This window comes from Rosa rugosa, chromosome 6 (assembly GCF_958449725.1).
Source record: "Rosa rugosa chromosome 6, drRosRugo1.1, whole genome shotgun sequence".
Taxonomy (NCBI): domain Eukaryota; kingdom Viridiplantae; phylum Streptophyta; class Magnoliopsida; order Rosales; family Rosaceae; genus Rosa; species Rosa rugosa.
The window spans coordinates 31,848,819-31,992,215 of NC_084825.1; the positions used below are offsets into that span (position 1 = coordinate 31,848,819).

The 143,397-nt window shown below is 39.7% G+C and overlaps 9 protein-coding genes and 2 long non-coding RNA genes across 19 annotated transcripts; 5 read left to right on the forward strand and 6 right to left on the reverse strand.

Annotated features, from left to right (window-relative positions):
• The first annotated feature begins 22,155 nt into the window (after positions 1-22,155).
• On the forward strand, positions 22,156-27,294 carry LOC133717661 (methionine aminopeptidase 1A-like). Its single transcript, XM_062144370.1, has 16 exons — positions 22,156-22,314; positions 22,514-22,564; positions 22,770-22,931; positions 23,120-23,195; positions 23,350-23,397; positions 23,540-23,584; positions 24,221-24,320; positions 24,626-24,677; positions 24,773-24,814; positions 25,109-25,170; positions 25,254-25,352; positions 25,818-25,891; positions 25,982-26,051; positions 26,156-26,221; positions 26,309-26,397; positions 26,936-27,294. Exons 1-16 carry the CDS (start codon positions 22,259-22,261, stop codon positions 27,011-27,013), a joined length of 1,170 nt encoding a protein of 389 aa, XP_062000354.1. The 5' UTR covers positions 22,156-22,258; the 3' UTR covers positions 27,014-27,294.
• Positions 27,295-28,491: 1,197 nt separating this feature from the next.
• Positions 28,492-32,932, forward strand: LOC133713500 (putative disease resistance RPP13-like protein 1). Of its 3 annotated transcripts, none has more exons than XR_009848043.1 (3): positions 28,492-32,187; positions 32,549-32,577; positions 32,678-32,932. XR_009848043.1 is itself a non-coding variant. In XM_062139544.1 (3 exons), exons 1-2 carry the CDS (start codon positions 28,784-28,786, stop codon positions 32,156-32,158), a joined length of 3,234 nt encoding a protein of 1,077 aa, XP_061995528.1. In that variant the 5' UTR covers positions 28,493-28,783; the 3' UTR covers positions 32,159-32,187; positions 32,549-32,932. The 3 variants fall into 3 exon arrangements, 2 of the variants coding, with proteins under 2 accessions (XP_061995528.1, XP_061995529.1); XM_062139544.1 differs by having other exon boundaries at positions 28,493-28,802; positions 28,944-32,187; positions 32,549-32,932; XM_062139545.1 differs by having other exon boundaries at positions 28,493-28,798; positions 28,944-32,187; positions 32,549-32,932.
• Positions 32,933-41,179: 8,247 nt separating this feature from the next.
• LOC133713354 (uncharacterized) lies at positions 41,180-50,912 on the forward strand. 5 transcript variants are annotated; one of them, XR_009847953.1, is made up of 4 exons: positions 41,180-41,885; positions 42,440-49,009; positions 49,564-49,642; positions 50,179-50,912. It is a non-coding gene; the product is annotated as an uncharacterized LOC133713354 (long non-coding RNA). The 5 variants fall into 5 exon arrangements; XR_009847951.1 differs by having other exon boundaries at positions 50,712-50,912; XR_009847952.1 differs by having other exon boundaries at positions 42,440-42,518; positions 43,055-49,009; positions 49,564-50,912.
• Positions 50,913-54,236: 3,324 nt separating this feature from the next.
• On the reverse strand, positions 54,237-55,227 carry LOC133713473 (pectinesterase inhibitor 9). The gene has a single exon (XM_062139513.1). The coding sequence runs from the start codon at positions 55,174-55,176 to the stop codon at positions 54,535-54,537; it is 642 nt and encodes a 213-aa protein (XP_061995497.1). The 5' UTR covers positions 55,177-55,227; the 3' UTR covers positions 54,237-54,534.
• A 2,143-nt stretch (positions 55,228-57,370) lies between these two features.
• Positions 57,371-60,941, reverse strand: LOC133714362 (protein GRAVITROPIC IN THE LIGHT 1). The gene is made up of 3 exons (XM_062140458.1): positions 60,717-60,941; positions 60,572-60,633; positions 57,371-58,963 (listed from the first exon to the last, which is right to left on the reverse strand). The coding sequence occupies exon 3, from the start codon at positions 58,898-58,900 to the stop codon at positions 57,632-57,634; it is 1,269 nt and encodes a 422-aa protein (XP_061996442.1). The 5' UTR covers positions 58,901-58,963; positions 60,572-60,633; positions 60,717-60,941; the 3' UTR covers positions 57,371-57,631.
• A 100-nt stretch (positions 60,942-61,041) lies between these two features.
• On the forward strand, positions 61,042-64,442 carry LOC133714363 (uncharacterized). 2 transcript variants are annotated; one of them, XM_062140459.1, is made up of 4 exons: positions 61,042-61,184; positions 61,869-62,075; positions 62,344-63,543; positions 64,116-64,442. In XM_062140459.1, the coding sequence occupies exons 2-3, from the start codon at positions 61,876-61,878 to the stop codon at positions 62,837-62,839; spliced, it is 696 nt and encodes a 231-aa protein (XP_061996443.1). In that variant the 5' UTR covers positions 61,042-61,184; positions 61,869-61,875; the 3' UTR covers positions 62,840-63,543; positions 64,116-64,442. The 2 variants fall into 2 exon arrangements, with proteins under 2 accessions (XP_061996443.1, XP_061996445.1); XM_062140461.1 differs by having other exon boundaries at positions 64,150-64,442.
• A 684-nt stretch (positions 64,443-65,126) lies between these two features.
• Positions 65,127-68,636, reverse strand: LOC133717118 (uncharacterized). Its single transcript, XM_062143766.1, has 3 exons — positions 67,002-68,636; positions 66,220-66,409; positions 65,127-65,461 (listed from the first exon to the last, which is right to left on the reverse strand). The coding sequence occupies exons 1-3, from the start codon at positions 68,544-68,546 to the stop codon at positions 65,334-65,336; spliced, it is 1,863 nt and encodes a 620-aa protein (XP_061999750.1). The 5' UTR covers positions 68,547-68,636; the 3' UTR covers positions 65,127-65,333.
• A 14,861-nt stretch (positions 68,637-83,497) lies between these two features.
• Positions 83,498-84,422, reverse strand: LOC133714186 (uncharacterized). The gene is made up of 3 exons (XR_009848486.1): positions 84,240-84,422; positions 83,917-84,076; positions 83,498-83,830 (listed from the first exon to the last, which is right to left on the reverse strand). It is a non-coding gene; the product is annotated as an uncharacterized LOC133714186 (long non-coding RNA).
• Positions 84,423-84,665: 243 nt separating this feature from the next.
• On the reverse strand, positions 84,666-86,760 carry LOC133718873 (MATH domain and coiled-coil domain-containing protein At3g58210-like). The gene is made up of 4 exons (XM_062145752.1): positions 86,245-86,760; positions 85,702-85,846; positions 85,217-85,380; positions 84,666-85,089 (listed from the first exon to the last, which is right to left on the reverse strand). The coding sequence occupies exons 2-4, from the start codon at positions 85,740-85,742 to the stop codon at positions 84,959-84,961; spliced, it is 336 nt and encodes a 111-aa protein (XP_062001736.1). The 5' UTR covers positions 85,743-85,846; positions 86,245-86,760; the 3' UTR covers positions 84,666-84,958.
• A 3,265-nt stretch (positions 86,761-90,025) lies between these two features.
• LOC133715923 (arginase 1, mitochondrial) lies at positions 90,026-93,783 on the forward strand. Of its 2 annotated transcripts, none has more exons than XM_062142622.1 (6): positions 90,026-90,299; positions 90,395-90,554; positions 90,683-90,816; positions 92,157-92,366; positions 92,921-93,031; positions 93,278-93,783. In XM_062142622.1, exons 1-6 carry the CDS (start codon positions 90,159-90,161, stop codon positions 93,536-93,538), a joined length of 1,017 nt encoding a protein of 338 aa, XP_061998606.1. In that variant the 5' UTR covers positions 90,026-90,158; the 3' UTR covers positions 93,539-93,783. The 2 variants fall into 2 exon arrangements, with proteins under 2 accessions (XP_061998606.1, XP_061998607.1); XM_062142623.1 differs by lacking the exon at positions 93,278-93,783 and adding an exon at positions 93,120-93,212.
• Positions 93,784-101,085: 7,302 nt separating this feature from the next.
• Positions 101,086-102,030, reverse strand: LOC133716590 (NAC domain-containing protein 96-like). The gene has a single exon (XM_062143282.1). The coding sequence runs from the start codon at positions 102,028-102,030 to the stop codon at positions 101,086-101,088; it is 945 nt and encodes a 314-aa protein (XP_061999266.1).
• Positions 102,031-143,397: the final 41,367 nt, after the last annotated feature.

A 143,397-nucleotide genomic window follows, 5' to 3' on the forward strand; every position in this document is an offset into this window, starting at 1 on the left:
AATCAGCACTACTCTTATAATGTTGTCGCTCCAAAACCACTTGTATTGGCTTGACTGTTTCCATATAGGCCTCTAAATAGGCCATAAAGCTTGAATGTCATAATCTGAAATGCCTTTGTCATGAATTGACGCTTCCTTAGGGTTTACCCTAAACCCTTCACGAACATCTGGGTCCTCGGGTATTGGAGATTGACATCCTCCCGCGAGTCTTGGAAGCCCTAAGGTATCTTTGCCAGGAGAAGGCATTGACCCTGCAGCAATTTAGTGCCATTGACGATCTGCTGAATGAACTTGGTGAGGCCCGCCAATGTCAACCGGCCGCAAACACCCAGGCTCATGACACTCGAGAAGCTTTGAATAGCCTCTCTCGAGAAATGGACATCTCTCGCGGTATTTTAAATGAGCGAACCAACCGCCTGCGGGAACTACAAATCCAAAGGTCCGACTTCAAACTTCGGATCGAGGACCTCCATACCGGTTTAGCCTTTGTTGAAAATGTGATTGCTACAGAAGAAGCCCAACTCGATGAACCTCTGGCAGCTTCTGAAGAAATGGGCCGCAACCTGGCCCATCTCAGAGAACGGGCCACTCAGGCCGAAGCTAGTGCTATTGCGGCGAACCTCCGCGTGGAGGAACTTTGCTTGAAATTGAGCTTTGTGAGCCAATCTCTGTAGGCCCCCTCGAAAACCGTTCGGTCTCCTCACATGCTATTAATCCTCTATTTTCCGAGATTTAAGGCATTAATCACTCGTTGAAAAACAATGGTCATGAAAAAATAATCTCGTGAATAGAACAGTTACCTCCTCGAAAACCGTTCGGTCTCCTCATATGCTACCTCTCTTTTCCGAGATTTAAGGCATTAATCATTCGTTGAAAAACAACGGTCGTGAAAAAATACTCTCGTGAATAGAATAGTTACCTTCTTGGAAACCGTTCTCGATTTACTGACATCGGTTTTGAAATTGAGCTTCATCCAAGGGTAGGGATTTGCCTGAAGTCCCTATAAATAGTTGTATTTAGGGAAGGAAATACTCACAACAACTTTTCTGGAATATTCAAGAAATGGCCTTTCAGTCCTTGCTTCTTTTTCTCCTTCTTCACAAATCTTCCCCTCATGAAATGACCTTTAGCCTCTAAATTTTAGGCTTTATGGCGTAATCTTAAGCCTGGGTTAGGCCTTATGGCGTAATCTTAGGCAACCCCTTGTTTCTCCTTCTGGAATCCTGCAATAACAATGCCAGGCTTCAGATTGGTTTAGAAACGCGAGGGGGCTCCGAGTGTGGGATCCACGATCATGCGAGATCATCTTTGTCATAATCCTACACGCGGAGTGAAACGGAGAAAGGGAGGACGGCCACTCTGAGGTTCGTCTTTCCTCCTCTGTTTTCTTCCTTCTGGACCCGGCCCGTGTTGTGCCCTCCAGATGGAATGGGCTTTGGTTCTCACCTTCTTCTCCCCCTTTCTCTTCTTGATAGAATCTTGGAGGGATGAGAAGGGATGGACTCTTTGAAGGAATGAGTTCAAGCCACAGAATGGCTGTTCCTATACTTCACGTCCAACTAATGGTGGTTACCATGGCTAGAGGGGGTGCAGAGACTCAAGTTGATATTCGGTTCCTTCACTCTCTGCCCCTCCAGGAGATAATGGCGCGGCTCAACCCGGCGTTGGATTCCATAGCTGCTTCCAATTAAGGGGGCTCAGGGGCTCCATTTTCTTTCACTGGAGTCTCCCCTTCTCATGGATAATGGCGTTGGCCAAGCCTATGTTGTATTCCTCTACCGCTTCCATGTAAATGGGCGCAGGGGCTCCGTTACTCCTCTTTTTCCTTCCCTGAAGTCTGCTCCTCCTTGAGATAATGGCGCGGCTCAACCCGACATTGGATTCCATAGCTGCTTCCACTTGAGAAAAGATTCAGAAGATATCCGAAGATTTCTGTTTTGTATTGTAGCCACTTTTGGCTTTGTAATGAATGTACTGCTTTTGGCCGCAGAGCCACTTTATGAATACAATAATATTTTCTTATCCTGATATCCAAATATCCGTGAGAAGCCAATAATTGTGTCTCGCAAGGCCCCAAATATAGGCCCCTATAGTTGTATATTGAAAATAATATGAACTTTTAAAATATGTTCCGCGTCAAAAAGAGCCTCGCGGCGAGGGTTTTGAGAAAATATGTATTTTTTGGATCCACTTGCTGGCTCCCAACTCAAAACTCTTAGCGTCAATAACTCCTTCTTTTCCGAGATTTAAGGCACTAATCACTTGTTGAAAAACAACAGTCGTGAAAAATAATCTCGTGAAAAGAACAGTTACCTTCTCGAAAACCGTTCAGTTTCCCCACATGCTATTAATCCTTTAATAATAGCTAACTCCTCAAAAACCGCTCCTCACATGCTGCTAGTCCTTTTTTTTTCCGAGATTTGGAATCACTAATCTCGATTTACTGACATCGATTTGACTCCTCTTTGACCGTCCATCCAAGGGTGGATATTTGCATGCCTATATCTTCCTCCACATTATAAACCCAAATTTCCAATCCCAAAATCATTTCATCAATTCGAATATTTCTAACAGCAATCTTTCTTAATTACTCATCATCATCACTCTTCAATTCTCGCATTCTCTCAATCCATCACCAATGGAACCACAAACCCAGCAACCAACCGAGGATGGAGGAAGCAACAAAGCAGCCGGGAGTAGTGCTAACATGCTTTGTAAGCAGAGCAGGTGGACTCCCACTACAGATCAGATAAGAATCCTCAAGGAGCTTTTCTACAATAAGGGAGTTAGGTCCCCAACTGTAGAGCAGGTTGAGAGGATCTATCTCCAGCTGAAATGGTACGGCAAGATCGAGTTCAAGAACGTCTATTTTTGTTTCGTGAACCAAGGGGCTCGGGAGAAGCAGAAGAAGAAGTCCACTTCGGATGTTCATGTGCCCATGCAAAGATCAGGGCTTGTTGGTGATGACAATGTTGCCAATTCATCTGCACCTGCTTCTGCTTCTTCTGCTGGTGTGATGATTGCTGTTAACGGGCAGATGGGGAACTATGGTCGTTATGGATCTATGAACATGGAGATTGAAACCCTTCCTCTGTTCCCCATGCATGGTGAGGACATCTTTGGCAACATGAAGACTACTTCCGATGGAGGTGGCGGTCACGGTGGTGGCTCTCACATTTCCCTTGAGCTCAGCCTTTCCTGCGAGGGCAAAACTGGAAAAAGTTTCCGGAGCCGCTGACTCGTCTTAGTAGCTTTGTAGGAACACTTAGAATTGTCCCCTAAGAGTTGTATTTTTTTTTTTTTAATATAGTAGCTGAATTCAATAAGACAAGGTGAATCAATGTTTAGACATGCGGCCCAAGTATAGTCGCCTAGACACAATTTTTCTTTCAAATCCTTTGGGCAACCTTACTGAAATGGCCAGGTGGGGGAGGGCGAACAAGAGAGGCAGAATCCATTTTGGCATGAGCTACTCCCACATAGTGGTTTAGGCCCATTTGCACGCACTTCTGGATTCAAGAACCTGTCATGAACGTTGTCCCCTTTCTAGACACCATTTCACATAGGCTATACTTACTAAGATGAGAAATGTCATAAGTGTGAAGACAGTTCAACAAGTGTTAATAAAAGCCGCCCTTAACCTTAAGAGACCTGAACTAGGCATCAATAAGGAGTTTAGGCAAATATTAACAAAAGAGACTTCACCTATTCCGTTATGATTCACAACCCCTTACCAAATTCAACTTTTTTTTTATATAAATGACGAAAATAAAAGTGAAAACTGAAAATTGACAGGAAATTAAAAACAAAGAAAGAAGTTAGCAGCACTATGTTTAGCTAACCTCCAGAAGGCCACGGGGGAGGCCATCTATGCTTCACTCCAAGCTCAGATGCGTAAAAATTTATAGCATGAAAACCCTCCTTGTGAGAGCTTGAAGGAAAGCAACAAAGATACTTCACGTGCCAAAATTGGAAGAAATTTAGCTCGTAGGAGGAGTAATCTTGCCCCCCAAGTATCTTTGTTGGCATAGAATTAGCCACAGATTGGCCATTATAGACGACCACTTGTTGGTTTGAATTCTCATGATCAAGAGCCTCAAAAACGACAATTTGGTCGCCTAGATCATATTTAATCACCGCTTGGCTATTAGAATTTTTAAGAAATTCATTTTGGTGATCAACAGAATGAACATGAGCTCCATCTTGCCCCCCAAGAATCTGATCAGTAGCCACATATATGGCTGGGTCAGTGGAGAATTCAGATATTTGTTTAGAGACAACTTTATTGTCAGAAGAACAATCTTGTGGATCATCTTCTCCAAAAGCAACCTCTGTGTAAGGCTGTGATTCTCCAGTGAGGCGTTTAGGTTTATCGCCATCTGTAGGCAATTCAACCTCAGAAACCACCTCTTCGCGAGAAGATTCTTGACTTTTCAATTCTCCTTGCTGTGAACCGACTTGGGTAGCCAAGATGGAACCCTCCTTGCGCAAGGTTGTGAACTCAGATGTTATGTTTGCGGCAGGTTGGGCAGTCTGTTTGTCTCTGCTCGAGAAAAGCTTTTGTGACTGCTCTTTAGCTTTCTGAGCATTCTGATTCATTCGCTGCTCCAACTCGCGAATTCGTTGTTCCCTTTTCGCGATCGAAGCTGCCAGATGCTTCCCATAATTTTCACTATGCACTGTAAGGATGCGAAGCCTCTCATCCAGGCTAGCATCTGGTGGAATGATGAGTGGTTCGAACTCGTCATCAATGTCAATATTGCCAATGGTGGCAACATTGGCCATCTTGTCACTTTAGGAATTTCTTTTGGTAAAGATTTTCCCCTGGCATCCCAATGATGGCGAACACAAAAAGACTCTAGTGTTGTCCAGATTGTCCCACTGGGCGTGCCAAAATGTTTGGCTCCAATTTTGCTGCAGCTGGTCAACAGTCTCTTTTCTGCGCGGGCGTGCCAGCACCGTCGGGTGCGGTCGTCGGGGGTGTCCCTTGACCTGACTTCTATCAAGCGATTGTAGACGAGGAGAGCACCAACCTCGTCGTGGGATTCTTTATGCCTCGTGGCGAGGACTTTTGCTGAGCTTCTTGAAAATCACAATCGATACTCGATGTTGTAGATCGAGCAGAGCGACAACCACTGGGAAGTATTGAGAACTTGCTAAAGCGTGACTTTAGCTTGGCTAGGTTGAAAGGGCGTTACCCTTGCTTGGCTGGTTCCGTAACCGTTGTGGTCGCGGTACTATAGTCGGCTCCTAAGGAGACTAGGACCAAAGCACTTTGACAGAGGGTTTGGTGGCACTGAAAGTCGGCTTCTGAGAAGACTGGGACTAGGAGTGTGATCACCGATAAGAGAAAGAGAAAGAGAGGAGTTGCTCTTAGAGAGGTTGCTCTAGAGAGAACTTAGATAATCTTAAAGATGTTTTGATTTGTGTTGTTGTTTTTTATTACTTGTTGTAGCCTCTATATATAGGCTACCAAGCAACACTATTTGGCCTTAAACAACTCATAATGGGTTAGGTTTTAGCACTTAAACATTAATGGAATGTTAGGTTTAAGCACTTAAAACACTAATGGAATGTTAGGTTTAAGCGCTTAAACACTAATGGAATGTTAGGTTTAAGCACTTACTGCTCCAATTTTGCTGCAGCTATATCTCCACCAAGAACTCAAAATGGGCCTTCGACCTCTTCACATCAAATGATCCACAATGAGTGTAGATCATTGTGACAAATTTTTAGAGCTTTCTTCCATGTGGTTGGGCCGGAAACGCTGCTGGACCTCTTACAGGTCCAGTTTTCCAGTTTTGCTTCTGCAGAAAATTGGACTGATTGTTTGAAGGCCTTCCACTCAAAACTAGCTCTGGAACTCTTCATAAGAAATGATCCTTGAGCTGTCTAGAATGGACTTGCAGAGTTTCAGCTCATTTCGAGTTCATTTGATCAGTTCAGGGGGGTAAACTGAATTTAGTCCTAAATGGAATAAGCTGAATTGAATTAAGTCAATCAAATGATTCCAGATAGGGACAACAAGAAAGCTTTTCTATCTCTCTCTCTCTCTCTCTCCATCGAAAGTAGATCTTCCATTCTATTTCGAGCACTTTGATCATAGATTCCCCTCCCATATTGAGTTTTAGCGAGAAGTTAGACGTAGATTGGGAGCCCTAAAAACTGAGGCATTTTGATGGCGAAATCCTGCCTTCCAAGACACATTTTTTAATACATTGATTTAAACCGCTCAAGGTATAAATCACTATAAGTGGTTTAGTGGATAAATTGGGTCCCTCCACAAGAACGTTCAAGATGTAGAACCCTCATGTCCTGCGTTTGAAGACTAGGTTGGTTTAGTGTAATTGCTAAATTATAAACGTGGCGAGTGGAGAGGTTGCAATGTCATGTTGACCGTTTTGGCCCCAAGTAGATTAATCATTGGACCTAAGAAGTTTTTGAGATACCACGATTAATTCGAAAAAATAGGGTGTCAAAATAAAAAAAGAAACTCTGAGTGTTAAGTCTCTTTAAAGATCAATTTTGTGAAAAACTATGTAAATTTAATATCTATTAATTTTCTAATCATAATCAGATAAAAAAACCGAATAGATAAATGTATCTATATTGAGAACCCAAAAAAGAAACCTACTTATACATCATCTATTAATTTCATGGGGTCACATAAACCTTTAACATGTTTTAGTGTAACATGTATGCATGAACCATTTTAAATTTGTGTAACATTAACAACCAACAACCAACTACCACATTCAATTTCATGATAGATAAATGATATGAACACATGAGACATTACTCATGAAAATTTAGACAATGTGACAGAGCTAACAATCAACCAAGAATATTTTAATTCTCTTAGAGCAGTGTGAATTTACACAATGCAGTAGAGTCTAGAGATAGGAATAATTGATAGCAGACTTCGTAGATAGCATGAATTTGCAAACTTACTGTACCATTTCACGATATAAAAACATTATTCAAATGACTTTTACTTTTCAGCCAAACTCGTATCTCAGAATTATTGACTAAAACATACCAACTGTTTTAGGGAATCAGAAATTGAGAGAAAATCGTTGTGTGTCCTCATTGATAATAGGGGCCTCTTTATATAGAGGATTACAATACATAGAATCTGAATCATACAAGGAAAGATAATCTCTAGATTCTTCTAATTAAACCCTATTACCACTAGGTCAAGTAACCTAGAGTTTGAGCTAAACACAAAATAAGGTTTTACTTGAACACTCCCCCTTGTGTTGCCCAAACGCGGTGCTTCTCTCGTTGCCTCGTTAAAAACCTTGCCGAGTAACAAAAACCTAGTGGGACAAAAATAACCTCGGTCGAAGGGGAAAAAGAGCATAACATACCCTTCACGTTTCGAGGTGAACATGTAGACATCTCCCCCTGATGTTTGCGCCTCCCCCTGATGACTACGATCATGGGAGTTCAGATAATTTCCGCAAGCCAATTCTTGCCACATGTTTCTCTAACGTGGATTTGGGCAATGACTTAGTAACAAGTTTGCCACATTGTCCTCAGATCGAACCTGGTTCACTTTGATCTTGAGGAGCTTCTGTTGTTGCTGATTGTAGAAGAATTTGGGCGATATATGCTTGGTGTTGTTGCCTTTGATGTAGCCTTGCTTCATTTGTTCAATGCAAGCAGCATTATCCTCATAAATGCTCGTTGGCTCATCTGTGGTAGACTTCAGACCACAATTGCTTCAAACATGCGTAACTATGGATCGAAGCCATATACATTCACAGACTGCTTCGTGAAGAGCAATAATCTCTGCATGATTCGAAGAGGTAGCGACTATGGTCTGCTTTGTAGACCTCCAAGATATCGCGGTCTTTCCCATGGTGAATACATAGCCAGTTTGGGAGCGACCTTTGTGTGGGTCAGAGAGGTACCCAGCATCAGCAAAACCTTCCAAAACACTTATATCGTTTTGGGATGGGGAGAGGGAACGTAATCCACCATGTGTGGTGTCCCTGGCACTTGATGGGTCCAAATCCATCTTCTCTCTATAGGGATAGAACAAGCTCATATCAATCGTACCACTTAGGTATCGAAAGATATCTTTAACACCAGTCAAATGGCATCGTGTTGGCGCAGAGCTATATCTAGCTAGCAAGTTCACAGCGAATGAGATATCCGGTCTTGTGCATTGTGCTAAGTACAATAATGCGCCTATTGCACTTAGGTAGGGCACTTCTGCCTCTAGCACTTCTTCATCGTCATCTTTCGGATGAAATGGATCATTCTTTGGATCAAGACTACGGACGATCATTGGGGTGCTTGAAGGCTTAATCTTGTCAGTATTGAAACGCCTAAGCATCTTTTGGGTATAAGCTGATTGATGAATCAGGATACCCTCTCTACGGTGCTCAAGTTCTAAACCGAGGCAAAACCGTGTTTTCGCAAGATCTTTCATCTCAAACTCGGATTTTAAGTGTTCAGTGGTTTCCCTTAACTCTTTAAGGGTACCAATTATGTTCATGTCATCGACATAAACTGCCACTATTGCAAATCCAGAACTTGTCCTTTTTATGAACACACATGGGCATAGTTCATTGTTGACATATCCCTTTCTAATCAAGTAGTCACTTAGACGGTTATACCACATCCGTCCGGATTGTTTTAATCCATATAGTGAGCGTTTCAATCTAATTGCAAACGCGCTCCGTGGTTTAGAGCTACTTGATTTGGGTAACTGAATTCCATCTAGAATCTTCATATATATCTTTGTATCTAGATCCCCATATAGATACGCAGTAACCACATCCATAAGCTACATGTTCAGTTTTTCAGAAACTACCAAACTGACAAGGTAGCGGAACGTTATGACGTCCATTACGGGAGAATAGGTCTCCTCGTAGTCGATTCCAGGGCGTTGTGAGAAACCTTGCGCCACAAGGCGAGCTTTGTACCTTACAATCTCGTTTCTCTCATTACGCTTTCTAACGAATACCCATTTGTGACCAATTGGTTTGGTGTTGGGCGGTGTTGGTACAACTTTGCCAAATACCTTTCTTTTCGCTAGAGAATCAAGTTTTGCCTGGATCGCATCTTTCCATTTTGGCCAATCATCTCTACGTTGGCATTCATCAACGGAGCGTGGTTCGATGTCATCGGTCTCAATAATCTCACGCGCCACTGAATACGCGAATACATCATCAATGATGATGGAGTTTCTTTCCCACGTCCCATGTACATTAGTGTAATTTACAGAGATCTCTACGTTCTTAGGGATAGGTTCTGACATTGAGGCGTCCCCCAACGATGTCTCTTGGACATAACCATAATCCGGAACATTCTCATGGGACAGATTTTGAGTATCGATGATCAAATGATTTGTTTGTGCCTCATTCGCTCTCTTTCTAGGGCGAGTATCCTTCGAACCAATCGGTCTACCGCGCTTCTTTGCGGGACTTGCGGCCATAGACGCCACATCATTGTCATGCTGGGCAATGGCGCCATCTCCTGGTGTCACAGGAGTGGCGTTATGTCCAGTATTTGGAACATCGATCCTTGCAGGCACGTTTGCATCAGGTATGTGTAATCTCGTCACTTTGGCAACATCAGAAAACGCATCAGGCAGGGTGTCTGCTACGTTCTGGAGCTTGATTATTCTTCGCACTTCAAGTTCGGACTGTGCGATACGGGGATCGGGATGAGACATAGTGGGGACAGACCACGACAATTCCTGTCGTTCCTGTTGAACATCTGTGTTCCTTTCTCCCCCTAACGACGGGAAGACTGTCTCATGAAAGTGACAATCCACAAATCTAGCGGTAAAGAGATCGCCTGTCAAGGGTTCAAGATAGCAGACGATGGTTGGAGATTCATATCCAACGTAAATGCCCATTCGTCGTTGTGGACCCATCTTAGTACGCTGTGGCGGCGTAATAGGCACATGTTAATGCTTGGATCCGTGTAGATCTAATTAACGATAAGTAAAGAGAGAGAGAGAGAGAGAGTGACACAAGATGTATAGTGGTTCGCCTCCGCATGAGCGGGAGACTACGTCCACTTGAATGTGTACTAGTGTGTCGAGCCTTGCAGCCCAACGAGATTACAAGAGATGTAATGAATGTCTTGAGTTGTGGGAGGAGGCATTCCTTTTATAGATGAAGGAATGCCCTTCCTCTACTTATTCTTCGATGTGGGACAAGTTTCCACATATTTCTAGTCTATTTAACATGTAGAAAGCTATGTTGTGGTGGCATCTTGGCAAGGGCGGGAACGTGGCTTCCCGGTGGCGGATTTGCGACTTCCGGATACCGCCGCGTAGCTTGAACATAGGGCTACACGATGCATGTCTCGGTTGGGCCTTGCCATGGTTCGTGGATGTCCCAAAGAGGGTGTTACTTATGCTTGGTGATGTAGTAAACTAGTCATGCTAGTAGGTATCTACAAGTCCCCGAAGTCCGCAAGCAAGAGGAGCTTCTTGGTTGGGGAGTTATAATCACGAAGTCATCAAGCATAAGTAACCGGGCGGCACGGAGCCCCTACAAGTCCCCTAACTCCGTAAGCAAGAAGGGACTCGTTTACCTGCACAACAAAGACAAAAAACAGGCATATGTAGAATGCTCGTTGCATTGGGCAACAAATGTGAGTTTCATTGATATGCGTTGGCATATATGAACGTAATAGTGCGCATATGGTCGTGTGAGCGAATGAATTGCATATTATAAATGCGTGACGCGCGCAAGGAGACGAACGAGGTTGAGTTTGACGGGGTTATGCTCGTGAGGTGCAAGTTGCGTGAGCGCCGCGAAGGTATGCTTTTGTAAATTATGAACGATGACCGCGCGTACGGTTGTGTTTGTTTGGTTGTCGCTCGTATTAATGGAACGCGAAAAGAATTCGATTTGTCGCAAGCGACAAATGGTAGAAAAATTCCATGTTCCATTAACGTGTGGTGTGTCAAGCAGACATGAGCGTAAAGCTCGAGGATTGCCGGGAAGGCATGAGCGGAAAGCTCGTGAGCGGGAAACTCGGGGTTGCCGGGAAGGCATGAGCGGGAAGCTCAAGGGTTGCCGGGAAGGCATGAGCGGAAGCTCAGGGGTTGCCGGGAAGGCATGAGCGGGAAGCTCAGGGGTTGCCGGGAAGGCATGAGCGGAAGCTCGGGGTTGCCAGGAAGGCATGAGCGGGAAGCTCGGGGTTGCCGGGAAGGCATGAGCGGTGCCTTCCCGGGAAGCTCAGGGGTTGCCGGGAAGGCATGAGCGGGAAGCTCAGGGGTTGCCGGGAAGGCATGAGCGGGAAGCTCAGGGGTTGCCGGGAAGGCATGAGCGGAAGCTCAGGGGTTGCCGGGAAGGCATGAGCGGGAAGCTCAGGGGTTGCCGGGAAGGCATGAGCGGAAGCTCAGGGGTTGCCGGGAAGGCATGAGCGGGAAGCTCAGGGGTTGCCGGGAAGGCATGAGCGGAAGCTCAGGGGTTGCCGGGAAGGCATGAGCGGGAAGCTCAAGGGTTGCCGGGAAGGCATGAGCGGTAAGCTCGTGAGCGGAAGCTCGTGGTGCCGGGAAGGCATGAGCGGGAAGCTCAAGGGTTGCCGGGAAGGCATGAGCGGAAGCTCGGGGTGCCGCGAAGGCATGAGCGGTAAGCTCGTGAGCGGAAGCTCGTGGTGCCGGGAAGGCATGAGCGGAAGCTCGGTGTTGCCATGAGGCATTAACGGGTAGCTCGAGGTGATGCCCTGAGGCATGAGCGTGACCGTTGCTAATTATGCCGGGCTGTATGTACAAGTCCCCGAAGTCCCCAGTCAAGGAGGGTGTTCTGGCGGGTTGATACCAAAGCGTAGCTTTGTGCCGTATACCAAGCATAATTAGTGCGAGTGCGTCGTCCATCTAGAATTGGTTGGAGCGAACGCTTTTGCCCTTTCGGGTGGGCCCCTGCTAGGCCCTGCGAGGAGTCCCCCACTCCTGGCTATAGACCTCCGGATGGTCAGAAAATTGTTTGATGAGGGGAGCTGCGCGGAGCAGAGGGTGTTGGGTAGCGAGCCCAATCTTTGGTACCCAAGCGTCGGGGTTAACTGCCGGATCAATGGCTGCCGTAGGCTATGTTAACTAGTCCCTTGCTGTTTTCTCGAAGGAGAAACTTGACTGCAATGCCGCGTAGCGGTCATTGTCATTATGAGGCGTAGCCTTACCGCTTGGCGGTTGGTTAAAAAATGATAAACACATAGAGCAAGTAATAAAATTTTGTTTGAGTGTCCCATACTGATTTAATTTTGCAATTAAAATAGAAGCATGGCATATGTGTATAGCATGTACTTGTATTGTGGATGCTAATATCATTTTTGCATTTTTGTAGATATGCTAAAAGATCATTGAGATCGGTATGTGAAGCATGGCATATCTAGTATGTGAGATCTAGAAAGTGTTGCCAAATCTACGAAATGTTGTTGGCATGCTCAAAAGTTTATGGAAGCATGTAAAAGCATATCAAGTGTGATATATTCGTAGGCATGCTTAGAGTAGTAAAAGCATGTGAAGGCGTAGCAACAGCTCTAATTGCACGAGTGTAAAAAGATAAGACATAGTTACTTATCTTATGCCGATTTGGAGGCTAGCGGAGTTGGCCGAGCATGACGATCCATTGCTTGGCGGATAAAGTATTCCGATAATGTCCGTCAACTCGTAGTTGCGCTTGAATGCTTGATAGAAATAGTTGAATTTCCTTGCAAAAATAGATGATTAGTATGCGGATTTGTAAAATCGATACCAATAATTTGCATGTGTGTTTTGCATATGTACTTTGATAAAATTGTAAGCAGAATGGTAGTTGATGACAAACAACTTGCATATATCAATATAGACATTGAAGTAGGCTAAACAGATTGGGTATAACTTTGTCAAGATGTATACTTTCACTACAGAGAGCCGTAGAAGTATGAAAGACCCATTAATTAAAGATGGGTACGTATGGTATACACATCAATTCATTTGGACCTAGGTAGATATGCATGGTTGACTTCCCCAGCTAATTCATATGTGTGTGATGTTCTGTTAGCCAAACTGAATTATGCATAACAATTATCACATGTAATTTGGACTTATGACACAATAGTCATCAAGTGGTGGCATATATACCACTGGTTATGCATTTAGAGATAAATGAGAGCAAGTCACAATTAAAGGCATGTGTAATTGCATGGCATTTTAATGGCACCTGGGCGGTGGGGTACATGCATATTTCATGAGGTTGACTATGAATTTGTATATGCACATGCAGTAAAAATGGTTGTAGATACCGCCAAGCAGCCCATAACTAAATGTGGCTGTGTGATAATTACCTCAATATAGCATGCATAGGTGTCCACAAGTTGAGAACAAGGCACATGCAGCTAATGTACGACTGGAGGGATAGTTAATAACATGTTCATGTGTATCAGAAAGTCATGTCCAAGTAAATGGCAGTTTGACAATTTATGCGAGCTAGCTTAGCTAGTTGTATGTGTATGGCTGCATACTGTGAGTACAATTGGACATGCAATTGTCATGGTCTCATGGAGACATGCCTATCAGATGGGTTTATAATATGTGTACATATATATGCATATGCATGTATATCATAAAGCTATCGATTTTAAATGCATGGCATGTGCCCTCAGACGTTTACATGTGCTGCACATAGTAAGTCACCCACTTTTGCAAGAAATGATAATATAATATGTGCTTGGCCAAGGACGTGTAGCAAGCAATGAGAACATATTATATATATGGGGAAAAATTCACCAACGGTGTCTGGACACTTAGGAGACTTTCAATATGATACTTGAGCTTACAACGTTATCAATGTGATACCCGGACTTTATATTTCATATCAACGCGATACTTCTGTCAGTCCACTGTTAGTAGTTCGTTAAAAATTTGCACGTGTTGTGCACGTGACTGAATTTTAAAGGGTAAAATTGTCCTTTTATAATAAATTTTATTAAAAAATTAAAATTAAAATTAAAATTAAAATTAAAAAAAGAAAAGAAAAAAAAAAGGGTTAAAGCAATCTTCTTCCGAAGTTCTTAAACCCGATTCAAACGAAAAGGAACCAGAAATTTCTGAAGAAGTTCATAAATTCTTCAACCCACACCGAGACAAAAAGAACAATCGATCCTTATCATCCCAGACCAAGCAATTCATGAAGACCTCCAGGTTGTTCCTCCTTGCTCCCTGTTCTTCACGGCACCCAATTCCCATCAAATCGATCTCAATGTCAAGTGATCTGCAGCAAAGCTTAGAGTCTCCGAGAGTAGTTTCTAAGGGAATGGGGTGGAGCTTCTTACTTGTGTAATGGCCTCTGGCGAATTTGTTGGAGTTTAAGATCACAGAAATTGTTGCTCCGATTGATGCCCGTTATTGCGTTCAACTTTAAGCTATTGTCTCAAACCCGTTAGATCTGGTTCTTAAAAGAATAAAGAGATTGTTTTTCAGTGAGTTGGACTTCTATAACCTCTTGGGGTGAGCGCATGAGACTATAGGCCAGCTAGTTGCTCTTCTACCTTCTTCGTAGTTCTTCTTCCTCCCACTCTGGAATTTCTCTTTGTTAATTGTCCAATTGTTCCTCTATCAGGAATTGATAACGGACCACTCCCACCTCCAATTTTCATTCAATTTTCGTGAAAGGGAAATTAAGTATTTGGGTATTACTGAATTTGATTAGGATCCTGGAATTTTGCAGAATTTGAGAATTTTGTGTAGTTGATGAAGAACCCCAAGTTGTTCTCTGCCCAGTTTCATATGCGTCAAAAAATTTCTCTGCCAAAATTGATTAATTTTTTTTTTTTGGGTATTTCTTTGGTGGTGCCTACCTTCACGACCAATCTTGTTAATTGAGTCAGCCTTATAGTATATGTGGTTGTTCTTCATGTTTAGGCCTTCTGGGTTTTGTACTTTATCCCACCCTACTGAGTCCCATCACCGAACATGGATCAGATTGGTGTTGTGCAAGGAAAGATGAGGATGGATGAAGTACTACGAGTAAAGTTACTCAAAAATATCCTAATACCAAACAATCCCATAACGTTAATGGGAATTGAAGAAGCAACTAAAAAGGAGGGATCTGGGCTTGGGTGGTAGAGGAAGAAGAAGGTAAGAGGAGGCAGCAGCAGCCGAAAAAGAAGAAAAAGAAAGAAAGAAAGAAAAGAAAAGAAAAAAATTACTTTTGAGGGTAAATTAGTCTTTTTGCCCTCACATAGTGCTTCATGTGCGTAACACGTGATCAAGTTAATGGCTCCGTGACATAAATTGACCGGAGGTATGATGTTTATAAGAAAAAATAAGTTCAGGTATCACATTGATAACTTTGTAAGTTCAGGTATCATTCTGAAAGTCCCCTAAGTGTCCAGACACTGTTGGTGAATTTTTCCCTATATATATGCTTGGTCAATGAGAATTGAATGTGTAGCAAAGCATGAAATAAGGAGAAAGCGACATGTAGAGCTAGGCTAGCAGCTTTTGTTTAAAGTGAACATGCTGTAGACAATTGTTATATATGAGGCATCGATATATGTGGTGCCTATCCTCCCAAGTAAGCTAGTGGTGCTCCTATAGATAAGGATCAGAGTATAAACTATAAATCAAGAGACTTAGCTTGTTGGTTTTGTCTCAAGCAGAGCGATCGACGAATGACGACTGGAGATGAGTAGGTGCTCGATGAAGAGTCATGCATCAAGCAGGTGGGCGGCCTTTTCTCGGGTGGAAGTGACCGGTGGTAGAACTGTGAAAATGGGTGGGTGGCCGCCGGTGGTGTTCATGGATTTGTAGCCCATGCTTATCAATAAAGATAATGTAAGTACAAAGCATCAGGAGACTTAGCTTATTGACCGCTTTGGGCTGGCTCTCTTTAGAATATGGCGGAAAACCGATGGCTGGAAATCCGTCGGCATATTCAGTAAGTACCCAGGGATTGCTTGTTCAGCGGTGGTTTTTTTTTTTTTTTTGGTTGGTCAGCGGTGCAAGTGGTGGCGTAGGTTTGGGCCAGCGGAGGAAGCTTTGCCGGCGGTAGCCCTGGTAGCGGTCCAGCTTGTTGTTGGCGGAGCGTTTAGCCGCTGGATCCTGGAGGCGCGCTGCTAGTGGTGGCAGTGAAGAATGCTGGTTTTGCCAGTAAAGCTTTGGCGGTGCCTAGCGGAGTTTTACCCGCTGAAGAAGTGTGGCGGAGCGGAGCCCTGTGCTCACTGGAGTTTAGCGGAGCTGCCGGTGCTGGTGATTTGTTGAAGAAACCTGGCGGTGATTGTTGCCGCCGATGATGATTGAAGAGTGGGTGTCCACAGTGGATCTGTGGGTGTCCAGACCTGGAGGTCAGCGGGGACGTAGAGTTCGACGGAGGTCCGAAGCTCGGCGGAGGTGGCTGGTTCCGCTGGTTTGAGGCTAGCGGTGAACGGTGTGGCGGGTATTTTCCGTCGGAGGTTGGCCTACTGGCGGTAGGCTGTTGGCGGTGGGTTACCGCTGGGTTGTGCAGGCAGAGGCTGGTGTTACTGAGATCGGCGGTGGTGTTGATGTTAACCTTGCCTTGCCGTTGGCCATAGTTTGGCGGTGCACAGTTCGGTGGAGACGACCATGACTTTGGGCTCGGCGGGGGCATTGCTGTCTAGCGGAGATGCGTTGCGGGGTGTGCAGCGGAGACGTGCGCAGCAGTGGGCGGATAGCTAAGTTGGCTTGAGTAGCGGAAGTGCGCCGCTGGGTGTGACTGGCAGAGCGGAGGATGCAGCGAAGAAGGAGAAGGGTGGCCAAAGGCAATCTCTGGGTGTCCAGAGAGAATTGGCGAAATTTTTTTTTATTTTTTTATTTTTTTATTTTATATATATATAGGTCAGCGTTGACCTTTTTTTGAGTTGGGCGTTGACCAAAGTTGATCAAGCCTTGATGGGCGTTGACTGCCTCCGCCGGGCGTTGACCGACTCCGCCGGGCGTTGACCAAGCATTGACCGGCCCATATGTTGGTGTTTTGAGCAGTTTCTGCAAGTTTTGACCGCTCCTTGGGCGTTGACCACGTGTTGACCGGCGTTGACCAGTGTTGACCAGCCCTCAAAGTGCAAATTTCTGCACATTTATGCTATAGTTGTACCGCTGGAGTAATGTTGATCATGCCTTGGCAAAGGTTGCCGCCAAGAAACATCAATTCAAACATGCATTCACTGGGAGCCAATGATGACTCAAGAATGATGATTAAAGAGATAGATGACCAATGATTTTGAAGTAGCTCAAAGAAGGAGGGAAAATTTTCTTTAAGTTCCGCCAAGCAGACTTAGCTCACGGTAGGTGACGAAGCCATTGTGTTGGCTTCCCACAGACGGCGTCAATGTTAATGCTTGGATCCGTGTAGATCTGATTAACGATAAGTAAAGAGAGAGAGAGAGAGTGACACAAGATGTATAGTGGTTCGCCTCCGCATGAGCGGGAGACTACGTCCACTTGAATGTGTACTAGTGTGTCGAGCCTTGCAGCCCAACGAGATTACAAGAGATGTAATGAATGTCTTGAGTTGTGGGAGGAGGCATTCCTTTTATAGATGAAGGAATGCCCTTCCTCTACTTATTCTTCGATGTGGGACAAGTTTCCACATATTTCTAGTCTATTTAACATGTAGAAAGCTATGTTGTGGTGGCATCTTGGCAAGGGCGAGAACGTGGCTTCCCGGTGGCGGATTTGCGACTTCCGGATACCGCCGCGTAGCTTGAACATAGGGCTACACGATGCATGTCTCGGTTGGGCCTTGCCATGGTTCGTGGATGTCCCAAAGAGGGTGTTACTTATGCTTGGTGATGTAGTAAACTAGTCATGCTAGTAGGTATCTACAGCACATAAATGGCACACCCAAAAATGCGTAAGTGCGAGATATCAGGCTCGTACCCAGTCACTAGCTGTAACGCAGAGTAAGATTGGGTTGCAGTGGGTCGTAGATGAATTAGCATCGCTGCATGCAATATTGCATATCCCCAAGCAGAAACAGGGAGATTGGTGTGCATAACCAATGTCTGCGCTATCAGCTGTAGTCGTTTGATAGCGGCTTCTGCGAGACCATTTTGGGTATGAACATGGGGAACTGTATGCTCTACATCAATCCCTAGTGACATGCAATAGTCATCGAACGTTTTTGATGTAAACTCCCCAGCATTATCAAGTCTAATTGACGTAATGGGATGGTCAGGGTAGTGAGCCCGTAGACGGATAATCTGGGCAAGGAGTTTAGCATAAGCAGCATTTCGGGTGGACAACAGCGCGACATGTGACCAGCGTGTCGACGCATCAACCAATACCATAAAGTATTTAAAAGGTCCGCATGATGGTTGAATTGGTCCACAGATATCCCCTTGGATTCTCTGTAAGAACGGAATGAGTATTTTAGGGTCCTTTGCGTAGGACGGTCTCGGTCCTAATTTCCCGAAGGAATAGGCTTTGTAAAATGAGCGAGGGGCCTTAGAAGCAACCAATGAGGATTTTGGTTGTGCCTGAGCGTCTGTAGCGCTATTAGAAGCAAAGTGTGTGACTACATCTCCCATCATGGCGTTAGAGCCATGGGAATTGGTAATTATGGCGTTGTGGCCATTGGGAGGAACAACCATGGCGTCATGCTCATGGCTGGCGCCTTTGGTGGCGTCATCACATGGGACTTGGGCGGCCCTATGGCGCCCCAAGACGGCTGCAGCGCCAGTTGCTGCAATTGTTGCGGTCTTGCTAAGTCCAGGAATCAATTTTCGATTCTTGCTTCTTCTCACTCTGAAGAATGGATGTCCGTGTGAAGTCTTTAGTATACGGAGCATCATATCACGACCAGGATGCCCTAGTCGGTCATGCCAAAGCCAATATGTGTCTGAATCCAAGAGATCTTCTCTTATGACATTATTGGATTCAATAGGTCGAATTGTAGTGACATAAAGTCCACTAGATTGACACATAAGCTTCTCTAAGATGCGCTTTCGTCCGCAATCATTAGAGGTAATGCAAAGGAACTCTTTTCCGTTCTCATTATGCGTTTCCGCATGGAATCCGTTGGCTCTTATATCTTTGAAGCTCAATAAGGTCCTATTTGCCGTAGGAGCGTAGAGAGCTTCAGTGACTTTAATCAAGGTGCCATTTGGCAATAGGAATTGGGCCATTCCATGTCCTTGAACTAAACCTGATGGCCCAGCCATCGTACTAACAGAGGAATATGTAGGCAACATCTCTAAGAATAATTGCCTATGTCGTAGAATGGTGTGCGTAGTCGCACTATCCGCAAGACATTGAAGTTCATCCATTCCTAAAAGAAAAGCTCATAATTAAAAAAAGGAGTCATAAAGAAAAGAACTCAACTTTTATTAATAAGCCAAACGGAATTACATCATCGTTTCTTTGACCAAGGAAAATCTAATCCAATAAACTAGCTAATGCAAAACGATGGTAGTCGTCTAACTCCTTTTGGTAATTCCAATGCAAATGTGACCAGGTTAGTAGAGAGATGTCGGTGGAGCAAAGCTCGCTTAAGTACCACTTATCTCAAAACCTTCCTAGACATCACACTTACATTGAGTACGCCTACTTTGAAGAAAGACTAATACCATTGGCATCTACTACAAAAATAATATGGCAATTGCCTACATCTCTTGGAAAATAAAAAGATTTAATCAAAATCGCCAGTTTCTGGGTCTTGATCCTTGTAGTCTTCCACCCTTAGATCGAGATCGCCATCTTAATCTTCTTGTTCCATGTAATTTGCTTCCCTTGATTCACAATACGTCTTGTATGCGTTTGCAACACTCTGGGGTGCTTTACATGCTTTGGCCCAATGTTCAGTTGATCCACATCGAAAACAAACATCATTATGGTCAGGCTCCCTTGATCGAGGCGCCTTTAGGGCGCGATTTGGACGACCATTGCTCTTGGTGGCGTTACCACCATGGTTGGAGGCTCCGCCTCTCTCTTTCTTCACACGTTGACGTCCACGGTTCCGTGCACGCCTCTCTAGGTGATTTCCTTCCTCTTTAGGGCAAGAATATGGACCAGAACGTCCAGAATTGTCCCTACTCTTAGGGTTTCGCTCCTTGCGTCCTCCCTTGGGGGCGTGACTATAGTTAGACTCCGGAATAGACTTAGTTCCCACGGGTCTAGCATTATAGTTCTTCACAAGAATATTGTCGTGCTTTTCAGCTACGTTCATGGCACCAATGAGCTCATGAAACCTTGTGATACGTCTTGCATTCACATCAATCCGATAATTCTTTGAAATCATCAGGGCAGAGACGGGGAAGGTAGAGAGAGTCTTCTCGATCAACATCGTATCAGTTATGGCTTGGCCACAAAACTCCATCAGAGACTTGATACGAAGAGCTTCCGAGTTATAATCAAGCACAGACTTGAAATCACAAAAGCGGAGGCTATGCCATCACACTTCTAAATCAGGAAGCATTGAGTCACGAACGTTGCTAAATCGCTGCTCAAGTTCTACCCATAGCTTTCTTGGGTCCTCCTCATTGAGGTATTCACTTTGGAGCGTGTCATTCATGTGCCTTGTCATGAGAATGATGACTTTAGCTTGTTTTGCTTCAACAGCAGTAGCTTGCTCAACGGAGAGCACGTTCTAACTAGGCTCTTGGATGGCTCCCAGAAGTCCATCAGCCTTAAGATGTTGGCGCACATCTCGGACCCACCTATGGTATCCAGCGCCAGTTGTCTCCAGTGGAACAAAGTTCAACTTGTTCAGGTTACTCATCCTGAAAAAACAAGACAAGATTAGGGTTAGTTTCGGAGCGGAAAAAGGCTACCACAAAAAACTATTAAATTTCTGAGCGTAGTCGCTTCCAAGAAATTAGGGATTTTCTGAGCGTAGTCGTTTCCAAGAAAATCCGATTCCAAGAGGGGTTTTGGATTAGATCGAAACAACGATGTATGTGGTCGATCGTTTTCTTCTCAACAAACTCTAAGTTTGGAGGACTGTAGAGTGAGCGCGAACCCCCACAGTTCGGCTTTTGGTCTCCCCTATGAAGAAGAAAGGGGGGTAGAAGAAGGGATGTTGGAAATCCCCGAGAAAAGAAGAAGAAATTGAAAAACTTCAAAAAAAAAACAGGAACTTTTAGAAAAGTTTACCTTGAAGAGATGCCAGAATTCTTGACTGTAAAATATGTTGAAGATGGCAGGAAAAAGGGCACCTGGGTTCACCGGAAAATTGGCCGGAAGCTGATGGCCGGCAGTGGGCCAGTGGTGGCCGGAGCTAAGCAGGCATGTGCAGGGGCTGCGCAGGTGCTGTCGGCAGATGCTCGGCAGATGGTGCAGGGGCTGCGCGCAGTGCTCAGCAGGGGCTGTCGACAGGTGTGCGAGGTGCTGTCGAGCGCAGGCTCGTGCGAGGGCTGGCAGGATCTGTCGATAGATGTCGACAGGGGCAAGGCAGACGCGTGTGGGGACTGTCGGCAGACATCGGCAGCTCTCGGCAGGGGCATGCAGGGACCTTGGCAGGCAGGCACAAAGCAGGGCAGGGGCCGGTCCGATTTTTCCGACGGCCGGTTCAGGGGTTTTCCGGCTGGTTCCGGTGGTTCTGCTGCCGGTTCTGGGCTCCTTGGGATTAGGGCTTCGATGTGTGAGGCGGTGGATGTTGGAATTTGAAGGCCACGAAATTAGAGTTTCAGGGTTAGAGCTTCGTGCTGATAACATGTTTTAGGGAATAAGAAATTGAGAGAAAATCGCTATGTGTCCTCATTGATAATAGAGGCCTCTTTATATAGAGGATTACAATACATAGAGTCTAAATCATAAAAGGAAAGATAATATCTAGATTCTTCTAATTAAACTCTATTACCACTAGGTCAAGTAACCTAGATTTGAGCTAAACATAAAATAAGGTTTTACTTGAACATCAACAACATTTTCCACTGCTCTTCCTTCTTTTAGTTTTACTAGATTTGGGCTTGAAACCGGCGCGTGACCCGACATAACGTCTAAGACGGTTTTAGGATGAGTGATTATTAATCTACCTACATATTATCATTTTTATTTACTTAAATTAAATTATGGATCAAGTCAAATGTGAATGAATTTCTTAAACAAAAAAATTTTCTTCTTTTTGGTTTTGGTTTTGGTTTTTAAATTTTCTGTATTCTTCGTTGCGTGTTGTTTCCATTTTTGTTTCTTTGACATAGTTTTTATTTTTATTTTTTTTTCCATAATATTTGCGGAAAATTAATAAATGTATAAATACAGAAATCTCCAACTGATTTCCCTCTCAACTCAAACCCTAGCCCCTCCTCCTCTTGTCTCACAGCTCACCTGAGGCTACTGAATGCGATCATGGCCGACGTCGCCACCCTATCGTGTGCTCGTTGCAGCAAACCAGCCAATCTTCAGTACGTCAATTTCTCACTCTCAATTTTTTTTTTTTTTCAATTTCGCTACACAAAGATGTAATCTTTTTGATTTTTGATTAATAAAGCTATAATCTTGATGCTACTAAATCAGAAATACTTGATTCTGAGAATTCTTGAATGTTCATGGCTTGAAAGATTGGAACTTTTGTTGAATTAAGCTTTAATTTTCCATTTGCAGGTGTCCCAAGTGTGTGGAATTGAAGCTTCCTCGTGAAGATGCCGCTTTCTGGTTTGTAATGATTTCCTTCTTTGAGTTTATAGTGGATTAGGGTGCCCTGTAGAAATTATAGTGAGTTGAGCTTTTTGGGTTTAGCTTGATCAGGATTTAGAACACATTAGCGGTTTGATTTGACTAGAATCGATAGCGTATGTTGATAGAAGTTTGAAAATGATTTGTAAGTTTGACTGATTGTGGAGATTTGGACTCTTATCAGCACTCAGGATTGTTTTAAGGCTTCGTGGAGCTCGCATAAATCAGTACATTTAAAGGCCAAACAGTCCAATGGGACGGGAAATCCAGAGAACGAAGGCTGGGAATATTGCATGAAGAAAGGACAGGGTCGAACTCCGAAACTTCCTTATTTTGATTGGACTGGGTATGTTTCTATGTTTTTGCCTGCCTTTTCATTAATGTTAATCTTGCTGGACTGGTCTGACTCTTGGCATTCTTAGTCTTATGGTGTGAAAAGTTACGTATCATGGCTATGACATCATATAAATTGTTATAAATCACAAGAATTGATCAGCTTATGGAGTTTCTGAAACTGATATCTGTCTTCTGCAGGACATTGAGACCATATCCTATATCTAGTAAGCGTGTGGTACCTGCTCATATTGATTTACCTGATTGGGCAGCTGATGTAAGTTTTGGAATCATTTTTATGTAATCCTCATGGTTTATTTGCATAGATGCACTGCATCTTTTGCTGATTTAATTGGAAGTAGATGCTGCATTGTTTTGCTACTTCTAGATGCAAATATGGCATCATGGTTTTGACCTTTCAAAAATTGCAGGGAATCCCAAAAGAGGAGCCCAGTAGTGACCTGCAGCGTGTTGTTGAGGTAAGAATGTACTTGATAACCTCATAAAATTCATAGTTTAGGTATAGGTTGATGTGCTATGACTGCTATCAAGTTAGACTGTCTGCTCTAGGTTTCCTTTTTTCTTATTTTGCAAGTAATTAATTGTATATTCATTTTGAAGATCAAAACTCCGGATCAAATTGAGAGGATGCGAGAAACTTGTCGAGTAAGTTGCAATTACTTATTTCTTATTTTCTTTCGTTATATTTAGTTCTGATGAACTAGTATTATCTTGTTACTTATTTTCTTTTTAATTTGCTGCCAGTGCCTTTTCACTTTATCCTGTAGACCTTAAACAAATGCAAATTTTGCTGATGATTTGACCTTTTCATTTAAGGATTTTCTCTCTTCAAAGTTTTAATGATTCTTTCTATTACATCAGACTTCATGTCTTAACAATTTTTCTCACTGATAGTGCTTTGGATGGAAGAGTTTCTGTTAATAAAGTCAAAGTGATTTATCCTGAAAAGGAAATGTGAAACTTTAAAAAGAGATGGAACACTTACATTAAGATGACTAAACAAAGGAGACAAGACTGAGAATATGTTTTATTTTTACTATATGATCAGTTGATTGTCCTTGATGAACATTTCTATGAGTCAAACAGAATAACTGGTTTATGGAACATCTCTTACAGAGCTTGTATATTTTATTTATTTAATTTTTTTTTCTTTTCTTTTGAGAGACAGTAGAGAAGAGAAGAGTTGTATGTATAGGATGATATTATTAAGTATCAAATGGGAACTCTTCACTATATCGTCTGCTTAAGTTTTAATTATATTGTGGTGTTCTTTGTTGTCAGATAGCAAGAGAGGTTTTGGATGCAGCTGCTCGTGTCATACGACCTGGTGTCACGACTGATGAAATTGATCGGGTGGTCCATGATGCTACTATTGCTGCAGGTATATAATAAGGCTTTCACCATTTTACGTACCATGCCAAAACTAGTTTTCTTGTTCAAGTTTTATATGCTCTGTAGTGAGTTCTTATTGATGTGGCAGTGTATTTACTGGTTCAATTCCTTAGTTTTTAATTCATATAATTTAATGTCTATTTTTGATCATATCAGTTCTCTTGCTTATCAATTGTAATATATATATAGCTATTTGATTACATATATACAACTTCTATCTTTTTAGTGGCCAGCTTTTATGTGGACTTGGCCAAATCTTGTTCGTTTGGTTGTCTGACTTGTAACTCACTGCAGGTGGATATCCATCTCCCCTCAATTATCATTTTTTCCCAAAGTCTTGCTGCACGTAGGTACTTTTTGCGTGTACAATTTCTAATAGTTTTTTTTTAGATTGTACGATATTGATCAAGTAATTGTGCTTTGTCTTGTTCATCATTACAGGTCAGTCAATGAAGTAATTTGCCATGGGATTCCTGATGCCAGGTATATCTCTTATGTATTTTATATTTGCCAGTGCCTTTTGGGTTCTGAAATACTTATGGGAAAATCTTGCTTTATGTTAGGGGTTTGTAAAATTTTGTTTTTCCAGCATTTTGTTTTTTCATTCTTCTTTTGTTTTGTGCTCTTGTTGGTTCCATGTTTGAATTTGCGGTCCACTTTAGCATAATTTTGACAGTTTTCTTTTAGAAGATTACTCAATCAGAATTATTAGAGGCAGTTGTGTATAGCATTGTAGCCTTTTTGTTCTATTTCATTTGAGTGAAACTTTTGCTCCAGGAAATTAGAGGATGGTGATATCGTCAATGTTGATGTGACTGTGTATTACAAAGGTGTCCATGGTAATACCTGCTTTGCACATTTAACATGTAGTTCAAAATTCTCTCATGTTCTTTGCTTGACCAATTGTTAACTCATAATACAGGTGATCTCAATGATACATACTTTGTGGGAAACGTTGATGAAGAGTCTCGACGGCTAGTCCAGTGTACTTATGAGTGCTTGGAAAAAGCAATATCCATTGGTATGCATTATGATGCAACTATTTGTACATTACTGATCTGTCTTTGGGGGTTGGGGATTCTTAAGTAAAATTTACAGTTGTTCCGTGATGGATTTTGATATTGGGGTTGTCTTATCTGTCATGCTGGATTTTTTAGGGGTCCAAGAAAACACAGCTCAAGTTTATTACACCTTTTCACTAGTGTTCTCATGTGTCTCCTTTTCATTTATTCGCTTTTGATAATTATTTTATCTGATATTGCTTGTATACTTATTTGGTGCTGTGCAAGTTGCAATCTTCTTCAAATATCTTTGTGGTTTGTTTTTGCTTTGTTTTGTATTGCCAAACTGTAGATTATAGTGATAACTGATTGTGTCGGAGAACTCAACCTATTCGTTTGTAATTGGAAGTGTACAATAGTATAATTTCAAGTATGTTGTGGGTTCGAAAGCATAATACCTGATTCGTGATATTTGTCGAGTGCAGTAAAACCTGGAGTTAGATTTCGTGAAGTTGGAGAAGTTATTAATCGCCATGCTACAATGGCTGGATTTTCTGTGGTAATTTGTAACTTGTATTTGGACTTGCACAGTACTTCCAATTTTAAGAATAACAGATAGACTTTGAGTAATCTTGTATCGCACCAACAGGTGAAGTCATATTGTGGTCATGGTATAGGGGAGCTCTTTCATTGTGCACCAAATATTCCTCACTATGCAAGTATGCTCCTTTAAGAAGCTTCTGTATCTACAGTCATTGATTTTTTTTTCCCCTTATTTTTTTTGCTTCTCCTTTTAATGCATTGTTACCTTTACTCCAAGCAGGAAATAAAGCAGTTGGAGTGATGAAAGCTGGGCAAACTTTTACGATTGAACCAATGATCAATGCAGGTATTTTTGAAAAGTTGTTTATGAGCATATTGAATAGTTTTTTGGTTGCTGGCCACACCTTATTAAATTTGAACAAAATATCAATAGGAGTTTGGCGTGATCGAATGTGGCCTGACGGGTGGACTTCTGTTACCGCAGATGGAAAACGAAGTGCTCAATTTGAGCACACACTTCTGGTAACTGTGTAGTTCCTTTTATTATGTTATGTTGGTAACTTGTTTGCAACTTCTAACTGCCATTACTCTGTGACTGTGAGAAGGACTTTCTTGTTGGTTTTCTGTGTATCTATATGCATATTCCCTGGACTGATCTGTATGCATTGATTTTTATTTTTTTTATTTTTGTCGGAAACTGTTTTTGAGATTTGTTCTGGGTCTTCAGTCACCATCAGTATAAAAAGATGGATATGGTGGCATGCTAGCATTAGAACTTAAAGTGTTGTCAATGAGATGATAAGGAGTACCTTAAGGCTTAAGCTAGTGTCTTGGTATTTTGTCTTAAATCAGATCAACCACCTTTTTTTATCTACGTTGAATTACAATGCGATTGAGATTTAGTTAGGAATCTCGTTTCCATAGGAAGATAGGTTAGCTGTTGTTGTCATGATGTTAGCTTATGTGTTATTAATTCCTTGTTATTTGTTTGGGCTGAATGTGGCTATAGTGGCTTACATCTCTAATTCCTTTTATCTTTCTTTTCTTCCTTAATTTGTAGGTGACTGAGACTGGAGTTGAAGTTCTTACAGCACGGTTGCCTTCATCGCCAAAAGTGTACCCTTGGTTAGATGCATGATCACTGCCTCTTGGTTAAAGTTGCAAACAGAGGGGTTCTATTATGTCAGGCAATACAGGAGTAAAGCAAATGTTGTGTTTTGTAGGGGGTCATTCGTTTTTGTAACTTTCAATTTTACATTTTGTTTAAAGAATGATTTTCTCTGTCTGTTTTATAAGAGCAAGACGAATAATGTTAAACAGGACAATTGTATGTTTTGGTTACGACATGTTTGATTTCAAAAGCACCGAGTCTATATTAGATTTCATGATTTAAATCTCATTAGAGTTGGCTATTGTTTTTGTTGTTGAGCTATTGTAATTGATGTTGGGTGAAAAGCCGAATAGTTCATGACCATTGCTTCGTTTAATCGGTGTATGATTCACATACAATGTTCAACACTTCAACGTAGGAAGTCAGCATAAAACAATTTGAATATGGCTTTAGCTTAGCTCTTTAGTCTGAGGAGAGTTGTGAGAACTTTCCAAATCTGTAACCCACAACATCCCCCTCTGGATAGTCCATGCGTTCAAAGACCCAGGTACTGAGACTGATGATGAACCTTGGCAAGGGGGATGGTAGATGTTCATAATCTTATCGAGAGTTTGGCTTTTGGGTCATGGTATTTCTATTCTTGCCCTCTGTTGTCTTGTTTTTGGCTTAAGATTTTTAGCAATTTCATTTCATTTTTAAATCACGGATTCATTTATGGGAATCAGATTTTCATGAGATGAGGTGATCAGCCAGACTTTGCAGAAAATTTGCATAAGGTAAGTAGTCATTTATAGTCATTTTGGTATCCAATTTTCAATTACAATAATGACATGGTTGTTAGCTAATTGATTGAGAATACGCAATGGAATATGTAGATGTATCAAGTATTCAAACCAAACTGCACTGTTGATTCCATCTTCATTTGCTTGAGGGAGAGGGAGTCAGAACCTCAGGAGGCCAATCGGACCACCATGGGAGTAAGCATGTATTTGGATTTACCAAGTAGCTAATGGGTCTGGTGATTTTTCTCTCCACAGTATCAAGTAATATCCCCCGGTTATTTAGTCATTGCATGCATATTTTGTGTGAATTTTGTACAAGTAGTTGCGATATTAACAAGTATCTACGAGTATATTGATGGGATATCATAATTTCAAATCCCATGATTTAAAAATAAAACTCGTTTACATTGTCTTCGTATTCTCGTTTTCTGATTTGTTTAAGAAGTTTCACGTTAACTTAGATCAAGTCATGTATTGCTATTGTTGCAGTTTTTACTTGGTCTTTATATCTCTTACTTAAATCGTTTAAAGTAGATTTACCTTGTAACTCATTGGTTAATGATAACTCAACCTTGGATTTCAATTAGAGAGTAATTATTTGTACGAATATTCTTTAAGAGTTAAATTATATGAATTAAGCTAAGCTATGACCAGAGGAATGGGATCTGTTATGTATGACATGTTTGATAGTAAACAGAGCTTTGAGTTTTATTTTTTCCAGAATCTTGAAAGAGTACATTACCATTTTTATAAATTACTATTCTTTACGTGCTACTTACACAACTAGGTAATAAGTATTAAAATGTAGGATTGTTGTAAACCTGGGCATGTGCCAATGAATAAAGAAGAATAAACGGAGTTCCTCACAAGCTGTATCTAATCCAGTTTTAACCTCATTTACCAAGAATCACAATCAGAATCTAACAACCCAAATTCTTGTTTGTTTCACTATTCTGCTGATCACTTCCCTTCTTCTTCCCCTGTGATCTTTCGGTTCCTGCATGACCGATAACTCATGGCTCTGCAATTAGTGGGTGGAGCTTTTCTCTCTTCATTTCTCTCTGTTTTGTTTGATAGACTTGCCTCTCGTCAAGTAGTTGACTTCATCTCCAAACAGAAAGTCAACTATGGATTGCTCAAGAAGTTAAAGATGAAGTTGATTTCTGTGAATGCAGTGCTCGATGATGCAGAGGAGAAGCAAATCAGAAACCCAAATGTGAGGGAGTGGCTTGATGAGCTTAAAGATGCTTTGTATGTTGCAGGGGACTTGCTCGATGAGATCAATACCGAAGCTCTACGTGGTCAGGTACACAATCTCAGCTCTACTAATTCACTAGATGAATTTGATAAAACTATGGAGCACAAGTTATTGGAGACTCTTGAGAGATTAGAACTTATTATGAAGGAAAAAGATGAGTTTGGTTTGAAAGAAAATTTTAAAGATAAACCACAACCAGCAAGATTACTTGAAGCTTCTTCTCTGGTAAATGATGTTGATGTGTATGGAAGGGAGAAGGACAAGAAGTTCATCATTGACCTGTTGTTATCGGACAATGCAATCAATGATAAGATAAGTGTGATTCCTGTTGTGGGCATGGGTGGGATCGGTAAGACTACTCTTGCTCAGCTCGTATACAATGATGAAAGAGTAAAGCTACATTTTGACCTCCAAGCATGGGTTTGTGTATCTGTAGAATTTGATATTCTTAGAATAACACAAAAACTGTACGGGTCAATTACTTCACAATCTTGTGGTGTGACAGAACTTGATCCGCTTCAAGTTAAGCTGAAGGAACTTTTGACAGAAAAGAAGTTTCTTCTTGTTCTAGATGATGTTTGGAATGAGAATAATATCAACTGGGATGTATTTAAGCGTCCCTTGGAATCAGGAGCACGAGGGAGTAAGATTATTGTCACGACACGCAATGAAGGTGTTTCTTCTGTGATGGGTACTGTTGCAAGTCACCGTTTAATGCAAATGTCTGAGGAGGATTGTTGGTTGTTATTTGCAAAGCATGCCTTCAAAAATGCTGATGTGCTGAGATCAAATCCAAATCTTGAAGTAATTGGAAGACAGATTGTTAGAAAATGTAAAGGCCTTCCTTTAGCTGCAAAGTCACTTGGGGGCCTCTTACGCTCTGAATTGAGTATTGGGAAATGGGAAAATATACTGAAGAGTGACTTATGGGACTTGTCGGATAGGGAGATGAACATTCTGCCTGCTTTGTGGTTGAGCTACCATCATCTGCCTTCACATCTGAAGCGTTGTTTTGCCTATTGTTCGATATTTCCCAAAGGCTATGAATTTAAAAGCTCAGAGTTAGTTTTGTTGTGGATGGCTGAAGATCTCTTGCAACCAAAAAGTAAGAAAACGTTGGAAGAAGTTGGAGAGGAATACTTCGATATTCTAATCTCGAGGTCATTTTTCCAACATTTATTTGATAATTATCGTCATGATCCGATTTTCACCATGCATGATCTCATAAATGATTTGGCAAAGGTTGTATCAGGAGAGTTTTCTATTAGGTTGGAAGAAGAAGAGTCATTCAACATTGTAAGCAAAGCTCGTCACTTTTCATATATGAAGACAAGTGCTCATGGCTTTGAGAAATTTGAGGCTTTATATAGAGCCAAGTATCTGCGCACCTTCCTATCATTCCGACCATATTCTCCACATCAATACTTTCCAATGTCAAATAAGGTGCTATATGATCTATTGCCAATGCTACAATATTTAAGAGTGCTCAATTTATCAGATTATGATATTAAGGAGTTGCCTGGTTCAGTTTGCAACTTGAAACATCTAAGGCACTTGGATTTGTCTCGCAGTTCTATTGAAAAATTGCCTGATACACTGTGTAGCTTGTATAATTTACAAACATTAGTGTTGCGGAATTGTGGAGCTATTTCCATGTTGCCAAGCCATTTTGGGAGACTAATCAACTTGCGCCATCTTGATGTTCGAGGGACAGGGTTAGAAAAGATGCCACCAAACATGGGTAAACTGAAAGATCTGCAACTTTTAACTGACTTCATATTAGACAAGCATAGTGGCTATAACATTGCAGAGTTAAAGGTGCTTCAGAATTTGCAGGGAACTCTTCATATTTCAGGGTTGCATAACATTATCCATGTTGGAGATGCTTTGGAGGCCAATATGAGGGACAAGAAGTATCTCACTGAGCTAGTCTTGAAATGGGGAGATGATATTGAGGATTCACAAAAGGACAGAGAAGTCCTGGACAAGCTCCAACCCCATGTAAACCTAAAAGAACTTGTGATTGAATTCTATGGGGGTACAAGGTTTCCAGATTGGTTAGGAGATGAGTCTTTCTCCCATCTAGCTCATGTTAGATTTTCAGATTGTAAATTCTGTTGCTTCTTGCCACCACTTGGACAGCTACCCTCCCTACGAACACTTTGGATTCAGAGGTTAAATGAAGTAGTGTCTATAGGTCCTGAGTTTTATGGTGGCAATAGTAATGGTGTATTGAAGCCATTTAGATCTCTGAAAGAATTGCGGATTATGAATATGATGGAATGGCGAAAATGGTATGATATTGGTGGTAACAAAGAAGGTGGAAATTTTCCTAATCTTTGTGGTCTCCATGTTAGTAATTGTCCCAAGCTAAATGAGATATTACCATTGGATAACTTCCCAAAGCTTGAATGGCTAGAGTTGTGGAATCTGGAATCCTTCAGTGGTTCACTTTCACAAGAATCTCATTGTCTCGTGACCCCCTCTCTTAGTAGATTGGAAATATGGGGTTGCCCAAATTTTGTAAGTTTTCCTAGTTATGGAAGGACAAATGCTCCCAAATTGGCAGATTTGGATATCCGCACATGTGTGAAGTTTCGGTCATTGCCAGAACAAATGCACACCTTTGCCCCATTTCTTCAGCATTTGACCATAAGAAATTGCCCAGAATTTGAATCATTTCCAGAAGGAGGATTGCCACTGGCATTGAAATCCCTCGAGTTTCATTGCTCTGAAAGACTCTTTGCAAGCCGCACACAATGGAGTCTACAAAGACTAAGCTCTCTAAGGAAGTTGATAATCAGATTCAAGGAATGTGAAGTAGAAGTGGATTCATTTCCAGAGGAGGGGATGCTGCCTACCTCCCTCACTTACCTCTCCTTCTCCAATCTCCCCAGTGTTATGAGGATGGATGGCAAGGAGCTGAACCGCCTCATTTCTCTTGAAGATTTGACGATATTGGACTGCCCTGAGCTCCGGTACTTGCCAGAAGAAGGGCTCCCGAGTTCTCTTTCTCAACTGAGAATTTGGGGATGCCCCTTGCTTGTAGAACGATGCCAGAGAGACAAAGGCAAAGATTGGCCTAAGATTTCTCACATTCCTCACATAACCATTGATGGATGTGAAATATGATCACTCTATTCATTCTACCAGGACACCAGGTATATACGTAGTTACGCAGTCTATTGATTTAAATGCTTACAATTAGCTGCTCTCTTTTTTGTTGCCGAGTGAATTAGCCCTAAAATGTTGATTTTGGCATTCTCTTTCTGAGTCTTGATTCTGACATGCTTTCATCATTTTCGACCAATTAATGACCTTTTCAATTTTCATTTACACAAAACGGATGAAGTTTTTAATTGTGTTTGGTATTGATAATCTACTTCTTTACTGTGAATTTAAGTAGGAACTCAAAAGAAACCACATGAATTCAACCTTCAAATATTTCTTGAGAACTAAGTTATGCTTTGATTGCTTTCAACTACCGGCTCAAAATAACTATGTGCATGTTCGATGTTGCAGGAAGCCAACCAGCTAGCTAGAAGTTGCAGGTAATGAAAGTTGTTCTCTCTGATCATGTACATTGGATGTCTTGATGCTCAGATGGTCCAAATTATGCTTTCAAGTCATATGAAGGATCGACGTATGCAGGGCATGGAACTCTCGATTTTGTGATATTGACCGAGATTATCTACTTTAAGGAAGCTGTATTTTGGATTTTTGGTGATGGGAAATGGCTTTGCATCTTATTGATACCATTAGGCCTTGAATTACTCTCTGTGGTGCTGGAGGTGGGGAGGGATTATTCTGGCTCGTTTGTCAAGTACCAAGTTTGAAATTGAGAAGCATTTCTCTAATTTCGTTGGCATTTCCCTAATTTTCATCGGCAATGTTTCTCGACTAACGAGTTTTTTTTTTTTTTTTTTGAAAAGGGTTTGGAACCCAGCCTAGCTGGGAGGCTCAGCCCCACGCCCGATTCCATTTATTGAATTAAAACTTTGCAACGGGGGGGGACATAACGAGTTTTCTTTGGCATGGTGATTTCCCAATTAATTTAATTTAATTTAATTTTATTATATATTTTTTTTATAGATGGCTGGTGCCGTTGTCCTGTATTTTCCAAATTTTAATTTGAGAAGTAATTTCCTTAATTTTATTTTTTCAATTTGATAAGCATTGCCCACGAAATTTCGTCGGCTGACAAACATTGCCTAAGGCAAACATGTGTCCTTTATGAAAGGCTTTTGCAGACAAAAATGTGTCCTTATAGAACCTCACCCTTTGAAACATACCGTATCACTCAGTCCAGTGAGTAAAATCTAAATAATCTCTTTCACCTTGTCCAAAAAAAAGAAGTTCTCTTTTACATTTTAAACTCAGAAGTCAGAACCAAGTTGTTCTTTTTTTTTTTTTTTTGGGGCAAACAGAACAAAGTTCATCTTACACAGCTTAAACTTGGTTATGAGTTTAAATCATCGACATTTATAGCATGGTTGCGTTAATCAGTTTTCCCTGATGCAGCAAAGAAATGTTCTCTCCCAACGAACTTGTATATTTACATACTTTTTCCAAAAATTTAATTGACTCTTTCATATTTCAGATCCAATTTGAGCTTATTGTTTCAAGTCAACCTTTTTAAGATATATTATCTTAAAACTTTACATTCGAAAAGGGATCATCTCCAAAAATAATAGGGGAAATGTCACAAATAGTACCTCAATTATAGACCATTCGACAGATTAGTACCTCAAGTTTCAAAACTATCACTTTAGTACCTCAACTTGTTTTTATTGAATAACTTTCATACCTACCGTTATAACGGCGTTCGTCTTTCCATCTCTTTATTTGCAGTTCATGAATTAGAACCCAATGCAATTTTTTTCCATTTCCCATCTCTTTTGTCTCTCTGCTATTCCTCCATCAACAAAACTACAAAATTCAAATCTTCAATCTAATTCCCTCTCTAGATGTCTAAGATTTCTAAGATTAGTATTGGACTGCCCTAGGCCAGATGATGAAATAATGAAAGGGAAAGTATTCAAAAGATGAAGATGATGATAATCATCATTAATTAACCCAGCAGAAAAAAAAAAAAGGGTTCTTGCCCAAAAGCACCAAAATGAGCCAAATTTTTCCCACTTACCCCAGCAACAGATTTTTGTTCCCACATACACAATTTCACACCAAATGACCATTTTGCCCTCAACCCAATTAAAGAATTACAACGACGTCACTCTTTCTCCTTTCTCTCATCCCGATCTCTCTCTCTCTCTCTCTCTCTCTCTCTCTCTCTCTGTGCCATGGCCGCTCCGGAATCAGAGAACGCAGCCGACCACCGCCGGACCTTCACTGCACCTAGACCCCGTCGGACCTTCACTACGCCCAGACCCCGATTGGATCAGAACACGATCCCAGATCTCCGGCCAGTCTAAGAGCCTCCTGCATCCAGCTTCGCTGCTTTCAGACCATCGGACCCTCCAGACAAAAATTGACTTCACCGCCGGAAGTTGCAGCCACCAGCGAGTCTGACATTAACAGGAGCAGTTGACTCAGACTCCGATTGAAATCGAGCTACATCACCGGTCAAACTCAGTCTTGAAACGGCGCCGCCTCGAATCGACTGACATCATCAACGTCGCATATCCTCCAGTGCTCGATCTCCTGTGCTCGACGCAGGTTGTGGCAGAGAAGAAAGATGATTGGGTGCCCAAAGCATCTTCCTCGAGCATTCCTTCGTTTGAAACTCCGTCAAAGTCGCCGGCGATGTTCTCATCGAGCAGTAGCCCACCAAGTCCGACGCCGGCAGGTTTGTTGCCTGAGGGTGCTTTGGTCTTGGGTGGCCAGAGCATTTTCTGGGTGCCCAAATCATTTTTTTTTTTTTTTGTAAACTGTGGGAAGAAATCCGAGAAGGAAAGGGAAAAAAAAAAGTTGTATTGGGGGAAAATCAAAATGGTGCTACTTCTGTTTTGCAACAGAAGGCCCGAAAGGAAAGAAAACAGGAAAAATAATATTCTATTGCTCCCCAATAGACGTCTATACGTCTATTGGGGGGCAATATATGTCTATTGGGGAGCAATAGACATTTGAATTGATGTAATCTACTCGTTTTTTTGCTTAATCAAAGTTTTATTTATCTAATTTTAGGAAGATTAGTTCCCATTCTGGCTATCGAAAGTTCTATTGGGGGGCAATAGACGTTTTGAATTGATGATGTAATCTCCTTGTTTTTTTTTTCTGTAATCAAAGTTTTATTTGTCTAAATTTAGGGACATTAGTTCTCATTCTGGTAACTGAAAGTCCTATTGGGGGGCAATACATGGCTGATAGTCGTCTATTGGGGGGCAATAGACGTCTATTGGGGGGCAATAGACGTCTATTGGGGGGCAATAGACGTCTATTGGGGGGCAATAGACGTCTATTGGGGGGCAATAGACGTCTATTGGGGGGTAATAGACCTCTATTGCCCATCTATTAGGGGGCAATAGATGTCTATTGGGGGCAAAAAAACTTTCCGGTGAGATTTTCAGCAAATTCCGGTGGGCGGCAGCCGGTGACCGGAATCCGGCGAAAGTTGACCGGATTCCCGCGGCCGGTGACCGGACTCCGGCGAAGTCTCCCATGGTTTCTCTCTCTTCCATTTTCTCTCTCTCTCTAAGTAACAAAGGGGTGAGGGTAAAATGGTATTAAAAAAAATTAAAAAACAAAAAAAAAAAATCTTAATGGGGTATTAGGGAAGACCTCCTTAGAGTGTTTTGGGTAAGAGGGAATTAAAAAAACTTAATGGGGTAAGTGAGAAAAAAATCTCTAAAAATGGGGTAAATGGACAAAACCCCCAAAAAAAAAACCCATAACCAAAGCAATAAACGAGAAAAACACCTCTTTAATCATGTTCCTCATCATCCTTCACCAATCTTCCTTAAAATAAAAAATCTATAAGCAATCTATTGCATAGAAACCAACTATATATAAGTGCAGAGATGAATCAGATCTTGGCTTGAAGATCTCCAACCACCAGATGTGCTTGGCAACACCGCTGCCCCATTGGGTTTGCCAAGTTTCGATCAACAAACCGCTGACCCTCGGGATTAAACTGAAAATTAGTGATTTGTTAATGGGTTCTTGTAAAACAAATCTAGGAATGCATAAGTGCAGAGATGAATAAGATCTTGGCTTGAAGATCTCCAACCACTAGACGTGCTTGGCAACACCGCTGCCCCATTGGGTTTGCCGAGTTTCGATCAACAAACCGCTGACCCTCGGGATTAAACTGAAAATTAGTGATTTGTTAATGGGTTCTTGTAAAACAAATCTAGGAATGCAAAAGACGTAAGGTTGGAAAAGATGAAAATTTTTGTTTCTAGTAAGAAGAGATGAATTTTTGGGTTCTATTTTAAATTTATTTATATTATTATTTAGTTAAATATGTCTTTTCAATTCAAATATGTCATTTGACGAAACTACCCTCATAAAATGTATGATATTGTTAAAATATCTTCTATTTTAACGGAAAACTCAACGGCGGGTATCAAAATGTATGACGGAATAGAAGTTGAGGTACCAAAGTGATGGTTTTGAAATATTGATTGTCGAATGGTCTATAATTGGGGTATTATTTGTGACATTTCCCCAAAATAATAAGCAATACCTCTGAAAACCAAATGTACTGTTCCCATATTTGGAGTGAAAATCTTGCAATATATTGATTGACTCGAATGGACTGGATCAATACATCATCAAAGGATTGTTAAGAGTTTGAAACTTATTGTTCATAGTCAAGCTAGCAAGACTAATTGCAATTTAGTCATGGGTTCTTGTTAGAAACATAATGGTTTAATCCGAAAGTGATAATCAGTAAATGGAGTATGTAGACTTCTCTCTTAGTTTTACTAGAAGACATAGCTTTTGGTTCCCAAGCCGATCTCATTTAGACTTCATTACTCCATTTATAGCATATTTATGGTATTGTGCTATGAAATATTGTGGGACAAGTAATAAGACTGTTTAAACTTGTTGTCAATGTAGTTAGAATGTTGTTTACCGAACTAAACTCATTGAACAAGCTAGGAGAATAAGTTTTCCGAATTTCAGTGAATCATTTTGAGTTGTCCGTTAAAATTTTGGTTCTTTCTACTAACCTAACAAACAAAGTTATTGTTGTGAAAACATCATGACTTTAGAGGCTGAGCTAGCATCACAACAATAAGAGTGAAGCTAAACTATACATGAACCCCAATTATCCTCTTACTTTATTTAAGGATTAAAATTAATTAGCTCCAATACCTTAAACATTACATAAATTTAATATTTAATTTAATACTATACCATTTTGGTAGAGCAATAACAAGCAATGTATGATTATATATATATATTCACCCTCCATAGACATATTTGAATGACTTTTGACGTATATAATTAACATGAGAAGGATAATAGATTTCTTCATGAACAAATCAAACTTACACCGGAACCAATTTGGTAAACCAAGTAATACATGTTGAATTCAAAATTGAAAAAATTATTATCACAAATTTTCAATTTTCCATATTCAATGCTTAATCTTAAGTATGAATTACCAACTCAATAGGAACACGCATGGACGTCTCAAAACTATCTGATGAGTTGGAAGCATTGGCTACTAGAGTTTTTGCTTTGAAAAATATATTGGGCTTAAATTAAATAATCTACGCACGCTCTGTTTTCAATACTTATGTCTCTTGCCAGAAAGCCTTCCCCAGAAACAGCTGAAAGTTTAGGAAGTTGAGGAAAAAGCTAAGTGTGATTAATTCAGCTTGAACTTTCTTAGAAACCCACAAACAAGCTTTCTAACTTGCATTAAGACCCTTCAAAACGTTTATCTATTTTGTTATTCGATCATCTTACCCCCAAGAAAAAAAAAATCATGGATTTTTCCATGTGAATATATCATATCGATATCTTACTAATGAACGGAAAAGGAAAAAAAAAAGAATGAAAAATGCCACATTAGTTCGTTAACGAATTTGATGACCCTATCTCCGAAATGCGAACAAGCTTAGTCTTCGACGTGCCAGTTCTTTAGACAATCGTCGTGGAAAAAGTGGAGGCATGGCGTGCGAGAGAGCAGTTCAAACGTCTTGTAGTGATCGCGGCAGAGAGGACAGCCGTCCTTTAGTGGTTCCGACACGGAGAGGCAAGCGTTCTTGATTTGGGACGACGTTTCTGGTATGAGCTGATCCAGGGGGGAGTTTACTACTAGCAAATTGATTATATTAAAGACATTGTCCTCCATCTTATACCTGTTAGACATATATACCTAACTTGCACGTTCCACCACCATGATGAATCAATTCTTCATGTTTTTATTTAAAAATCACGTGATTTGAAACTTCATCTTTTGTATCGAAAAAGACAAAATTATTTCCATTTTTTTTTATCTTGGTGTTTATTTAGTGGTCAAGTGAAAAACTTTAAGAGTAAATTAAATAAAGTTATTGTTGTGAAAACCAAGGTTCGAAAAATCGCTAGGCGCTAGTCGGGCGGTGGCCAGGAGACTAGCGTCCAGACGCCTAGACGGCGCCTAGGCGGTTTTGTATTTTTGTATTTTTTATTTTATTTTTATAACATATAATTACATAAAATTAATTTTTTTTTCAACATTACTTACCAATTTTAAATCCATATCATACCAACATACGCCAATCCATTGTCTCAAATCTCCATAAACATTATAATATGAAATACCCAACTGAAATTCAAGTATATTCTGACAAAAGAAAAAACTGAAATTCAAGTAAAGAAAAATCCCATTATGTCAAAAAGTAAGGAAAAATCCCAACCATCAGTACTATTATAGTATTATATGATTGATTTATATGATATATAATAGCCCAACAACTATCAGTACAATTAAGAATCAACCATCAGTACAGGCTGAAGAACGTGAACAGAGTGACTTCTTTCCAATTCCAATATGCCGTATCAGAATCCTCAGTTCAAACGTGGTTTTCCTAAATTTGGAGAAGTTGTAACTTGCTCAACTCACCAATCTGTCATGATATTCAAAGCACCTAGAATTCGTGAAGCTGGAATGAAAGACCCAACCTTGAAAACCAGAACTAGTCAAGATACTCGAGTTCAGTCGGTGATCCAAGATCCTGAGCTATACCCCCAGAGAGTTTATTGTATTCAGAATTCAATATAAACTTCCCTAACGACGTGAGCCTTCCAAGTTCCACAATGTTTATGCTCCTCTGTACATGATTGGTTTGTTTAGATTTAACACCCGAGTCGATTAAGCTCATCGAATCTGACATCGGAGCGTTTTGGTCAATGAAGTTGCAGTCTGAGATTGAGATATAGAAATATACCATTTCAGATTGAAACCCAGATAAATTTGTGTTCCACCGGATCCAATCAGCGAACTTTAGATCAAATCCCACCAATCTACACCCCAAAATCAGATCGACCCATCTAGCCAAAACTCAGAAAGACAAAAAATTTCAATCGCGGTTGAGGAACCGACCTCCATCGGTGCTGAAACGAATCCAAATTAAAATGAAAAGGAAAAGAAATTTCAATTGCAGTCCGCCCAGGCCAGTCCGCCCAACCATCGAGGCTTCTAATCGCCCGCCTAGACCACTTAGGCGGCCGCCCAAACCCCAACCGCCCACCTCCACCGATTTGACATTAATCGCGGCGGAGACTCACCGCCCAGCGCCTAGGCGCCGCCTAGGCATTCTGGGCGGCCGAGTTTTAGAACACTGGTGAAAACTTCATCACTTTAGAGGCCGAGCTAGCATCACAGCAAGCTAAACTATTAAATGAATCCCAATTACCGCTTTAAGTTATTTAAGGATTAAAATTAATTATCTCCAATACCTTAAAGTCTTAAACATAATATAAATGTTTAATTTAATACAATATCATGTTGGTAGAGCAATATCAAGCACTGTTTGATTATATATATTCACCCTCCATTCATAAACATATCAAACTTACACGGGAACCCATTTGGTGAATTATATATATTCACCCTCCATACTCCATAGACATATTTGAGTGACTTTTGACGCATATAATTCACATGAGAAGGATAATGGATTTCTTCATGAACATATCAAACTTACACCGGAACCCATTTGGTGAACCAAGTAATACATGTTGAATTAAAAATTGAAAAAATTATTATAAAAAATTTTCTATTTTCCACACGCTTAATTTTGAATTTGAATTACGCTAACTCAACAGGATCGGAACATGCATGGACGTGTAAAACTATCTAATGAGTTGGAAGCATTGGCTACTAGGGTTTTTGCTTTGGGAAATATATTGGGCTTAAATTAAATAATCTACGCATGTGTAAGAGTAATTTTTTTTTTTTTTCCAGTTATGGAAGAAAAAGTCACCATAGGGAGAAGATAGGGAGAGAGAAAAATGAGTTATGAGATTCTTTGTTTAGTTTTTTTTTAATAAAAATCTATTTTGCAATTATCATAATTGCACCTCTTCACTTGATAGTAGTATAGATAAGTACTACTTGATTGTAATTATCAATCTAAACTTCTCCTTCATAAGTACGTACAATACGAGAGAGATTCTTAGGTAGGACAGACGTGTCACGTGGCGGTACGCCCAGCCAATCATTGCCTATGCAGGGGGTGTTTTGAGTATTTCATTATAATTAAACATGAGTTGTTTTGAAATACAATTAAAAAATAGAGAGACATGATTGACTGGGCGTACCACGTGGCTGGTATGTTTGCCCTACCTAAGAATTTTTCACAATACGAATATGTAAACCATTTGGATGTAGAGGTGACAAACAGGCCGCTAAACCCAAGCATGACACGGACATGGCACTTTTAAAATCTGCCTGGCACGGTCCATTCTTGCGGGCTGGGCTGGGCTAGGCCGAGGTATATGGGCCCATCGGCCCGACACGGCCCGAACAAGAAATATTGCGGGCTGGCCCATTACAAACACAAAATTTCCTTTTATTTTTTAAAATATAAAATTTTTACAATGATGAGATTTGAACATTAGACCTCTTTACTCAAAGTTTCATCACAATTCCACCCATTCTATTCCATTAATGTTGACAAAGTAGTGAAATAAAACATTATGTCATTGTTTTGACAAAAGTATTTTTCATATATATTAAATATATATTGTAATACCCCGAAAAATCTAAATTAAATTCCGTGAATTTTTAGAAATGATTCCACGATAGTGGGAGCGAGTACGAGGCTCGGAGAAGTTGTGGAATTAGTTCGAACGATTAAATTTCGAAAACGAACGTTATTTAGGGGCTCGCGAAAGTTGACTTTTTATACGTTCAAAATTTGGGAAAACTTCCTTCGTGAAAGTTGTAGAGCTCGTCGATACGATCTCGTGCATATGTGGAACGCAAAAATCGGAGTTCGTATGAGAAAGTTATGATCAATTGAAATTTGGGGAAATTTCTATAAATAGCAAAAAAATCCCGAAAATGGAAATTTTCTGCAGATTTTTCTCTCCCGAGCTCGGCTACTGTAGCCATTTCGCCTCCTTCATTCTTCCTCCTCCGTCCACAATAGGTCAAATTGTTGAGTGGGTTTTGTTCACCACACTCCCACCTACACGTCTGTGGAAGCCTTTTAGCATGGGAAGCACTGTGGAGGCCGTTGCAACCTCGGGAAGTTGCTCCGCCGAGCTAAAAACGCCCAAAATCGCCGACCTTGGTTCTCCCAATTCCGGCCACCATAGCTCGAGTTCTTTGAGGGCTTTTCTAGCCCAGAGGCCGTAGATGCTTCCCTCCAAGCGGCTTGCAACGATTTCACCTGTGGAGCTCGAATTTTGAAGATTGGGAAACTAGGGTTCTTCGGGTTTCAAAACTTGCGAGGTAAAATTCTACTTTTTGGCTTATAATCTGACTTTGGTGTAGTTATGAAAAGTGAAATTGGAGTTGAGTTGAAGGACTTTGATGTTGGGAGTTTTGTCTAATTTTGACTTTGGATGGGTGGCGGTGCCGCCACTGTGATGGTGGTTTCCGGCGACCTCCGGCCACCCCAAGGACAGTTTCTGTCCATTTTTGTGTTCTACGTGTCGATACGATCGTTTGCATATATAATTCATAATTTTTGGATATCGTATGATGAAGTTATGAATTTTTAAGTTTCGATCGATTTCGATCGTTAGATTTGTGATATGTGAAGTTAGGACCGTCAGATGGACTTGTAGTTTTGATATGATGATCTTATGACTGTCCCAGTGGCTTTGTGTGGTCATGGGCGAAGATCCGACCGTTGGATCTTCGTATAAATGCAAAACAGTGATTAGGAAGGCGATCCGTGAGGATCCGACCGTTGGATCATCATTTAATTTCAATCCGACCGTTGGATTGTCGTTTGATTATGTTTTTGAGTTATTGGCTAAGTTAAGGTCATGTTTGATTAGGTGATCGACGGTTTGATTTGGCGGACGATTCGTGAAATTGTATTTTGAGCTGTTAAGAAGACGCAGCGGGAATTTAGAGGTGAGTAAACCTCACGTGGTTCATATTACGAACCGAATAAATTTAATTACTTTATTTTGTCGTAATTGTGTGAAAATATTTATGAAATAAATATTTGTTTTAAATCATATGGGCTTGATCAACTACGGTCCATAGGTAAGTAAAATGATTTAATTATACAAAATGAATTTCACGATTTTTATGCTTGAACTATAGTTGGTATTAGTGATTATCCCTGAGCGGATAATTACGTATATATATATTTACGTGGTTATATATGGATTGGTGTGACATGGAGATGTGTGATTTTATAATGATTTAAGTGATGTGAAATCGAAAACGTGATTTACCATATTCATTTATGATGATAGTGATTGGTGAAATTATATTGGAAATTTATGGATGACGTGGTATTGAGTGATGATATGATTGAGTATGGATTGGTGATTTTTGGAGTTGTATTTTGAGTACATATATATACACAATAATAGTACGTATCATGGTATTATTGATCCTATTGTGTGAAAGAATATTATTGTACTCGATTTTGGTTTTAGGATCAACATAGTGACCAGTATGGGGGAATCGGATGCTCTAATACTAGGTGGATGATGGGCTACGATTGGTCGAGTGTAAGAGACGCCCCAACCCTCATTGGGTGATGGGCTAAGTTGAGTATGTGTATCGGATGTTCTAACCTATGTTGATGAACTACGATATTGATAATCACGTCGGATGCCATAACCTAGGCCAGGTGATGGGCTACGATTCAGTTAGAGCTCTAGTCTGTCAGTCACCGTATTTGTATAAATACGCTTTCGGGGTTTTGGAAAGAAATATGTGAGTTTAGATCCCGTATTAATCTTTGGTGATTTAGAGTGGTGATTTTAGTGACTGATTTTGGGGATTGTGGATTGCTTTGTGGTTGTTGTGATTGTTGGTTGTTTTGCTTGAGTTAAAAGAAATATGATTTAATAAATCAACCGTTCATTTCTTGTTTACTCATACGAGCTTTAAAGATTTCTTTAAAGCTTACCGGGTTTTGTGTTGTTGCCAATTCCCGGTGCACTATTAAATTCAAATGGTGTAGCGGGAAATCCTACAGGTCAGGAAGATCAAGGCGGAGATCGTGAGGGTTAGAGTTTTTGTTTCAGTTTACAGCTTTGTAAATTGTGAGATGTATTATTGAGAGGTGTGAAGTGTGGTTGTTGTGAGAAAAAATTCAGGACGTTTATTCTTTTAAGTTGTATAATTCATGTTTCGGATTTTAATTGTATTTAAAATTCGGGGCGTGACAGTTTGGTATCAGAGCGTAAGGTGCATATTTGGTGATGTGTCAATACCTTCCGAGTGATGGCCCGTCTGCAGCGGATCCCCATCGTGTGCTCTTCGGTATTGGCTAAGTCATTGGGTATGCGTGAGTGTTGGGAGTTGTTTAGGCCGCTAGGTCGTTTTAGGAACGTGAATACCTTCCCTATAGTATTGACTTGGTTAATATGAATTTGTATTTGACTTATACTGTGTTTTAAGTGTTATACATGTATTAGCCAAGCATACTATACTCCTTAGGTGATGGAGATTCGAAGGGGTTGTACTTAGAACCTTACAGTTGTCTTGTAGGTTCGTATTGGAATAAGTTCAGTGGCCGCGAGTTACAATCCTTGAGGAATAGGAACCCCTTGATTCAACTCTGTTAAGTCAACGAGGATTGTTTTATGGAAATGAGGTTCTTTTGATTGTTGAAGTGGTTGGTTGAAGGCATGGTGTGGACCTATGCTCGTCTGTAATGTGGATACGAGTATTAATCGATAGTAATTTTGCCTTTTTAAGTCGGATATACTAATGTTTTTGAATAGATTCTTGACTCATGTGGAGTTGTGAGTAGTGTTGCGGTTAGGGAAGGAATTATTGCGGTTAATTCTTCCATGTGCTTGTAAGTTGTTGAGCATGGTTTAAGGTGCGGGAACGGAGTTTGATCTTGTGTTTGAGTGATTGAGACGAACGACTATATATTTAAGTTGTCTACAAGTACCTATAATCATAAGGGTTATTGAAGTGGGACTAGTGGTAATTTTAGTGATTCTAAAATTGAATCGAGTTCGAGGAACGTGTTTTATATACGTGGTTGATGTTGCGAGCATCATTTTTGATTGATATTTTGCGTTTCACAAAGACAACTGGATTGGAAATTCTCCATTTGGACACCTTGGTCTGTTGACCTGACTATGACTTGTGGACATAGTTTTATTTAAGTGAAGGAAATTGATTTTTGAACTAGTTTTCTTAAGTTTTGGATCGTAGTATGGAGTTGGACTGAAGTGAATTTGAGGTTGTTTGTGTTTTAAGTTTAAGTAGGCGGGACACTTAAAGTTTTGAAATGGAGTTGATTTTGGTGTAATTAATGGGGAGAGTTAGAATCAGTTCTTGTGAAGGATGTTTGACGAGAGTGTGTGCCTTTGGTGATTGATCTTAGGTGATATAGTTAAACGCAATTTCGGATATTGATTTTAGTGACCTTGTTAGGTATATCCATAGTGGTTCAAGTGAATTACTATGTGATATGGAGTTTGATTCGATTTCTGAATCGCTAAATGTTAGGGATTGAATTGTGGTGAGTTTTTGTTGAAGCAATTGATAGATGGAATTATCGAGATTCTATAAGAGTTGTAAGAGTAACTCTAAAGATGTGGGTTTTTCCTAGCTAACTCAGGAAGTGTTTAGCTTTATTAATCCCTAATTCTAGCGACGAAATTATTGTGTTTGGTTTGACTCAGAGGATACTAGTTTGACCTCTGTGTGACTTAATTGATTGTTAGGTTTTGAATGATTGTTTGTGATAAATCATTTTGAAAGATGTGTGCAGCAGAGTTCTCGATGGTTTTGAAAAGAGTATTGAGTGACCAAGGTTCGATCCTTGGTGTTGTTGTTGGTTAAACAAAAAGAAAAGAAAACATCCACACAATCTTATTGATTTTATATTACAAAAAGGGAAACGAGGACTATTCTATACTAAGCCTAGTCAGCAGCTCCGGATGGGTTGAGGCTGAGCTCAAGAGAAACGTTTGAGCCACTGTGATAACCGCCTGAGCCACCAGAATAGTAACCCAATGCGCTACCTTCCTCGGAAGTAGTCTTCAGGTTACCAAAGACGTCCTCGCCGTGCACGGGGAACAGAGGAAGAGTTTGAACCTCCTGGTGATCTCCTCCTCGTTGTTGCAGGGATGTTTGTCCTCCTGTTGTGCCAAAAGAGTTGTACTAGTATTAGTGTTGAAGTGTGAGGAAGAATATGAAACAGAATTTAAATCAAGAAATCCTTCATTACCAGTAGAATAGGTGGAACCAAAGTTGAGATCAATGGATCTACCATCATCAGTAGAACTAGTGGACCCAAAATTGATGTCAATGGATCCACCAGCTGGCCCAAAATTGATGTCGATGGATCCACCAGCACCAGTAGAACCAGTGGACCCAAAATTGAGATCAATGGATCTACCAGTACCAAGAGAACTAGTTCTCATGGGCACTGGAGCAGCCTGATTACACCTATTCATCTGCTTCTCTCGAGCCCTGACGTTCTGGAACCAAAAGTAAATGTTCTTACCCTCAACATACCCATACTGGTTCAGCTGGAGACAGATCTCGTGAATCTGCTCTGTAGTTGGGCACTTAAATCCCTTGACGTAGTAAAGATCCTTGAGGATTCTTATTTGTTCTGGAGTAGGAATCCATCTGGTACGGCTTCGCCAGAAATCCACGTTGGCACTACTTCCAGCTGCTTGGGTGTTTCCTCCCTCCTCTGTTGGTTGCTGTTGTTGTGGTTCCATTTGTTGCGGGGTTTGGAGCTCCATTAGTTGCAGAGTTCGTGGCTCTTGGGTCATGGGGTGAGAGGATGTGAAAATCGAGGAATACATGGTTTAGTGTTTGAGGGAGATTTTGTTAGAAGGATTGGAGTTGTTGAACTGGTGATTGGAGATCTGAGATTCTCAGAGGGAAGATGAGATCGAATCTTCAAATGGAAGAAAAGATCTGAGAAAGAAGGATTGAAGATTTGGAGGAAAAGATTGAAGATCTGAGAGTGAAAAACTGGGGATTTGAGAAGAGAAAGGCTGAAGAGTTGAGAGAGAAAGGCTTGAGCTCGGAGGAAAATTTCTTTTCTTTGGTGTGAACAGTTTTTCTCCAGGATGCACCTATTTATAGAACGAGGTGAGCAGATCTCCACCGTTGGATGGACGATCTCTGAGATTCAATCCACGCGTTGGATTAAAGTCGCCCCGAAACCCGGAAAAGCTGTTGGCGCGTGGAGAGCGTGTAAGGGGACCGAGGGAATCTCGAGGCGCTGTGGCAGACAGCTGTAGCCGAAAGCAGATTTGACTGCCGTAAATCACGGAAGGGATAAGCCGTGACACAAGTGGGCCGTACTTGGGCCTGTCTCGGATCAAGGCATCACTGTAGCTGTGGGTGGAGGCCTGATGGGCCGAGTTTCAGAAACAGTTTTGGACATGATGGGCCGAGTTTCTGAAACAGTTTTGGATACGTTGGGCTGGGTTTCTGCAACAGTCTTGGATGTTTTGGGCCGAATTGTTGAAACAGTTGAAACAGTTGGTTTAAATAAAAGGATTGGTATGGATAATAACGTGAGCAGCCGTGCTCGAGTGGTTGAGTGTACAGTTCGTGTACAAGAGGTCTGAGGTTCGAACCTCGCCTCTCGTTTATTTTTATTATGTTCGTTTATGACATAATAAGTATAAAATTTGTACACATTATATTAAGCGCAGCTTGTGCTCCAGTGGTTAGGGGACAAAGGTTTCGTGCGGCAGGTTGAGGTTTCGAACCTTGCCTTCCCCGTTATTTTATTTATGTCACTTATGACATAATAAATATAACACGTGAGCATATATTAATGAAGGCAGCTCTTGCTTCAGTGGTTGGGAGCAAAACCTTCGTGTTTGAGGTCGGGAGTTCGAACCCTACCTCTTACAAATATTTTTGGGTCTCGTATATGCTTGATATACGGACGTATATACGGTATACATACGTATATACGGTCTGTACGGTATGCATACGAATATACAGTTGTACGGTATGCATACGTATATACGATCTGTACGGTATGCATACGTATATACGGTATGTACAATTTCATACCGTAGCCGAGCTGGAAGTTGGTGGGCCGATTGGTAGGCCCAAATAGTAAGCCCAATTGTTCGGCCCGAATGGTAGGCCCAAATGGTAGGCCCAAATGTTAAGCCCAATCGTTCGGCCCGAATGGTAGGCCCAAATGTTAAACCCAAATTGGTTCGGGCCGGTTCGAAATTTGGATGGTTCGGTTTCTTCGGCCCAATTGGCCAGCCCTAATGCTTAGCTCAAGGATTGAGCAAGTCCAAGTCATCATCACTGGGTGACATGTTTTATTGGCGTGCTTTTGAGAATGATTTGTTTTGAGTGATGTTAATTGAGTAGCGAAACGCTTTGTGGGAGTCTTTACTGTGCTTGTATGCCAGTACAGGGTGATGATCTATGTGAGGATCTATGAGATAATCTCTGTGAAGATCTAAGTGATGATCCACGTGATGATTTTGTGTAATTGATGTGGAGTGATGTTGAGCAGTTGTTTTGTGAATTTACATCGTGATGAAAGGATTTAGTGGCCATAGGAATGTATTTTTATACGAAGGGTTGTGGCTTTGTAGATTACTACAGTTTTGGGAAAGATGGAGATTTGATGGTTAGGTCAACCTTAATCAAGAGGAATTGACTTACGCTTAAATTTCGGGACGAAATTTCTTTAAGGATGGTGGATTGTAATACCCCGAAAAATCTAAATTAAATTCCGTGAATTTTTAGAAATGATTCCACGATAGTGGGAGCGAGTACGAGGCTCGGAGAAGTTGTGGAATTAGTTCGAACGATTAAATTTCGAAAACGAACGTTATTTAGGGGCTCGCGAAAGTTGACTTTTTATACGTTCAAAATTTGGGAAAACTTCCTTCGTGAAAGTTGTAGAGCTCGTCGATACGATCTCGTGCATATGTGGAACGCAAAAATCGGAGTTCGTATGAGAAAGTTATGATCAATTGAAATTTGGGGAAATTTCTATAAATAGCAAAAAAATCCCGAAAATGGAAATTTTCTGCAGATTTTTCTCTCCCGAGCTCGGCTACTGTAGCCATTTCGCCTCCTTCATTCTTCCTCCTCCGTCCACAATAGGTCAAATTGTTGAGTGGGTTTTGTTCACCACACTCCCACCTACACGTCTGTGGAAGCCTTTTAGCATGGGAAGCACTGTGGAGGCCGTTGCAACCTCGGGAAGTTGCTCCGCCGAGCTAAAAACGCCCAAAATCGCCGACCTTGGTTCTCCCAATTCCGGCCACCATAGCTCGAGTTCTTTGAGGGCTTTTCTAGCCCAGAGGCCGTAGATGCTTCCCTCCAAGCGGCTTGCAACGATTTCACCTGTGGAGCTCGAATTTTGAAGATTGGGAAACTAGGGTTCTTCGGGTTTCAAAACTTGCGAGGTAAAATTCTACTTTTTGGCTTATAATCTGACTTTGGTGTAGTTATGAAAAGTGAAATTGGAGTTGAGTTGAAGGACTTTGATGTTGGGAGTTTTGTCTAATTTTGACTTTGGATGGGTGGCGGTGCCGCCACTGTGATGGTGGTTTCCGGCGACCTCCGGCCACCCCAAGGACAGTTTCTGTCCATTTTTGTGTTCTACGTGTCGATACGATCGTTTGCATATATAATTCATAATTTTTGGATATCGTATGATGAAGTTATGAATTTTTAAGTTTCGATCGATTTCGATCGTTAGATTTGTGATATGTGAAGTTAGGACCGTCAGATGGACTTGTAGTTTTGATATGATGATCTTATGACTGTCCCAGTGGCTTTGTGTGGTCATGGGCGAAGATCCGACCGTTGGATCTTCGTATAAATGCAAAACAGTGATTAGGAAGGCGATCCGTGAGGATCCGACCGTTGGATCATCATTTAATTTCAATCCGACCGTTGGATTGTCGTTTGATTATGTTTTTGAGTTATTGGCTAAGTTAAGGTCATGTTTGATTAGGTGATCGACGGTTTGATTTGGCGGACGATTCGTGAAATTGTATTTTGAGCTGTTAAGAAGACGCAGCGGGAATTTAGAGGTGAGTAAACCTCACGTGGTTCATATTACGAACCGAATAAATTTAATTACTTTATTTTGTCGTAATTGTGTGAAAATATTTATGAAATAAATATTTGTTTTAAATCATATGGGCTTGATCAACTACGGTCCATAGGTAAGTAAAATGATTTAATTATACAAAATGAATTTCACGATTTTTATGCTTGAACTATAGTTGGTATTAGTGATTATCCCTGAGCGGATAATTACGTATATATATATTTACGTGGTTATATATGGATTGGTGTGACATGGAGATGTGTGATTTTATAATGATTTAAGTGATGTGAAATCGAAAACGTGATTTACCATATTCATTTATGATGATAGTGATTGGTGAAATTATATTGGAAATTTATGGATGACGTGGTATTGAGTGATGATATGATTGAGTATGGATTGGTGATTTTTGGAGTTGTATTTTGAGTACATATATATACACAATAATAGTACGTATCATGGTATTATTGATCCTATTGTGTGAAAGAATATTATTGTACTCGATTTTGGTTTTAGGATCAACATAGTGACCAGTATGGGGGAATCGGATGCTCTAATACTAGGTGGATGATGGGCTACGATTGGTCGAGTGTAAGAGACGCCCCAACCCTCATTGGGTGATGGGCTAAGTTGAGTATGTGTATCGGATGTTCTAACCTATGTTGATGAACTACGATATTGATAATCACGTCGGATGCCATAACCTAGGCCAGGTGATGGGCTACGATTCAGTTAGAGCTCTAGTCTGTCAGTCACCGTATTTGTATAAATACGCTTTCGGGGTTTTGGAAAGAAATATGTGAGTTTAGATCCCGTATTAATCTTTGGTGATTTAGAGTGGTGATTTTAGTGACTGATTTTGGGGATTGTGGATTGCTTTGTGGTTGTTGTGATTGTTGGTTGTTTTGCTTGAGTTAAAAGAAATATGATTTAATAAATCAACCGTTCATTTCTTGTTTACTCATACGAGCTTTAAAGATTTCTTTAAAGCTTACCGGGTTTTGTGTTGTTGCCAATTCCCGGTGCACTATTAAATTCAAATGGTGTAGCGGGAAATCCTACAGGTCAGGAAGATCAAGGCGGAGATCGTGAGGGTTAGAGTTTTTGTTTCAGTTTACAGCTTTGTAAATTGTGAGATGTATTATTGAGAGGTGTGAAGTGTGGTTGTTGTGAGAAAAAATTCAGGACGTTTATTCTTTTAAGTTGTATAATTCATGTTTCGGATTTTAATTGTATTTAAAATTCGGGGCGTGACATATATTTATTGAAGAATATTAATCTCACAATAATACAACTATAGAATTGAGAAAAAAAAATATGATACTAAATCTTCACTTTATAAAAATAAAAAATAATACACTTTTGAATATTTTCTTGAAAAAATGTCCATTTACCCAAATTTGAGCTGCACTAACTCCATTTATCCAAACATCTTATAAGATTGCCCACTTACCCAACAAGTTACATATTTTTTTCTCTAATACCCAATTAAGTTATTTTTTATTATTTTTTGTTTATTTTTGGGACAATTTTGCCCTCTCCCCTTTGTCACTTAGAGAGAGAGACTTCGCCAGACTCTGGTCGAATCCGGCAGCCGGTGACCGGAGTCCAGAGTCCGGTTTTATCGACCCCCAATAATACTCAATAAACTTTTTACGCCCCCCCCCCAATAATACCTAATAAACTTTTTATTGCCCCTAGTTTTATTGGGGGGGGGGGGGGGGGAATAACAATCTCCGTCAACCTCTTTCGAACTTCAGGCAACATCCGGACCAATGACCGGAGTCCGACGTCCTGTTTTATTGCTCCCTAATAAACTTTTTATTGCCCCTAATAATACCCAATAAACATTTTATTGCCCCCTAATAAAAATTTATTGGGGGTAATAAAACTCTCCAGCGACCTCTTTGGGAACCTCCGGCAAACCTCTGGTCGGTGATCGGAGTCCCGCGAAGTCTCCAATGACTTTTTAATTATTTGAAGGGCAAACTTGTCTTTTTACATTTAAATTGGGTAAATGGGCACACAAATCTTTTAGTGGAGCAAGTGGGCATTTGTTGGGCCCAAATTGGATAAATGGGCAAGAGCAATTTTTTCTTTCTTTCTTTCTTATAGTGAAATAGAAACAAACCGTTAGGAAACTAATCTTAGATTCTTAGAAAATTAAGATTAGGGAAAAGTATTTGAGAGTCTTATTTCTAAGTAGTTGAATAAAATTAACTTTCAATTCCAAATAAAAAAATAATACTCAAATTAAAATTTTAAAATTGTACCTAAATTTGGGATGGCCCAAGCAAGGCCCGTTTATTGGCCCGGCAAGAGCACGGCCCGACACGATATGGGCTTCGACCATAGACCGGGTCAGACTTAATGTTCAAGTAAATGGACCGGCAGGAGCCCGACACGTTAATAAATAGGACGGCCCAAACACGACATGAAGCACGAATAAGTTCGCTTAAAAAAGGTTTGGACGGGCCGGGCCGACCTGTTTCCCTCCTCTAGCTGGATGTGAAAATTGATGGTCCCACTGACTCCAACCACGAAACAAGTTAAATTATGCAAGAACAAGAACATTTATTTGTATTGATGTAGGACGAGATTTTAGCCAATTTCAACCAAAAATCTCGAAAAGAAAGAAGCGTCTTCACATTAAGAAGAATAATTTGAATATTGGAAATTGGTATTCAAATAGGCTTCTTAATGATGGAATTAATCATAAATTACTCTTTTGGATATATCGGGATTCTCGAGCAAAATCTTGACTGAGATTCCAAACGTAATATTCTTCAGTATCTAGGATTTTATTTCCGATTTTTATTTAATCAGGTTTAATTAGGTTTCCTAGTTTTAGTCTACAATAAATTGTTCTTTATATTTTCTAGTTGTATTAGGTTTATGCTATGTGCCCTATATAAGACATCTCTTATTGTAATTTTCATTCAAGTTATCAATAAAAAAAACAAATATTAGAGAAGTTTCTCTATTTTTCTTACGGCTGTGCCCGTAATTGCTAGTGGATTCTAGCTCATCTCATATGGCTTTCGACGCTTGACGGAGCCTCTTACTATCGTGTTCACGCTTCCCGCATCATGTATAAGGAGGGTTTTCAATTTTTTGCATTTTTGCGGACATCCTACTACACTGTCGAGTAATTACTTGACACTTCAATTGAGTTTTAACCTTATTTTTCAAATTCATTGAAATCTAACCCAAATGAGAATTAAAAAGACTACAATATCCTTCAATTTGTGCTTACCGTCTTCTTCAATTTGTGCGTTCTTTTATTTGACTGGTCTGTTTCTCTAGCTGATAGCACACACGGCCACCAATACCTCCACCCAGTTTTAGGCTTTCAATGATTAGGCCAACTTTCTTTCAATGAAAATTTGTTGGCAGGTGCTCGGCGAAGAGCAGCACCTTATGATGTTTGTGACCAGTTGGATTGACCTTGACAGAACCAATAGGAACTTCCTTTGGGGTTCTCACTCAAGACCTTCATTCATTTGAAAGATCGATCGTAGCTGGTATTTAAAGCCAGCAACTTGTTAGGAGTAGGGTTTGGCTTGAGTAGTTAAAAAAAGTGGGATGCTGTATTTCCAGGATTGGATTAGACCGTGGTATTTGATTAGCCAAATACATCAATGATCTTGTTTTGTTTCTCAGTTGAAAAGAGATGTTGAGCAATCGAAGAAGCATTTTGACAAACAGATTTTATCTTGACCGACTCAATTAAGATATTAAGTTTGTTCGTACAACTAAACTAATCAATATTCTTAGCAAATCCGAACTCGACCAAAGTGAAGGACATGTCAAAGGAGATAAGTGGACATTTCCTCTTGAGGAGTGCATAACACTCTCTTGATTGTACTTCCTAGCCAATACCATGAGAAAAGGCTCGATAATAGTATAATACCACCACGAAGCCTTCTAAGTAGAGTTGATTCTATCTGAGTGCTGTAATTAGCAAGAGTACGGCCATCCTTCTCTTGGAAAATGATGTCCAGCGGGATACTTTCCTTCTCTTGGATCTTGGCCAGTTGGCCTTGACGTTGTTGATGGTGTCGCTGGACTCAACCTCAAGGGTGATGGTCTTCCCGGTTACGGTTTTCACAAAGATCTGCATCTCTAGGCTATGTCTCTCTCTCGCTCTGTGTCTCCGTGTGCGGCTAGAAGGTATGCAGACAATATTCATCGAAGGTAAAACGGCATACGAAAGCCTTCATCTACCAAACAAGAGACTATTTTAGTCATTTTACCTTACCAAAAGGTTATTTTTCAACTATTTCTTAAATGTAGGTCAAAAGTCATCTTGAAGGCTGAAAATTGGTCATTTATCTAAATTTCTCTTTAATAATTGAAATGGTTGATTCTTATCTCAGTTTAAGCACCCCAAAAAAAAAAATAGCCATATACGTACCAAGATATATGGTGATCAAAATGTTGGATAAAATTGAAATGCTGATGACCGTAATCAAAACTAGGTTGATTAATTCCCGGGAGGACGTACCGTAAACATGGTCATGGATCCGATGATCGTAGAAACAGAGATACGTACAGAAATGCCTCCTATTCATCTCTTATTAATATTGATGTTATTATTATTTTCTCGGAAAAACACCCTCGGATACAAACATGGTTAACATATATACTAGAAAGATATTACAGACAACTTTCCAAGACGTAGAAAAACTTGGTATTAAGTATTAACATCGATCCCTTCACTGTGTGAGTACGTTCATACAAACATATATTAACATCAACAAGTATTTAACACACAAATAATGAACAAGATTAAACCCACGACACAAAAACAAAACGCATCCATCCTGATGAAAAGGCTAGCTATTTAGCTATTATAGCTAGCTTAGGCTCCTAGGGCTTCTTGGTGGCACTGGCAGCTTTATACCTTGCAGCAAAACTATGAAACAAAGCCAGTGCATTACTAGCCGTCTGAGCCACATTGAGCATCTTTCCTTTAATAGTCGCCTTCAGTTTGCTCATGTTTGGTCCCGGAAGGGCATTTACACAATCGTTTGCATCAGTTAGAGCAGTGCCAACCCATGTCTCAACGTTGCTTATGTGCCAAAACAGGTCATCACCCACAGATTCTTGCCCCAAACGACGTAGTTCCTTGATCGATCCACTGAGTTGGTCCACGCTATCGTTTATCTGCTGCAAGCAATCTCGGACAACTTGGTTTTCCCTCTTCAGTGTGTTAAGCTCTTTTGCTACCTTGAGCACGAACGCCCTAGCATATAGGGCACGGTAGAGGCTTGCAGTCAAGGCGACTTGGGCAAGTTGCTGGGGGTTTTGGATGGTCATGTTGGGTTTGACGTAGGTGGTGAGGCAGTGGACGCATAGGTCCGGGTAGCGGGTGGTCCGGCATGCGGCTTCGATGTTGGCTCGAGCCCTGGAACGTCGAGCAGTATGTCCGGAAAAGGCTGGCTCCACCGTGCTCGAAAGGGAGAAGATGGAAAGGAGGATTAGCAGCAAAGAAAGGCAAAGTTTGGCCATTTTTATTCTGATGAGGGAAATGAGGAATGTCAAAATGATAAAGAGGGTTTGAATTTCTGAGTCTGATAGATGTCATGGAGTAAGAAGGTAATTATATAGCTAGGGATATAAGGGTTATCACATGGATGAACACATGGTTGGCTTAACGTGCGCTTTAAGTGCATTAAGCTGCAAAAAATTGTGTTCATTATTATATTTGGGTCTAGAAGATCGATATCCCATTAAAAATCCGGATTAGATCAAAATTGTTTACTATTTAAGGTGATAACTATGACAAGTATCTGCCTACCATTTGCATTATGTTTGACAGACAGCAAGAATCTTTATTGTGAAGGAATGCATGCCTGGCTAGATCAACCTTGATTCTCTATTTCTGGGTAGCCAACATCTGCAGAACTTCATGGGAAAGACAATTAGCACGTGTTGTATATTATATATGTTGGTCAAAGTTTCATGTAGTTTACGTTTCTTTCTCTTTCGATCGATCACTTTGTATTCTACGTTTCATTGTTCTACCATTAATTACACTGAAACCATGAACAAAAGTGCAAAACTATCTTGATCGATACAGTAAAGAGGAATTAATCTTAGAGGAACAAAAGAATGTCCATCTGTTATTAAATTTTTTTAGTAACAAGAACTTCACATACACGTTCCAGCGTTTTCTTTTTCAGCTGGATCTCTTAGGATTAGGGCTTCTTTGTTAGCACCTTCGCATACTCTAGTATGTCTGCTGTTGATCTTATGGTGCCCCATTTGGTTGCCAAGCTTGCTTTGGGGGATTCAGATGTGGTGTATCTCACACTACTTGGGGTGAATTTGATTACTGATCCGGATGGTCTTTACTTGGTTAGCAAGGTTCTTAATTCCTGTGATGGTTTCAAGGGGCTCATCTGGGGTCCCCGAAGGTGTCATGATGATTACGAATGGGAGGAGGGTCATTTTCTGGTTCTTTTTGCTAATAATGGTGCTTAGCCTGGTAACAGCCCATAGTTGTATGAATGGCGATGGTTACTGTACCGGTGAGCATGATGGTCCTGGTTGTTTAGGGTAATGTTTTCGTATCAATAAGCTTACTCATCTTCAGAGTGCTGGTTGTTCGGGTGGCTTTAAGGTAACGATTCCCGCTATTGTGGCCACGAATGCGTTTAGCCAATTGGTGCCAGGTGGAGCTCTAGCTTTTGTGATCCTGATTATATATTAACAATTTACTACAATATATGGTTGTCTATCTTGCAAAGATGATATTAGCCATCCAAAACAAATTAGAAGGTTAACAGAATGATTGCGCATTAAATAAGTATACTAGGATTTATGTTAGGAACACAATCCTTACAATTTTGTAACGAGATTCTAGAGTAATGTATTAACGAAACACTAATTATATGTTATAGGATAGTGCTAGTGGAGTGGGGAAGGAACACCACGCTAGTGGGCAATCAATCATGTGGGTGGGTTTAGATGGTTTTTCGGAAAATCAATCAAGATGATCCTTTTCCTCCGCTACAATCTTGGAACATCTTGCATGCAATTCATTTTGCAAGATCTCGTATTACTGACATTTGTTGTCTTTGTTTCACCAACATACTTACTGCAAGCAACCTTGCATTGACCAAGTAAAACATGCTTACCTTCTCCTTGTACAAAGAATAAGATGAATATGCTACCTATTTCCTATGAAGATGTCAACATGTTAGCTTAGACATGATATGCTTGGGACAAGGGCTCCCAAGTCCCAAGATTCATAGTCCCAACCAAAAAAGAGAATCAGAAACAGTTTCTGATCAAAATCTGTTGGCCATAGTCTAGAATTTGATATCACACTGCATAGATAGAAATTTCACTCCTAGTCCTAGATATCATTTCTCCGCATTACATCTCAACATAAAATGGCGAGGTTAATCAGTTTTCTAGTCCTGGTTATGAGTTATGACCCCAGGTTCAGTTTACAAGAAACAAAGCGAGCCTCTTATGCCCTGGAGGATCTAAGAGAGCATATCAGGGACTCAGATGAAGCCATATCATAAAGAAAATCTTCAAAAATCAAATACCATTCAGTATAGGACATAATAAAGGATCTGAATCCTAACAGAATTGTACCCGAATGACACAGGTAGACAATTTCAGAAATTAAGTACCTAAAGCTGAACATGTATATGGCAATAAAATGCTCCAAACAAATCGAACAGATTCATACTACATAATAGTAATCCAAATTGACTCATTCCCTCGTAGTTTCTTTACACCAGATTCTAAGAAAAGATGACAATACGTCTGCTTATAAGTTATTACAGAACACATGCCAGAAACGATAGAGAGAGTGATTGATATTTAATAGCTATTTCATCTTACAATTATACAAGAAAAATACAAACAACAATATATGGAGAGTAGCAACAGACTGTATAAAACACCACATACCCATATGGACATCGAACAGAACGGATCTGGCCTGTCATTCAGCAACCTTCATACCAGAGAGATAAACTCGACTTTGAATCACACTGCCTCCAACCCAAAAACCAGGCATCACCATGAGACCAACCTTAGGCTTTTGATCACCTTCATCCATTATCAAATTCTTCACCACACTTTCCATGTAAACCTCTGAAAACTCACTCCCCCTCTTAACCTGGAAGATCTCAACATGAGGATCAAACGAAAAGGCCAACCTGTGCAAAAGCCATATTGACTTGGCCAGTTTTAAGAAAGCCTGGTAAAACGGAGTCCTTGGATGACCACCACCCATTATATAATTTCGTTGATCTAAATTCCCAAAAAATGAAGTCTCCATTTTCGGGTGAACCACTACTAGGTACTTGCTCCTGCAAAATCTCCCAAAAATAGAATCTGGAGTTTGGCCAAGCATGTCCAATGGATCCATGTCCCGCAGAGTGAGAAATTGGTGGAAGAAGCTCTCCTTATTTACTGTTAGATTGTCTGATTTGATGGAGAAGCTTTCCTGCTGGAAGCCACTGAACATTCTTTGGCATATATGAGACTCAAATGCATACTTCTTGTGAGGTCTCTTTGCATAAACAACGGTCGGTTCAATTGAGTTGGCAGCTGCATCAAGGTCCCACCCAGCTGCTTTCATCATGTTGATCAATGGTTTGGCAAAGTCATGAATAGCTTTATATGCAGCTTCAACAACCGATGTGAAGAGATCAGGGGTTAAATCCACAGGAGAAAATCCATTTTCACCGGCAGAAGCTTCTGATTCTTTTGTAGACAAGCCCCTAAGCTTTAGGTTCTTTTCCAACTTAGCTTGCTTCTGTTTTGCCTCCTCAATATGCTGCTGAAGCTGCATGATTTCAGAATCTTTATTCTGGATCTCAGACTGGAACTTTTTAACCATAACCCCATAGGTTTTCAGCAGAATTTGTTGTTCTTGTATTTCTGCAGCTAAGCGGGAATCCTGTGGAGAAACACATACTGGGCTGGGATTGTTCTCCCTGTAGAAGTGCTTAAGTTCAGAGAGGTTTTTCAGCTCAGAAATAACAAGTTTATCAGCAGCTTGAATTTTGTCAGGGTCATAGGGAGTATGAGCAGCTTGGAGCTGGATGTAAGCTGATTTCAGGGACGAGATGTTTGTAAAAACCTTAGATATCAGGGCTTCCACAGCTTCTGGATTCTGATTCATTGACTCTTCCATCGGTTGTGGGTGAACCTTCTGGCTATTGCTCTCACGGAGTTGTGTATCTCGCGCTCCAGTGGGTAGCATAGCTACTTCCAAAAGGAGTGGTTAAAGTGAAATCCTTCAGAAAAACCTCTAACACTAGCAGACCTGCAACATTAACACAAGTGTTTTCACTTATCTTGAAACCAGGTCGTAATACAGAAATAATGTGGTTATCAAGAACATTACAGCAATTCTCTGTGCAATGCATCTTTATATAAACAGCTTTATACATAAGAAGACTATGGCTAAATAAGAATGTACGTCGCCAGGTTTTCCAACAATGTTCAGATGATGCCTAAATGCAGACAGCCTATCTGATGAATATCTTCATGTCTTAGTGGTTCTCTGGTCACTCAATAGAATGTTCAAGACTTCCAGAACATGACCAATCTTCTACCCTAACCAAGAAATACATCATAAACCTATTCTAACATTCCCCATGTTCTTATCTGTCTGTGAGAAAACTCTAGAATCAGTACAAATTTGAAGACGAACAATTTATTTCCCAGATGAGAAAACTTCAAATGAAGCATTGGCATGTATCAGGTAGTTTCAAAAAACAAACACTACTCAGAGAGGAAACTAGATGGAATCTGCACCCAGCAGAAGTACTCTTGTTACTTAGCAAGCATGACTCCAACAAACTCAATGATTAATCAATTTGCTTTTCCTTTAAAGAAACTGACAGGGCTATGAATATGGGGAAGTTGATTTAGGTCGAAACATGACATTCTGTACAACCAATTATACTATCCTCATCCACAATTCCACACATATTAAACTTAGTTCAAACTCAGTGAGAATAACATCGTATAACTAAGATACATGAACTAAATAAACATTCAAATACCTCAACATTCTAAACGTTAAGGTTGCTATCAAGATTGTCCCTTCATATGTGACAGTGCATATACTCAATTCTATTCTGGAAAAAGCATGGGGAATGTGGTACAAGAAAGTTGAATCAAATTAAGCTTCATGAATATGTACCATATGTAAGCACACACTGTATACACAAATGATTCAAGAACACAACTTAGAGTCTTGTATGATCACCTGATGGCTTGAGGAATGCCAAGTATGATAAGGTGTATTATTTATAGTTCAGGAACTACCTGAGGCTCACATATGTAATCAAAGGTTCACAGCAAAACGAATAAGAAAACATTGTTTTTGTTTAAAGACAAAAACCACATCCAAATTTTTACATGATCCTTATTTTCACTTCCCGATGCCTACCGTGTGATTGGCAAAAAGAGAGGAAATGATGGGGCGAAAAGAAAACCGGCTAAAAGGTAAGTAGTTAAGTACGAAAAAATACAAAACATAATGATCCAACATCAAACATATGGTAAAACAAAAAGAAAAAAGTGATACCGCATTGCAATTACGGCAGCTGATCCGCATCAAAGAACCAAAGAAATTATTATACGATACAAAAACAATACTTACCTAGAACATTAGGACCACATTATCAGGACAGTCTTCAAAAATTACTTAAAATTCAGTCTCATACAATAGTCCACACCAAGAATATCATTCTACTTTCTCATCCAATCACACCATATATTTCAGATTATACCATACACAATAAGACTAAAACAAAAACTATAACTTATCACACAAATTTCTATTTATAGGAAAAACAAGAAACAAAAAAAAAAATCCCAAATCATATATTACAAAAATGAGAAATGGGCATGAGCTGCTTACCTGTTAGAATTGCATATCAGCCCCAGACTGCATCTACCAAACATAATAATACACCCTTCAACCTAAAATCACATTTAAAAAGATTAACGATTCAGAAACCATAAGCAATTTTACTCAACCCACATAACCAAATCTACTCAGTTACCTGATAAAGACTCCTCCTTTCACCCTCAGCAGCGATCCAAAGCCCGAGACTCTTCAAAGCCCTAACCTTTAGAGTCGATTAGACCTACCTCCTCCTCCAAAAACCCTAAATTTCTGTGATGGGTTTAAGATCAGGGTCTGCAAACCCTAATTGGAAACTTGGGGTTCCACCGCCATAGCTTCAAAATCAGTTGCCTTTTACTAAAAACCGAAACTTTCGCCTCAATTTGGGATTCTTTCTCTCTTCTCTGTCTCATAAAGTAAAATAGGAAGACTGGTGACATGGGTCGTGGGCCGGGTTAACTATAGCCCCAGTTTTTATGGCACCACACCAGAAGTTTTACTCAGTACACCCAACAGAAAAGTCCAAAAAAGTACATTAACCAAAATGAAAGGAAGAAAGTCATTCATAGCTGAAGCAAAGCTGATTCTCCATCCCAAAGCTTATTTTGTGTGAGAGCCTCAAACTGTAAGAAAAGCCTCTTCTTTCTCTTAAATTCTTGTTCTTTTTCCTTTTTTCTTTCTGGGTTCTTAGTAAGTTGATATTACGTTTAGTCAAAGCTTACTTGATGAATTGCATTAGATGCAAAATACCCTTTGTTTATTAAACTTCTATAAACTATTTTCTTCTCTGGAGGAAGGTTGGAGGTGGATTGCAAGACCCAGTTTCCTACTTAATATGAATGTGCTCTGTTTCTTGTGTTTCAGTGTGATACATTAGTTTAACCCAGAATTAGACAGGACTCAAACTATGACTGAAATCTGTGGAAAACATCTGTTCAGTTTCATAAGATTACTTTCCAGTTAATTGAAATGGTTACTGGTGGATATATAGAAGTAGATTTTTAAACCCAAGAAGTGAAAATGGAAATCAACTGTCACCTAAGAATGCCTATTCTGTGTCAAATAAATTGGAATGTGATAACTTTTTACATTGTTGGGTCATCTGTATATCGATGTCTTGTAGGAGTTTGGTGTTTGGCAATACAGAGAATAGTCAAATTGGACTAATCTATGAGGTGGAAAATACTTGTTTACTTGAAAACCCTGTATCTTAATCGAAAGATAATTTTTTTATAATCATACTTGTTGAGGATAATTTTCATTGGATACCCCCATTATTTAGACTTGTATTGTGAATTGTTGCTTGCAGGTTGTATATGATAATGGCGACTGCAATTACAGTGCCTACCTATCCGAGAAATGTTAAGCTTTTATCTTCTAAGTGTGTTGGTTCCAGAGTTATAGCGCTGGGTCTTTGTGCAATGTCTTACAAACCTACTAGTACTTTTGGGCACAAGCTCAATTCTCGCTGCTGTTTCTTCTGTATGCCTGAACCTCTTCTAGTCAACAATTTCAAGTAAGTCACCATGCAAATTGAATTTGTGATAGGATCTTAACATGTGGTATGATGTTCATAGAAAGAAAGTGACTGAGATATTTTACCATGACAACCTATTTGAAAATATATTTTAAACCTCTTTCCTCTGCTTTTTCTGGCATTTGAGTGTTTAAGACTTCAAATCTTTGAGTGCTTACCTCTACAATTGAGTGCACTTAAAGATAATATATTGGAGTACTGAACGTTTCCTCTGGTATAATTTCTTGTGTTCTATTGAACTGTACAGGAGGATTTCATGGTCTGTCAGAAGCAGTGTAGATAACAGTGGGTTAGACCCATCTCCAACAAATGGCACTACAGGCACAACAAGATTAATTAGGGTTATCCAAGCTATTCAATCCAAGTTAGGTGCCAGAATTGGAGAGATAAGGAGAGGTTTACCTGTGAAAATACTTTTCTTCCTAGTCGGTTTCTATTGTTCAACTGCTTATGCTACTGTTATTGGGCAAACGGGAGACTGGGACATTCTCTCTGCGGCCTTGGCTGTGCTTATTGTGGAGGGGTTGGCTGTGCTTATTGTGGAGGGGATTGGGGCCCTCATGTACAAGGCTTCTCTTCCTTTATTGAAGAAGACTAAAAGCCTGATAACCAAGTTTAATTATTGGAAAGCTGGGCTTGCGATGGGTCTTTTCTTGGATTCGTTTAAATATGAAGTCAATGACATTTTCGGATTCAGTAACCCCTTCAGTTTTGTACTAGATGCATTTTCATTATTCCTTTAACAAATGGCTCTTTCAAATGCTGCTTACAGATGTTTCATTTTTCAAGGATCGAGAAATGTGATTGGTAAACATAGGTTGACTTGACTACAATGGTGGAGGAACATGGTGAACCCTTTTCACTAAATTGAAGAGCTCAAAAGTTAATGGGTTGAGAGTTTGAGACAGTGAAAAGTGGCCTTCTTGCTTGTGTTTAACAAAATACTGTAGCTCCTGAAAACATTAGAACTTTCTTCTGATGACTGAACTCTCTTCACTTGAGCTTATGATGAAAGTCTGCTCCTTTTGTTCACTATGTTCGAAATATAGTTACAGCATATATGTTTCATTCTGTTGGAGGCAGCAGAATAAAAAAGTAAGATAAGCAGGACTGAAGCGAAGGAATTGCAACTTTTCAAAGTGGATAGTAATATGTGCCTCCAGTCCAGCTGCTTACAATAGTTCCCTGTCCATTCATCTGGAAACAGCAATTGGTTGAAATGATAAATAGTGTTGTTGGATGGAAACCCTTCGGTTATGTGGGAAGATGTTGGTGAGAAGATTATAGCATACTTCTTATCCTTGTCTATTTTCTATTTCCTTACGAGTTGTTCAATAAGATTTTGAACAGGTCAAGAGAGTATGCATCCCTTTACCAGGTTTCATTGATAGCCAGCTAGGAGATTTCTCCCAAGGCACACTCAAGGGCCAAGCATTTCCCTTATCAAGTGAGACTACCCCTTTCTCTTGTAACATTTCTGTAAATTTATTGCAAGGAATGGTTTGCTATATGTTGTTAAATTAAACTTTAAAGTGGACAAAAATACAGAGGAATTGGGATTATATTCCATTGCTTGGTTTAGATGCTCTTGCCTTTATACGTAGTAGATGCAAGATTTGAATTTTTCACACAAATCCTCATTTCTAATAACCACCCTGACCCTGCATAAGCGTCTGAAGAACCGAGAAGATTCCAATCCAAAATTTGATGATAATTTATTACTATATCATAGTATGCTAAATAGTTCTCTCTCATTCTATTCTTTTCAATTGTATAATTCTCTACCTTTATTGATTCTGTACTGGGATGGTGAAAGCAGATTCTAGTTACTCTTTATTGCTTTATTCTTGTCATGCATATATTTTCAATCATTTGAGTGAATCCATTAATGCACAACCGTGTTATTGATCTTTAGGCTTGCATAACATTTACCTTGATGAAAGTCTGCTCCTTTTCTTTGTACCCAAAAAAACAAAAAAACGATGTCTGCTCCATTCTGATGACATGCATCTACTGCAGGTGTTTTACTGGTTTTTTGTGGCCATTTTGTTAGGAGTGCAGCGAAGGGATGGCTATTTTCTAAGCAGATCAAGCTATGTGTCTCCAGTGGATATAAAACTTGTGAATGATATTGTTCCGACTAGTCTGGAAATACTGTTAATCAATAAATATAAGATAGCTATAGGTGTTTAGTATACCACGTTTTGTTCTCGGTAGTTGTGTATAGTTATAAAGCTACATGCTTACAATAGTTGGGACCTTTTATATAACAAGATCATTGTATACTGTACTCATCTCTCTTGGTTCCAGAAGTCTAATAAAAATGTCTCATTTTTCATTGATCAATGATTCATACTATCAATCTGTGTACATCCTTGTTTTTAATCGGAATAAACTGGAATAGCTTTGAACTAGAAGTAGACTTGCAGATTGTCATCTAGTTGCTTATGAAGTTATGAGCTTCTTTACTCTCGTCCTATCACTTTGTATGCAGACCCATCTACCACTTAGAGCTTATGATCCGATGTTCAGGTATCCTTTGATCTTCCACAGAGATCAGCATATCGATACCACCCCTAAAACAATGTCATCAGAATGGTCTGGAATACCTTGCAAATATTTCACCTATCAACTTTTATATTCAATGTTCACTAGCAAACATCTGAATTCTCTAGGATATCCATTGAAACATTGTGAAAATTATTCTTCTCCTTTCGAAGTTCAAAAGAAGACTCATCTTCAATCGGACTTTGATGGCTGAATCAACCAAATATGTGCCCCATTTTAGTTATGAAGGGAGATTACCATCCTCAATCCTTTCCAGGTCTTGGATTAGATAATAAAGACAATTAAGCCAGGCATTATCCAACATCATCTGTCGTACTATGTAAGCTGAGGTACTCTATGTATGCCACAGATTTCATAACTGAGCCTTCACACAAGCCAGTATTAACGATACTAAATTGCCAGAGAAAGCTGTCATCTCGGCAATTGTATTTGTATAATCGCAAACTGTTTAGAGTGGAAACATATGTAATGCTTGACATCATAAGAAGCATGTGGCTAAACCATTCAATGGAATGAAGAATTAGCAGTTTCTAACTATTACAAGGTACATAAGCACTTGACTGCACTTGTCCACCAGATAAAATCTATTCCCTAGTGATTTCTAGTATATATGTACAACCATGGCAATTAAAGCAGTATAGTTATCTATGCCTAACTAAAACCCTGTTTTCAGGCATCAACACTAGGGCCAGGATATGCCGGTAGGCTCATAATCCGCTTGTCAATCACTGGGCCTCCCACTGTGAAATGATACAGACTCTGGAAGTTTGATCCTTTCAACCCGAGCAATTCATGCACTGCAGTACAACAACAGGAAAACTATAAACAAACACAGATAGCACATGTGAAGATGCAGAGGAGGACATTAGGATAGTTCAGCCACACACAAGGATGTTATTAGCAGTCATGCAGTCAGGCCAGTCCTAGTTTAATGTATTGTGACACCATTGAGCTGATGGACATTCATTACTTTTTAAGAAATATATGAGTTCTCACACAGTCACACGAGTTACACATGCTTAACCATAAAGAAACATTTGCATGTTGTATTAAAAAAGCTTACAGGCACAAACAGATAACAAATGACAATAGGAGTTTCACTGGACAACATGAAAGCATTGATGTGATCAATATTATCGAGAGGGTCAGCTTTTTGATATATAGAAGTAGGTTACATTCACAATGGATGTTTCAGGACCTAACGTCGTCACCAAGTCACAAGGCACTAAAATTTAAAAGATGTATTGAATTTAGCAAATACTTCATGTCTGGTTATAGATCTAAGAATGACTCTGTTTCCATTCCAATGGCTCTGCCTTAGCAAGTGATGACACCAAAGTGATCTTGCGCTAAGCCTCAGACACTGATTTATGTTCAATATACTAAAGACTGGTCTTATCACAAAACTTTCCACAATCAATAGATCAGTGTGCTTTACTTTTTACAGGGTTGGATTTTCAGACCATTCAGCTCAGATGTGTAATATACCATTTAGTTTGCTATTTCTACAGGACAGAATTCATTGGATTTTGAAAGCAGGCAAGGGCAATCATACCAGGATCATCAAAATAGCAACCAATTCCTGTTGCAGAAATGCCAATTGCATGTGCTTCAAGGTACAACACTTGACCGAGAACTCCAGTCTCCCAAAATAATCGAGGATACATCCACACATTTTTGTCCTGCAATAGAGGCTCAAACGAAGCCACCATGCCAAGGCTAAAGCAGCCATGACTGGCAATTTCCTGCATGCAGAATCACTGTTTTAGTACGAGTTTGGACACACATAGATAGGGACATAGGGTAGTCCTCATTGTCCCCCAAAAAAAAAAATATATGGTAGTGGAAATTCTATTATTAATAAGAAAAGAATTGTACCACAAAGTATAGTATAAATTGGGGATTTGGAAAATCAGTAGCCAAAGGAATAAATCAGAATTTGAGAAATTAGGATTTAAAAAAAAAAAAAAAAAAGTGATGATTCACATAGTTCTACAATAAGTAAAAATAGCATTTACTCCACCACTAATGTTCAAAATGCAGAAATAGCATTGCTTTGTTTAAAATGTATGACTTTCAGGTTATTTTAATGCAAAAAATCTCATTGTTTGCCATCTTGTTTGAAATGTTGTACAGTGCTATCAAATTCAATGACAATAAGAACCTTCATTTTCCCATTTTGTTTTCCAGGTTTAATGTTCTTTCAAAATTATTTTCATGACTAGCATACATTGTTCAACAGCAATCTTCTCATCAGATTCATATACCATCCCATTTACACTATTCTACTGATGTACGAAAATTCAAAATAAAAAAACTATTAGAAGGTTGGCACACCTGATGGCATGAGAGCTTTTCAGCAATAGCCCGACAATCAGTTCTATGCAGTTCATACAGAGGAAGACCTTCCGGGCAACCCTGAGGTTTCACCCACTTAAAGTCAGACCTCATAGATTTCTTGAGCTCATCAAAATGATCCTCATTCCTCACCAAGAAATACAATCCCTCCGGCAGTCCCTTCACCCTATGAACAAACAAAGCAGCATGGACCTCAGCATCCCACGAAAGAGCCCGAAATGGCAACGCCAGCTGCCGCTTCTGCTTCCCTCCACTTCCAGAAGGAAGACAATGCAAAAGAATCTGATAAAACGTCTCTCTCTCCATCGCAGTAACTCCATCCATATCCACAGCACTCCTCCGCTTCCTAACAACCTCCCTAACCGTTAAACCCTTATACGAACCCTCACTACAACTCCCACTACTCCGAAACGCCTCAACCGAAAACCTACCTCCTAAATCCCTCTCTTTCTTCACAGCCTCCGCCGTTCTATAAATCACATCCCAACATATATGCTCTTTACTAAGCACATTCGGCTTCCCCTTCCACTCCAACTTCGAAAACTCCGAAATCGCCAAACTCAACTTCTCATAATCCACCTCAAACCCACCACCTCCACTAGGAAAAACCACCAGAACACAATCCGGGTGCTCGAATTCCATCTCGGGAAGCCTCCCCTTCACAGCCCGGGCCGGAATTTCGAAATGTGGCAACATCTCAACCCCCATAAGCTTCTCCAAATCCTCATACCCCAACCCATCAAGTATCTTCACATCCCAACCCAGCTCCGCCGCCGCCACCGCAACCGCCGCAATAGCATGACCCACGTCGTGGTTACAATACCGGAAAGCCCGCTCTCCGTACTTCCAAGCTTCCCGCCAAAAAATCGACGATAGTCCGACCAAGAACGAGTCTTTGGGAAGCAAATCGGCGAAGACCCACGTTGGGATTTGGGCCCGGAGCTCCAATGCGTGCTCTTTGGGAGCGTAATGGGCCACGAAGCCGGAATCGGAGAGGGAATGGATCGGCGGGGAGATTATATAAGCCTCGGTGGGGTGTAGATTACCGCTGCTGGGATTGACTCTGAGGGACCAGGTGGAGAAGCCGGTGGTTTTCCAAGCGGAGAGAGCTAGAGAGTCGTAGAGGAGTTGGGAAATGGTGGATTTGGAGATGGGTTTTGGGGGAGGGAGTGAGGTGAAGAGGGAGGAGTAGAGAGGGGAGGGGTGGTCGTCGGGTGGTGTGGGGTGGAGGAGAGGGAGGAGAGGCGCGGAGAGGTAGCGGCGGAATGGGTTGGGCTGGTTGGCCCAGTCGAGGCCACGAGGGCTTCTGGCGTAGCGGGTGAAGTGGTGCTTGGTGTCGTTGTGGTACGTGAGGACCTGCGAGAGGTTTTGGTCGAGTTGCGGGTCGGGTTGTTTGGGGTTGGAGAGTGAAGAAGGGGAAGGAGAAGAGGAAGAGAAGGACATGGTGGTGGTGGAGGGGAGGAGGAGGTGGAGGAGTGGAGAGGTTAGAGGGAAGGAGAACCTTGTGGGAGTGAGAGGTGGCATCTTTGCTTGCGTTCGTTTTTCACTTTTTTGTAGAGGAAGAATGGCCCTCTAAGATGTTGGAAGTTCTAGAGCCTCGTGCAATGGGATCCTTTGCGTAGCAGACACTTGGCCGTGTATGTGTATGTACATAGAGAGTTATACCGACCCACATGAAGCTATACACTTGAAGGGGACTTGGGGTTTCTCATGCCTGAAAACTTTCCCTCACCCCGACGGCAGTGGTCTGATCGACTGATTAAGTTCTCTTACATAATTTTTTTTATTTTTTTGTTGTTGTTGTTTGAAGCAGTATTAAAAATACTTTTTAATTTCATTTAAATAAGTGCATGTGACAACATTATATGGGGTTTTATATTTTTATGTATGATCGGAAATTTTTACATAAATCATATGTAACCAGTGTTCTAAAAATCTCTTTGGGCGGCCGCCTAGACCCTGCTTAGGAGCTAGAAGGTGGCCAGTTACCTCGACTAGTCTAGGCAGCGTCTAAGTATGTCGGTTTTAAGAAAAATGTTCAAATTTTTTTTATCAAATACTTAATTTTTTTCCCATGTTTTCAATCAATTATTGCTAACTATAGTTTTTTTATTTTAACTAGACACTTATTTATATGTTATATAATAAAATTAAAATAAAAAAGATGTACATAATCCTCGCATAAGCGATTAGGTGTTAGGGTCCCTTCTCACCGTCTGCCTACCGCCTAGCGACTTTTAAAACATTGAAAAATCTAGACACACACACACACACACACACACACACACACACATATATATATATATATATATATATATATTCGAAATTGACCTATATACTTAAACACACTACTACACTTATAGGAAAAACAGACTCAGAATTGATATAATTATAAAAACTATTATGAATAGTGTGGTCTCTTAAGAAAAAAAAAATAGTAGGGGACCAAAGTATGATACGCACTTCAAGAAGAAACAAGACTCAAAGTGATAGGTATAACACCAAGTTGTTAGAGACAAATTCTAGAAGATGTAGCAAATTTTTTAAAGACATAGAAGACCAAAATTTGTATACAATAGGATAAAATAAATTTAGCAGATTTTAAAATAGTATTGTTGCATGTGCTTTTCCCTTTTTGTTATTTTGAAAATATTTTAATCGCAAGAAAATTACTCATTTTACTTCTACACTTACTGGTAATTATCTCTTAGTTTAATAACTTAAGGGTGGTGTAACTTCTATATAATTACAAAACTAACACAATGCAACAGTTCTTTCCTATTATTTTTAATCTCTACCGCTTCATTGTAATTTTTAAATCTAATTCACTGAAATTGAAACTTTTGCTCCCAAATATTTCAAACCCAGAAAAATAATGTTGCAACTCATTAGTTACACTAACAAAAATGTGCAGTCACTTTACACTAGTTACACTAACAAAAATGTGCAGTCACTTTACACTAGTTACACTAACAAACATGTTAGGTCTTCTTCAACCCAAAGGGTTAAAGGGCCAAAAGGTTAAATTTTGATCCAATTCATGTCCAACCCAAGAAGTTAAGGGTTAAATAGAATAAAGCTGATTTCCAAATAGAATAAAGTTGATTTCAAAATGGAATAAAGCTGAACTTGAAGTGGAATAAAGCTGATTTTGAAATGGAATAAAGTTGTTTTGTACGTGAAGTCTCATTATCTTCAGTAAAATTTCTTTATAAACTGAGTGCTTAAACTAGCATAGCTCACACAATCATATACTTTTCTCTACTCACCTTCATCAACTTCATACCTTTTTCTTTTTTGTTTAAACACTTATGCAATAAGTTCTAATTGGTTCAATAAGTGGCAGGAAAGGTTACGCGCAGAAAAGGAAGAGGATGAAGAAGATGAAGAGATGAAAATGCATGCAACACAAGTTATGACGACGGCAGCTAGTTGGTTGGCAAACACTACTAGAATTCTGTTCATTTACATCACATCATTTAAATCGGTCAGACTTGCACATGATGTAAAAAAGTAAGTTAACATCGTTTTAGAAAAATACCGATTTAAATGTATACCATTAACATCGGTTCTTAAAATGACCGATGTTAAAAGTTTTGTTTAAAAATTTGAGGGAACCTCATTTTCGTGAACGCGCTAAGTGTTTAAGTGAATTGAAGGAAGCGGGTTCTAAAACTTAAAATTTTCACACTTAGAAAAAAATAGAGCCCCCAAAGCTGAAACAGAAACCCTAAGCTCAGTCTCGAGCTCCTCCCAAACTCGAGCGCCTCTCTCCTCACTCGAACTCGCCGCTCTTGTTACCTTCATCGCCTCCTTCATCTACCTCCTCCGACCCCGATCCCGACCCCAACTTCTTCCTGCTTTCTCCGCCTCCTACCCCATTTTCTGATGACAACTATAATCTGTGATTGAAGGAGGTTGAATCGGTTTGACCCCGACCCCGATTGCGGTTTCTCCAACTATAATTTCCGACGACCGAACTCGAAATCGAAGATGGGGCACAACCGAAACGCCATTTGATGCCCAGATCTAGAGTGAAGAGAAGCAAAACGAAAAGCGAAAGCAAAACCAGAGAGTGGGGTAAAGGTCGAGGATAATGGATGCGAAGCTAAATGAGCTAACTCACAACTTTGGGTGTTTCAAAGTGGCGTTGATCCGTAATGATTTTGCACTTAGGTTGAATCGTAAAGGTAGCTCCTTTTCACTGAAATTGAATACCCTTTTGGCTCTTTTTTGCCTCAATGTTACTCTTTCTTTCTTGCAGGCAACTCCTACTTTTATGAAACTGTGCCATGATTATAATCATAATCAGAGTAGCAATCTAGAACGACTCCTCCGTACCCCATATTTGTACGATTCAAATGTCTCCAAAGTCCCACTCTTTGCATCATCTTCACCATTTTGACAACTCAATCAGGCTGGTGCTTCATTGTGTATAATAGCTTCCCCCGTTCTTGATATTGGGTAATGATTCTTGTACACTTTTCTGCTTTCTTTTTTTGCTTTAAGTTTTGTACTAATGTTTAAAGTTCTAGTTTTGTTGCTTTTGTTAGATTTTATACTCCATTTAAAGGAAAAACTTGATGGTTAGCAGTGTCTAAGTCTCGGTTTTTAGTGCTTTAGTGATGAGTCTTGTTATGCATAGTGAAAGTGGTGTTTTGTAAGATGGAATGATGTGAAGAATTAATTGGGTTGGTGTTGATTTCGGATGGTTTTCTTAGGTTGAAGTTAAGTAAACAAGCGACGGGCAGCAATCAGCAAGGGCTTGTGAGAAGGCATGTTTAATCTTTCTGTAATGCAATTCATTATTTGGGTTTTGCACTGTTATTGATTGTATGGCTGGAGTTTTGTTTCTAATTTTGGCAACGTGTGTGGAGAAGGCACACTGTAAGTTAGATTTTTTCGCTCTGCTCTTTCAGTAAGTTTTTGATTCATTCTCTGTAGTTGATTTAGGTGTGCCACCACTTCTTCTCCAATGATACTTTCGGCTTCTTTTCTCTTGGCAAGTCTTTTTCTTGTTGCATTTCCCCCAATTGGCCTAGGATTTTCGGTTCGAGTAGTTGTTGGACTTGAAGAATGGGTGAAACTTGTCATGACAGGTTCAACATTATCATCTAATGAGAATGAAGAATTTTGTTATGTTGTTGGTGTGTTGTAAATAACTTGTGGTGTATCTTCAAAAGTCGTCCAATTACATTCTTTGGCCAATTTGTAACAATTGAGAAAATTAAATTTGTTTCCTTTATTGTCGTCCCGAAAATAATCTTTGGCTTGGTGTTGCTATAAAATGTATAATTCAAATTATGAGCACAAATTAAATATAATCTACATAACAATATGATAGAAAAAAAAAAATCACATTGTATTTTAAAATAAATTTTTCTTTGAAAAAATACTCACTTGATCTTGAAGATTGCCTCCACTTTGGTTCCTCCTCTCGGCACGTTTGATGCAAGAGTGTCATTTGTTCATTTGAGGAAAAATAAATCTTTGCCACCGAGATTTGCAACTCTCCCACGTCCTTTGTACCAAAATAGTATCTTGGATCTCCATGAATTTTTGTTGGACTTGGCTCCAAAGACCATCTTCCGATTGACTTGTACCATTGACGGAATTTTGGGATACTTTTACGAAAGCAACGATGAGTGCTTCATCTTCCAACGGTGACCAATTCACACTTCTTTTCGACGAACTAGCCATTTTCGATAAAGGATAAATAAATTAGAGCTTAAGAATAGGGACAAAATGAAAGATTTAGAATAGAGAGATATATATGAGGAAGTAGAAGGAAGATGTGAAAAAGAAGGTTGAGGTGATATGTATTTATAGTGTAAAAAAATTTATTAAAAATAAAATAAAATAAAAAAAAACGGCTAGATGACGTCAGCAACGGCTAGTTGCTGACGTCATGCATACGTCACAGTCAGCTACCAAACGTGGGCCACTTCTTTTCTGATCCCTTTTGTTTAAAGGGCTAAAATGCTAAATTTGGGGCTATATTTAACCATTTGGGTTGCCCTTTAGCCCTAACTTTTGGCCTCATAGCCCTTAGTTTGGTGGGTTGGAGATCACTTGGGCTAAAAAATAGCCCTTTAGCCTTTTAGTTTGGTGGGTTGGAGAAGGCCTCATGTCCAACCCAATTTGTTAAGGGCTAAAATGCCAAAATAGAGGGCCAAAGTGCACACCAAAGGGCTAAATTTAACCCTTGCAATAGCCCTTTAAAAAATTGAATCAGAAAGTGGGGAGACCCACGGTTGGGTCAGCTGTTTGCATGCATGACATTAGCAATGGCTTGCAAATAGCCGTTGCATTTCCATCTCTTCAGCTTCGTCATCGTCTTCTTCATCCTTTTCCTCTTCTGCGCGTAATCTTTTCTGCCACTTATCGAACCAATTAGAACTCATTGCATAAGTATTTAAACAAAAAAGAAAAAAGTAAGAAGCTGATGAAGCTGAGTAGAGAAAAGTAGATTTTGTGAGTTATGCTAGTTCAAGCACTCAGTTTATAAAGATATTTTGCTGAAGATAACGAGTGCCACGTAGACATCAAATCCACTCCAAAATTTGATAATCCAATGAAGACATAACACGTGTCATTCAAGAATCTTATCCAAAAATTTGATAAGATTCGATCAAGCTGAAAACAGCTTTATTCCATTTCAAAATCATATCTGAAAGTTTGATAAAATGCGACCATGTCGAAAGTTTGATAAGATGCAACCATGCCAAAAATTGCTTTATAGCCATTTCAAAATTTCACAAACGAATCACACGAAACACGTGGCCTCAAAGTCATATCCGAGAATTTAAAAATATTCCATCAAGATAACTTATGCCACATATATAAAATCGTATAAGAAATCTACAACATTGCTTGTGAAGCAACACATGGAATTTGAAAAGTATAACCGGAAAAATATTTTTAATCATAAAAATGATTTCAATTACTTTTTTTTTTTTTTTTTAAGAATATCATGTCGATATATTAATACTCAGGCCAGAAGGGACTATTACGTACATATCCTCCCTCTACCATCTATGTGTAGATAAAGAGTTTGTGGTAAACCACAGCGAAACATAGATTATGTCCGATCACTTGACGGTACCCATGCTCATTGATTTAAGAAAGCCTAGAAACTTTGCTACAAAGGCAAGTAAATAAGCTAAGGAAAAAAAAACCCTAAATAAAACCCAGCCCTAGAAGGCTGACCCACTCCTCGTGAGGCCCAAGATAAGGCCCAAAGACCTCATCCCAGCCCCAAAAGGAGTAAGCTAGCCCAACAGGCCCAGGCAAGCTTGAAACAGTGCAGTCGCGACCTAGCAGCGACCAAGCATCAAGCCGCCACCAGAAGCTGCGTCGCTGTGCCTCTGTGTCATCGGCGCCGTTGAGATCTCGTCGAGAGGCATCGCGCCATCCCATGGAGGGCCAACTAGTTACACCATCTTCGAGGAGCCGACCTTCAATGCGATCACCCATATCCCAACACCCCATGCCAAAACAGGTCGAGATCATCTTGACAAGGAGTGCCTCGATTTGGGGTTGATCGATCTTGTTCCTTCCTTGGCCGGAGAAGATTAGGTTTCCCAGATCAGGCAAAGCAATAGGCAGAGGGCAATCAAGTTTCTCTGCGTTTCCTTGGTGTTGAGTCGGAACCCTCACCATCACATTCCATCCTTTGTTTTTGTGTAATGGCCAGAGCCATGGCTGGTATAAAGATCGGCTGTTGATGGTCGGAGGTAGATAGCCCAACCTCTGCGGGCTAGGGTTAAGGAAGAGCGGTGTTGCTCACATAGGGTTTCTCAAAACATCTTCTGTAATTTGATTTTAAATAAATTAGCTGTCATGTTATGATTTCAATTACTATAAGTAAGAATCTGATAAAAATAAGAATATATATATATAAATAAATAAATAAATAAATAAATATATATATATATATATATATATATATATATATATATATACAGTCCGGCTACACTAAGGATGTCCTTAGTTTTTCTTAGGTACGAATTTCCGGTTTTCACCCACTTTCCGATCAAATTTTTACATCTTAACCGTTCAGTTTTTAGGTCCTAATGTATAGATCACCTCTGCAAAATTTCAGCCAAATTGGTGATCATTAAGGCATCCAAAACTGCAAATTACAACAATGTAAACGAACGGTTCCGGTTCGACAGATTCGGTTCGTTCGTGTAAATTGCAGTTTTGGACGCCTTAACGATCACCAAATTGGCTGAAATTTTGCAGAGGTGATCCATACATTAGGACCTAAAAACTGAACGGTTAAGATGTGAAAATGTGATCGGAAAGTGGGTGAAAACAGTAAATCCGTTCCATAAGAAAAACTAAGGACATCCTTACCTGAGAAAAATCCTATATATATATATATATATATGTAGATACCTCTACTAGCATGACTAGTTTGCTATCTCACCAAGCATAAGTAACACCCTCTTTGGGACACCCACAAGCCATGGTGAGGCCCAACCGCTACTTGTATATTGTAGCCCTATGTTCAAGCTACGCTACGGTATCCGAAAGTCGCAAATACGTCGCCGGGAAGCCACCTTCCCGGCCTTGCCAAGTTGCCTCCATAATAGGCCTTTCTAAGACTAGAATAGTGGTTTTGCATCTCACATCTAAGAAAATGTAAAGGAGATGGCTTCCTTCACCTATAAAAGGAATGTCTCCTCCCACTTCAACATCACTCCATTACACACTTTGTAATCCCAAACACACATACTACAACATTCAAGTGGACGTAGTTTCCCGCTAAGACGGGAAACGAACCACTATACTTCTTGTGTCGTTCTCTCTCTCTCTCTCTCTTTCTCTAAAGCTAACTAGAGATCCCTCGGATCTCTAACGTTAACAATATATATATATATATATATATATATATATATATATATATATATATATATATATATATATATATAACATATTCAAATTTTCAAAATATATTTTTGGGCTATAATTTAGGTTTGGCTGGTTGTAGACGATTGATGTCACATCGATGAATAGTAAAGAATTCAGGGCTAACATTTAGCCCCAAGGCTATTTTTAGCCCTTTCGGATATATATATATATATATATATATATATATATATATATATATATATATTCAAATTTTCAAAATATATTTTTGGGCTAAAATTTAGCCCCAAAGCTATTTTTAGCCCTTTCGGTTGGAGAATACCTTAAAGAGCTAAAGATAACCCTTCAAATGGCCCTATAGCCCTTTGGAAAAAATTGAATCAGAAAGTGGGGAGGCCCATGTGAGGTGATAAATTTTACATGCATGTGCATTGCATGTGTGAGTGTACATTCAAAGTTTTAAATCAATGGTCCATATTAATGGGTTTCTTATAATCTGATGGCTGCCAATGGCCCGATGACGACAGCAACGGCTAGTTGTGCTGACGTCATCTAGACGTTGGTTTTTATTTTTTTGTTTTTTTAACACTATAAATACATATCACCTCAACCTTATTTTTCACATCTTCCTTCTATTTGTTTCATATATTTTGAAATTTCACAAACGAATCATGACGAAACACGTGGCCTCGAAGTCATATCCAAGAATTTAAAAATATTTCATCAAGATAACATATGCAACATATATAAAATTGTATAAGAAATCTACAATATTGCTTGTGAAACAACACATGGAATTTGAAAAGTACAACTAGAAAAATATTTTTTATCATAAAAATGATTTCAATCACTATAAATAAGAATCTGATAAAAAAATAAGAACATATACAGATCCTATCCAGAGCGGAGCTCCACTTTGAAATTAACGGTGTGAAGTTCGAGTTTTGGGTCACTTTTCGGTGCCACATCCACATCTCGACCGTTCAGTTTTTAGGTACTAGTGTATAGATCATCTCTGCATATTTTCAGCCAAAATGATGATCGTTAAGGCATTGATAACTTCCTTAAAGCTAGTACGGTTCATGTTGACAGATTCAGTCCATCCATTGGTTTAAGTGAGTTAGATACCTTAACGATAATCAATTTGACTGAAAATTTGCAGAGATGATCTACACAGTAGTACCTAAAAACTGAATGGTCGAGATGTGAATATGCGACCGAAAAGTGACCAAAAACTCGAACTTCACACGTTAATTTCAAAGCGGAGCTCCGCTCTGGATAAGATCTGAGAACATATATATATATATATATATATATATATATATATATATATATATATATATATATATAAATAACATATTCAAAATTTTAAAATATATTTTAGGGCCATAATTTAGCAGGTTGGAGACGGTTAATGTCACATCGGTTGAATAGTAAAGAAATCAGGGCTAAAATTTAGCCCCAAGGCTTTTTTAGCCTTGTGGGTTGGAGAAGGCCTTAGCCTAATGACTTAAAGGCCATGTTTGTTACAAGGGATTGGATGGGATTGGACTGTCTTATTTCTTAAAACAAGAGTTATCCTATGTTTGGCTGAAATACGGACTCAATTAAATGAGACTATGTAGTCCCCAAAACCACCTCCACACCTTCTTACACAGAGACGCCAAAATTCATCGGACTCTCGAAGCAGGTCTTATACAACGCCAAATCTCTTCTCCATCATTCTTCGCTTCAGCCTTGTCTCTCACTCATTTTTTTCAAGCTTCAGTCTCCTTCGATTGCTCTTGTTCAGGTTCAATTTCTCTCCTTTCTCATGTTCTCTCTCTGCGTTGATCATTGCTCTCTCTCTCTTCTTTCTCTATCCACCGTAATTTGTTTTATTAAAGACTATGGATTGATTATCTATTGTAATTTGTGTATGGGTTGTGATTATTTTACGGATTGATTAAGGATTTGGTGTCTGGGTAGCTTGATTTGCTAAGAATTTTGATCAATTTCATGATGGTTTTTTTTTTCCTTATAAACACGTTTGTGCTTCTCTCTTTTTGTTGTTCATTGATTTGGATGTTAGAATTGCGGTATGTCATTGAGTTAGAATTGCTATATATTTTCAACTGATTGTTATATACTAATTACTATTCAGAGTCCTCCTTGAATAATTCTTTGGTTGTATTGTTGCTTAGGAAGTTTGTTATGTTGCCAATTTCTTATTGATAGAGCTCTCATTTCTGGAAACACTTTAATTTACTGAACCTCTGATCCCATTCTCTAGACAGCAAAAACTAATGGCCTTATGCTTATAACAATTTCTAGTTCTGATAGGATAACTGAAGTTTCAATTTGATACTTGGTATTATACTGTCTTGCTATATATGAATGCTACGTGTATAAGGGTCAGATGGTGTGGGTTGCATTTAATTGTAGTTAGTAGTCAGTGCATAGATATGCTAATAACCCTTTCTCCAGATACATCTTCTTGCTCATCATGTCATCAACGAGCCTCAAAACATATATATCAGTTGTCTTTGCAGTGTAGCGAGCTCTAGATCGAAGAGAACAAAACAGCCCTTATGTACTGCAAGAATGATTTCATTAACTTTGCCTCCAATAAAAGTTGTAGTCGTAATTTATAATAGCACCAGGGCCTCCAATAAAAGCTGCAGTAGGTTTCTAGTATCGATGAAGTTGGCAATTAATTAATTTAACTCGATGGTCATATCTATGCATATATGAATACTACTGAAGTTTTCATCCTCATCATCATCCATCGCTGTTCCAAGTTGGTAATATATACCTTGTTTATGTTTTATACTGGAACTAATGAACAAACACTTAAATGTATTTAATGTTTCTGTGTGATCTTGGTTATGAGATGTTTGCTTATATGTGTTGGTTACTGCATATATGTGTTTTAATCTTACACAATATGGATATGATTATATGTATGGTTGTTAGAAAGAAAGAGAGCAATAATGGATATGATAAATCTTCTTTTTCTTTCAATCTTTATTTGCGTGCTTGATCAGATCAGTTGATAATGTATGTGTCATCTAATAATTCCAATTGCATGAAATCTCATGCGGCAACTGTTGATTTTTGCAGGTGATGTATGCATTCCTTGATTGGCCAAATGGAAATTATGGATGAAGTTTGATCTTGGTAAGGGCAGGGGAATGGATGTCTGCATCAAAACAACAGTTAAAACAGATAAAATAAGCTCAGACACTTGTGGCTCTAATGGGAATGCCATACTGTAACCAAAGCGTAAAAAAAGAAACTGAGGTCTCACCATTTAAGTTCAAAGGGAAGAGGAAGAACATGAGCCTTTCCTTTTGGAGATAGGAACATTTTGCTGTTAGTTTTGTATTTTGTAAAGTTCAGTCACCAAACTATCAATGTATGTTAAAATATTCAATGAAAATGATCTTTTAGTACATTAAAAATATTATCTCTGATTAATAGATAATATTTTGCTCAAAAATATTGTGGTATTCAAAATTAATTTAGTCCAGTACACTATCAAACATGGGATATCACTATTGTGATTATTCTGCTCTTTAGTCCTACGTAATACCAAACGCTTAAGCCTCCACGGTACCCTCGAGTTTCCGCTCACACCTTCACGGCATCCCCGAGCTTCCCGCTCACTAGCTCTAACGCTCACGCCTCCACGGAACCCCCGAGCTTCATGCTCATGCCTTCCCGGCACCCCCGAGCTTCGCGCTGACGCCTCTGCGGCACCCTCGAGCTTCGCGCTCGTGCCTTCACCGCATCCCCGAGCTTCCCGCTCACGACTCCACGGCACCCCCGAGCTTCACGCTCATGCCTTTCCGGCACCCCCGAGTTTCGCGCTTGTGCCTTCATGGCATCCCCGAGCTTCCCGCTCATGAGCTCCAACGCTCACGCCTCCACGGCACCCCCCAGCTTCCGCTCACGCCTTCACGGCATCCCCGAACTTTCTGCTCATGAGCTTCTGCTCACGCCTCCACGGTACCCCCGAGCTTCAAGCTCACGGCTCCGCGGCACCCCCAAGCTTTGCGCTCATGCCTTCACGGCATCCCCGAGCTTCCCGCTCACGCCTCCACGGCACCCCCGAGCTTCGGCTCACTCATTCCCGGCAACCCTGAGCTTCCCTCTCACGCCTTCCCGGCAACCACGAGCTCTAACGCTCACGCCTTCCCGACAACCCTAAGCCTGCTCACGCCTTCCTGGCAACCCCGAGCTTCCCGCTCATGCCTTCCCGACACCCCCGAGCTTTTCACTCACGCCTCCGCGGCATCCCCGAGCTTCCCGTTCACGAGCTCTAACGCTCACGCCTCCACGGTACCCCCGAGCTTCCGCTCACGCTTTCACGACATCCCCGAGCTTCCCGCTCACGCCTCCACGGCTCCCCCGAGCTTCACGCTCACGCCTCCACGGCACCTCCGAGCTTCACGCTCATGTCTTCCCGGCACCCCCGAGCATCACGCTCACGCCTCCGTGGCACCCCCGAACTTCGCGCTCGTGCCTTCACTGCATCCCCTAGCTCATGAGCTCTAACGCTCACGCCTTCACGACATCCCCGAGCTTCCCGCTCACGAGCTCTAACGCTCATGCCTCCACGGTACCCCCAAGCTTCACGCTCATGTCTTTCCGGCACCCCCGAGCTTCGAGTTCACGCCTCCGCGGCACCCCTGAGCTTCGCGCTCATGCCTTCACGGCATCCCCGAGCTTCCCGCTCAATAGCTCTAACGCTCACGCCTTCCCGGCAACCCCGAGCTTCTCACTCAAGCCTTCCCGGCACCCCCGAGCTTTCACGCTCTTGCCTTCCGGCATTCCCAAGCTTCACACTCACATCCCCTCAACATAATACACATTAATGGAACATTGAATTGTTCTACCATTTGTCGTTTGCCACAAATCAAATTCTTTTCACGTTCCATTAATACGAGCGAAAACCAAACGAACACAAGCGTTCGCGTAGTCATCGTTCATGAGTTACAAACTCTTGCCTTCACGGCACTCATGCAACTTACACCTCACGAGCGTAACCTCGTCAAACTTGACCTCGTTTGTTTTCTCGCGCGCATCACTCATTTATCATATGCAATCCGTATACTCATTCTTAGTATGCTCAAACAACCATATGCGTTCTCGGGCCTATACGTCATAAACGATCATACTCGACGACATTCACATGTATACATCAACATGTATCATGCACCTCGTACATTCGTATATGCCAATGCATATCAATGCAACTCACATACGTTGCCCAATACAACAAGCATTCTATATATGCGCGCTTTTGTCTTTGTTGTGCAGGTTAACGAGTCTTTTCTTGCTTACGGAGCTCGGGGACTTGTAGGGGCTACGCGCCTCTTAGACGTTACTTATGCTTGATGACATCATGTGTATAACTCCCCAACCAAGAAGCTCCTCTTACTTGGGGACTTTGGGGACTTGTACATACCTCCAACAATATGGAGGATTTGCTACTTCAACAAGCATAAGTAACACCCTCTTAGTGGGCCCACAAGTCATGGTGGGACCCGACCACGATATACATCTCGTACGTCGACACTCAACCTACCCCGTGGTAGTCGGAAGCCGCCAAGAGCTTACCGAGAAGCCACCTTCCCGGCCTTGCCAAGGTGCCTCCATGATAAGCTTTCTACACTAGAATAGAGGTTTCTTGTCCCACATTGGAAAACATGTAAAGGAAGGAGCCTCCCTCCCTTATAAAAGGAGACTCCTTCCCACTTACTCAACATCCTATTACATCTCTTGTAATCTCCTTGGGCCGCAAGGCCCAAACACATTAGTTAAGTCTTCAAGTGGACGTAGTCTCCCGCTAAGGCGGGAGATGAACCACTATACTTCTTGTGTGTGTGTGTGTGTGTGTGTGTCTCTCTCTCTCTCTCTTTCTTTAACGTTAATTAGAGCCTTTGGTTTCTAACATTAACACCCCTCTTCAATAATCTTCCTCTTTGCAGCCTTTTTCTCGATGGGCCTTTGATTGGGGTTAGTGGCCGGAATACTAACCGGCGGCTCTTCATCTCTATCTCCATCAAGTGTGTGTTTCTTCTGTTTCGGTAAACTGCGACGATGAATTGCCGTTCACTACTAGAATTTTCCTCATATACATCGGCCAGAAACCGATGTAAAAAAAAATTTGTACACATGTGTTAGTGGGTGATGTAAAAGATCGGAAAAAAATAGACATCGGCTAAAAACCGATGTCCCATATAATAATAAACATCGGATTATGTTCCAGAATCGATGTTAAACTGCTATTATGATCACAAATTGGTGTTTTTAGATATTGTTAAACCTTCATATTTTTGCATTTAATGCTTAACGAAATATAGGTCCAATAGCACTAGTATTCATTTTAACATCGTTACTCATTCTAGAAACGATGTGTTATATTCTCTTACACATCGGTGTTTTTGAAGTTTGCCAGCTGTTTATAAGTTTTACGGGTACTTGCCATATATCACACTATTTAAGATTGAATCTACATTCTTTTGTATTACGCAACCGATGTTCATTAATCTATTAAACATCGTTTCCTTTTATGAAGCGATGTCCATTTTTCTATTAAACATCAGTTTTTGAGGTTGGCACCGATGTTCATACTTATACTAGACATCGTTTTTAATTTAATAAATCGATGTCCAATGATTTGTTTTACATCGTTTCTTACACAATGTCAATGTCCATTGCGTTGTTTTACATCGTTTCTTACTTAATAACTCAATGTCCATTAAGTTGTTTTACATCGTTTCTTATTTAATAAGTCGATGTTCATTGGGTTGTGTTACATCGTTTCTTACTTAATATTTTGTTATCCACTGGCTAATGGGACATCAATTTTTTCTTTTAGAACTTATATGACTTCATTTTTATAGTTATAAACTGATTTGTAACTATTGCTAGGAAATCTAATGAGAAACATATCGTAAGTAAATAAATTTTGATTAATATTGATGCTCAAAGTACTTAACAACATCTCAAGTATTTCTATGCATAACATGTCGAAATAAAACAAAAATTTAAGTCTAAATGGTACATGATACTAGAAACATAAACGAAAGCAAGCCTCGCCATACTTATATCCCATTTGTTCTTCTGTTTTCACCTGCAAATAAAATGAAATGAACAATTAGCTTTAACAAGAAAAACAGAAGGAAAGAAAGGAAAGGAAAAGGGAAAGACAAAAAAAGACATTGAGCTTACAAGACATTCCTATCCTAACATCGTAAGTAACTACTGCTGTACTCGTCATATTATAATGCAAACCAAGTTTCTCACTATGCCTGCTATCTGCTGTGGTAGTATGGTTACAAAATATAACCAAGGAGAAGCTAGAAAGATTGGCGAGTAGCTGACATATTAGTTGGCTGTTTATAAAAGTACATAGCAGAAACTAATACCATTATGGTATAAACTCAGTTTGTTTCCAGAGATGACTAATTGGGCATCATACCCACTTCTGAGTGCTCCTAATTATTTGAAGTATTGAAATGATCCGTAATTGCTTCAGTGGAAGCATTGAAATATGACCATAAAAGGGTAAAAAACAAGACCAACTAGCAGTCAAATAGTACGTACTTCACTGGAAACCAACAAACTGATACAAACCAGCAACTCAAGAACATAAAAATCAATGCAGCTTAGTGAGGCATTTAACTCAAGAACATAAAAATCAATGTTGTATGGTCCTACACGTCTACTTACAAAACCAGCAACTCAATCTACTATAGGAACAACGCAAAAACCAAAAACAAGAAAACAAAATTGGTGACTGCATCCTAAACTGAAAATTTGCAGAAACTCAAAAAATCAGCTTTTGGAGAACTACTGTTTTTATAATTTCCAGAAGCTACCAAAACGTTCCACCTCCAACCTCATTCTTCCTTCTTAAGCAAGCACTAGTACCAGCTGCCCTATATCCAGAAATATTCCAACAATTACATACTCTAAATACGGTAAGAGATGTAAGCAAGTGTTCACATGAGTGATTTAATATCACCTCGGGTACAAGGCGAGAGAAACCAAACTTAATCAACAGGAGGATATGTTCCATAACCAGAATTGCAGCTATGCCAGGCTCTATATTCCATTTCCCCTCATGATCATATAACCATACTAGAAGGGCGCAGTTGGTGCATATGGATGTAACAACAAATGAACTGAAAATTTAATAGAACCCAACATTAGAAATATGACCATAAAAGGGTAAAAAACAAGACCAACTAGCTGCTGTAAACTCTTGCATATTACCAAAGTATTATATATAGCTGGTACACTTACATGAATACAACAATACTTATGTAACCACAAAACATACATTACCTGAAATATGTTCAGCCAAGCACCAATTGTTGTGGAAACACGAGGAATTGGCCTCTTATGCATCAAAATCAGCTTCAATGCATCACTCCTAATTTCAGTTATGTTGTTCTGTGCCAAGTGCATCTAAGCATTAATCTACTCCATAGTATAAACCATATAAAAATTGAATTGCAAAAAGATATGTTGTTGTCATTACGAGCGTATATGGATACCACAGCTTTAAGAATTTAGAATTTCACAACAAATGAAGGAACCAAACTTCCACAGCAATACTTAAATTGTATATCAGTTTGACAAAACATATAGTAACTCCTTACTGTAGCAACTAATTGAAGTCCTATTTAAACATAATGGACTAGAGTAAACAAATACAAAGCTATTGAGAAATTTCTACCAAATTCTAATTTATCCCACGCTATCATCCACCCAAGTCAACCTAGATATATAAATATGTCTTAGACACAACTCCAAAGTCCAAATTAACCACAGAAAAAATGACAACAGGAAATACATTAATTACATGCAACTTTCATAGAGAAATTTGAGTTTAGTTTAGTGAATTTTTCATCTTAAAAGAGGAGAGACTGATTAGAACGAGAGGTTGGAACTAAATTATAACACCAGAAAGCTTCCAGTAAACCACAAGTCGAAATTATTATGAGACGCAGTGAAAGTTATGCCAAGTTGCCAACGGCTTCAAATCTATATATCTAGCTGGGTTAACTAGAAATTCCTTTAATAGTGATTTCTGCCTCCACAATGCATTGATCTTTCTTGAAAAACTTGGCCCTCTGTGTAAGGAACTCATCCCATCCCCAAGACCAACTCGAGGCACTGAACCACTGTTCACCTACATCAACCGGAACAAAAGTAGCAGTTATCAGTTAATGCCAATTCATTGAGAAAACAAAGAAAGAAATGCCATCCTAAATAGTATTATAGCTGATCGATCTCAGAACTAGCTAGGACAACTTTACTTTTAAGAGAATGATGTTTGCCGCAGTTCAGATCTAGAATTCGCAATGTAAACTCTGCAAATACTTCAGAGCCAGGAGGAAGGACAGCTGGATTATCCAATACCAAGAACAGAGAAAGATAATCACTACTGGTGCTAGTACCCTTGGGATACAGCATTAGTTTCCTGCAACATTAACCAACATATAAAACCAATTAATATTATTTAATTAGTTACCTCCTTTATATAGCTTGATAAAGGTACTTTGATGGGTTTATCTTCAAGAGAAATTTAAGATGTACTAAGAAGGCATATATGTATATATAGTTTAAGACTAGTACCAACAATAAGGCAACAACAATACAGAAGAATCAGATTTAACTTTGCAGGGCTATGACAAGCATCTAACAAATTCAAGTTGTTTATAATTTAAAAGCAAAGCAGAGAATTTCCATAATGAATTCAAAGAATCTAAAACACAAATAAATTAAGCACAGGATGAATGACCTTAGGCTTGCAGCACTTAGCACTGTAGTATAGAAGATCATTTCCTTTCTCTATGACATTGTCCCATTTCTTATTCTGACCGATCTTCTCGTCCAAATTTTCAATCAGAAACTTCAAATCTGCATCTGTTACCATTTTCGAGACTCTGTAGAAGCAGAAACAGCCATCACTCTATCAATACAAGATCACAGTTAATCCCTCCATATTCAACTTTAACAAAACTTAGTTCCAAATACCAAATTACCAATCAAGCCCAAAATCCCAACTTTTTGCAGAAATCAAAAAGAACTCGAAACCCCAATTGATTTTTAGATAAAAGCAAGAACACAATGAATCTAACCAACTCTCAATTATCAAATATCCAAAACTTCATTGAACCCAGATACTATGTTTTGGGAAAAACAATGGAAACCCTATTGAACAGAGACGAAACCCAATTTCAATCCCAGATTCAAACCCATAAAGCACGAAACTTGACAAGAACAAAACAAACCCAATTGAAAATGAACAAAACCCAGGAGAAAAAAAAAATCAAAACTTCACCTAAACTGTGAACCCCCAGATCCAGAAGCAATGGGATTTGAATCAGAGACACCATCTGTAGATGAAGAAGACGTTTTCTTATACAAAAAACCCTTGAAACACTACCAAGCCAAGATAATAAGCACAGCCGTCGGTGAAAATCTTTGCATTCAACCCTCACAGCAGCCATCGGTTTCCCATATTTGACTGACAGATTGAGAGAAGGATTGGTTCATAGAAGCAATCGATTTCCCCAATTCGAGATAGAGATTGAGAGAAGGGTTCTTTGCCTTCTTTTAGTCTTCCGAGATCCGAGAGAGAGAGAGAGAGAGAGAGAGAACTTGCTGATGGAGGTGATGGCGCCGGCAAGGGAGCGGAGGCGGTCAATGAGAGAGAGAGATAGTAGTGGGAGTGAGCAGAGGAGAGGGAAGTGGTGGTGGCCGTGGAAAGAGAGTGGGAGAGGAAGGAGGAAAGGGCTAGGGTTCGGGGAATAGCAAGAGAGAAAATGGGTCACCAGTTTTCAATTGTGAAGTTAGGGGTAAAGTGAGTTGGAAAAATAATAAGTGTGGGGAATGAAAATTTTGTTCCCCGCGTTCCTGAAAATTTTAACTTAGTCTTTCAGCGCGTTTTTGAAAATTTTAGAATGAAAATATAGACATCAGTCAACAGTAAAAAGCGATGTCAGTTATATGCATATAAATCGGTTTTTGAGGAATCGATGTTAATGACATTGTTTTACATCACGTGTATTTCTCACCGATTTAATTGTCATGATGTCTATGAGCATAATTCTAGTAGTGGTTGTTTGAGTTGTTGTTGGTTCCCGCGGGAATTTTTCATGTAATAGCATCTTTCAAATATCTCCAACAATGATGATGAGCAAACACAGTTTTCTCCTTATTTTTGAGGCTTATATTTGCTTGTTCCATCTACCAAAAAAATATAGACACATATCAACACTAATTACTAACAAAACTCACAATGAACGATAAATTAAAATATTGTGGATGAACAAAACTCACAATGTCGGCTTCAGTAAAACCTCTAATCTGTCTTCGTTTTGTCTTTGTTACTCTTGCAGCATATTTAGTACATTGAGTTTTTAACCACTGCAAGTGGCCTAGTGGTTCTTACCTAGTTGGGTGTGCTCCCCAACCTAGGTTCAAACCCCGAAGCTGTCAAAGTGGCCAGGCACTGTGCTGCAATGCACAGTTGGAGCATTTCACATGCGCCGAAAGGATTTATCTTGGGTCTAGGAAGTCTTTGGGTTCCCCTTGACAAAGTCAAAAAAAAGTACATTGAGTTTTTTATAGTTTTGAATCGAGAACGGAGGCTACCTGGATATCTCTTTAGGGCAAGCCCTGTTTCTGCAACATACAACTCTTCCCATTTTGCATGAATTCGTTGCCAAAATACAATCTTTGTTTGCCCGAACCCGGCCAATAGCAGAATCTTGACTTACATACAAAAATGCCTTGCATAGTGCATCGTCTTCTGGACCGGAGAATGCAAGCCCTCTTATTGGCTTTTCAGAATTCTCCATATTGAAATTTTTTTTTTTGAATAACAATAGAGTGAGAGTAAGGAATGAAAGAGGCAAATGAAAACTAAATTGAAGAAGTGAAATTGGGGTGAGAAAAATGGTGAAGTAAAATGAGTTTATATAGAAAAAGTAATTAATTATTTTTTCTAAACATAACCGTTGCAACATTAAAAAAAAAATTCATCAGAAAGCCGTTGAAAAACGGCTATTTTATCAGTAAAATTCAAAATTTTACTTTTCTCAAAAAAACAAAAATGTAAAACAAATTTTTATATAATTGATTGAATCAATTTCTGGCCGTTAGATTTAATTAAACATTCAATCATGACTCTTAGTTCAAAACAGAAAGAGTCGTTTGGTTAAGAAAAATTGTGGGGCCCAGACTATTCTGATCCCATAGCCCACTTGCATGCACTTGCATGCATCAGCAATGCAACGTGGTGGGTCCCACTAGATTTGGGTCCAATTTTTTTTGGGTCCTCTCTTGAATCAGATTTGATCTTTTATTTGGGTCTCCGACAGATATAGGTCCAAATTATTCCGACCCATTGCAACTTCAATCCATTACTTTTGAACTCAAATTTAGGTTTTGGACCCAAATTTGAGTCCCCATTGCTGATGCTCTAAGGATAGTGTAACTTCCATGTAATTACAAAAAACTATCGTAAGATTTCTCATTATCCTTAATCACCACTGTTTTCATTGCAATTTTCAAATCTATTTCACTAAAATTGAACATTTGCTCCAAAATTTCAAACCCAGAAAAATAATGTTGCAACTTGTGCAATCACTCTACACTAGTTACACTAACAACATGTGCAGTCACTTCACACTAGTTACACTAACACGTTAGCCTAATGACTGAAAAGGTACTTCAACTTCAATGTAATTATAAAAACCATCACAACATAACAAGTCTTTATTATTATCTCTAGAGGCAATTGTCAATAAATGCAAAAGTGAAAATGATAATTGTCTTGCAGCCAAAATATTTTTAAAAAGACAAAGAGATAGTATATGTAGGCCTGGTAATTCAGCCCATGACCCGTTAACCGCTTGCTAAAAACTCATTTATTTCCGCCCGATAACTTAACGTGTTAATGGACTGCCAACCCGTTAGTTAACGGGCGGAAACGGGCTGCACGATGGAACTCATCGAGCCCGGTTAGAAGAGAAAAAAAAAATAGTTTTTTTTTTTTTTTTTAGAATTGTGAGCCCAATATGTATTAACTTTTGATAGTTCGATTTAATGAAAATCAACAATGAAAAAGAGTTTTAATGGGTAATGGGCTGGAAGAGGGTTTAAAAAAAATAAAAAATAAAAACAATTTTGAGTATTCTTTTTCTTACTAGTGTAGTAGTACATGTAAATATATATATATATAGTGCTTGAATCAATATAATGAAGGGAAAACACGGCAGAGAAGAAAAAAATCTCAGAAGAAATATATGTGTGTAAGTATATATATGGTGTAGTAGTACATGTAAATATGCATCAAGCTTGCATGTTGGTATATATGTAATATTCATCTTTGTAACCCTGTGTCTATATGTGTAAGCCTAAGGCTATCTCCAATCGTCACGATCTAAAATTTTAGACTTTTGAAAGGTATTTTCATCCAAATAGTAAGGTCTATAATTTTTTCAACTCCAATCGTTCGAGGTTTAAATTATAGACTGTAATATATTTTATTATTTTTAATATGTATGAGAGCTATAATTTGAGTTTTGAATCAATCATGTAAGTTGAAGTGGGTCAATTGCTTGATCTAAATGGTGGTCTAAATATAGACTTTACACCTCCGTGAAACATTTTTGTAATAGACCAAATTTATGATTGGAGATGAATTTTGTTCAACCATGGTCTATAATATAGACTTTAAACCTTCTATTGGAGAAGACCTAAGCCAAGCTTTACTGCATCTCTTTGAAAAAAAGCTTCAGCTCCACGCCTCCATGCAGTTTTCTAACCGCTTTGTGTATACTCAATCCAGGTAAATAGTCCAAGAAAAAGAATAGTCATTCTTATTGGGCTTGGGCTTGGTTTTGGGCTTGGGAAGCAGACACAGACCCAACTCTCAAGTCCCAACGTCACTCACGGACTGCGGCGGCTTTTAACAGCATGCCGAGACTGACACGTCACAAAAACACCACCACCTCGAAGCGCGTGATGTCAGTTTCTACTTTTCCAGGATTTGTTTCTTTCTCCAACGTTAGAATGATTGCTATGTGACTCGGCAAATCACCATTCTAATTCAATATTATTACATTACATTACATTACAATCTAATCCTCTGAAAACCAAGAAAGCTCAAACCTTCACGTTTCTTTTCCTCCTTCACCCACTCACTGACTCTGGTTTCGACTCTGGCACCCATCCCTCTTCTCAGAAATGTCAATAATCGGGAGGAGAGGAATTCACTACTTGCATAAACTAAACTCTCCGAACGTCCCAACTGATTTGATACACAAGGGTCAGAACAGGGTCATAGATGCCTCCCTCACTCTTATTCGTGAGAGAGCAAAGCTCAAGGTACATGCTTTTTTTGTGTTTCTGATTGTGGTTGTACGTGGTTGATGTTGGAATCAGAATTGGTGAACTGGGTTGGGTTTTGTTTTTGGTTTTAGGGAGAGCTGGTGCGTGCCTTAGGTGGAGCCGTAGCGTCTTCTTCGCTTCTGGGGGTTCCTTTGGGACATAACTCGTCGTTTCTGCAAGGCCCGGCTTTTGCTCCTCCGAGGATTCGGGAGGCTATTTGGTGCGGTAGCACAAACTCTACAACTGAAGAAGGTATCCAAGAGTTTTTAATTGTTGAACATTATTGATAACAATATAGTATAATAATGAAAGATGTGGAATTCTTGTTGTTTGTAATGTTGTTTGGTGGTGAGAGTGATCATGGTGACCTTGTAATGCAGGGAAGGAACTGAAGGATCCGCGGGTGCTAACTGATGTGGGCGATGTGCCTGTGCAAGAGATTCGAGATTGTGGAGTGGATGATGATAGATTGATGAATGTGATAGGGGAGTCTGTCAAGCTAGTGATGGAAGAGGTAGGTTGTCATTTCTTGAAATCTTATGATTGAAAAAGCTATTAGCCGATTGTAAGTTGGTCTATTGGTAGAATTGTTTGGGGGAACTGGAAATTAAGCTTAAAATCATCATGCCTAGTTTACTGAAAAGTATAGCTACCACTCCTTTTTTTTTTTTTTTTTTTTGCAACATACTTGCAGGAAGGCGTAGGATTATGTCTCACCAGTCATGCTCTTCTCTGTTTTAGTAGAGGTGAATGTTATGCTCTACTAGCTTGATAACTCTGAAACCAGCTTTGCCAATTTTAATAGCTCCCCATTGTTCTTTGTCTAGCTGTCCACGAGAGTAGCTTAATGTGCCAAAGTCGCTTTATTTTATTATGTAGAACTGTGTTTGAGCACAATTGGTTGAACTACAAATATGTCACATACTCTGTAGCCTGCCTTGAGGTTTTTTTTTTTTTTTTTGGTTTAATCTTTCAATTGCTTGCAATTTTCTTATGCTTCAAAGCTGAGCTTTTTTAGGACATGCTTTGAAGCTGGCTTAGCGCAGTTCAAAGTTTTAAACACTTACAAACTATGCCATCCAGGTCCATGCTTTGGAGTATGCTTTTATTATGCCGTCATCCCTGCAGTATATATGATAGCATTCAGTTCAGGGCCACACAAACTATGGGCTACAGGATCACTGGATGCTTATCTTTCTCTTTTTAACTGAGACTGAACTGGTTTTGCTCAAACTTCTCAAGATCTCTATAGAAATTTTCATTTCCTATTACTGCACTAGAAAATGAGATCCTTTGAACGGATTAAAAGTACTTATAACTCAATTTGAAGATCTTAGAGTACTTCATTTATAATTGTGATGTTCTTGGTGTTAAATACATTACAAGCTCATTTAGCCAATTTCTCATATAGCTTATATGATAGGATCAAAAGAGAAAAATACTTCCTTCATTTTGCAGTTTCTAAACCTCAGACTTTCCTTCTTTGCTGAAGTTCCAACTGCTGTAATATTGAATTACAAGTTTCTAGGCAGACTCTTCTTCCAATTGTTGGAATGATCTACTAAGTATCTGGGTTAATATTTTGAGATCTTCATGCCCAACAAAGAAGCATGGAAAAGTCAGTTTACGTCAGTAGGCAACACTAATCTCCTGTTGAGTTTTTTACTGATGTTCCATCCGACGTAATATGTATCTGGTTTAACTGGATTCTGGAGGTCTGGGATCTGAAATTTCTGGGAAACCTTCACAGATATTATGACCGCTCTTCTTATTCAGTGTGGGATTTCTCATTGCAATGAATATAGCAGCCACCTTTTGGTGTATTAGATGAATATTTTTATTTTGCCATTTCAGGCTCCACTGCGGCCATTAGTATTAGGTGGTGATCACTCAATTTCGTATCCTGTTGTAAGAGCTGTCTCTGAGAAGCTTGGGGGACCTGTGGACATACTTCATCTTGATGCCCATCCTGATATTTATCACTCCTTTGAAGGTAATAAATACTCACATGCATCTTCTTTTGCTCGAATTATGGAGGGTGGTTATGCTCGGCGACTTTTGCAGGTAAATTCTTATCTATGAATAGATTGTGTCTATAGACCTCACAACTTTAGTCCCACTATTTAATCAAATGCTTAAGGAACCAAATATAAACTGATTAAAGGAGATTATTCACAATTTTGTGATATCTTTATTATTTTCACCTAACCTGACTAGGTGTGTGTACAATTGCTGATTTCTGTAGCACCTGATAGGAGTTTTGCATCACTTGTGGGAAAGTTTGTGAACATTCTCAGCCAAATTGCCCTTTTGTTCCCATCTCCTAGGATCTATTTGGGAAGTCACAGAAGGTGATGGAGATTTGTGTTTTGTTTCTTCACTCAACTGTGGTCTGCTGAATGGTCCAGGATATTTGCTTTAGCTATCCTGTTACCCATTGAACTTGGTTGCTATCCTGTAGCTATCCCATGTTGAGTGGGCAAAATATTTTCCAGTATGGCTTCATCACCTTCAGTATCTTCCCAAATATAGTTACTCTGTTATCCACCCCATGCCCTGTTTCAGTTGATATCCAGAGTTTGCAGTTAACCCAATGAACTTGGTTGCTGAATTTTCAGGTTGGTATTCGCTCAATTAACCATGAAGGGCGTGAACAAGGAAAAAGATTTGGTGTTGAGCAATATGAAATGCGAACCTTTTCAAGAGATCGTGACTTTTTGGAAAACCTGGTATATCTCTCTCTGTATGACTTTGATGTCAAGTTTAAAGATGCATCCATTTATGAGGTGACAAACACACACATGGACTTGACAAAAGGTTTGCAAAAATGGCTTGGTAAATAGTCAAATAATGGTACCATCAAAAGTTAATTAATGTGGTTTCAGAAGATGACGTCATGATACCACACTGTCAAAATGAGATGATTGCATGCTATTCATAGTGAGGGTAAACGTTAAGAAAATTTTGTTTGACAGAAACTAGGGGAAGGTGTGAAGGGTGTCTATATCTCGATAGATGTAGATTGCCTTGATCCTGCCTTTGCTCCAGGAGTATCACACATCGAGCCAGGGGGTCTCTCCTTCCGTGATGTTCTCAACATACTGCACAATCTCCAAGGTGATGTGGTTGCTGCAGATGTCGTTGAATTCAATCCACAGCGCGATACTGTTGATGGGATGACTGCAATGGTAGCTGCTAAACTGGTGAGAGAATTGTCTGCAAAGATATCAAAATGATATAATCCTTGGCAATATCTGGAGACACCAAGCTTCTAGATGAATTCATTGCAAGCATAATATTTCAGTAGTAACATCTTGTGCCTAAGCTGATATTAAAGAGCAAACAAGCATCTGTTAGTCTTTATCTCTTTGTTTAATGGGAATAAGCAGTTCCACAATTTGTTTATTTAACAAGTAGTTAGAAGTTGATGGCAGATTTACTGTGTCATAGTCAATAAGAGAGATCGAATTATTTTCAAGTATTCCTCTGTTTTAGTCAGTGTAAATGATGGTCGTGCTCTTCTTATAGATGGGACTTACACATTAATTACTACCATACCCTTAGAGCTATAACAATTCCTTGATGCATTAGAGATGCATCTGATACATGGCTTAGTGCAGCGTGTAGAGATGAAGATACAGAGAACTAACCTTGCTCTATTTTGTTGAGCTTTCAAAAGTTTGTTCGCCTTTTGACATTACACTGTTTCATTTATACAAATTACAAATCTATTTTTACATTATTTACACATGCCAAAAACCCACCGGTCATTCTATTAGCAAGACCTACTATGGACAATCGGTGGTCAACTCCATCGAGGTCAGGGTAAAAGTTGTGTTTTCCTCCTTATACACTGAGGAGGAAGGAATGTGATCGCTAGCAGCACCAGTTTCCAGAGCAACTGACTGACCCACAGATAGTAGAGCATAGGCTGCCAAGAAGGGTCTGAAAACAACATCAATGGTACAACAAGTGTGTGTGTGGATATGAACAGAGTTTACAAGACCAAACAATAAAGTTTACTGATTGCATCCAAATGATGAACCAAATATAAGACTCGGAGTCTCCGATTGGGCTATCATCTGAGTTCGCAACAATACATAGACATTGTGGTGTATTTTACAGGATAAGATGTGTTTAACAGGATATCCTGTCCCAATTAGATCAGGCTCCCTATAAGGAATTAAGGATCATCGCATCAATAGCAATAAGTCAGGTTTCAAGACCAGCACGTCAATTGGCCAAAGTGAAAGAACAGCAGCTCGTCTGAAATATACCAATTTGTCTTTTTTCTCAAGAAAAAGGTCTGCCACTCTGCCAGCTTAATAGTTGCCTTTCAACACTAGTGTTAGACTATTACACGAAAACCAAATTTTGTGTCCTATGAGTTCGATCAAGAGAGTGAGTTTTTTTTTTTTTTTTTTTTTTTTTTTTGAGGAGAAGAGAGTGAGTTGGAAGAGGCAAGTTACGGAGTTGCTTCGTGCTATTCCAACTTTGCTACCTCTAACTGGGATAAACGGTATATGTGTGGGCGGATGCACCAACTTCGTCAGTTTGAAATATAATTTATTCTATGTATAATAACTAATTAAAATATCGATACTCTTAATTATTAGAACCTTCAAAATAAAGATTTCATGAAAATTTTTAAATTAATGATTGGATGAGTGTTTTATTTAAGGGTGTGGCGAGTCTCCAAAAAACTCGGACTGGTTTTGGTCTAGGGTTTGCAAACTTCAGTTCTTGTCCGGCAGCGCCCATGGGTGGCGGGGCTTGCCTCACCGGCCAGTGGCTGCTGCTGGACGGGAATTTAATGACTAGAGGACTAGTGCTTCTTAGAGAGAGTTGCTGACTTTGGTGCGAACTGGGTGGTTGTTGGTGGCAAGCTCTAGACGAGGTCTTCGACTCGGTGGGCGGCGGTACAACGCGGGGTGAGCGTCGTCGAGGCACCTCCACGATCGGCGACATGCTGGAGGGACTAGACGGTGGCGGTGGCGTGATGAATCCGACTGCTTCGAACTGGTTTCGGTTTCTGCGTGACTTGTTGGGATTTTGCTGAGGGTTTTGTGGCAGCGAGGTTTTCGGCGGGGCGTTGAGGCGGCAAGTTCTGGCGGTAGGTGGCAGCGACGGGGCTGGCGTCAGTTTTTGCAGCGGCGGCATCAAGTCCGAGTTGTGGCGATCGCACAGTTGAGGCTGGAGATGGGCTGGGCGTGGGTCAAGCCACCCTTTGTTGGGCCGGAGTTGGTTTCTTTCTTGGGGCTGCTAGACTACTTATTTGGGCTAGGTTGTTTTGACTTTGGCCCAACTCTATGTTAGTAGCTTTGTTTACTTTCACTATTTCCTTTGTTTTAGGGTAACTATAAGTTTTTGGGCTTGCTTATTTACTATGTTTTTTCATAGTCTGTAGGCTTGCTTGAATAAGTGAGCATGGGTACCGTCAAATGATCGGACCTAATCTATGTATCGCTGTGGTTTTTCACAAACTCTTTATCTACCCAGAGATGGTAGAGGGAGGATATGTAATGGTCCTTTCTGGCCTGAGTATTAATATATCGACATGATATTCTTCAAAAAAAAAAATTTTAGGGTGTGGCTATTGTCACCCTACTATCTGTTTATTTCACCCTATAAATTTTATTTTCCCTCAAGTTTCCCATTTTGTTCCTTCAATTAAACATAAAAATGAATAAAAAATTAATCACTATTGCAAATGTTTTACGTCACCGGTGAAATCGCCGACCAGACTCTCTTTCTCTTGCTCTTTCTTTGGATCAAGATCTTTCTCTATTATAATAAAACTCTTAACAATGAATTAAAATTGCAAAACACTCGACCGCCAAAATTTTCAGTCAACAATGGTCGATAGTTTCTTCCTCTTTCTTAATTCTTTGTGTATGAGCCATCAATATAATTGTACCAATTAAGAGGCAGCAATAGATACCCTGCAGCCATGTGGTACTTACTTCCTCTTTCCATGTGGATTCTACCATTAATTTGAGTTTTTGAGTTATGGTGCTGCAATGTTTGGGAAGGAAAAGGGTCGGGTAGGGATTCTTTTTTTTCTTCTCCCTTAATTTTAATTATTTTAATACAGTTTTTATAATTCTAGTTTAACTCATGGGTAAAATAGGGTTTATATGGAAAAATATTGTTTATAGGGTGAAATAAGTAGACTGTAGGGTGTATATAGGGCTGTCAATGGGTCGTGTCGGGTCAAGGTAGGGGTGGGCAAAACACAGTACAAATCGGCCAAACCGGTCAAAACCGACCGGTAAATATGGTTTGGTTAAGGTTTTTTAATTTTAAAAATTGAAAGCCGGTTCAATACCGAACCAAACTATTTATGAATTGGGTTAGTTTGGTTTCTCTTTTGCTAAAACCGCGGAACCTGAACCGACCAGTATGTTTGAAATATAATAAGAAATTTTTTTAAATATATATATATATATATATATATTTATATATATATATATATATATTCATTTGTCCAGTTGTTCCAAGTTCTAAATATCCAATTATAACTTTATTCTCAAATGATATACTACCATATCGAATCCAATGCCCAAAGGCCTAGAAGTCTAATATATAATTGCTACGATTAATCTAATCCTCTCATATCACATATCTCAATCTCTCATTCTCTAACCTTTAATACTACCATATTAAGCTAGTATTTATAGCTAAGCCATCAAATATGTCAATCACTTTGAATCTATTCTAGATTTTAGTTTTGAATATTGGTTTTTGGATTTGATTATTGTATTTTAAATTTAGATTATGCTTATTTGATATAATTTTTATTTTTTAGATTGAATTTTACTAGAATTTTTTTCCATATAATATAATATAGGTTAAAACCACCTGACCGACCGAACCAAACCATCTTTAATTGGATTGGATTGGATCGGGTTATGCTTATTTTTTTTAATGACCGGTTGTCCAAAATGCTTAAACCGCTCACTTTAGTATAGAGACAGTTTAAAGTCAAAACCGATCAAACCCAATCCGTGTGCAACCCTATTTATGAAAATCCTTGATGTATAGTCTGGAACATAACAAAATATATCGTCATTTACATTGCAAAAAACCACCGGTCATTCCAATAACGGGACCCTATATTGAATATTGGCGGTGACCGGCTATGCCAATAGCGGTACCCTATATTGAATACCCGCGGTGACACATCCGATGTGGTCAATGGTAAAAGTCGTGATCTCCTCCTTAAGCTTAATGGAGGAAGGATTTTATCCACTAGCTGCAGCACCAGTTTCCTGAGCAAGCCTAGCACCAGCAGCAGCTGACCCACCCAGAGAAGGTAGAGCACAGGCTTAGAAGCAGTGTGTGGAAACAAAAGTGACAGGAGTGAAGCAACTGAGACCGAAGCAAACACCACCATGGCCAGGCAGCACCAATTATGTTCACTAATACCAAATCTATGACCAAAAATAGTATCATTACGGCTTATAACCCCGAACGCAAGGCAATAAATTAGCAAGCTAGACATCACAACCATCATGGTCTTGTGGTGTGTGTGGAACAAATTTTCAGATGGAAATCTAATCTGGACCAAGGTCAGGAGGATCGAAACAACGAACATCACAATGTCATGATGGTTGGAATGCATCGAGCAAAATGATGATGATCTGTTGATGAACTGCAGATTCATTGTGATGAAGCACACTGTGACATTACAAGGGCTTTGCCTCGGCATCCCAACTCTTAGTTACTCCCAGCAGCAAGAAATATTTGTTGTTAGGGATTGCAGGGAGAGGATGAAGAGCAATGAATGTATGGTATAAATAGAGTCGGGTTCCTAGAGGATAGGATTGCAGGCTTTTGTCAGTCACCTTTGTGACAATATTGATCTTGTCATTTACTAATTTTCCTTATTGTCTAATTAGAAGGATTAATTTGGTTTGTACCAAAAAGTTAATTGGTCAGTTTTTATTTTTACGAAAACAATAATGCTTCTTTGAGGTGTACCAAAAGATTCAATGAACACTTTTGGTTTTAACCAAAACAATGATCGGACTTTGGTGTCTGCCAAAAGATCAAAGGGATCCGTAGTTTTGTTTTTACCAAACCGATGATTGGGTGCTTTGGGAGAACCCAAGGCCAAAGGATGCTTTCTAGCGGGTAGTGTGATATTCAGTTGTTTTCTAAATTTACTTGCTTAGTGGATTCTTAGAGTCTAAGTTCTATGATTCTATCGCCTTCGAGTTGGTATTTGGCATTGATTTTCCTAGAATATTAATTTACAAATTCGAGCTAGTTATAATCCTTTCAGACCTTCCCAAGCTGCAAGCAGCTGGACGGGGTCATTGGGAAATCTTATAATTAAGACCAATTCTTTGTCCTCAATCTTTCTTATCCACTATGTTTTCAAATTTGGTTACTTTCTTTACCCATAGATATTTCAAATTAATTGTACAAAGCTTTAGTCTTGTCTTTCCAACTAATTAAGAAACTCATAGATGTAATAGGAGAAGGTGAGATCGATCGAAGAAGTGAATGGACTAATTCCTCAATGACCTCAGCGGTTTTGATAACCTAGCTACAAGGTATTTCATTTGCTAGGTAGCAAGTATAGCTGAAGTGTATAATTAATCTGATTTTACTAGGAAGGAAGGATCTCAAGGTGAGAATGACATTATCTTAATTAGTGAACTCAACAATAGCTCCTGTATCATCTTCCATCGGTAGAGTAAACAGCAAGTAATATTACTCTTTAGTTTGTTGACGCAAGTGTTTTCTTTTTATCAACAATAAATGTGAAACACCCCTGCAAATCTGCAATTGACTGACATGTACGTGCATATCTGATCAATTTGATTTTGAGAATGAAAACCATCTCAATTCACAGGTCGGTGAGCTGTGAACTGTGACCTGTTGGTAAGTTATAAATATTCCAATATTGTAAAAGTCATGAGTTCGATTCTTACTGACATATATAAGGGTGAGGTGGGTTAAAGGTTTAATAAATAATAATAATAATAAAATTAAAAAAACATCTTAAATCACATGGTTAGAGGCTGCAAAATCTAATCAATGCAAAAATTCCATAAATTAGTGCTATTACACCTTAAAGGCCTAATTAACATATGTTTTTTTTTTTTTGAATAAAGGGCTGGTGCGGTTGCCCTCAAGCCTTGATTAATGAAACTGTAGAATACAAGGGGGGGACATTGAGCCTAAACCCTTAATTACAATAAACAACTAGAGTATTTCCCGAACTAGTATCAGGAATCTCTACAGAAGACATGTATTCAAACAAGCACCAATTAGCAAAGAGTGCTCTAATGGCTACTCCATTTGCTTTGACATAGCGGTGACATAACGGAAAGATAACTCGATATGTAACCCGATTACAACGTAGCATAATTTCCATAAGCACAGTTTTCCTACTATGTTGCCGCCGGAGGATAGATCCGACGACACTTAGTTTCACCCTGCCACTAGGCGGTAGCGACCATTTGACAAAGCAAGGAACTCGCTGCCTACCTAGAGCAGACAAGACACTTTGAGTGCACACACATGCATATAGCCCGACTAGCCCTACACAATACATGCAGGGAATTATTACTCGCAAAATGCGCAACCAAACTAAATAACATAAAAAAATAACAACTAGAAATAAAATAACAGCCCAGACATATGTTTTGAAAGTCTGAATATATTTTATCAGACAAGCGCAATCAATTAATCCCAAGACAAACTAACTCCAATTGTAGCAAAAATATAATCGGTGTAAATGAATGTCTAGTTCAATATGAAACCCTACTACGAGACTACAAAATATGAAATTATCCCCCTTAGAAACCAATTGATTTTGGTTGAAAAACTAATCAAAAGAATCATATTGGTCGTTTGTATCTTACTTGTCAGGGGGCGGAGAACAGTGTGGAGGCTTGCCGGGTCCTAAACCACCCCCAGCTAAAAAACATGGCCCACACCATTTTCAGCCCATTCACAATGAATTTCATGGACCAACCACATGAGTCTGATAGAGAAGGAAAAAAAAAAAACAAGCGAACATACCTCATAACAAATCAGATTATGAATGAAATATATTTGGCTTTTTGTGTGTAAATAAGGCGGGTTGAACCGGGCGTGGGGTTGAGCCTCCCAGTTAGATTGGATTCCAAACTCCTTAGTTAGATTGGATTCCAAACTCCTTAAAAAAAAAAAAAAAAAAGAGGGATTGAATAAAAAATTTATTGATTTGAATGTGAAAAGAGTATAGTTCTCAGATCAACAGAGTCTCCATCGATCTACAAGAGAATGTGATGTACATTTAGCCTAATTCCTGAAACCCCCATTCCAATATAGAAGTAGTGTATCTCAATTCATCTATACCCACACTAGTATTCACTATGTATATTACTATATACCCTGCTTGTTGTATAGTATTAACACACGTACTTCAGAGTTTAGACAGGTTTTTGTGGACAAAAGTTAATATTTATGCTTAACGTATTTGAACGAAACTTATATAATGAAATCACACATAAATTACATATGATAAACGAACACGTATTTGATGTTTAGCGCTAATCACACATAACAAGCAAGGACAAACATCACGAACTTATGATATTTGCTATTTTGTTTTATTTTACGTTTAGAGAAGATAATATTTTAAGCCGAAATTGTTTCAGGCAGTATACTGCCAGAAGAATCCAATAAATCACTTGCAAAATTATAAATCAAATACAATACATACATAAGCAGTGAGCATGGAGCACTGATGGAAAGCTAATAATTGTAATGGACACCATCATATTCATATATACGTCGACCTCATTGATGATGTGTGAGGGTGAGGTGTGGTGCCGAGGTCAGCTACCATCTGCTGCCACAGTTTTTCTTCCCTCTCAGAGAAATTCCTCTTTTGATCATCTCCAGATGGAACGATAAATTGCTGCCCCCAATATTGCTCTCCAGCTGCAAAGTGTTGCACTTCCTGATTTTCTTCACCAGGAAAGGTACACGGCGGCAATGGAACTGTTTGTGCATTAGGGTTATTAATGCATGGAGGTTGCAAGCACTGTTCCTGTTCATCTTGTTCTACGCCTAACCCTAATGGCGGTGGTAATGCATTGGAAGTGGATAGTACAAGACATTCTTGCTTCGGTTGCTTGCTAATCAGGTTAGTTCCATCATCCAGGACAGAATTGTATCCGGGCATCTGTTCTTGCCGTTTTCTTTTGTTTATTTCGGGTTCCTTTTTCTTTCGAAGTACACAAAGAACATAGTTTGTTTCTTGTTTCCTGTGTATGAGTTGGGATGGATCAAGTTCAAACTCATGCATGATCCAACAGCCTTCATGCGGGGATCCTTGGTTTTTATAACCGAATGTTTTCTTGTAGCCAATCACTCGATTAGTCTCCGGAGAAATTACTTTCTTGCCGGACTCTTCTTTCCAAGTGCCACCCCTTCCGACTGTTCGGCCTACCCGCGAGTCTTTTGGAGTCTTCTTCTTCTGCTGAGCGAAGAAGTAGAGGTCTTTGTTTTTCCTCAAGTCGTTTGCTCTTCTGGTTTTATATGTTTCCCATATCTCCCAAGGTTCTTGGTCACCGTATAGGTCACAGTCAAACACCACGAGGTCTCTGCCGGGTACTTGCTTTCCATGCACCATGGGCTTCAAGTAGCAGAGAAGCAGTTCATCTTCCATGGGGACAAATCTCTGTCCCGGTAGCAGATGATCGTCATGCCCACCGCTGTCCATTCTGTAACACTCTTTCGTTTTCTTTCTTTTGCTTGGCTTTGGATTGTTGCAATTAATGCAGTGGCTAGGTCAATTTATAGTAACTACTAACTTCGAGTCCGACTTGATCGTAAAATACGTGGGAAAATTGGATTTCCAATTAATAGAAGGTTTCTATTTCTTTTCCACATTAGTTACTGATTTGCAATATTACATCAGAAAATATCTGCAACATTTTTGTAAAACATTTATTTTCCGTTGTATTGAAGAGGAAACGAATATGCATCATGATATTAAAATATTTAGGGCTAAATATTGATTACTACCTTGTAGTTTGGGTCCAAAATCAATTCAGTCTCTGAACTTCTAATTTCATCAAGAACACCCTTGCACTTTCAATTAATTTTGATCTAATAGGTCCAATTTATTAGTCTTCCGACAATTGAGTCATTTAACTTGTTGACGTGGCTCATAAATGGCCTATGTTTTATGATGTGGTGTTGAGGTGGTCTGTATAGTCAATTTAGGAGTGAGATCGACTATTAGAAATTTATCAAATATATAGTTTTTCAACAAATAATCCAACTATAACTTGAACCCATAACAGAATATTAACGAATTGGACCTATTAGATCAAAATTGAAAGTGCAGGGGTGTTTTTGATGAAATTAGAAATCTAGGGACTGAATTGATTTTGGACCTAAACCAAATAGTAGTAACCAGTATTTAGCCCAAATATTTATGTAGGCTCTCTCTCTCTCTCTCTCTCTCTCTCTTATCGGACTTTTGCTATGGATTATCGGACTTTTTCTATGGATGTGGCCGATTGGGGCATGTCATAGAAGAATGAGAATTTGGAGAAAGGGATGAACTGGGAAACATAATAAAAAAGTTTGGGACAAGCTTAAGAGGAATTGGTTACACCCAGATGATGGAGATAGATGACGAAGCACCGGCCCCAAAAACTGCAGGAACTAGGCGGAGGTCTCAGGTTGAATGGGTTCCAAGAGTGACTGGTAACTACTCCGATCCGGCAACCAGTCGGTCAGTCTCCAACGGGCGTTGGGTATACGCGCCGCTCCAAATCATCCTCACGCGATCCAAGGACCACAATCAGATCCCACTGACAAGCAGGAGCATGCTGTCCTAGCTCTGGAAAAAGCTACCTTGCCGGGAAGCCCAGACAAAATCGGGAACAAAGACAAAGGAATCATATATGCTGGTACAATGCAGATCTGACTCAAGCACATCCAAAAGACCAGTCATCGGGGATCAGCGCCCAATTCGGGACTGGCTAAAAACAGGTATCACAATCTCTGAGCCTCTCCAACAGGTCTTTACTGGTCCTAATAGCTGGTCACATGCTAAGAATACCCCAAGCATCAAACCATCCCCCACTTTCAAAAGCCAAACCAGTGCACCTCCTAACCTAGAAGCCCAAGATGAAAACATGTTAAACCTTGAACCAGCCCATCATGACCAGTGCTTAGATTTGTGCTGTTTCGATAAAAAACCTTTTACCAAGGCCCATCATGCTAGACTATTTGGAATAATTAACCCCATTGTAACAACACCAACCAAAGCCCAGTTTAACCATCCCCATGAAGAGATAACAGCACCAGGCCAAAACAGCCGTCCACCAGCCCAAGAGAAAATTGCCCCTGTTAGACATTAGGTCTGCTGACCTAATTGAGAGAGATGATGCATCGAACCGAAAGGCTAGAAAAATAGAAGCAGGCCAGGAAAAAAGTTGTGACTCAAGTTGGTTCACTCCCAATCACTCGTCAATGTGAGCAAGGTGGTAGGCGTTTGAGAAAAAGAAGTACGAGTTTAACTAGCTCTCTCAAGGCGGAGAAGAAGATGGCAGAGGCCATTCCTGCTGATGGTGAGTTTTGTGAAGCTGATCTGATGGATGTTAGAGTGGATGTGGCAAACTTCTCATTGAATAAGAACATGATGGAGGATATTGAGATGATGAATGTGGTGGTTAACTCCACAGGCGGTGGCGGCTGGCCTTTAACATCCACATCATCGCCATGATACACCTAATTTGGAATTGTCGAGGATTGCCGATTTGGGCAATCCTCGACACAAAATGCTCTCAAAGAGCAAATCAAGAAACATCAGCCTCAGTTGGTTTTTTTTATCAGAAACACATATGAAGAAGAAAAACGTGGAAAAAGTCCAGAAAAAAATGGGATTTGTTTGTGGTCATGGTGTTGATCCATATGGAGAATCAGGAACTGCTAGTGGTCTCACGCTTTGGTGGCACTAGGACCTCGTGGTTGATATTATTTCTCAATCAAATAATATGATTGATTTATTTGTCTCAATCCCCAGTCAAAGTAAAAGCTTCAGAGCGACCTGGCTCTATGGCCCCCCAAGACATGCTGATCGAAGAAGTTTATGGGATGACATAAGAACCTGGATTGGAGGGATGGTAAACCTTGGATTTGTGCCGGCGACTTTAATGATTTTTTATGGCAATATGAAAAACAAGGTGGGATTCCCTGTGCACCTAACATAAGAAGCTTCTTAGGAGAGTTCATGGATGCAAACTCTCTAATTGATCCTAGTTTCAAAGGACATCGATTTACATGGATACAGAGAAGAGAAGATGAAATCCAAGTGCAAGAGAGACTTGATAGATTTTTGTTCAATGATAGTTGGGTCACTTCATGGCCAGAATCAAGTGTGTTGCATGGCCCTTTTGCAGGATCAGATCACTGCCCAGTAATCATGTACTCCAACCCTCATTTGAAAAAGGGTGCCAAACCTTTTAGATTTGAGCCTTTCTGGGTTGATGATTCGAAGTGTGAAACTATTGTTAGGAAAGGTTGGGATGATATAGTCCAGGGGGAGCCTTATATCAGATGGGCAAAGAAGTTGAAAAATTGTAAAGGAGAGTTAGTAAGGCGGAGCAAGGAAAAGTTTGGAAATAATAGAAGAAGAATTGACTCTCTAATGCTGGAACTAAATAATGCTCAAGCCAACTTGAATTGCTCATCATCCTTAAGTTGTATGGGAGAGGGAAGAAAAGTTTTGGATGCAACGCTCGAGAGTCGAGAATCAAATGGCTGGCCCATGGTGATAAAAACTCAAAATTTTTCCATGTAACTACTCTCTGTAGAAGACAAAAGAACAGAGTTCTCAAACGAAAAATTGGGGATGATGTTTGGGTAGAACAAGAAGGACAGATCAGAGAAGAGTTCGAAAGATACTTTGAGAATTTATTCACGACTTCAGGGCAAAGGGAATGGACCGATGTGCTTGCCTATGTTCCCTCTTTAGTCACAAGTGAAATGAATGTGGAGCTAGTGAAGCCAGTAGATATAGAGGAGATAAAGTTAGCTGTCCATCAACTGGGACCATTGAAATCCCCAGGAGAAGATGGTTTCTCGGGGTTGTTCTATGTCAAATTTTAGGAAATCATTAGCGAAGTGGTTCAGAATGCAGCTCTGGATTTTTTTTACACACTTGCTAAAAGCATTCAATAGAACCCAGATTGTGCTTATCCCTAAAATCCCCTGCCCAGAAGAAGTTGTTAACTTCAGGCCCATCAGCTTGTGTAACTTTGCTTACAAAATCCTATCTAAAGTGCTTGCAAATAGGCTAAAGCCTCTGCTCCCAGAGTTGGTGTCGCCATTCCAAAATGCTTTTGTGGGTGATAGACAAATCCAGGATAATGTTTTTATAGCTCATGAAGTGTTCCATCATTTGAAGCTCAAGAAGTCCTCTAAGATATTTGAAATGGGGGTAAAACTCGACATGAATAAAGCTTATGATCGAGTTGAGTGAGACTTCCTGGAAGTAGTTTTGATCAAAATGGGGTTATGCATTCCTTGGGTTTCTCTAATCATGGAGTGCATTTCAACTGTTTCTTTTTCAGTGATCCTAAATGGGAAGGCAGGAAGGAATTTCAAGCCCACCAGGGGTCTAAGACAGGGAGACCCACTGTCTCCTCTGTTTATATTAGTCAGTGAAGCGTTATCCCATATGATTTCAGAAAAGTGCAGAACCTCAGAGCTTTAAGGCATCAGGATTGGCAATGGACCAATGATTTCTCACTTGTTCTTTGTCGATGATTCTCTCCTATTTCTAAGTGCAACACAGCAAAACTGTAGAAATATGTGTCAGGCCAAAATGCTCATTTTGGGTCCAAACAATATGATCCACACACTAAACAGGTATTCCATTGCTTCAGGTCAGACTATTAAGTTTGAGAAATCAAATACCTTAATGGATTTAAGATCTCAATTCAGTGACTCTATGGGAATAAGAGACACTGATAACCCCAGCAAGTATCTTGGAAAGCCTACTATTTGGGGCCGGTCAAAGAAAGAGGTGTTGGGCTATGTGAAAGAGAGGATCTCAAAGAAAATTCAAGGTTGGAAAAAATGTAATCTAAACCAAGCTGGAAAAGAGGTTCTCATCAAAGCCGTAGCGTCTGCTGTCCCTACTTACCCAATGTCTTGCTTAAAATTTCCGACCAATCTATGCAATGAGATCAATTCCTCAATTGCTGAGTTTTGGTGGGAAAGCTTTGATGAAACAAAAAAAATACACTGGAAGAATTGGCATGAAATGTGTTACTCTAAGCTATCGGGTGGAATGGGGTTCAAAGATGTTGAATCTTTCAATAAGGCCCTTCTTGCAAAGCAATGTTGGAGACTAATTCAGAATCCTGCCTCCTTTTGGGCTCAAGTAATTAAAGGCATTTACTATCGAGACGAAAACTTTATGAATGCTTTGAAAGGTGGAAAGGCTTCTTGGGCATGGTCAAGTCTTTTAGAAGGTAGAGAGATTATTGCCAACGGAGCTAAATGGCAGGTGGTGAATGGCAAATCTATAAGAATCTGGGCAGATAAATGGTTGGGCAGTAACAAGGTCGGGCACCCTACTCCAAATCTTCCTATTAATTCATGTTGCTGCTCCTACCCTGGTATCTGAGCTAATTGATGAGGACCTAAGTAGCTGGGATGTGAACTCAATCAACTCGATAGCCTACCTTCTTACAGATGATGAAATTCAAGAAATCAAGAAAATGGCAATAGGTGATACAAGCTGTGATGATAGGATTGTGTGGCCAGGTGAAAAATCAGGGAAGTTCCCCGTAAAATCGGGTTATCATTGGATACACCAAAGAATTCCAAAACCCTTGAACCTCAATGCCCAATCATCCCACCACATTCAGCCCCTTACTTGGAAGCTACTCTGGCATTCCAAGGTTCTTCCAAAAATCAAGATTTTTCTTTGGAAAGCAGTATCTAATTACATCCCCACCATGTTGGCCCTCTTCAAGTGAAAAGTTACCAATTTCCCACTTTGTCCCCTCTGCAAACTAGCACCAGAGTCCACTGAACTTATGTTATTCTTCTGTAATTGGGCAGAAAAGGTATGTTTTGCTAGTCCCATTCTCTATAAACCAAACTTCCAGTCTTTTACAAGTTTCGATAGATGGATTTCTGGTCTGGCGACAAGTAAAGATTTTACAAAAGAACAACTAGATTGGATTCTTACTCATATGGCTTTCATCTGCTGGAAAATCTAGAAGGCGAAATGCACTATCGTGTATGAACTTAAAGGAGAGGTATTGCCTGACTCAGGGAAGATTGCTTCCATTGCTTTTGTGGCAGCAAATGAGTTCCTGCATGAAACTCACAAAAGTCGAGATCAAAGGATTGGGCAGAACAGTCTAACAATTAGAGTTCAAGACCTTAGATGGGTACCTCCTCAGGAGAACTTTATTAAGTTGAACACAGATGGATCTTGGATCAAAAGTACATGTGAAGGAGGCCTGGGAATTGTGGCTAGAGATGCTTCTGGACATCTTGTGGGGGGAGCGGCGAAGCAAATCCATGCAGGCTCACCCATCCAAGTGGAACTATTGGCAATCTCAAAAGCTCTCTCATTGGCATTAGATAAGAGATAGGACAATATCGAAATTGAATCAGATTCCAGAGAAGCTATTGATGCTATCAGAGGCAAGAAGAATATCAGCTGGGAAGCTTACCCTATTATAATGAAGATTCGACATAAGCAAGCAAGATTTCCTCATATCCGTTGGAATTGGGTTAATAGAGAAGTGAACCAAGCAGCAGATTGCTTGGCCTCACTTGCCAGGAGGAGGTTGTGCACTGAGGCATGGGTGATTAGACCCCCAACCTCCCTTGTTTTTGTTCTCTCAAGAGATGGCCTCCCGTGTCCTCCTGACAATGGAATTGAAGCTTCCCCAACAATTTGAAGCGGTGCTCACCAGTTTCTTTTAGTTTATGCTTTTTAGCTATTTTAGTCTAGATTTGGTTGGTGTTTTTTCCTTGGTTGTATCTGCAAGCTTGGCTTGATGGCCAGCTCTTCGTTTCTTAGTGGCTCTGCCTTGGCGCAGTTTGTTTCCTTCGGGTTAATGAATGCATCTTTCAGACCAAAAAAAAAAAAAGGCTCTCTCTCTCTCTCTCTCTTTTTTTTTTTTTTTTTTTTTTTTTGTGGAGAATGGATTTATGTAAGGCTCTTATTTTACCCCAAACAAAAAAGAAAAGAAAAAAGAAGCACATAATAGCGTTACAAAACAAGAGAAGTTTCCACTTACAAAAGACAAAAAGAGAAAGGATTTTTTTTTTTTTGGATACGAAAAAAGGGGAGAAATTTGTTGAGAGTATAGAATCCAAATGGGAAAATGAGGACCTTATCTATGAGTTTATAAAAGTTTGGACCACTCCATCCATTGCCAATTAGTTTTGAATGTGAACTTCAGATTATTTTATCGTAATATCAGAGTGGGTTATTCCATGTGTACATGCTTTGAGGCCACACGGGCTCCACATCACTCAATATAAATTGACCAAAGACTCTACGTCACCCAATATAAATTGTCAGCGTGTTGAGAGTATGAAATTTCACAGAGGAAAATGATGACCTTACTTTGGATGTGAACCACAAATTACTTTATCAAAATTAAATATCACTCTACCAAAAGTAAGGATGTGAGTCTGCAAGTAAGCAAGTCCCAAATCCGAATCAAAAATTGGTTTGATTACGGATCAACAATCTCCCTAGGAAATACTACCGATCCGATTGCATGGCAGCACTATCATGGGAATTGCTTAAATCCAGTCGCTACTATCCGGCCATAGATAGAGCATACAAGACTATACCTGGATAGCCATGCACCAAAAAACCTAACCGTCGAGACTAGAGAGAGGAGAGGTGTCTGCGGTAACGAAACTTCTATTAACTTTCCAACCTATGTTTTCTTAGTAAAACAGATCGAGTATATGATAATCTTGTCTTATTTTTCGTTTGTCCCGTCGTACGTCTCCCTAGCTTCCCTCCAAGTCCTTGGTAACAGACTCGTAGAGTCGTAGTACCTCACTACCATCATCCAACATTATTTTATAACGTAAGTATCATTCACTTCTAACATACAAATTCAAGGAGAAGCACACACCATCGTTTAACTATATATCAATCCATTGTTGGTGACGGAATGATCTATGGAACCCAATTAACCCAGGACAATGACACCATGTAATATTCCTTCAGACTTGCTCATGAACCAGATAGGAACATATGAATAGTTTATTTACTAATTAAGTCAAGCTCAGTTTTATAATGGTGGAAAACCTTCGCTTTTCAACTTTTATCGTAGGAGTAGCAAGGCAGGAACCAATAGATAAATAAAGAAAAATAGTCTGAGAGGGAAATCAGGGAATCTCTCACTACGTACCTGACGGGTGGTCTATATATGAAGAGGTAAGGTACGTACAGACTTAGAATTTGATACAACCTAGGTATGTAGCATACCTGGCTAGCTATAATATAATGTTAAATTTGCATACAAATTGGAGTGTTCTTTTGGTTATGATACTGTCGTGTTTTTTTTGTACATACGTGCTGTCGTATAGGTATTTGTACATACATGTTGTCGTAGTGTAAGTAGTTGTTTATAAATTATCATTTCACTTCTTAGCTCTGAAAACCAGATTCCTCTTCTAATATCCTCTCTCATACGTCTAAACAATCTGGTTAAGCTTGGTGCTTAATTGATATTTGTATCTATGGCAAGCCATCAGTTTTTTTGTGTTGGGCTGATCAACAATCCTCATTTCAATCATGTTGACATGTACTTGATCAATAACTACATGCTGTTCATGAACTTTGCTGTGCAAAACCATCATGAAGGTGAGGTTGTTGGGTTCGCCATTCCCATACTGTTAACCTTGGTTCAGATCAGATATCCAGCCGAAGATTTGTTCCGAACACACCCTATAACCATCACGGTTGTCCTGTCTAGCTTGCTTTCCTATTGCCTGGCCCTCGCCTTCGGGGTACTAGTTAGGCAAAGACGTGGCCATGCTCGTTTTCATGGTCATGGTTATAGTTATTCTCCTCGTAGTTATTGGTATCAGATTGCCTTGACGTTGTTTGGTTCAATTTCAGTAGCTTCACTCCTTGCACTTCTGTTTCCACACAACAACTCCACTTCAGCGCTGCATCCTCTGCTCTTCGTTTTCTTCGTCTTCGTGTTGCTGGGGAGCTTGGTGCGAAATCGGGTCACGATCAGAAGGGCACGTCCACTTTTACCTCTGTCCTTCATGGATTTGCATATGCCACGACCTAGCAGAGGGATAGTCAGTAGCGAGGTCAACTATCATGGTAATGAGAACGACGTATGGTTTTTTCGGCCTGCCAATGACCAACGTTGAAAAGGCCCAATCATTTTCCATGCATTTTCTCGGTTGGACTTTTCTTTTGAAGATTTTATCATTTGAAGAATGTTCCCTCGAGTTTTATTTCAGAATAATTTAATGATGAAATACATGTCTGTGGAAGGATAGTTTTAATACAAACAATAAAACATATTAGATTTAAAAAGCCCACCACCATCTTTTCTTTATATTTTCCTCTATGAAAGTCTGACCTACCATTTACAGAAGATAAATTTATGTCACTGCACCAATTGATACATGCTTTCTTTTTAAACACTTGGCAAGAAGGCTGAAATTTACTGTAAAAAATTAATTAGTCATTATATTGACTTGTTTTAGTTCATTTTGCTTTTGTTCGACTCATGTCAAGCAAGTTCACGGGCCGGGATCAGTTTGTTCGGGAAAAAAGTTACAAAAAGAATAGTTAATTAACCCCAAAATTCCACCAATCCACCATGATGCCAGCACCATCTATTCTGATCGATCAGACTAAGAAAGAGTTGAATCAGTTTATAAGAATCTGGATAAATTGGTCTGCTCGTATATTGGCTTGACGTACATAACTAAAATTATGAATTTTTTTCTCAGATTCGGCAAATCAAAGAAAGAAAGAGAAAGAGAAAGAGAAATAGTGACTGTGACAATTGAAATACATCCAATGGTACACTAGTTTATGTCTCGTCTACCACATACCATTATGAATTGGTCAATACAAATTATAGAGTTGTGCATAACTACATGAACTTAGCATATCACTCATGTATTGTTGCATTAATACAAAGTACCAAAGAGAACACTAACATCGTCAAAAGCAGATTTTGCAACTGATGATCCAACGAACAAGCAGATGCTTTAGCAAATTCACAAATCACTATCTTATCTTTGGTACACAAATTTATCATCTTGCTAATTAGTTTTGCAACAGCAAAAGACCATATTTACTATTCGCGCAGCAAATACTTTGACGTCAGTGGCAAAAGTGGAAGTGTCCTCCTTTTGCCCTGTAGCCGAAGGAATTTAACCAACACCAACAACAGTACTAACAGCAGCAAGACCAAACCAAGAAGTGCCGGCAGCAGCAAAACTAACTGACATATCCTGATATCCATAAGATGACCGGAAAAAGAAGAGCCGCTGTAGAATCGCTATAAATCTGTATGTATTTAGGATTTTATTTAATTAGGATATCCTGTAATTATGGAAAGTTTGTTTCCTATTAGAGTTAGACTACTCTTTTGTACTTGTATATATACCCTCATTGTGGGATGAATAGAATTAGCAAATTAACCCTGAATTGAAGTATTCTTTTCTACTTGGTATCAGAGCCTAGTTCAATCCTTTGAACTTGCGCTGCATCCTTTCAATCTTGAATCCCGAAGAACACCACAAACCGCTGCGTACCACCACCGTTGAAATCAAACCATCCTGAATTTCAAACCACCATCACCCTACCAAAAAAACTTTTTTTTTTCAAAACATTCGTATCCATCTTGAAACCCTTGAAAATCCAATCCTGCGAAAATCATGAATTCCTCAATGGTGCAATCAGAGAAACAGGCTATGGGGCATTCGGTGACTACCGAATTTTCTGTTATGGCTCAACACAAACAAGGTCCTCCTCCAGGCTTCTCAGGACCTTCTCCACGCCGTCCTCTAGGTAAACCAAATCCATATGCAAACAAAAGGTGCATTATCTGTGCGGAATTAGGTCATAGCAAGGAGCGGTGCTATGAATTGATTGGTTACCCTGATTGGTGGGACTTCACCAAGAAACCGCGAAAGAATCTGGGCAAGGCCGCTGTTGCTACTATAGAGGAAGTTTACCTAGACAATGCCTCCGCTAATGTAGCGCAGTCAGGTATGAAGGGTAAGGTTACTTTTAATAGTACATGGATAATTGATACAGGTGCATCTGACCATATGACCAATGACCCAAGTCTTGTGAAAAACCTTAGACGTTCCCCTCAAGACGTTGTCTCTACTACTGATGGTACTCCAACTCCGGTCACCGGAGAAGGTTCTATTGCTTTATCTGATACCTTAACCCTTGAATCTGTCTTAGTTGTTCCATCACTAGCTTATAATCTCCTGTCTGTTGGTCAAATTATTTTAGCTCTTGCATGTATTGTGACCTTCTATCTGTCTTTCTGTGTGTTTCAGGACATTCTGACTCGACGGATTCTTGGTTATGGTGTTAGAAGGGGGAAATTATACTATCTGGATCTGACAGAGACTGGAAAGAAACCGAAGCATCTTTTGGGACAAGCTAATCAGATCAACGGGGTAGAGAATGCGAAGGAATCTGTATGGTTATGGCATCACCGTTTAGGTCATCTATCCTTTAGTTATCTTAAGAAGCTGCAACCTCATTTGTTTTCAGTTGTTAGTGATTTGGATTTCCATTGTGACATTTGTGAACTGGCCAAGAGTCACCATATTTCATATTCACCAAGTCTTAATAAAAGTCCTGTTCCTTTTATGAAGATTCACTCTGATGTCTGGGGTCCTGCAAAAATTCCTCCTCTTTCTGGAGCTCGGTATTTTGTAACGTTTATTGATGATTGCACTCGCATGACATGGGTGTCATTACTGAAGAATAAAAGTGATGTATTTGGAATGTTTACCGAATTTCACAAAATGGTGGCAACTCAGTATCAACAATCCATCAGAGTGTTTCAGTCTGACAATGGTGGAGAGTTTGTGAATGGCCCTATGATTGAGTTTTGCTGGTCACATGGAATTCGTCATCAAACCTCCAATTCTTATACTCCTCAACAAAATGGTTTAGAAGAACGGAAGAACAGGCAGTTGATGGAAGTTGTTCGTGCTTCCTTGTTTGACATGAATGTACCGAGGTCCTATTGGGGAGAAGCAGTGAAATTAGCAGCATATCTTATCAACCGTACTCCTTCACGGGTGATTGAGTTCCAAAATCCTCATTAGAAGCTTCACACACTTTTGACCATCCCTTCTATGCCTAATTTGGAGCCCCGGGTGTTTGGGTGCACAGTTTATGTTCATATTCCCAAGCCTCAACGCAACAAGCTTGATCCCCGTGCCCGTAAGTGTATATTTGTTGGTTATGCTGACTTCCAGAAAGGTTATCGATGTTATGATCCTCTTACTGGCACTATACATGTCTCTCTTGATGTTGCTTTTCGTGAATCCAAGCCTTATTACTCAGGGGGAGCTTCTCAGTCTTCCCTTCAGGGGGAGTGAGGTTGTGAAGGGAATCCTCGTTCTATTATTGATTTTGATGTCTTTGAAGATTTGAAAAATTTGGAGGAACGATTTGAAGGTAGAAATTCGGAAACAAAAAGTGTAGTTGCCGAACAGAGCATTGTGAATTCCGAAACAGAAAATGCGACTGCTGAACAGAGTGTTGTGAATTCTGAAACAAAAAATACAACTGCTGAACAGAGCATTGTGAATTCCGAAACAGAAAATGCGACTGCTGAACAGAGTGTTGTGAATTCTGAAACAAAAAATGCAACTGCCGAACAGAGCGTTGTGAATTCCGAGACAGAAGAGACGACTTTTCTGGATAGTTTGAATCAAAATCAAGACGTATCTGAAGCTCACACACAAGATATTCCCCCTCCTACATCACCAACTGAAGATCCCGGTCAGAATGATCCACCTCAGGTACCCCTAAACTTTAATGAGTCTTCTGGGTTAGAAAGTGTCGAACCTAGGAAATCACAAAGGTTTACCAAGAGAATTCCTAAGAAACAATATGAACCAGATATCAAAGCCAAAGCTAAATACCCTATAGCTAATTTTATGTCTAACCATAGGATTTCTGGGTCACATGCACTTGTTGTTGATCAATTATCTACTGTATCTATTCCTAGTAACGTGCAAGAAGCATTAACGGATCCCAAATGGACAAAGGCGATGAATGAAGAATTGGAAGCTCTTCAAAAGAATGCAACATGGGAGCTAGTATCTATGCCGGTTGGAAAGAAGACTGTAGGATGTCGTTGGGCATTTACTGTGAAGCTTAATGCAGATGGAACTATTAATAGATACAAGGCAAGGTTGGTTGCCAAAGGATATACACAACGCTATGGGATTGATTATGATGAGACTTTTGCACCTGTGGCAAAGATTAATACTGTCCGGATTCTAGTCTCACTTGCAGCAAACAAAGATTGGCCCTTGCACCAGTTTGATGTGAAGAATGCGTTTCTTAATCGGAATTTGGAGGAATAAGTGTACATGGATGTGCCCCTAGGTGTTAAGAACTACCCAAGTGACGTTGGCAAGGTGTGTAAATTGAAGAAGTCTTTGTATGGCCTGAAGCAGTCTCCAAGAGCTTGGTTTGGAAGATTTTCAAAGTCCATGAAAGCCTTTGGATACAGACAGAGCAATTATGACCATACCTTGTTTATCAAACGCAAGAATGGTAAGATTACAGCTCTTATTGTGTATGTTGATGACATGATTGTTACAGGGGATGATCCGAAAGAGATGAATGAATTGCAAAAGTATCTGTCAAAGGAGTTTGAAATGAAGGATTTGGGACAACTGAAGTATTTTCTGGGTATTGAAGTTGCAAGGTCTAAGAAGGGGATTTTGCTTTCACAAAGGAAGTATGTCCTTGATTTACTTGCTGAAACGAGGATGCTGGACTGCAGACCAATGGAGACACCCATTGAGATGAATCACAGACTTGCTATTTATCCTGATCAAGTTCCAACTGATAAAGGGAGGTATCAACGTCTTGTACAAAGGTTGATTTATCTTTCACATACTAGACCTGATATTGCTTATGCTGTGAGTGTTGTTAGTCAATTTATGCATTGTCCTAGTGAAGAGCATATGGATGCAGTCTTTCGTATTTTGAGGTACTTGAAGATGGCGCGAGGTAAAGGGTTACTGTTTCAGAAAAAAGATGATTTGGAAGTTGTTGGGTACACAGATGCAGATTGGGCTGGTGATAAAACTGACAGACGGTCTACATTTGGCTACTTCACTTTTGTTGGAGGGAACCTTGTCACTTGGCGTAGCAAAAAGCAGAAAGTTGTTGCCAGATCAAGTGCAGAAGCTGAGTTCTGAGGTATGGCACACAGAGTCTGTGAAATGTTGTGGATTCGTAATGTCTTGAAAGACCTGGGTTACAAGCTTAAAAAGCCTATGGATTTGCATTGTGATAATACAGCTGCCATTGAGATTGCACATAATCCAGTTCAGCATGGTAGAACAAAGCATGTGGAGGTTGACCGTCATTTTATTAAAGAAAATCTTGACAGAAAGGTTATTCGCTTTCCATTTGTAAACTCAGAGGAGCAATTAGCTGATGTTCTTACTAAAGGAGTGTCCAGGAAGGTATTTGACAACTCAGTTGACAAGTTGGGCATGATAGACATCTATGCACCAACTTGAGGGGGAGTGTAGAATCGCTGTAAATCTGTATGTATTTAGGATTTTATTTAATTAGGATATCCTGTAATTATGGAAAGTTTGTTTCCTATTAGAGTTAGACTACTCCTTTGTACTTGTATATATACCCTCATTGTGGGATGAATAGAATTATCAAATTAACCCTGAATTGAAGTATTCTTTTCTACTAAGTAACGAAACTGAGGCAAAACCAAAGAACATCCTGCCCAGGCGGCACCAGTTACGAGCTCCAGCATATCGATCACAATCAACATCATGACTTTGGCTTAGAAGCATCCGGAATCCCATTGAGGACAAGCAATGTGCAGATAAGCTAAGCAGGACAAGGATGATGGTGATAGGGTGAGTTTGGAACAGATTCTCTGCTGGATCTGGATGAAAGTGAGGAGTATCGAAACAGTGAAAGCAACAACGTCGTGATGGCTGGAATAGATTGAAGATGGGTTCATGTACCGCTGATTGTTGACGAAGTACATATTAACATTTGAAGGATTACTCATTCCAATGAAAAGATGACAAATAGCCATTTTTCTTACGTACCCTACTTGGTTTCGCAGAGTACTGAACGAGGAGAAGGAGAAGAAGAAAGTGGCTGTTGTTGTGGAGACAGTGCAATGGAACTGGAAGTAATTTATAGAGAAACAAACCTTTCACTCCTTGGTCGGTTGGTCCATTGAGTTGGTAGTCGATGTCATTGTACAACGGCATTGATTGTAATAATATGTAGGTCGACATTTGCAAGGGTAAATAACTAAATACATTTTGTTCGGCCTTTGTCCATGCCAACTGAGGTGGAGCAATGAACCTGAAACCTAATTGGCTACTTACTTACCCAGCAAGTCCAGCACAGTGCCTCTCAGACTTTCCTCGTCAGCGTGACGCCCAGTAAATGAAATCGGAGTTATACCCAAAGTCCCTTGAGGTGTATATTGGTTATTATAAAGGTAGTATGAACTATGAAGTCCTCTTTCACGTTCCATGATCTGATTCTGGAAAGAAATTTCGTGACTATATTTGACAATATGTGCCTCAATTTTCAAAATCAATATTAGGAAACCTTTCATTGTTTTAATCACAATGCATTGCCTACATTATCGTATTGACTGATTCCTTGTCCCTTTTGATTTTCGGTTAAGTGGTACATATTATTATTTAGGAAAATGACTGTGGCCTCAAATGAGGCCTAAAATTTGTAATCTCAATCTAATGTGGCATTGTCATGTTAAGCATACGCATCACCTATTTGTCACATTATGTAATTGTTTAAAAAATACCATATTGTCTCTCCAAAATCTACTAACTCTGATTTTTTTATTTATTCTTCATTTCATTACATTCATACTTAGATTAAAACAATAATCTTTTTCCTAAATCAGAACAAGAAAAAAACTGTCTAACTAAAATACAGCTATAAACCAAAAAATACCGCGACCTTTTCTCTCGCGCGCTCTCTTTCGTCTTACGACTAGGGTTAGGGTTTTCAGAGAATCTCGTTGTGCGGCGCTCATTCAGATGGCCGTCTCCCTTGCTTCCATGACAACTTGACTTGCGACCAGACTGTCACTCAAGGATGGTGAAGAGCCAGTGGATCTCGGCAACCTCCGCTGCCTTGACAAAGGGTTTCTTGCAAACCAATTCTTTTTGGTTGGACGACTGAACAGTGCAAGGGCTGTTATTCAGGACTCTTTCCGAAGTGCAGTCTGCTCTATGTGGCGGCTCTCGATGCCCGTGGAGATGCAAGCTCGTGGAGATCGGTTCCTTTTCACGTTCGCAAATGAACGGGATCTTAGCCAGGTGAAGAAGGGAGGACCCTGTGCCTTCTAGAGAGCGATGATCCTCCTCAATGAGTACAATGGATTCTCTGACATTGCTGTTGTCCTTTTAGACTTCGTCTGGATTTGGGTGGAAGTTCTAGGGTTGCTGCCAAGGTTGATGACTGCTGCGATGGTGAGTTTGATTGGAGAAACCATAGGGCCTATTTTGCAGGTTAATAAGCCCTAAATCCGTAGTGGTGTGGCCAAGGTTAGGGTTTCTCTCCCTCTGAATGATCCAGTCTGGTTGGAGCGGCAGGTTCATGTCTCGCCTTTGCGAACGTATTTACCTTGCAATTCCTCTATGAACGTCTATTGGGCCTCAATAATCTATCACTGTAGAGCTCGATGTCCACGTGAGCTAGAAGAGGAAGTAGTGCCTGCAGATGGTGGAGTGGGAGCCCTGGGTCCAGCGGCTCCTGCCCTAATTTTTAGGGCCAATGCGTTGTCGCCTTTACCGCCGGCCCTCATACATAATTTCCCCCTCACCAATCTGCTGCATAAGAAGAGGAAAGGCATCACCATTCGTGCCCTCCCGGATGGTTCTTTGGATCCAATTACGGTTTTTGATAAATTATAATAATTTTTGATAGTAATTAATTACATTTATGGTTCTATTTGTCAACTTAACAGATGTATTCTATTAATGCTAAACAGTATATATATTAATTTTATGTAAAAAATTCTATATTTTTCAATAGAAAATATGAAAAGGAGAATTTTCTTCTTTTTTTTTTGAAAAAAAAAAAATCTCTTTTTCATATTTTCTTTTATTATATGTAATTTGGAGAATAAATCATTAAAGATAGCTTATACACATTTTTTTTTCTAATTTCTTTTTTTCTTTTCCAGCCCCATCAAAGACAACATTCAAGTTCCGCCACTGTCTGTAGCTGATGAATTTACCACAACCAATGATGGAGCCTCGTTGAGGCCTGGTGGGTCTTGTGACCCACTGGTTTTTTTTTTTTTTTTAAATTTCTGTATGGGATACACTATAAATTGGTTAAAGTTTTCAATTAATATAGCTAAAAGCCAAGTTGCAGTAGTGGTCGGGCAGTTTTTATATATTGTGGTTGTTCCTGGTATGAAACCTGCTTGCTTCATTGTACTTGCATTTTTTTAATTTTCAAGATTAACAATATTTTTTCTTATATTTTTTAAATTTTTTTTTTTGTAACATTAACACTATTCTTTCTTATAGTCTAAAATAGAAAAACTATAAATTTGATTAATAAAATATGTATTTAAAAAAAATATATTGATCTTTTCTTAACCTTATTTTAATGTATTATTTTTTATTAAACTTTCGATATAATTTAAGTTTTCTTATATTTTTTTATTTTTATTTTTTTTAACATTAACACCATTCTTTCTTATAGTCTAAAATATAAAAACTATAAATTTGATTAATAGAATATTGTTTAAAGAAAACTGAATTGGGAGAGAATTGAATCATACTTTAATTTATAATAGGGGCCTCTTTATATAGAGGATTACAAACATAGAGATAGAGTTGTACATGGAAACATAATCGTACATTGATTGGATATCTCCTAAGATTCTCCGAGAATATTTCTAATATAAACCCTATTTCAACTAGAGCAAGTAATCTCGAGTTTGGGCCAGACACATATTCTGGATTTACTTGAACACTCCCCCTTGTGTGGCCCAAACGTGGTGCTCCTCTCGTTGCCTCATTAAAAACCTTGTCGAGTAACAAAATCCCAGTGGGACAAAAATAACCTCGGTCGAAGGGGAAAAAGAGCGCAACACACCCTTCACGTTTCGAGACCATACATGTAGACATCTCCCCCTGATATCTGCATCTCCCCCTGATGACTACGGTCATGGGAGTTCGGATAACTTCCGCAAACGATGCTACCAACATGTTTCTCGAAAGTGGAATTTAGGCAATGACTTAGTGAGCAAGTCTGCCACACTGTCCTCAGATCAAACCTAATTCACTTTGATCTTGAGGAGAGTCTGTTGTTGCTGATTATCCTTGGTGTTGTCGCTTTTGATATAGCCTTGCTTCATTTGTTCAAAACAAGCAGTATTATCCTAAATGCTCGTAGGCTCATCTGTGGTAGACTTCAAACCACAATTGTTCGAACATGCGTAATTATGGATCTAATCCATATACATTTACGAACCACTTCGTGAAGAGCAATGATCTTTGCAGTGTTCGAAGATATAGCAACTAGGGTCTGTTCTGGGCTAAAGATATCATGGTCTTTACCCATGGTGAACACTTAACCAGTTTGGGAATGACCTTTGTGTGGGTCAGAGAGATACCCAACATCAGCAAAACCTTCCAAAACGCTTATCATTTTGGGATGGGGATAGTTGACATAGGCCAGAGTTGGTGGCGTTCCTGGTGTGTGATGGGCCCTAATCCATCGTCTCTCTGTAGGGATAGAACAAGCCCATATCAATCGTACATCTCAAGTACCGAAAGATATCTTTTACACCAATCCAATGGCGTCGCGTTGGCGCAGAGCTATATCTTAGCTAACAAGTTTACTGCAAATGAGATGTCTGATCTTGTGCATTGAGCTAAGTACAATAATGCGCCTATTGTACTTAAGTAAGGCACTCCTACCTCTAGCACATCTTCGTCATCATCCTTTGGACGAAGAGGATCATTTTTAGGATCAAGACTACAGACAATCATGGGGGTGTTTGGAGGCTTGACCTTGTCAAAATGCCTAAGCATCTATCAACACGATGCTCAAGTTCCAAACTGAAACATAGTCGTGTTCTCCCAAAATCCTTCATCTCAAACTCGGATTTCAAGTGTTCAGCGGTTTCCTTTAACTCTTTAAGGGCTTCCTTGAAGATTATGTCCAACATGAACCGCGATAGAATCCGAAACTTGTTATGGAAACGCGCGGGCATATCCCTTCCCAATCAAGTAGTCACTTTAGTGAGCGTTTCAACCTCATTGCAAACGCGCTCCGAGGTCTAGAGCCACTTGACTTTGGTAAATGAAGTCCACCATGAACCTTCATGTATATTCTGTATCTAGATCCCCATAGAGATACATGTTGACCACATTTGTAAGTTGTATGTTCAGTTATTTGGAAACTACCAAACTGACAAGGTAGTGGAGTGCAATGACATCTATTACGAGAGAACATGTCTCATCGTAGTCGATTCCAGGGCGTTTTGTGAGAAACGTTGCGCCATAAGGCGAGATTGCCATCTCTTTTTCTCATCACGCTTTCTAACGAAGACCCATTAGTCAATAGATTTTATGTTAGGAGGTGTTGACATCACTGGCTCAAAAACCTTCCTCTTCGTTAGAGAATCCAACTTAACCTGGATCGCATCTTTCCATTTAGGCCAAATTTCTCTGCGTTGGCATTCATTCATCACCGGAGCGTGGTTCGATATCATCAGACTCAACAAACTCATGCGCAACGAAATGCATGACTACGTCATCAATTATGATGGAGTTTCTATCCCACGTCTCATGTACACTAGTGTAATTTTCATAGAGCTCTATATTCTCAGGAATAGGTTCTGGCGTTGAGGCGGACCATTGAAACTTTTTTTTTTAATTTTTAGATAAGGGACCATTGAAACTTAAACCTACTTCTTACCTTGCAACATTAAACTTAAACTTTTTGAACCACGTTGCCCTTCCCTTTTTTTTTTTTTGATAGGTTCCCCTTCGAACTTTTCCACGTTCTCATGGTTCTCGAAAGTTCGGACTATTGTATTTGACAATATGTGCCTCTATTTTCTAAAATAATACCAGAAACCTTTGATTGTATCCATTGAGTGATTTGACTCCTCTCTGGTGCCTACATTATCACAATCTGTCATCTGACTCAACGAATGCATTGCCTACATGATTGTATTGACTGATTCCTTTTTATTTTTAGTTAAGCGATTATTAATTGGCTAAGATTGAGGAAATTCTACAATTAACCTCTCGCAAAAGGGTGAAAATAAAAATAAAAATATCCTGTGAAATCATATATGTGCTCCAGACTCTCAAATGAATTTAAAGTAATTTAGTCATAAAAAAAAAAAAAAAAGTTTAGTCATTTTCTGCTAACCTTTGCTTTCACAAACTTCTCTAGTCATTTTACATCACTTTTAGCTTCCATGCAGATGCAGAGAATCCCGACGAAATTGAAAAACCGTGGCAAGGCAATTTGAATGCTAAATTCTCAAATGCAAGCGACTACTAAACCTTACCTGTTAGAATTTTATGGTATTTCAAAATACTTGTTGTTAAGTATTCCAATCCAATTGAATTCATCCGTTTCTTTCATGCCGGAATTCAAATGATTATTCATATATTGATTGCCATAGATTTTCAGTTACATGAGTTAATGGCAATAGTGGTCTTTGAATTCAATCATGCATTCATGTTCAATTGGACTGTTCAAGTGGAATTCAAATCCATAATTAATCAAAACTCAACAGGTCTGTTACTCTCCTTAATTTATTGAGAGTGTATACATACGAGTATCAAGGTTGTTGTATCCTGGAGGGTAGGGCGCCTTAACCTGATACACCAAGACTTAGTCTTCGAGGGGCGGATCTACTCTTAAGAGCAGTGACTACACGCCTCAACCTAACTAGTTATCATTCATCCAAAGCATCATCCATCTCCATTTTCCAACATTACCTACTTAAAAGAAAAAAGAGTCTAGTGCACGTGAACCTGAGACTCTTAAAAGACCAAAAGAAAAGGCTCCCAAATAAGCCCAGTTACATTGGAAGTAAATGACCTAATATTTGTCTAGTGCAAAAAAAAAAAAAAAAAAAAAAAATTCAGAACAGGTCAAAAACGCACGTACATGAAAATGGGACAAAAGCATGGATTCGGCTTCTCTGCTAAAATATGACTTGCTATAATGTGCTTGGATTTTACTCACAGCCGTCAGATATAGATTTAAGGGCAAGATGATGCCACATCAAGAAGCATCAAGAAGTCACTTCAAGTTCATCCCTTGCGGTTTTTTTTTTCTAGCAAATTATAGTTGTAGCAGAGAAGCCAAATTACAAAAGCATACACCCATATATACAGTGGCAACACTAATATATATATATATTTCTTTGACAGAAACTAGGGGAAGGTTTGAACTTTGAAGGTTGTGTATATCTCTATAAATAGTTGCCTTGTTCGTGCCTTCGCTCCCGGAGTTCACACGTCGAGCCAAGTATCATCTCTCCCGCTTCGATGTTCTCAACATGCATATTCCACAACGTCCAAGGTGATCATGTCCTTGCTACCTGCCTGCTGATCGTCGTAGTCGTACAACTCAATCCGTTGCCGAGGGGATGACTGAATTATTGTTAATTCAAAACTGGTGAGAGAATTAGACTGCAAAATTCTCAAACCAATAAAATGATCTGTGCCTTCCTTAAATTGGTACATCTGGAGACCAAAGCTTCCGGAAAAACCATATTTTTTGCAATTTCGTTATAGTAAGTATCGAACATAGTGGAGCAGACTATGTAGCATCCATGAAAATTCATATCTGGAATACCACTTTCCTTATTCTGATACCAAATTGGGGAGCAGAGATTGACGATCGAGCTTTGTTGAACTCAATATGGTAAGTTGTCTCTTTAGGCTCCATGAGAATAACATACATGCAATTAGCAGAATTTGATTATCCACCAAGCATGTAGGAGTTGCTGGTAGATTTGATGTGTCATGCTTAGTAAATTTTGACCTTAATACATTAAGGGAATTGAGACTGACAACCCATTTTTTACAAACCACATCTCGCTCTATTGAGTAATTTCTGATTAACATGTACATGAAAGAGAATGTAGTTTGCAAAAACAAAAGTGTCATTTAGTTCCTTACATTTATTCATATATGTGATATTAGACGATAATACCGATACATAAGCAATAAATAAAGTACAAAGTGTTTTCGTTCTCTTTCATTTTTTCAATCGAAGGGAACAAAGTGTTTAATTTCATTCTCTATCCAACCACATGGAAGGAGCCAACATGTGCAAACAGGCTACCCTAGGACAACTTAATAAACACCTAGTATAATACAACAATAGTTGTGAATCTGCCTTCAACCATATGATTATTATTACACTCGTAGATCGATCACAATATAATAGATTGCCAAAATGTTTGTATGCAAACTAGAATCAACGTAATATTCAAAATATATGCCATGGATAAATGATATAACAACACCGGTAAATAATCACCACAATTATGCTTTCCTTTTTTTTTTCTTTTTTTTTTTCAAAAATCCAAAGCACCGGAGTTTGGATTTTGATAAAAGTTTAAAGCTTATGAGATGAGTTTTAACAAGTGATGCTACTTTATTGGGTTCACGTCACATAATTTTGATGCATTAGATACGATTAAACTAGTTTGGATCAAAACATTGTCCTAAACCCTTTTGAGCCTCATGAGTCACCCCTTAGATCGATCAATCATTCATTGGAATCATATAGTGAGACCCGCTATTGACTATCGTCGTCCTCTTGGGTCTTGGAAAATGCATTGTGGTCACAGGCAAAATGGGGCTCATCCGATGTTGCCATCGGAATTTCCGGAGCAAGGCCAGCACTAGCAACAATTCACCCACCCACAAAAAGAAAAGTGCAGGCTGCCAAGCCTTTGGAAACAGAAGCGAGGCCAGTGAGGTGATTGAGACTGAACCAAACACCATCATGGCTATGCAGCATCGCTTGTATTTTCGAGTATCTCTATGATCATCATTATGAATACGGCTTACAAACCCAAAGGCCAAGCAGTAGGCACTGAAGCTAGAGATGAAGACGGCAATGGTTTTAGGGTGTGTTTGGAACAAATCTTCTGATGGATATCGGATCTGGACGAAGGTCAGAATGATAGGAATGAGGTATGCAACTATGTCATTGGGATGATTTGAGGTTGAGGATCGGTTCAAAAACTGCCGCAAACTAATATTGTTGTTAATGAAGTACATGTTGATGACATGATTGATAGGATTTTAGCTCTGCATTGTTGGTAATATATGAAGGTTGAGTGATTAATTGGGAAGAGGAGGTAAGGTTATGAGTTCATCCTTTAAATAGAAGTGATTGTCCCTCACCTTTGTGACAGTACGTATTCGTCCCTTACCTTTGTGACAATTCTGATGCAGATCAACTTGATATTCCAAAGCGTTTTTTCTGTTGTCATTTTCCTTCTTGCTTGGTAATGAACCTAAATCCAAGAAAGGGAGTATGAATGACAAGGAAATGCAACAAAAAGAACCATGAGTGTGAGATACACTTCTTTTCTGATTCGTGTTCCTTTGGGCCGGCCATCTTCTTTATGATTATAAAGATTGAACTCGGAATATTCGATTAATTACAAGTGAACAAATTAGTAGCTGGATAGCTGGTTCTTCCTTTCAGACAATTCCCAGGCTGCTGCAAGCTAGTAGGAAATTCATATTAAGACGGCGGTAACTTTCACGTTGTCTTTGAATAGGTCTTATTTAGCTGGTTTATCTTTTCTAATTTAAAAACGTCTTATTGTTCATTCAAAAAAATCTTATTGTATACACTAGAACAAGTCTTATTGTCCACTGGTTGGATAAGATAGTCCCAAGGAATAGGAAATCTGTCTAGCTTTTGAGGTGTTGATACTAGTTCACTTCATGTTTTGGAATTGCGATAGCGGCCAGACAAAAGAAGATCCCAGTTCATAATCATTTGGTAGGTTTAGAACCAACTCTTAAGTTCTAATGTTTAGGGTAACAAACCATTGGCTGAACGTCCAGAAAAATGAAAAAAAATAATAATAAAAAAAAAATTGCGGGATTATAGACAACTCCATCTAATTTGAAGTCTGCGGACCCTAGAAAAACAAAGTATTTTGCAAAGCTCCAAAAAAAGTCGGAGCGATTCCGAAACCTAAACCTAGGTTTCGTGAGTAGTGCGGCGGCGTCTCTTGGCTCCGATCGACCTGCAGCAGGGCACTCTGGCGTCGTTTTCCTGACAAAGGAGGACGAGATTTCGATCTCGGGCTCGACGGTGGTCGAGTCCGGTTTAGTTCTTCGGGCTGAGTTGTGGTCGACGGCCGTGGTCGGCATCAGGCTTGCGGGGAGGAGGAGATCGGTCGTGGTTTCGGGACTAGAGGAGGAGATCGGTCGCGGTTTCGGGTCTAGAGGAGGAGATCGGTCGCGGTTTCGGGACTAGAGGAGGAGCGAGGTCGGAGCTTTCCTGCTAGAGATCGGCGTTCGGATCGGCGGTTAGTGCAACAAGTCGCTAGCACAGGCTTTGGTGGGCGGCGAGATGGTTGCCTAGGTCTCCTGCCTGGGGAGGCCGCCGGACTGATTTGGCAGTGGCGGGCTGCTTCTCGGAAGGGCCAGATTCGGCGGCTGGGTGTGAGGCGCGTAGGGTGTGGGTAGTGGGCCTTGAGCCTCTGCCTTTCTGGGCTGCAGGGATGCAGTCTAGAGAATTGGGTCTTTAGCCAATTCCCCTATTTTTCTCACACTTGGGTCGGGTTTGGGCTTTTTGGGGGTGGTCTGTCCTGCTCTTTGTCCTGCATCTGTTTCCTAGAATGTTGCTGTGGGTGTGTTGAATGTCGTGATGTACACCAAAAGGGGTCTTAGGCGTCAAGATGTTCAGGACATTGGTTCCATTTTTGGGCAGTGTAGGATTAGGGAATTTTTTTTTGAATTCTGCATTTTCTTTTTCAGCAGTTCCTTTAGGATTTTAGTTTTCAAGTATGGATTTCTTTTGGATTTAGTACTCTTCGTGAGCTTGCATTGTAATATGAGGGGTGCTTGTACCCTTCATGCTTGACCGAGTGAGGTCGTCATGATTTCGATCAATGGATTAGTCTTCCGTTGCCCTCAAAAAAAAAAAAAAAAAAAAGTCTGCGGACCCTATCTTATATTTCTAGCATATACTCGAATTATCAAAAACCTCATTCTTTGGTTCCCTCAACAAGCTTTTTTTTTTTTTTTTTTTTTTTCCTTTTTTGGCAAAAAATAAAATTTAGCCAATTAATTGTTTGGTCATTTGATTACCATCATTTTCATACCAATTAATTATTTGCATAGGTTGGTTCTGGATCTAGTTAACTTTTGTTGAAATGATTCTTCCATATAGGAACTTGAAGTATTCACTGTTTTAATTGTTGATCAAATTTAAGTGCATGCCGGCTGAAATGGTGGAAATTTGCAAATCTCAAATTGGATGGTGATTTCTCTAGATCAGCCCCATATTTAACCAAGCAGTGAAGGAGGTGAGATAGAAGTTAGAACTATAACTAGGGGACTTAAAGAGGTTCGATCCTCTAGAATATAACAAAAACAAAAACCATTTCAACAAAAATGGGATTGTGTATTTATTAAGTATAAATTAAAGATCATCTTTGTAAAAAAAAAAAATGGCTATGATAAATACCATATGTCCAATACTACCTTTTTTTTTTTTTTTTTGAATCAATCCATCAATGATTGCATTACTCAAGCCAGAATGGCCATTACATACCCCTCCGCTACCATTCGAAGATAGACAAGAGGTTGTGGAGGTAACACACGGTACATAGTACTAGACCACTCATTAGATATCCAGTGCTCACTTATGAAAGCAAGCCTATTACTACGATAATCTAGGACGCAGTAATAGACCGAGTAAAACTATACTCATTAGTGCTCGAAAGAAAACCTAACAAGCATAGTCCCTAGAAAAGGGTTATTTGAAAGCAACACTACTAACAATCTAAAGCCCTAGGTCCAAACACTTGGCCCAAATGACAAAGTGAAAGCCCAGTCCAATAAAACAGCAGCCCTAAAGGACATCCTGCCAAGGCCCAACAACGAAGCCTAGCCCATCTGTTCTCCACAGCCCAAGCCTGCAAGCTCCACGCATGCCTGCAGATTGCCGCCGGGACCCTGCCTTGCCACCACCCGTCTCCGAGCTCGCGCCCAACCCAGAAGAGAGGGACAAAACCACACCACAGATTGAAACTCAACCCCAACTCGGTATGGGTCGCACACACATTGCCGTCTGGAGTGAAACTCAACTGCATTCGTCCGGATCGAAGCCCAGCCGCCGCCGTCAGGAACGAACAAAACCCAGTCGCCATCGTCGATCTGAAACCGGTACGCACCAACATCCATCCCCAAGCTGTCTCAATCCGAATAGGCCAGCTACCTGTTAAAACCATAAGCAAAGATCCCAGAGGGCTACACCATGTGTCGCCGGTCCGGCAGCATCACCACGACATCAAGGCGATGCCGGAGAGCCACCGGACGAGGGCTGGAACTGCCTTTGCCGCCGCAAGTAGGGGTGGGCATAAATGACCGAAAGCCCGAAAAACCGGAAGAAACCGATCCGGACCGGCCGGTTCGGGTCGGATTTTAGAGGGAAAATAAGTGATTTCGGGCCGGTTCGGTCCCTATACACAGTGTGCCGGTTCGGTCCCGGTTCTTATCTTGCGTGACTGCTTGGCCGGTTCGGTCCCTGTACTCAACAAAACGGTCCGGTCCTGGTTCATAACTTGCGGTGACTGCGTGGACCGAAAAAACCGACCTTGTATATGTGTCTTTCAATTATTGGTTAGTTTCGAAGTCCATTGTGTTAGTATGGACATGACCACATGTGATTAGTAAGTAAACCTAAACTCTAAATTTCTAAAATCCCAAATCGTTTTTCCTCAGTTCCTACTCGGCTACTCTCTGCGACTACGACTCAGCTCTCTGGGTCTTCCACTCTTCCTCACCTCTGCGGACTGCGGCTCTGCCTCTCAGCTCTCAGCTCTCACAATCGGTGGTCTTGATTGGCGACTCCGGCGTCGGCAAGTCCAATCTCCTCTCCAGGTTCACCAAGAACGAGTTCAACCGCGAGTCCAAGTCCACCATTGCTGTCGAGTTCGCTGGCCAAATCGGTCATCAAGGCCCAGATTTGGGACACTGCTGGCCAAGAAAGGTACTACTGCTTCGTCCTTCTCTCTAATCCCTTTTTGTTTTTGCGTTGGTTAATTAGCTGAAATGCTTGCAGATCTGGATGTTCATGGGGGTTTTGGTTGGGGTTTATGAGTTTGTTTTCGAAATATTTAAGATCTGATAGATTTGAGCCTGGTTTATATAGTGAATTTGCAGATCTGAGTCTATACTATGTGATAGTGGTAGCTAGCAAAACCAAAGCATAAACTGTTTATGTTTGAATATCAGGCAGTGTGTATAATTGGACAAACAATGATTAGATCATGACTGTGACCCAGAAATTTAAGATGGGCCGGGGGGTATTCAGCCAAGTGCTTCTTCTGGATAATATTGATAACGAAATTAGGTTGCTTTTTGGTTCACTTCTAGAAGTAGAGACTTCAAGTTTGTGGATGGTTTGTAGATGTAAATAATATAATATAATATATATATATATATATATATATATATATATATATATATATATATATATATATATATATATATGTGTGTGTGTGTGTGTGTGTGTGTGTGTGTGTGTGTGTGTGTGTGTGTGTGTGTGTGTGTGTGTGTGTGTATAATTATATATTAAATCAGAGTTCCTGTCCAAGAGATGACATCCCCAGGTAAAGAAAAATTGGTCAAAAACAAATGCCAATTACAAGCTTAAAAACAAGAACATACTGCAACATCCTTTCAAGTTTATTGTTCATCTGACTATATATAGTTCATGGCCTATGGGCTTGGTTGGTTTCTTTTTTAGTTTCTGGAATCGTTTTGGAATAGTGAGGCTCTCTACTGCTTGTAACTATGAAATTATTATTTCTGAAGATTTTGGTGTAGATCGAGTGTATTTGCTATGTGTTGCGTGTTCTGTTTGGTGTCATTGTAGTAGATGATGTATGTATATATATTCTCGATCTCTCCTTTATTCTTGAAATGTCGTTTTCAGTCTTGGACATGTTGAGGTAGTTCCCTCTGAAGCATTGTGTTCTGATTCTGTATTTTGAAAGTAGATTCTATTCTGTTCGGCTTTATATTTTGAAAGCATTGTATTAATCTCATTATGATGGTGATAATGATGAAATTGTTGTTGTTGGGAATGATGCAAATGATGTAATACAATGTCTTTTTAAACTGAAATGTGTAGGGAAAAAAATTTGAAGACGGAGGACTGGAGGAGCAGCTGCATGGCATTGAGCATGGCAGCATGGAACTGATGGAAGTTTGGTTGTTCACTTGTTGTCTTGTTGAAACATTGTTTTGGTTTTTAATTTGTTATGTTGTTAAGACAATATTTGTTGGTGAACTTGTTGTGTAACTGTGTTGTTGATTGAAATCATTGAATGGTTATTTGCAGCCTTGCTGCTAGTGCAGATTGCACTTTGCAGAATGGTTTATTGGTTTTATTGTCAGCATTGCAGCCTTGTTGCTAGTTCATAGAATCATATTGCATTACTCTTTATACTCTTTAAACAGAAGCAGGTCAAGAAGCAAAATGCAGCAGTGCTGCAAAGATTGACTGGAACCGGAAACCCGAAAAACGGGCCGGTTTTGTCACGGTCCGGGTTTATCCCGGTCCCTGTTATCTGCAACAACGGTCCCGGCCCGAATTGAGACTGCCGGTCCAGGTTTTGGTCCCGGTTCTTGTAAAACAATTACCGGTCCGGGTTTTGGCCGGTCCCCATTCTCTGCATCTGCAAGTTCGGTCCGGGTTTAGCTTTGCCGGTTCCGGTCCCGGTCCCTGTAAAAGTAGTGCCGGTCTGGGACCGTGCCCAGCCCTAGCCGCAAGCTCAGAGAGAAAAAATGGAGTGGCTAGGGTTTTGTGAAGTCCTTAGAATTTGATGATATTGGACCTTTAGTAGTGTTAAAGCTTGAATTATGTCCAATACTACCTATTAGCCTAACTAGTTTCAACTTTATGTTAAATATATATGATATTTCGAATCCATGAGGTCAAATTATATTGATAAGATGTGACTTACTCAGTGGCGTAACTACATGAAGGGCTATTTGGGCTATATATAGCCCAATCCAAAATTCTTGGAATAGTTATATAGTATAACTGTATAAGTGTGCTTACTTAACATGAATCAGATTTTGGTTTAGTTAGCAAAGTGTGGAGTTGTTTTGTTTATTCTCAAGCTTTGAACTTGGTTTGAGTCTCCTCAATCCCCTCATGCATGTTGCTGTTATCCCATTTCCTTCTCCCTTTTTGGCATTTTTTCCCCTTTTGTTCTTGTTTTTTTTTTTTTTGTCTTTCTCCCTTTCTCTTGTTTTTTCCTTCTTACAACATTTTCTATTCCTATTTCTGAAAAATTTCTTCTCTTAAAGGAAAATCTTGCGTGTTATTTTTTTTTGCTCTTTCCCCATTTTGTTCTCCCCCCTTTTTTTCCTTTAGTTACAACATTCTCCATTAGTATTTCTTCTAAACTTTAGTCCAAAAGTTTTTGGAATCCGTCGACAAAAAAAAAAAAAAAATCTTGTAAGCAATCTTTAAATTAGCCCACGCCTAATTTTCATCCTTGATCCCCCACTGGACTTACTATTATTTAGAAAATCACTCCGTGAAAATTATGTATTCATATCTCATTGACATTAATGAAAATATGTATTCATATCTCATTGACATTAATGAAAATATGAAATAGGTCAGAAGAGATAAAATAAAAAATAAAAATGACAACACAAAACGAAATAGCATGCAATAGTAGATTTTTTTTTTTTTTTTGAGAATAGTAGTAGATTATTATTATGTCATTACTTTTGTTCATTAAATAACGAATGAGTAATTCCTTTATTGAATTTTTTTTGGCCGATTAGTGAAATTTGGAGCCTCAAATCTAGAAAATAAAATCTTTATTATGAGTGTCATTTAAGTTTATAAACAAAGCATTCGAGACATTTATTAACAAATTTGATAATTCTAACATTAATATATATAGAAACGTGAAACCTAAATCCACATAGACTAAGTTCAGGCCAAATTGATTGTGGTCAGCGGCAAAAGTGGATATGTCCTCCCTTTCCGATTTCGCCGCTCCGGACACAATAAAGAAGGAAGGATTTTACGGAGCTGCAGTACTAGCTTGAGGAGGAAGATAAACACTAGCAACAGCTGACCTGTCCACAAAAGATAAAGCACAGCCTGCCAGCAGGAACATAAGTCCAGCAGAAGCCAGATGAGTGAAACAACTGTAACTGAACCAAATAACAATTTGGCTATGCAGCACCAATAATATTTAGTATCACATCTATGACTATACCTATGAGTTTGACCTATAAGTACCCAGAAGCTGAAGGCCAAGCAATATCCAAGTAAGCTAGACAGAACAAAGATGATGGTGATGGGGTGTGTTGTGAACAGATTTTCAGCTGGATATCTGATCTGGACCAAGGTCAAGAGTACCGGAATAATGAACGCAATGACGTCGTGATCATGATCATACCTGTTAGAATATCTGGAAGCAGTTCCGGGGAGAATTAATATTTGTCCAAAGTTCTGGAACTGAATGTTGTTAGTGATGGAGTGCATGACTCCCATGGCCGTGAACTGATGTCGATCTCATGCTTATTTAAAAGTTTGAAGATGTCTCATTTACAGAAGCAATGAAATTAAACACGTGTTTATTCACCAAAACATAAACATACACGTGATTAATAAAACATCAAAGGTGCTCAGAATTTGCACACTCGGAACTTTCATGGAAGCTCACACAGTGATCAATAATTTCAACCTCAAGAAAATTAAAATATCGACCACAAAATATAGTAAATGCTAATATGCTATATTAATGAGATATGACTCTGATGGATCCACTTGCAACAGCGTTATTAACACAGGAGAACCATATGCAATATCAATCAGTAGACTACATGAATTTTAAATGCTTCATCATTTGACCCAACTATTTCACATTCATGTATGTGTGAGTGTGTGTGTGTGTCTATATATATATATATATATATATAAAATCATTATACTTAATTAATTAGTACTTATTAAATTTCTAATTAAATTTTTTTTTTATTTGGAGAGGTCAGCGTTAGTAAGTTAGCGACACACGCACCCATGCAGGGTATCCCAGCAGTTTAAATGCTTCATCATTTGACCCAACTATTTCACATTCATGTATGTGTGAGTGTGAGTGTGAGTGTGTATATATATTAAATCATTATACTTAATTAATTAGTACTTATTAAATTTCTAATTTTTTTTTTTTTTTTATCGGGAGAGGTCAGCGTTAATAAGTTAGTGACACACGCACCCATACACGGTATCCCAGCAGAGCCAGACTAATCCACTGCACCGTCTATGGGGAAAATTCCACCACAAACTGGCCACTAGGTGTAGGAGAGGGGGCTCGAACCCGGGTGTGGGGGTTCCACACCTGGAGTCTCTACCACCCCACCATAACCTGGTGGTTAATTTCTAATTAATTATGTTGAAGTATTACTGCTTCGCAGAAAATTGTGGCTCAAAAAGATTAAAATATTATACAAATCAAAAATCAAAATGAAATACAAACTTTAAATTCTCACATGCTCCTTTAGGAACATTGAAATCGAAGGTGATTCTAAGCTTCTCCTAGACAGCATTACTGGTACAAATCATCCTCCTTGGTGTATCTCTAAGTTGATCGGTGATATTAAAGCTCTCGTTAATCTTACTCGGATAACCTCTTTCCATCATACTAAACGGGAGGCAAATTTCTTAGTTGATGCCATTGCAAAGACTGGTCATGGATCCCAGACAAAGAGTTGGATCAATTCTCTCCCCTTATCTGCTAGTCTGGCGTTTCTTTTGGATGGTCTTGGTGTAGGATGTTGCAGAGGTTTCCAGTTGTAATTTTCTTCCTTTATCGAAAAAATTCTCACAGGCTCATTCATATTTCATCTATGACTAAACTCGAGCCAAACTAGATGTTGGCTGCCTGTTTCAAAACTATAAAAATTAGAGCATCTAATCTAAATATAGATAGAAAAACTCAATCATATATATGAACTCTTAGGCAATATTGAAACTTTCAACGTGGCAATACTTTATTTTCTCATATATGTGATGTGTCCCACATAGCGAGAAAATATATACAAACATATTATATTTTAGTTGACCTAGTGTGGGGGAATGAACAGTATGACACTAGTTAAACATGCATGAAGGAAATATTAAAAGTAGCCATCCCACCCTTCTCAACTATGATGAGGCTCGAACACATGACTTCTCAAATGAGAAATCATTGTCTTACCACTTCACTAAATCAAAACATCCTATCAAATATGTAAACATATAAACTTATCTATGAAGAGAAAAGTTATCTTAATTAAGGGTTGATGGAATCATTAATATTTGGAATTTGGGGCATGCATGGTGCGTTTTTTGGCATATGCCTCGTTTCTTCTTAGTTTTTCCATGGAATTAGCATTGGTTAAGCGATCAAATTAATAGTGTTATCATGATAAAGTGTATAGAGCACTAGTGGACTTTGTAATAACTGATGTTTGGATAGTTGGTTGGTTTATATGGCTTAACATTTTTAGACTTTATCTATACAAGGAATTGGTGACTTTACACAAGTCTACAACCATGCCAAGACTCCCTAAATATTAGCATGCCTACCACAAAATAAGGGTGTTTATACCTTTATGCCTCCTCATTTATACAAGGGATCTTGACCAAAAACACCAAAATTAGCCAAAATTATCCCACTTACCCCAGCAACAGTTTTTTATTCCCACTGACCCAATTTAAAGGAAAATGACTATTTTGCCCACAACTTAATTAACGAATTACAAGCCACTGCCACTTTTTCATCTCTCTCTCTCTCTCTCTCTCTCTCTCTCTCTCTCTCTCTCTCTCTCTCTCTCTCTCTCTCTCTCTCCCTCCCTCCAGTATCCACCTCCGGCGCGACGTCGATCGCAGACGACATGACGAACTCCGGCAATTCGCGACGAAGAGCAGACTGCTCTTCACACCCAAGCAATTGCTCAGGACACCCAAGCTCCATGTTCTTCGCTGAATCTCGCGAACACTGTGTTGCAAATCGAACACCTCACCCTCGCGATCAAGATCGAGCTTCTGCACCGGCCAATTCTCATTCGGCCCGGATCTCACCTTTTCCTTCCGCTCTTGCAACCACATTCACTGCACGAGCTTTTCCGGCCCAGCTCCAATTCACTCACCTTCGCCGGAGTCAATATGAGATCGAGATGCAGACCTCCGATTGCGAATGTTTCTTGATCTCAGAGCAGTTCCCGGAAACCACCGAGTCCATCACCTCGTTTTGGGTAGACGCGCGAAGCTTTGCAGACGAATGCCGAGATTGGAGAGGATCCGAACAGGTGGTGGTGAGAATATCGGTGGCGGCGTCGTTCACGTCTCATGGTTGAACTCCGATTGGGTGCCCAGAGCTTTTCTCTGGGTGCCCAAATCATTTTTTTTTTTAAGTAATGGGACCGAAGGAAAGAAGAAAAAAAGTTTTGAATGTCTATTGGGGGGCAATAGACGTCTATTGCCCTCTAATAGACGTCTATTGGAGAGCAATAGACGTTTTGAATTGATATAATCTCTTCGTTTTTTTTCTTTAATCAAAGTTTTATTTGTCTAATTTTATGAAGATTAGTTTCCATTCCGGCAATCGAAAGTTCTACTGGGGGGCAATAGACGTCTATTGGAGGGCAATACATGGCTGATAGACGTCTATTGGGGGGCAATAGACGTCTATTGGGGACAATAGACGTCTATTGAGGGGCAATAGACGTCTATTGAGGGGCAATAGACGTCTATTGCCCCTCTATTGTGGGTAATAGACGTCTATTGGGGCAATAAACCTTTCCGGTGAGGTTTTCATAAAAGTCCGGTGAGCGACGGCCGGTGATCGGATTCCGGTGACCGGTGATCGGATTCCGGTGACCGGATTCCAGCGACCAGTGACGAGGCTCCGGCGAAGTCTCCTAAGGTTTCTCTCTCTTCCATTTTTTTTCTCTCTCTAAGTAACAAAAGGGTGAGGGTAAAATGATATTAAAACAATATAAAAAACAAAAAAAAATCTTAATGGGGTATTAGGGAAGACCTCCTTAGAGTGTTTTAGGTAATTCTCTCTTACCTTAATGGGATCATAATTCATATACATATTTGTCCCCTAAAACATGGAAATTACTTGTTCTAAAGTCCAAATTTAATGTTGACTAATCCAATTTCATTATTTCCCTAATCTTGTACTTTTGCTTAACCTTGTGTTTATTTATATATATTTATTATATTTTCCTTATCATGCTAGAAAATGATGGAGAAAAATGGAAATGCACTAAAAATGTCAACTTTACACATTTTCCTACTCCGGCTAGGAGAAACCAAGCCAAGCAAGGAACAAGGAGCGACCACCTGACCAAATGAACTTCAAATGAGTTGAAACCTTCCAGATCCATTCTAGACATCCTAAGAAACATTTCTTATGAAGAGTGCAAGAGCCAAATAGAAGTGGAAGGCCTTCAAACAGTCAGCCCAATTTTATGCAGAAGCAAAACTGGAAAACTGGACCTGTAAGGAGTCCAGCAGCGATTTCGGCCCAATGGCATGGAAATAAATTCTGAAAATTTGACACAATGATCTACACTCATGGTGGATCATTTCATATGAAGAAGTCACGGGCAAAATCTGAAGTCTTGGTGGAGAATTAATTGAAGGAAAAATGAGTAGAAAGTGACTCAAACCTAACAAATTCCATTAGTGTTTAAATATTCAAACCTAACAAATTCCATCAATGTTTAAATGCTCAAACCTAACCCATCATCATTTGTTTAAAGACAAATAGTTTTGCTTGGTAGCCTATAAATAGAGGCTACAACAAAGAAGAAAATCACCAATTCCTTCATCCATTACATCTTTTTTCTCTCTTCATCTCCTTCACAAAACCTCCATCTCCACCTCCCAAACTCCAAACTCATACTATCCATACTACTCTATCTCCTCCATCACCACCACCATTTCTTATCCTCTACCTCCATTAACACCATCACTACTACATCATTTCTCCACTCTCTTTTCTATCATCATTTTCTCCATCTAGTCCACCTATTCACACAATACATAATACAAGCTTCACTATCTTTTATCATCAAATCTTCAAGAGCAAGAAGGAGAGGGAATCACCACCACCACCATCACCACCAAGACGTGAGCTTGGGGACCATCCGACACACCACTAAGCCAACTCTATCCCTTTTACTCTAGATTATATTTTGGTGTTTAATTTGATTATGAAGTTAGTATATGTAATTATGAGTGAGTAGTACTTTGTTGGGGCTAGGGTTGAAAGCCCTAGCCAATCTTGTATGAATTGATGTTTTAATTGACATTTGATGTTATTTATGATTTTCATCTTCATATGCTAATTCAAGAAGTGAATGCATTCATTCAAACTTAACTATTTTGAATGTGTTGTGTTTGTCATCTCATGAAAAAATGTTTAGGGAGTAGTTAACCTTGAACATTAATAGCATGATAGCATCCTCTATGTGCATGTGAAGGTTGTGAGTTAAAATCACCTAGATCTAGGATTGGTTTGCTTGCATGATTATCTAAACTCAAAACTTTATGCATCTAGGAACAAGGAATTGAGACTTAACCGGTAATAGGATTTGTTCTTAGGTAGTTAATTCTAGACTTATCCGGTTGGAATTGATACCATTAAAGGAGTTTAAGCCTTTGTAGTCTTATCCGGATGCAAAGAGGGTAATTGGGAAATTAGAATAGCATCACTTGTATTTGAACTTCAATGCTTGCAAGGGAGGTTAGTGGTAGACAATTCAACCCCTAACTTCATCCATTATATTACTAGTTCAGTTTACATTTGAGCATTTAATTTAATTTGGTTCACCACTCTATCCAACAAACAATCTCACTACCACCACAATGCACATACTCACCATGAGCCTAGATTTCTTGTGAATTTAGGTTTGTGATTGTACATTTGCATATTCTAGCTCTCCTTAGGTTAACACCCTAGCTAGTGAAAGGAATTCAATCCTCGTGGGTTCGACAACCTTTCTTAAATCCCTATACTATTACTTGTACCCCTTATACTTGAGGGTGGCTATTTGGCTAACAGCTGGCATGGCCAGATTGTATATATTGGTCACTTTGTAAATGATAAATAGCTGGATTAAAACAATGATGACAGGTTGGGAATGTAAATTTTATATATTTTTGAGTTATCGTGGATGAGTTTATTTTTGTTGGGAAAAATTAAATGCAATTGTATATATTTTTGTATTTGTTAATTAACAGCTTTTTTTTTTTAATGGTATTCATATTTTCACACATATTTCAGTATGAGACTATTTATAACAAGTTTTGTTGAGATTTATTTCACTCTGAAATCTATGTGATCACAGTAATCAATTCACACGGATATTTGTGGGAGTTAAGAACATATTTCACACAGATTTCTGTGTGAGTGAAGGAGCTATTTCTCACAGATATCTGTGTGTGTTAAGAAGGTATTTCACACTGAACAAGTTATTAAAATATTATTTCCATCTCACACGGATTACATAAAATTCTACTATGCATGTTGGAAAACAAGTGGGACCCACTTAAAATTTCACACGGACTCCCAAAACCGTGTGAATAGAGCATTAGCGCCCCCTCCGAAGGCAACAGAAATTAATTCCGTGGTTGCACTGTAGGTACAGCCTTTTACATACTGACATCCGTGTGAAATGGTAGTATTTCACATAGATTTAAATCTGTGTGAGTTGCCCGTTTTGCTAGTAGTGATCACCCCCAGACACCGATATGGGAAGCCTCAAATTGGAAATCCTAGACAAACCAAGCGTCGATAAGCCGTTCTCGGAAATATTCCTGACCGAGAGCGAGCGTCCGCCCTCATGGATGGACCCATTTATTGACTACCTCTCTAAGGGTATTGCGCCCCAGGACAAGATTATCGCCACCAGGCTCCGCAGAAGAGCAACGCTGTACAAGGTACGAGAAGGCAAACTATACAGGAAGGGTAGGTTTTTCCCCTTGCTAAAGTGCATCTCCCTCGAGGAGGGACAGCGAGTCTTACTATCACTAGATGTTGTCCCGTTGACCATGTACTTGGCTGTTAAATTAGTTTCTTCAAAGCATTTGGATTTTCAAGAGTAGATATAAACAGAGTTAAAACTTTTATATATATGTATGTATTGTTGGTTTATGTTCTTTTATTACAACTCTTTCTAGTTTCTGTTACTATGGATTTGTGGTAATTAAGTAAAATTGATCTGAATAATGTAGTACTTTTAACTTGTCAAAAGCATGACAATACTTCTCTTGGCCAATCGTACAGGGATCTCTTCTGTTTGTTAATTGCTTTAGTTACTACTAACAGTTTCTTATTCTTCCTTGGTGCATATCCCGTCAGTGGTTGCTTTTGCTGCCAGGAGGTACTCTTGTCTCTTTCCTTTGCACTTGTTGGCTTGGATTTTGGTACTTGGTTTACTACTAAAATTTGCACCTGTACATGTATGATCACACCTCTAGTTTTTTCCAGGAGCTATGTGATGCTTGCAATTACAGGGCTTTTCCCGTCTATATTGAAGTGTAGTATTGTGGCTTTGAATTGCTATGTGAGTGGTCTTGCAAACGGAGCTGCAGAACTATATATGGAAGCAGGTTGGTTATAATTTAGGCATTTCAACTAGCAACTTGAATTTATGAAGAAAAAAAAAATATATAAAATAAATGAAGTGACTTGTACCACCCCTGTAATTTGATTTACAGGCTACACAAAGTTTCTCAAAGCTATCTTGCTCAGCTGCAACAGTGCCAGGTATGACTCAAGAAATTGTTGTACTATGCTTATTGCAGTTACTTATTATATTAGAAAATTACATATAAGTGTCATTTTAAAACTTTAATTAGTGATAAAGCCACCTAAATCTTTTTGTACACATAAGACCACTTTAGACCACAAAAATATCAGCTTCTTTTTATGCTATACATATTTTGCCCTCAACATTCTCTCTCTCTCTCTTAATTGATAGAACTGATACGTTTTCAATTCTCATCTCTCATCTCTCTCTCTCTCTCTCTCTCTCTCTCTCTCTCTCTCTCTCTCTCTCTCTCTCTCTCTCTCTCTCTCTCTCTCTCTCTCTCTCTCTCAAATCAAGATGTTGTTGCAGACCTCAGAGGACGTCGGCGACTATCCCTCACAAACCAAATCGACGACGACGGTCGGGGTCTCCTCCATCTTCCTCCGTGACTGGATCGTCGTCGTTGTCATCCAGAAGATCTGGTATGTGAGCTCCAGTGTCGGCAAAACCACCTGGCCCTACGACTCCGGCGTCTGGTCAAAAAACGACAGCAACGACATCATCTCCGCCTTCGAAGGCAACTCCAACCTTTTCTGGCGGCTTCGACCTCTTTCCTACCGCCGAGATCTGAGATTGCATCTGAGCTCCGATTTGAATCCGTCAGGATCTGATATTGCATATCTGAGCTCCGATTTGCTTCTTTGATGCGGTGTTGTTGACGTCCATTCCCACACCACCTCTGTTCCGTCATCACCGACCTTAATTACACCTCCGATTTGCTTTTTTGGTTTTGTTAATGATTTTTGTTATCGGAAAAAAATTAGACGGCATGATTAGAATTTGTTTAGTTTGGTTTGATACTTTGATTTGATTGTGATTTATTGGAATAAATGGGCTTGGATTTGTTTGAATTCATCTGTTGTGGAATTTTGCAGGGGAGAGAAAGAGAGTTGTGCTCTTGAGTGATGGGGGGATGGTTTTGTGGTTGAATTCTGTTTTCTGATGGTGTTGTGATGTATTTTGATTGATGAATAATCAACCATTTCTTGTATGTTATTTGTTGCAGTTAGTAACTCTCTATAACTGTTATAGCGGCTTTTCAACATAGTGATAGTATCTTTCTATGTCTATGTTAGTATATTTTCAACATGATGTCAATAGCTTCTATTTTCATTTTCATTATTTCAAGTTAGCAGCTCCGTGTAATTGTTCTAGTGGCATTTCAATATCGTGATAGTAGCTTTATGTGTCTATGTTAGTATATTTTCAAGCTAATGTCAATAGCTTTTTTTTTTTCAAATCAGTAGCTCTCTGTAACTATTATAGTGGTTTTCCATCATAGTGATCGTAGCTTTCTATGTGATGCCCCGGAAATTTGTATTTATTTTCCGAGGATTTTCCGGAATCTAATTTGTGGTTATTGGACGGTTTCATTACTCGTGGGTGGAGCGGAAGTGTTTCGGGCTAATACTTAAGTAAAGAATATGGTTTTAGGGGGGTTGCAAGGGTTGACTTTTTATTCGTTGGGATTCTCCGAAAACTTCCTTCACGAAAGTTGTAGAACGCGTCGATACAAGTTCGTGGACATGCGGAACGCGAGAATCGGAGTTCTTTCGAGGAAGTTATGGCCATTGGAAGGAATTTCCATTTTGGTATAAATAGAAGTTTCCAAAGTGGGAAACTTACTATTTTCATTTGTTTCCCTTTCCGGAAGCCCAATTCTCTTCCTCTCTCTTCTCTCTCGGCTGCACCTTCAGAAACAAAATAATCCGACTGACCCAACCCGGATCCGGCCGACCCGACCCGGCTTTTCCGGCGAACTGCGGCGATCTCCGGCGACGAAACTTTCCAGATTGGATCGTCTCCTCCGTCTGGTCGTCCCTCTGGTGTCCTCTAGCGCCGATTCTCCTCCACGGCGGCGCTGCAAGGCGGAGCAGTTGAGTGTTTTCGGATCCGATCGGTTCTCCGATCTCCGACGTCGGCGGGGCTTCAAGTTGAGCTTGGGGAGCTCAGAGCAGCCTCCTTGATCGATCCTTGGTGGTTGTTTGGATCGATTCACGTAAAACTTGGTTAAACTCAGATTGGATTACTGTTCACGGCTTGTGAGGTAGTTTTCGATCCTTTATGCTTGTTTTCTGACTTCGAGCTAGTTATGAAAGTTCACAAGCATGCTTAGATGAAGAACTTTGATGTTGGGAGTTTTATGAAATATTGAGTTTTGGCCGGCGGCGGTGCGCCACTGCCTGTGGCGGCTTTCCGGCAGTGTTCCGGCCATGTATGGGGTTGTTTCTGGTATTATATGTTTTCTACTCGTCGATACGAGCGTTTTGATATATAATACGCATATTTTGGAGTTCGTATGAAATTGTTATGATTGTTACGATTTCATACCGGTTGATTCATTCGATCCGGGAGGATTCGAGCGTCCGATCGACTTGTGGTTTGGTCATATCGATCGTGGACGTATTCCAGAGACTTTGGGAGGTCTCGGATGTGGTTTTGCCTCTATTGGCGCCACTTTGGGAATTTTGGTTCGATTTAGGGTTTCGAACGTTATTCCTTGTGATTCGTTGACTGAATCAGAGCTGTGCTTCCTTAGGTACTTGGCGAAGTATTTGGACGGTTATTTTGTGGATTGGCTGCTTTGTTCTATATTGAAGACGCAGCGGGAGTTTCGAGGTGAGTAATCTCACAAGATTCATTTACGAACGGAATACCTTTATCGTTTTGAGAGTTATTTAGTAACTGCAAACTATAGTTGGTATTAGTAGGCATTCCTGAGCGGATGACTACGTATATATATATTTACGTGAAATATATATGTTTTGGTGGTTTGTGGATTATGAAAACAATATGCATGAAATGATGCTTTTTATTGTTTTGGGTTATGGCTTTTCGGAAAACAATGATTGTGGAAATGTTGATTTCGATTGTTTTGAAAAGCGTTACGATTTGTGTAACATTTTGGGTCCAGTGCGACTCCTTTATGTTTTGCTCCAAGGGACTGTGCGGCCTGAGGAACGAAGGTCTATGACCTTGGGCAGAATATCAGGTAATCACGTCTTTGGCCGGAGGAGTGGTTACGTTCCAGTTAGAGCTCTAATCTGTCTGCCATATAGGTAATTCATGGGGTAACGGGAATTGGTTATTGATAACTCATGACATTACGTGTTTTTAGGGAACAAAGTGTGAGTTGCTTCCTTATTAACGGTTTTTAGAGGGACAAGGTGCAAGTTGTTTTCCTTATTAACGAATTGATCGAAGTGTGGGTTGTTTTCTATGGTACGATTATGGTACAATTGATAGAAATCAAGTGTGAGTTGCTTTCTATGTTATTTTGATAGAATTCAAGTGTGGGTTGTTTTCTATGGAACGATTATGGTACAATTGATAGAAATCAAGTGTGAGTTGCTTTCTATGTTATTTTGATAGAAATCAAGTGTGAGTTGCTTTCTATGTTTCGTTTTAAAAGAAACCAAGGTTTAAGTTGCTTTCTTTTATTTCGATTTGAATGGAAATTAAAGTGTGAGTTGTTCTCCTTTATTTCGTGTTTTAAGGGATCAAAGCGTGATTTGGGTTCTCGATTGAAACGTGCGGGCTTTTATCCCGTGATTTTGTGTGAGTTGTTTTGAGTTACTCATACGGGCTTGCAAAAGCTTACCGGGTTTGTTGTATGACAACCCGGTGCACCATTCCAACAGTGTAGGGGTTAATCCTGCAGGGTAGGATAATCGGGGCTGAAGCTGAGGTAGCTTGT

What these genes read in the sequence shown, in the direction of transcription:
- LOC133717661 (XM_062144370.1), top strand. Translation starts at nt 22,259, where the DNA reads ATGGCCGACGTCGCCACCCTATCGTGTGCTCGTTGCAGCAAACCAGCC. An exon ending in TTCCCAAAGTCTTGCTGCAC is followed by an intron (nt 24,678 to 24,772) that starts GTAGGTACTTTT and finishes TCATCATTACAG; the next exon opens with GTCAGTCAATGAAGTAATTT. An exon ending in TGAACCAATGATCAATGCAG is followed by an intron (nt 26,222 to 26,308) that starts GTATTTTTGAAA and finishes AAATATCAATAG; the next exon opens with GAGTTTGGCGTGATCGAATG.
- LOC133713473 (XM_062139513.1), bottom strand. Translation starts at nt 55,176, where the DNA reads ATGGCCAAACTTTGCCTTTCTTTGCTGCTAATCCTCCTTTCCATCTTC.
- LOC133714362 (XM_062140458.1), bottom strand. Translation starts at nt 58,900, where the DNA reads ATGCTACCCACTGGAGCGCGAGATACACAACTCCGTGAGAGCAATAGC.
- LOC133714363 (XM_062140459.1), top strand. Translation starts at nt 61,876, where the DNA reads ATGATAATGGCGACTGCAATTACAGTGCCTACCTATCCGAGAAATGTT. An exon ending in CTTCTAGTCAACAATTTCAA is followed by an intron (nt 62,076 to 62,343) that starts GTAAGTCACCAT and finishes TGAACTGTACAG; the next exon opens with GAGGATTTCATGGTCTGTCA.
- LOC133717118 (XM_062143766.1), bottom strand. Translation starts at nt 68,546, where the DNA reads ATGCCACCTCTCACTCCCACAAGGTTCTCCTTCCCTCTAACCTCTCCA. An exon ending in AAAAGCTCTCATGCCATCAG is followed by an intron (nt 66,410 to 67,001) that starts GTGTGCCAACCT and finishes TTCTGCATGCAG; the next exon opens with GAAATTGCCAGTCATGGCTG. An exon ending in TTGCTATTTTGATGATCCTG is followed by an intron (nt 65,462 to 66,219) that starts GTATGATTGCCC and finishes GTTGTACTGCAG; the next exon opens with TGCATGAATTGCTCGGGTTG.
- LOC133718873 (XM_062145752.1), bottom strand. Translation starts at nt 85,742, where the DNA reads ATGATCTTCTATACTACAGTGCTAAGTGCTGCAAGCCTAAG. An exon ending in CTAAGTGCTGCAAGCCTAAG is followed by an intron (nt 85,381 to 85,701) that starts GTCATTCATCCT and finishes TTAATGTTGCAG; the next exon opens with GAAACTAATGCTGTATCCCA. An exon ending in CAAACATCATTCTCTTAAAA is followed by an intron (nt 85,090 to 85,216) that starts GTAAAGTTGTCC and finishes CGGTTGATGTAG; the next exon opens with GTGAACAGTGGTTCAGTGCC.
- LOC133715923 (XM_062142622.1), top strand. Translation starts at nt 90,159, where the DNA reads ATGTCAATAATCGGGAGGAGAGGAATTCACTACTTGCATAAACTAAAC. An exon ending in TCAAGCTAGTGATGGAAGAG is followed by an intron (nt 90,817 to 92,156) that starts GTAGGTTGTCAT and finishes TTGCCATTTCAG; the next exon opens with GCTCCACTGCGGCCATTAGT. An exon ending in ATGCTCGGCGACTTTTGCAG is followed by an intron (nt 92,367 to 92,920) that starts GTAAATTCTTAT and finishes CTGAATTTTCAG; the next exon opens with GTTGGTATTCGCTCAATTAA.
- LOC133716590 (XM_062143282.1), bottom strand. Translation starts at nt 102,030, where the DNA reads ATGGACAGCGGTGGGCATGACGATCATCTGCTACCGGGACAGAGATTT.